Source organism: Oncorhynchus mykiss, chromosome 1, assembly GCF_013265735.2.
Source record: "Oncorhynchus mykiss isolate Arlee chromosome 1, USDA_OmykA_1.1, whole genome shotgun sequence".
In the NCBI taxonomy this organism is placed as follows: domain Eukaryota; kingdom Metazoa; phylum Chordata; class Actinopteri; order Salmoniformes; family Salmonidae; genus Oncorhynchus; species Oncorhynchus mykiss.
The window spans coordinates 84,592,938-84,722,937 of NC_048565.1; the positions used below are offsets into that span (position 1 = coordinate 84,592,938).

The 130,000-nt window shown below is 42.9% G+C and overlaps 2 protein-coding genes across 5 annotated transcripts; both read left to right on the top strand.

Moving 5' to 3' along the window:
- Window positions 1-21,033: 21,033 nt before the first annotated feature.
- Window positions 21,034-57,870, top strand: LOC110531174 (stress-induced-phosphoprotein 1). Of its 4 annotated transcripts, none has more exons than XM_021614420.2 (15): window positions 21,034-21,258; window positions 38,093-38,172; window positions 38,762-38,845; window positions 38,949-39,005; window positions 39,195-39,398; window positions 39,688-39,804; window positions 47,676-47,721; window positions 47,860-47,950; window positions 49,345-49,486; window positions 49,635-49,739; window positions 53,332-53,422; window positions 53,639-53,672; window positions 53,845-54,025; window positions 54,138-54,253; window positions 55,222-57,870. In XM_021614420.2, exons 1-15 carry the CDS (start codon window positions 21,201-21,203, stop codon window positions 55,355-55,357), a joined length of 1,542 nt encoding a protein of 513 aa, XP_021470095.2. In that variant the 5' UTR covers window positions 21,034-21,200; the 3' UTR covers window positions 55,358-57,870. The 4 variants fall into 4 exon arrangements, with proteins under 4 accessions (XP_021470095.2, XP_021470106.2, XP_021470100.2 ...); XM_021614431.2 differs by having other exon boundaries at window positions 38,768-38,845; XM_021614425.2 differs by having other exon boundaries at window positions 21,035-21,258; window positions 38,090-38,172; window positions 38,768-38,845.
- Window positions 57,871-68,089: 10,219 nt separating this feature from the next.
- On the top strand, window positions 68,090-113,037 carry LOC110532845 (lysyl oxidase homolog 4). Its single transcript, XM_036987532.1, has 15 exons — window positions 68,090-68,963; window positions 70,252-70,578; window positions 73,210-73,517; window positions 73,825-74,039; window positions 86,055-86,093; window positions 91,200-91,413; window positions 91,662-91,839; window positions 94,697-94,851; window positions 95,152-95,319; window positions 96,105-96,267; window positions 97,367-97,610; window positions 99,823-99,938; window positions 100,517-100,653; window positions 111,883-111,994; window positions 112,175-113,037. The coding sequence occupies exons 2-15, from the start codon at window positions 70,254-70,256 to the stop codon at window positions 112,243-112,245; spliced, it is 2,445 nt and encodes an 814-aa protein (XP_036843427.1). The 5' UTR covers window positions 68,090-68,963; window positions 70,252-70,253; the 3' UTR covers window positions 112,246-113,037.
- The last annotated feature ends 16,963 nt before the right edge of the window (window positions 113,038-130,000 follow it).

The following is a 130,000-nucleotide window of genomic DNA, read 5'->3' on the forward strand; positions in this document are numbered from 1 at the left end:
ATAATCTTGTTCAGATCTATGGTATTCCTGTTCAGCTCTACGGTAATCTGGATGAAGTTAGATCTATGGTAATCTTGTTCAGATCTATGGTAAAGGGGATGAGGTTAGATCTATGGTAATCTTGTTTAGATCTATGGTAATGGGGATGAGATTAGATATATGGTAATCTTGTTCAGATCTATGGTAATGGGGATGAGGTCAGATCTATGGTAATCTTGTTCAGATCTATGGTAATCTTGTTTAGATCTATGATAATCTTGTTCAGTTCTATAGTAACTGCAAACTCAATCATCAAGTTTGCAGACAACACAACAGTAGTGGGCTTGATCACCAACAACGACGAGACGGCCTACAGAGAGGAGGTGAGGACACTCGGAGTGTGGTGTCAGGAAAACAACCTCTCCATCAACGTCAACAAAACAAAGGAGATGATCGTAGACTTCAGGAAACAGCAAAGGGAGCAAGCCTCTATCCACATTGATGTGACCGCAGTGGAGAAGGTGGAAAGCTTCAAGTTCCTGGGCGTACACATCACAGACAAACTGAAATGGTCCACCCACACAGACAGCGTGGTGGAGAAGGTGCAACAACGCCTCTTCAACCTCAGGAGGCTGAAGAAATTTGGCTTGTCACCCAAAACGCTGACAAACTTTTACAGATGCACAATCAAGAGCATCCTGTCGGGCTGTATCACCGCCTGGTACAGCAACTGCATCACCCACAACCGTAAGGCTGTCCAGAGGGTAGTGAGGTCACCAGGGGCAAACTACCTGCCCTCCATGACACCTACACCACCCGATGTCACAGGAAGGCCAAAAAGATCATCAAGGACTACGACCACTGCCTGTTCACACCGCTAACATCCAGAAGGTGAGGTCAGTACAGGTGCATCAAAGCAGGGGCCGAGAGAGTGAATAACAGCTTCTACCTCAAGGCCATCAGACTGCTAAACAGACATCACTAACTCAGTGAGGCTGCTGCCTACATTGAGACCCGATCACTGGACACATTAATAAACGGATCACTAGTCACTTTAAACAATGCCACTTTAATAATGTTTACATATCTTATATTACTCATATCACATGTATATACTGTATTGAGACCCAATCACTGGACACTTTAATGACTCTTGTGTGGTCTGGGCGTTGATTTTTAAAAATCCATGGGGCATTCTGGTGACCTGTCTTTAGAATTTTGTGTAGAGAACCCTGATATAGGTAGTATTCTAGGCAATTGGAAGACAGGAATTGGATTTAGAAGCCACCAAGGAAGGGCAAAGTCCTCAGTGACTTAGGTCCGAAACGACTTAGGGTATCTGCACTACCAATGTAAACTAATTAATATTGAGATCTAATGTGGAACCTGATCAAGAGTATACTGTATTAGTGGGTCAATGAAGAGACGAGATATAGGGGGCTATTACAAATTAATGTAAACTATTTGTGAACCTAGGGAAACTAACGGAAAGGAGGTATACACGTAGATTGTGAGACTATACCGTAGGACAAATCTATAGTAAAAAATACAAAAAACACACACATAGATCATGGAAGCACATACACCTAGATAGGGAGAATAAGCATAGTAACTACAAAGTTAACTAGCAATGGGCAGTAAATCCTCAAAGGAGGTCCCGGAATTAATGGGAGATGAGTAATGCAGGGAAGAGATAAGAGGAACACCTATTTTGGCCCGACATGGTGGAGTAAGTACGAATTTGACTGACTGTTAAATGTAGAAAAACTGGGATCAATGAAAAACAAATAAATAGGGTTTGTGGGGACAAGGTAGAGAAGCAACGGATAGAAGGGCTCGACACTGCTCGTATGTGGTTAACCGAAGCGAGGAAGAGAATTAAGAGATTTTTTTTTTTTAAATGGACAGGATCAGACGATAGAAAATTGTTTAATTGCAATGGGACAGGACATGTCGCCCGGGAGTGTATGGCTCTCTGTAAACATGGTGACTGAGTAGGAGACAACCACCGAAATTACTGAGTAGAGAAAGGGTGGGAGTAAGTTTAAAGAAGGATATCAGCAAGGGAAAAATTATGTGCGTGTGAGATTCATTAACAAGTCAAGAGATAAGAAACGATAATTCGCTCACGTGTGAGACCTAATAACTTATCAAGAGTCACAATAGTAACTATTCCTACATTTTGATAGAAGAGAGCGAGATTAATGAGAATCCTCGCTGAGGAAAAGCTTGGGTTTTTAATTTAGGGCTATTTTTGTTGTCTCGGTGCCGGCGTTACCAACACAGACAAATGTAAAGTGGGTTTATTTGCAGAGAGTCTTGGTTATCCAAATAGCTTTGGTCGTTCAGTGGTAGAATTCTCGCCTGCAACGCGAGAGGCCCGGATTCGGTTCCCGGTAAATGTTTGACTAAAATCAGAGGTTTGATTGTAATTAAACTATTTGTATGTTTTGCCTGGAAAGATATGATCGCTAGTGTTTGTAGAAGATATAAATTGAACTTTTTAATAGATTGTTTAGGTTAAATTGAGTGACTAAATTTTTTTTTTTAAATAATAGCAAAACGAATTTCGATGCAAGACGGTGTCTGTTGCCTAAATGATCTGTTTGAATAATGTATTGGGAATGGAGTCGTAATTAAAATGCTGAATCAAGGAAGAGATAGTTACCTAAATCTAATGAATTCTAAATAATAATGAAGAGACAATTACGATAGATTTGTGCCCATCGAAATGTTCTTATAAATTTAGCGAAGTACATGGTACGTTTACATTTTGGAGTAGGGAAAGTTTGATTTACTTTGACGATAGAATTAAAGCAAAATTAATCCAAATAGGGGATATATTTTTGCCTAGAGTCAGGAATAAGAGAGTTAGGTGCTGTGTTGGCTACTAGTTTCAAGCTAAGTTGCTAGTGGCAGGTTGATTTGTTATGGAATAACGTAGAACTGCGTCATTACGTTAGATACACAATAATGTTACTCAAATTGATTTGACCGTTGTTCAGGTACACTCTTTTCTGTACTTCTGGCAGTACAATTTTGATTGAGAGATGTTGATTGATGTTGTAAGTTCTATTCAAGGTTCTATTTGTGATAAATTGGGTTTATCGAACCCGTACTACTGCTGCTGCAGACAGCCAACAATGATGTGCAATTCGTTGAAAGTCGCTGCGGCTTGGGCACGGGCTGAGCGCCTGTTACTGACATCCCCCACAATGCACTTTTGCCGCCACGGCAATGATGTTGTGACTGAGGGTGACAGAGAAAATTGTTTGTGTCAATTAGAAGGAAAATGCGTGCATTATAGCTCTGAGTCACCTTTCAGAAGTTGATAAAAGTTCCAAATACATTTTTAAAAGTAGCTGAATATCGTCAGGGTAGTCTGAAAAGATGCTAAAACTAGCAACAAAATTGCTAGGTGGCCATCACTGATTGTTGGCGTTCACTGGGCTATATTTGGCTATAAGAGAGGGAGGTCTGAATAGTTGAATCGTAAATGTTTGTGATAGTTCCCGGTTATTGATTTTTGGTTGGATTGTTTAGGTAACACCAGTGAATTTGAACAAGGGGTTAATGTATTCTAAACGTTATCTGTTTTCATTACGGGGAACAATGAAAGGTCATCAAAGTTTATTGCTGGCTGAGTTTGTTTTATTTTAATGGGACAGTGTACGCTCATCACAGTTGTGTGGGTCTAATGGCAGTGTATTCCTAAAAAGTATTTGGAGAAAGACAGAATGAGTTACATGAAACATTGAGGAAATCTTAAAGGGGTACACTCACATTGAATATTAGGAGTTTTATTTTCTGAGTTTTAATTACACAAGTACATTTTTGTTTAGATAAAGGGTTCTTTAATATGTCTAATATGGTATGGAACATAACCTTTGACCTTTATCATGGCTTTCTCTTGTGGTCTGATCAGCCTCGGGGGAGGGCCATTTGGATAATGAATTTGTGGTAATTTGGGATACTAGTTTAAAGGAAAATTAAATACAATGGAGTTTATAGCTCTTGGACATAATTATAGTTTGAACCACAGAGGAAAAAGTGGAATTGAGGTAGGACAAATTATGGGGAGCGGGGGAATAAACTCTAGTGAGGAAGAGGAAGAGGTTCAGTATTCTGTTTTTAAACATTGGCTGTGAAGGTTTTGAATTGGCTATTATTGATTTGGTATTACAACAGAATAAAATCCTATTTATCATCGATAATAAATGGGGGAAGATATGGTACGTTTGGACAGGAGATATTTTAAGCCAATAGGGCAGGAAAATACATAGAAAAATAATGATTTTATAAGCATTACAATTATTAATGAAAATAAATACGTTTCAGTTCTTAGGGGTGGTAAATTACTGTAGATAAGGTATCCCACACTATGCAACATATATTAAATTATTGATGAGACTGATTTTAAGGTTAACCCATGTTATTGTTAGATAAAATACTGTGGACCCCTGAAGGAGAGAGCTTGTTAGTATAGGAAGGATTTGATATGGTTAGCATTTGTTTTGGCTTTATTTGATCATTAGAAGATTTTTATTTAAATAGTATTCAAGTTGACAGGGATATATGACATCTGTGATGATTTAGGATTATTGATAGGATTGAGATAGGTTGATTAAGGTTATGTAAGGATTTTAGAGATTGACGCCATAGACATGTTTTTTCTAAAATCAATGATTTTAGATAAAGCCAAACAGTGTGACGCTTAGTTAATATTTGAAAGATAGGAGAAAAAAGGGTTACTGTTTAAATCGATAAATATATTTAAGAACATATATAAGCAGCACAGATACCTCTTAAAGTAGATAAGAGACTTGTCAGAGAATTGGTAAAGGATAGATATGAATGGACGCCCAAGGGAGAATTGGACATGTGGAGAATGAAAGGGGCGCTCCTACATGATAATGTCAGACATAAGGATAATTTATTAATCTGACCTAAGTCATTGTTTAGAGTAGGGAAGGTTGTTACCTGGGCAGAGCCAGGTATCAAAGGGGGGATGGGTAAATTGTGGTCTAGGATAGGATGTGGCCTATTGGATAAGAAACTAATAATAAATAAATAGCTAACAAGTAGGCATAGAAGTTAAAGATATAAACAGATAGAACAAATGAGAAACTGTTTGTTAAACAACCTCTTAGAACCACCCATCCCGGATCCGGTATATTTGTTATCAGCAACGCTGAATAGCATAGCGCAACAGTCAAATAATATTACTAGAAAATATTCCAATTCTTGAAATCACAAGTGAAATATAGCGAAACACAGCTTAGCCTTTTGTTAATCACCCTGTTGTCTCAGCAATACAAGCGTTTGTGAAAGTTTATCGATAGCATAGCAACACAATAAGTACACCTAGCATCAGGTAACTTGGTCACGAAAATCAGAAAAGCAATCAAATTAATCGTTTACCTTTGATGATCTTCAGATGTTTCACTCACGAGACTCCCAGTTAGACAACAAATGTTCCTTTTGTTCTATAAAGATATTTTTTATATCAAAATACCTCCGTTAGTTTGGTGCGTTATGCCCAGGAATCCACCGGGAAGAGCGGTCACGACAACGTTGACAAAAATTCCAAATTATATCCATAATGTACACAGAAACATGTCAAAAGTTTTTTTATAATCAATCCTCAAGGTGATTGATTATATCTATTCGATAATATATCAACCGGGACAGTTGGCTTTTCACTAGGACCGGGAGTAACTCTCTCTTTTGCGCACAAATCACTCTTCAAAATAAAAGCCTGAAACTATGTCTAAAGGCTGTTGAGAACTTAGGGAAGCCATATAAAAAGGAATCTGGTTGATATCCCTTTCAATGGGCAATAGGGATGCATAGGAACACAGGGGTTTCAAAATAAGAATCACTTCCTGATTGGATTTTTCTCAGGCTTTCGCCTGCAATATCAGTTCTATACTCACAGACAATATTTTTACAGTTTTGGAAACTTTAGAGTGTTTTCTATCCTAATCTGTCAATTATATGCATATTCTAGCATCTGGTCCTGAGAAACAGGCCGTTTACTTTGGGAACGTTATTTTTCCAAACATAAAAATAGTGCCCCCTAGCTTCAAGAGGTTAATTAACCAAACCTGTATGTCCAAAATTGTATGCACTACAGGTGTATTACAGGAGAAGGTGATTCACTCAATCCAGTCCCTGAGGAGAATAGACGGGAAGCAGCCCCGTTGGGAGGGGCCATACCAAGGACTCCTGGTGATAGCCTTTGCTGTGAGAATAGCTGAAAGAGCTACGATATGTGCTACGTTATGGATTCATATCGCACTGCAAAGGGGTAGGACACATTGACTCTGTCGAACAATCACAGTGTTGGAGAGGAGAACTGGAATCAACAGGATCCGGGGGTCATCTCTCTAACGAAAACTCATTAATCCCGTCAATTCATCCCTGTGTTTGTTCATAGAAGTGGAAGTGTGTCTGGCCCCTGGCTGCTGATGTGTTTTCCGGGAAAGGGTGGGGCTTTACAGGTGTGCTGGCCATCCTGAGCTGTCTGATCGTGGGAGCCATATTCCTGATACACCATGAACCCCGAGAAGGCCAAAGAGGGTAATTTGACACATAGTTAGGCAATGAGGATTTTGTATTAACCAAGCATAAGCGATCACTTGATCTGGATAAACAGGAAGTGAGAGTGGGATTGGGAAGGATGTCTCAGTGGAGTTCTATGTAGACCAAATGGGGTCTCTGACTCCTTGGCAGTCTAGGACTAAGAGCAGCCATTATGGAAGACATCTATGCAAGTCCCTGTGTAGTTCATGGAAACAGGTTATAGCACACACCGAGAGAGAGGACTACATAAATCTACATACACAGTATGGAAGAAGATGGAGTGTAGTGAAAGTAAGGGTTTCAGTTGATAACCTAGTGCCATTCCGGGTAGAAGAAGTTAGAGCGTATGATAGCTCTATAGTCAGCCAGAATACAAGGAGAGTCCCAGACAAAGCAGATACTGACCGTGGAGTTGTCCAGAGCCAAGGGCCGGTGTGGATAGTTCAGATGAAAGATTTTAAGGAAGTAATTGAGGTGGAAACTGGTTATGGGGATTCTAACCTATGGTTAGAATGGATTCAGTATAAAGCCAGATCAGTAGCGAAAGAAGAATGTTAGGCCTGCGCCTCAGCAAAACCTCAGTTCATAACCATTCCCTTTCCATTTGATGGAAGTGATACACCCAGGGGAATGGCCTGTATGGTAAAGCTGTTCAAGAGGGCAGGGAGCTGAACAATGACAGTTGCATTGATATATGATATCTGTGTCCCCAGGTGCCGATTACATCCAGACTTTCCTCCTATCACAGTTACAGGAGGATATTATTATTGTATGGCTCGCTACATAACACACGGATGGGAAGTAGGGGAAGTCAGTACATGCAATAGGACGGAGAGTGTTACTACTGATGAGACTATGAGTGATCTGACAGGCTGGTTGAGCTCTGGGAATTTCAGTAAGATTAAGTGGCCGAGGGCTGACATCTGGTGGTTGTGTGGGGGACTGACGTTATGACCAAAAATTGCTTACCAATTGGACCAGTAGTAGGCATGCTCTTTACCCTTACCCAGAGCCAGGTAGAAGAGAGAGAAGGAGTGCTCAGTCAGGATCATTTGACAATAGAGTTTACATTGATAGCATTGGTGTTCCAAGGGGGTGCCAGATGAGTTCAAAGCAAGAAATCAGATCCTAGCAGGATTAGAGTCAAGTATTTTCTGGTGGTCCACTCTCAATAAGAATGTGGACTGGATCAATTATATTTATTGTAATCAACAGCGCTTCATCAATTATACCAGAGATGTAATGAATGGCTTGGCTGAATAGAATAGTCTTGGATATATTACTGGCTGAAAAGGGTGGGGGGGTGTATGAGGGTAATTTATAGCCCGATGACACAGCTCCAGATGGATCAGTGACCAAGGCCTTGGCTGGTTTAACCACCATATCTCACAAGTTGGCAGTGAACTCAAGGGTGGATACTTCTCTGACTAATTGGGTTGACAGTATGTTTGGAAAATTGAAACATTTCATGATCACTGTGTTTTGGGCAACCTTCACCTGTGTGAATGTGTTCGTTTTGTGTGGATGTTGTGAGAAATGTACTAATTTCTAGGACTCTGGAGTATTCGATGACAACAGATGGTGATATACGGACCAATCTTAAGCTCTGACCAGTGGAATGATGAATACATGGCTCCGGACCAGGTAGATGAATCCGTATCTTTCGCTCACGAGGAGACCATATTTGATCATTAGGAAATGTAGATGGTTACTTGTTTCAATGTGTAGACTGTTTCTTTGATGAAGATTGTAACGAAAATCCTGATAAGACGAGTTATGATTCTGATGTACACTGTAGGCCCAGAGCAGTCAATGTAAAAACATATATTGATATTTTCTAGGTTGATTTTGGAGAACAATAGATGTGCAATCCTTACAATTAAGTCAAAGTGTGGAGTGTTATCTAATAAGAATAGATGTGTGCTAGTGAGTATAATATTAAGTCAAAGGGTGGATTGTTATGGGATTTTTTAATCAATAATGACTAGATGAGGTATACTGCACTATAACTGGCAATAATTCTACCCTGTCTTTCTTGTAGTATTAAATTATGTTTGTTCATTAGGAAGGGGTTATATGACATGTACCTAGGAAGAAAGGAATGTATGTGGAGATAGGAGAGGACAGGGAGAGCTCCTCCAGGGTTATAGTGTCTGTGGGAGCCTGGAACTGTAAGCTGAGGGGTTATAAACTGTGGTTAGACTCATGAGAAAATCCCTGTTGGTGTGTATGTATGTGCGTAGTTGAGGATGGTATAAGAAGAAATGTAATTGTCAAAACTTGAGAGCTCTCGCAAATAAATTGGGATCTGATAAATTGTGAGCTGGGAATTCTGTCTGTTTTATTTAAGACCAGAACTTTACAAACTCTGGGTATCAGACAGATAAATATAATTGGAATTTATGAACACTGATTAAATAATTACTTGACAATTGTCTAATAATTGCGCCAACAGTTGTTGCCTTCTCACCAAGCTGCTTGCCTATTGTCCTGTAGCCCATCCCAGCCTTGTGCAGGTCTACAATTTTATCCCTGTTGTCCTTACCCAGCTCTCTGGTCTTGGCCATTGTGGAGAGGTTGGAGTCTGTTTGATTGAGTGTGTGGACAGGTGTCTTTTATAGAGGTAACAATTTCAAAAAGGTGCAGTTAATACAGGTAATGAGTGGAGAACAGGAGGGATTCTTAAAGAAAAACTAACAGGTCTGTGAGAGCCAGAATTCTTACTGGTTGGTAGTTGATCAAATACTTATGTCATGCAATAAAATGCTAATTAATTACTTAAAAATCATACAATGTGATTTTCTGGATTTTTGTTTTAGATTGTGTCTCTCAGTTAGATCTGGGCTCCATTCAGACTGAATTTCTGCAGTGTAAACCCCTGTGTTCTGCAATGTTTCTCAGATCCTGATCCGATGGTTTGAATCAGAGCTGGCTATATAGCTAGAATATTGAATAAGAATTTTGACGTTGCTGTCTAACCCTTCGTTATGTCATTCTAATTGTCTCCATGTTGTAAAGCTTTACAGAATCTTCTGTGCCTTGCTGAATATCTATACTACATGTATGTCTTCCTAACTCTCAGATCCTGAGCCGCTTATAGTCACACTGGCTACAGATACTGTGATATGAACTATGACCAGCCCTAACAGCACGGGCAGTTGGTGAGACACACACACACATTTTAAATATTTTAGTTGAATCCACCAAAATTTCAAAGGTCCATGTATGCATGGTACTCAAGAGTACAGAAAGCACCTCATTCTCCAAACAACTAGGCTGCCCATGACAGCTGAAACAGAGCAGTACCTAGCCAATTGCTTTGCCCTAGTTTTTGTCAGTCCTGCAGTCTGGAGGCCACACACTGCAAGCCTGTGTACGTGGCTGAGACTGCCAAATATCAGAACCACCAGCTTGCACCTCCACCCCAGGCTGTCCCAGCATGCCTCTAGGGGATGGTATTTAAGCAGGTTCTCTGCAAAGGCCTGCTCCATGTAGGCGTCCAATGAGCAGCCCACTTCCAAAATGAGCGCCTCCCCAAACAACAACAATATCTGGTGTATTTGGCACACAGGTGTATTCATCAACATCAAACCAGCTTCCCCTTTTGTGCTGTTGGTGAGACTACTTGTCGAAAAGACGGTAATGTCTGAAGGATGGCACAGTGATCCACAGCAGAGTGCTGCTGTCCATCCCTACCCCCGACGTCACTTTTAAAACCCTCAGGTAATGCAGTAACTCACAGGTAACATAGCATGACACACCTCATCAATGGTGACATTACATTTCATCCAATACAACTTGATTATTTGCCTCCAGAGTTGTTTAAGAAGGTGAAGGAACTTTGATCTCCAGTCAGAGTGAGTGTGAGACTCCAGAGTCTGGCAATGCGAGACTATGACCTTGGAGAACAAGCTAAGAATTCCATAGCTCAAATGCAGAAATCTTATGGACCAAACTTTATTCAGGAATCAGAAAACACAATAGCCTGTGTACATAACAATCAGGAAGACAAAAGTAGTACTAAAAATATGATATTATATAATGTACATATTGTGCTCAGAAGTGTAATATACTGTGTGTGTCCTCTTACTGTAATCCTAATATAATAACAATATATATCTCTGGCAGATGAGAGAATCTGTAAAGGCTAATGTAGAAATATGTGATTAGGAGCAGCAGTAACCAGTAGCTCTGGTTTGGTATTTGGTTTTCGTCGTTGATTATTTGGAGGGATCAGGATTGGGAGAAGGCGGAGCTTAAACTGATGCAGTAATTTTCAAGGCTGTATGCAGATGATAAATTGTTTCCACTAGATTCCACAGCCACAATGTCAAAATTGGCTGTATTGTCAAAATGAATGAAACAAAAATGTGCTTTTTGGCCATGATAAACATGGGTGAAATCTACGGAAGGGAGGGGTTTGCTCGAGAGTTTCCGTTTATGAAGGAGGAGACTTTTGCTTCATTCCTTTGCACAAAGGAACACACACACACACACTCATACACTCATACACACACTCACACACACACACACACTCACACACACACACACACACACACACTTTCTCCCTCTTCTCTCCCCTACAGACCCAGGTTAGATGACCATTTCGTCAGTGTTTGACCCTATTCTGGCTCCCCCTGGCTGTCACTTAGTGTCACTGTTCACCCAGTTTTCTCCATAATGTTTGGACGGAAGGAGAGTGTGGACAGACCAGGACAGAGAGGCCTTCCCAGACTCAGGTTACAACGCACACACACACACACACACACACACACACACACACGCACACACACACACACTCTTAGAGCAGTGGTCACTAAAGCTATTTAACTTAGGTGAATAGACAGCAACACATACATTGTCACAGAACGTGATCAAATGTCTGCGTGTGCCTGTGTATCTTTGTAGCATTTAGTTGGATTGAGCAGTACACCCCTGGGTTCAAATCATCCATTGTTGGCAAGACATCCTGACTCCTTCTGACCTGGAGAGGATATCTGGCCTAACTGGAGGGGTGTGTGAGTGAATATTTCTGTGTGTACAGAAGTATAGAGTAGATAGTGTTCCACTGGGATGGATTTGCATGCCGCTAAACCACTGGCTCTGGACCAGAAAGTGATTTGTATAGCAGCGGCTCCCTTCCTCCTTCTGCTTTCCTTTAGAGACAGAGAGAGAGAGAGAGAGGGGGGGGGGGGGAGAGAGAGAGAGAGAACAGAACAAAGCATATAACTAATGGCATTGAACAGTTAATGCTTAGGCCAAGAGTTACCATTATACTGTCCTTCAGAATCAAAGTTCATATCTGATATTCAAAGTAGTTCAAGCACTTGGGTCTGCAGTATTTGTGTAAGTGTTTATCATATGTTGGAGGTTGATATTGTAGTATGTCAGTATTTGCATGCTTAAACTACTGATGAGTTTACAGTTCTGCTTTCACAAAGCCGATGAATGGACTCTGAAAGTGCATTAAAACTTATTGAGGGCCGGTGGCAGTATTCAGTATTTCGGATGACTGACGTGCCCAAAGTAAACTGCCTGTTACTCAGGCCCAGAAGCTATGACTTGCATATAATTGGTAGTATTTGATAGACTCTGAAGTTTCTAAAACTGTTAAAATAATTTCTGTGTGTATAACAGAACTGACAAGGCAGGCGAAAACCCGAGGAGAATCCATCCAGAATATTTTTTTTGAGGTGTCTGCCCATCCAAATCCTTTTTTAAATCAAATCAAATTGTATTTGTCACATACACATGGTTAGCAGATGTTAATGCGAGTGTAGCGAAATACTTGTGGTTCTAGTTCCGACAATGCAGTAATAACCAACAAGTAATCTAGCTAACAATTCCAAAACTACTACCTTATACACACAAGTGTAAAGGGATAAAGAATATGTACATAAAGATATATGAATGAGTGATGGTACAGAGCGGCATAGGCAAGATACAGTAGATGGTATTGAGTGCAGTATATACATATGAGATGAGTATGTAAACAAAGTGGCATAGTTAAAGTGGCTAGTGATACATGTATTACATAAAGATGCAGTAGATGATATAGAGTACAGTATATACATATACATATGAGATGAATAATGTAGGGTATGTAAACATTATATTAGGTAGCATTGTTTAAAGTGGCTAGTGATATATTTTACACCATTTCCCATCAATTCCCATTATTAAGTGGCTGGAGTTGCGTCAGTGTGTTGGCAGCAGCCACTCAATGTTAGTGGTGGCTGTTTAACAGTCTGATGGCCTTGAGATAGAAGCTGTTTTTCAGTCTCGCGGTCCCAGCTTTGATGCACCTGTACTGACCTCGCCTTCTGGATGATAGCGGGGTGAACAGGCAGTGGCTCGGGTGGTTGTTGTCCTTGATGATCTTTATGGCCTTCCTGTGACATCGGGTGGTGTAGGTGTCCTGGAGGGCAGGTAGTTTGCCCCCGGTGATGTGTTGTGCAGACCTCACTACCCTCTGGAGAGCCTTACGGTTGTGGGAGGAGCAGTTGCCGTACCAGGCGGTGATATAGCCCGACAGGATGCTCTCGATTGTGCATCTGTAGAAGTTTGTGAGTGCTTTTGGTGACAAGCCAAATTTCTTCAGCCTCCTGAGGTTGAAGAGGCGCTGCTGCGCCTTCTTCACAATGCTGTCTGTGTGGGGGGACCAATTCAGTTTGTCGCCAGGAACGCCGAGGAACTTAAAACTTACTACCCTCTCCACTACTGTTCCATCGATGTGGATAGGGGGGTGTTCCCTCTGCTGTTTCCTGAAGTCCACAATCAACTCCTTAGTTTTGTTGACGTTGAGTGTGAGGTTATTTTCCTGACACCACACTCCGAGGGCCCTCACCTCCTCCCTGTAGGCCGTCTCGTCGTTGTTGGTAATCAAGCCTACCACTGTTGTGTCGTCCGCAAACTTGATGATTGAGTTGGAGGCGTGCGTGGCCACGCAGTCGTGGGTGAACAGGGAGTACAGGAGAGGGCTCAGAACACACCCTTGTGGGGCCCCAGTGTTGAGGATCAGCGGGGTGGAAATGTTGTTGCCTACCCTCACCACCTGGGGGCGGCCCGTCAGGAAGTCCAGTACCCAGTTGCACAGGGCGGGGTCGAGACCCAGGGTCTCGAGCTTGATGACGAGCTTGGAGGGCACTATGGTGTTAAATGCCGAGCTGTAGTCGATGAACAGCATTCTCACATAGGTATTCCTCTTGTCCAGATGGGTTAGGGCAGTGTGCAGTGTGGTTGAGATTGCATCGTCTGTGGACGTATTTGGGCGGTAAGCAAATTGGAGTGGGTCTAGGGTGTCAGGTAGGGTGGAAGTGATATGGTCCTTGACTAGTCTCTCAAAGCACTTCATGATGACGGAAGTGAGTGCTACGGGGCGGTAGTCGTTTAGCTCAGTTACCTTAGCATTCTTGGGAACAGGAACAATGGAAGCATGTGGGAACAACAGACTGGGATAGGGATTGATTGAATATGTCCGTAAACACACCAGCCAGCTGGTCTGCGAATGCTCTGAGGGCGCGGCTGGGGATGCCGTCTGGGTCTTCAGCCTTGCGAGGGTTGACACGTTTAAATGTTTTTCCTCACGTCCGCTCCAGTGAAGGAGAGTCCACATGTTTTAGTTGCGGGCCGTGTCAGTGGCACTGTATTGTCCTCAAAGCGGGCAAAAAAGTTATTTAGTCTGCCTGGGAGCAAGACATCGTGGTCCGTGACAGGGCTGGTTTTCTTTTTGTAATCCATGATTGACTGTAGACCCTGCCACATACCTCTTGTGTCTGAGCCGTTGAATTGAGATTCTACTTTGTCTCTATACTGACGCTTAGGTTGTTTGATTGCCTTGCGGAGGGAATAGTTACACTGTTTGTATTCGGTCATGTTTCCGGTCACCTTGCCCTGATTAAAAGCAGTGGTTCGGGCTTTCAGTTTCACGCGAATGCTGCCATCAATCCACGGTTTCTGGTTTCGTTGCTATGGGAACGACATCTTCAACGCACGTTCTAATGAACTTGCTCACCGAATCAGCGTATTCGTCAATGATGTCTGACGCAATACGAAACATATCCTAGTCCACGTGATGGAAGCAGTCTTGGAGTGTGGAATCAGATTGGTCGGACCAGCGTTGAACAGACCTCAGCGCGGGAGCTTCTTGTTTTAGTTTCTGTCTGTAGGCAGGGATCAACAAAATGGAGTCGTGGTCAGCTTTTCCGAAGGTCCAAGGTTTTTCCAGCCCTGGTTGCGCAATCGATATGCTGATAAAATTTAGGGAGTCTTGTTTTCAGATTAGCCTTGTTAAAATCCCCAGCTACAATGAATGCAGCCTCCGGATAAATGGATTCCAGTTTGCAAAGAGTCAAATAAAGTTCGTTCAGAGCCATCGATGTGTCTGCTTGGGGGGGAATATACACGGCTGTGATTATAATCGAAGAGAATTCCCTTGGTAGATAATGCGGTCAACATTTGATTGTGAGGAATTCTAAATCAGGTGAACAGAAGGACTTGAGTACCTGTATGTTGTTATGATCACACCACGTCACGTTAACCATGAAGCATACGCCCCCGCCCCTCTTCTTATCAGAAAGATGTTTGTTTCTGTCTGCGCGATGCGTGGAGAAACCAGCTGGCTGCACCGACTCCGATAGCGTCTCTCCAGTGAGCCATGTTTCCGTGAAGCAAAGAACGTTACAGTCTCTGATGTCCCTCTGGAATGCTACCCTTGCTCGGATTTCATCAACCTTGTTGTCAAGAGACTGGACATTGGCGAGAAGAATGCTAGGGAGTGGTGCACGATATGCCCGTCTCCGGAGTCTAACCAGAAGACCGCTCCGTTTCCCCCTTTTACGAAGTCGTTTTATTAGTAGTTTTTTATGAGAAAATCAAAGGAATTCCTCCCATATTGCAGTTCCTATGGCTACCAGTAGATTTCAACAGTCTTTATAAAGAGTTTCAAGCTTGTTTTATGAAAAATTAGCTAGAATTTGTAGTTTTTCCAGGTGTCTCCCATTTTGACTGTAGTATTGTGTCGCGCGTGGATGAGGGCGCACACTTCATTATTTATCTCCGGTAATGAACATACTATTCTTAAATTGTATTGTTTATTTACATATTAGGGTACCTGAGGATTGTTAAAGAAATGTTGTTTGACTTGTTCACGAAGTATATTGGTAACTTTTGGGATTCATTTGTATGCATTTTGAATGAGGGAAACAGGTAGATTACTGAATCAAGCTCGCCAACTAAACATACTTTTTTGGGATATAAAGAAGGATTTATCGAACAAAACAACCATTTGATGTGTAGCTAGGACCCTTGGGATGGCTTAAAAGGTAAGTGATTCACTTTATCGCTCTTTCTGACTTTTGTGACACCTCTGCTTGTTTGGAAAATGTTTGTAATGCTTTTGTATGCGGGGGGCTGTCCTCAGATAATCACATGGTATGCTTTTGCCGTAAAGCCTTTTTGAAATCTGACAAAGCGGCTGGATTAACAACAAGTTAATCTTTTAAACTATGTATTTTCATGAATGTTTAATATTACGATTTTGTATTTTGAATTTGGTGTGCTCCGATTTCACCAGATGTTGTCAAATTTGATCCCGTTAACCTCTCTGGGATCGTTCGGGACGCTAGCGTCCCACCTCGCCAACAGCCAGTGAAATTGTAGGGCGCCAAATTCAAAACAACAGAAATCTGCAAAAGTACAATATTCAATCATCTGAGAACATCGTTCAGCCACAAAAGCAAGCCATACAGTTAATCGCCAAATTGTTAGTTGGGTTTTCAACCTGCCATATGAGTTATGTTATACTAAAAGACATCATTCAAACAGTTTTAGAAACTTCAGAGTGTTTTCTATCCAACACTACTAATAATATGCATATATTAGCATCTGGGACAGAGTAGCAGGCAGTTTACTCTGGGCACCTTATTCATCCAAGCTACTCAATACTGCCCCCCTGTCACCAAGAAGTTAACGGGATTTCCATGCTAAGAGTTAAGGACTTAAGTCTTAGACTAGTGCAGTTAGTACTGTACGTCCAAGTATATTTGTTACGGTGAGTGAATGAGGACCCAAAAGCGAATTAACTTAAACAGAGCTTCTTTAATAACCAAACATAGGTAGGCTCAGATAGACCGGCAGATTCCGACAGGACAGGACAAGGTTACAGCAAACATGACGATAGTCTGGTTCAGGCATGAAACACAACAAACAAGAATCCGACAAGGACAGGAACAAAAACAGAGAGAGATATAGGGACCTAATCAGAGGGAAAAGGGGAACAGGTGGGAAACGGGGTGAATGGGTAGTTAGGAGGAGACAAGGCACAGCTGGGGGAAAGAGGGGGAGAAAAGGTAACCTAACAACGACCAGCAGAGGGAGACAGGGTGAAGGGAAAGGACAGAAACACACAACATGACAATACATGACAATATTACTATCTTGACTGTATAAATCAAGATGTTATCAACAGAACTAACGTTCCCTTTTTCAATCTCCTCTACTCATTCAGAGACTCAATTCCATTTCTGCTTTTTTTCACTCAGTTCTGTTCTTTTCACTCTCTGTTCCCCGTCAGGGGAATCCCTCAGAGACGAGGATGAGTAAAAACAAAGCCCCTGTATTCTTAGTCATGCCTAAATGAGAAGTGTGGTTAGCAAAGTTATGCTCTAAACCCTTATTGTTTCCTCCGTTCCCTAAATTTCAATATTTTATCCTTCCTCCTGAAGTGTGCACTCGTATACTCACCATGTATCTAGGCATAGAGCCTATCCACACAATCAGAAACTCCCTATTCTACTTGCATGGCTAAAAGTTTCAAAAGGATGGAGTGGTGTAAGAAATATGGTGGGAACTCTCCCTAGCACATGCTCACGCCAATAGAATGCTTTGATCATTGAGGGGGTTTGAACAAGAGGGCACTTTAGGGAGAAGGGTGAAATTGGACTTGGGTTTATGTAGTATGTTCTTTTATCCTTTACAGAATATCTTCCACGGAGCGATGTCATTGGATCAGCTCTACCTTGCTTGACCTTTGCCCTCCCTTTCAGACTACCGTCCACCAAAGGACTTTACCTGTGTGGCAGCGGCTAGCATCCAGGTTTGTAATTGGTCGTAAATGCTTTATTGGCGTTTTATCCGGTGCCAGCTCCAAGTCATCCTAGTGTGTGTATGTGTGTGTGTGTGTGTGTGTGTGTGTTCTACACTTGGCACCATATTGTTGGACGTGTACAGTAATATCACTTTTGGAGCTTTGGACATTGTAATAGACAATTCTTTAAAGCTACAATATGTACCTTTTTGGGCAACCCATCTACATTCACATAGAAATGTAAGTTATAGATCTGTCATTCTCATTGAAAGAAAGCCTAAGAAGTGGTAGATATGTTCTATGTGTGCTATTTCTATGCTTCCCGTACTTAAGTTTTGTTTTTGTGTCTTTTACTTTCAGTTTTGTACACAAACAGCTGAAAATATAATATTTTTGGTTATTGAAAATATATTTCACAGCGCTTTAGATGGTACAAAGATTGCTTGCTTTGTCACATAAATAGAAATTAGGCAATCTATTAGAAATTTACCAGGAAATGGTGGAGCGATTCCAATATACGGCACCTTTAAGATAAGAGAATTGGATTAATGGGGAGATGTAATTGCTGTTACTGCAGCTGTTCTCATATGCAACACACAGATATAGAATTACTAGAATGGACACAGTTTTGTGTACTCTGTGACAGGAGAAAAGGCTTGAGTGAGTGTGTGTTCTCAGATGTGTGTGTTCCATTCTCAAGTAGGTGAATGAATGCACAGTATGTAGATCTAGAGTATATGCTTTCAGGTTATGTCGATGTAGGACATGTTTTACTGTGGATATAGATACTTTTGTACCTGTTTCCTCCAGCATCTTCACAAGCTCCTTTGCTGTTGTTCTGGGATTGATTTGCACTTTTCGCACCAAAGTACATTCATCTCTAGGAGACAGAACGCGTCTCCTTCCTGAGTGGTATGACGGCTGCGTGGTCCCATGGTGTTTATACTTGCGTACTGTTGTTTGTACAGATGAACGTGGTACCTTCAGGCGTTTGGAAAGGTGTGTGTGTGTTCCTCCTCAGGTGGTGGAGTGATGGGTTCTCTGGGGTGGAATGCTGCTCTGGCTGCCATAACTGACCTGAAACGTGGCTGAAACCTTACCAACCCACTCTGATTGGAGGGAGTGATGGAGAAATAGGGAGGTGGTCCATGCCAATGCCTCAACACTAGATTCCCAGCTGTAGGTGCTTTATAGCTCACTTCACCGTTTGGGCGGAGTTTGCGCTTTAGGATTAGGATAATGACTAATGATGTACAAAATATGCCCACACTCTCACTGATGTCTCTTTCTAGAGGAATGATCTCACATCCACATAGATCTCCATCCATTTGCATGGTACGGGGACACCATGACATGCATTTTATTGAACATTCAACTCATTCCGACTGATGACATTCAAAAGGGCTGCTAATTCAATCCTTAGCAAAAGAGATTTGTAGAATAGAACACTATAAGGGTATCACATTTTAGGAAAGACCCAGATGCAGACAGTGTTGAAGTAACAACAGTTTATTACTAGAACAGGGTGCAGGCAAAACGACAGGTCAGGGGCAGGCAGAGGTCAATAATCCAGTGTGATGTGACAAGGTACAGAATGGCAGGCAGGCTCAGGGCAGGCAGAATCGTCAAAACTGGGAAAACTAGAAAACGTGAACTAGAAACAGACAGGAGCAAGGGGAAAACCGCTGGTGGCTTGACGAACAAAACAATCTGGCAACAAACAGAGAACACAGGTGTAAATACACTGGGGATAATGGGGAAGATGAGCGACACCTGAATGGGGGTGGAGACAAGCACAAAGACAGGTGAAACAGATCAGGGTGTGACGATGGGGTTGAATTCTGGAATAGAACACTATAAGGAGTCGAATTCTGGAATAGAACATTATAAGGAGTTGAATTCTGGAATAGAACACTATAAGGAGTCGAATTCTGGAATAGAACATTATAAGGAGTTGAAATCTGGAATATAACACTATAAGGAGTTGAATTCTGGAATAGAACAAATGACTGAACAAAAGCTCAAACTCAAAAGCTCTCAGCCTAATTATAATGATAGAAAAGACTGCACTCTCTGAGTGACACACACATATGCACGCACGCACGCACACACGCACGCACACACACACACACACACACACACACACACCCACACGCTAAAGCTGTGTGGTATGGACAGAAATTCATATCGCAATATTTTGTCTGAATTGATGTGATGATGATAAATAGAATGATACGTTTCTAACATTAATGTGCACCACAGTGATGTTTTTTATCATCCTTTAAACTACTACTACTAGTTTGATGGTTGTAGCCATCAATTGTCCCCAGTAACAATCACCCATATTAGCTAACTTTTTCATTTCAAACTTCACATTTCGCTAGCACAGGCTACTTATCGTACGTAATGAACGATATCAGCAAAATGTCTGTGATAAGTGATCAGTATGGTCGGTGTCGATCATTTTTGATTTATCGTCCCAGCTGTAACACACACACACGATTCATCTGCTGCAAATGTTAAACATTGACATTCAAACATGTGGTCTAAAGCACTGCATTTCAGTGCTAGAGGTGTCACTACAGACACCCTAGTTCAAATCCAGGCTTTATCACAACCGGCTGTGATTGGGAGTCCCATATGGCAGCGCACTATTGGCCCAGTGTTGTCTGGGTTTGGCTGGTGTAGGCTGTCATTGTAAATAATAGTTTGTTCTTAACTGACTTGCCTAGTTAAATAAATAAAATGTGTTTTGTGAATGAATATACTTTGAACAATCCTTTCTAATGTGAAAAAAACTCCATCTCTATTGTTTACAAATGTTGTAAAAGATATATTTTATGAACTTTGAACCAAATGTCTAAATTGTAAAACGCAGCTGAAATGACAGTCTGTCAGTTGGTTTTTCTGTGAAGATGTCAATATAATATTTTGGTCCAAATTAAAACATCTTAAACTGAAAGGCTACTGTCAAAACATTAGGTGAGGTTTGGGAATCCCACTGGTCCATGTAAATTAGGTTGTAACTATCAGGGGTTGAGAGTATCGTACACTAAATAGTGGCCACCACCCTTTTATTTTGAAAAATAACATTCTATAGAATCTATTGAAAGCGAAATCATTTCCATGGAAATTTGGGATGTTGTATCAATTGATGCTGAATTGTCATGTAGAATGTTCATTCAAATTATGCTAACTGATGTGGCTCATGGAATGGAATGTAGGCCTATTTGTTGTAATGTCAGTAGAGTTAACGCAAAACATTACAGCACAGATTGAAGGGAACATACGTACACTTCTAGATTCTATTTATATGTGAAAACGAATATAAACTTTGGATTTAGTCGTGAACTGCCTCTTTAAGACGTGGGCATTGGGTGGTACCTCCAACGAACCAAATATGCCGACTCATGACGCCCAGGAAGCCCTGACCAAACCTCCCAAATTCCCGCAGATCTGAGACAGCTAAGGTCCCCCATGTTATAAGCGTTTTTTACTTTGTAACAATGTGTGTGGTTTTGTTAACGGGTATTTGAGTCGATAATGCTGAATGGTCGGTGTCATGCGGTTCACATGGGATATTTACAGGCTGTTGGGGCTTGGGAGCGGTAAGAAATCTCCACTTTTTTACAACTCTTTTCGAACTTTCCTCTCAACTCGTTAACAGTTAGTCGGCAAACAAAAGTTGATTTGGCCTTTGAACTAGGATTACAAAACATTTCAAGGGAGTGTTTGGAGTTACACTGATAGAATAACGAATCTGCAATAACATACTTCGGGGCTGTTGTTGCTTGTTTATGATTAGAAGTTCAAATACATTCAAACAAGTGGCTACGCTTGCCACTCTCCCGCTAGCTTTTTCGACGCTACATTGGTACATTATAAAATGTAACGATTGCTACACGAATGTACTTCTGAGTGTGCATGATGTGGATTGTTTAATGCCCCACAAAAATAGTTGTAACGTGTCAACTATATTTCATTAAAGTATGTCGGTCTATACTGCGAACAGCACAGGGATTTTGTACATTTGCATATCTTACTGAATGAAGGAATCTGAATGCATACCTATGACGGCTTGGCTATTAGAGTAACACTTCCTCTCATCGCCTCGTCCAAAAACACTTTAATGAAGCACAACTGATAATAATTGCTCAATCGATAACATGGCATAGCCTTGCTCTCCAGAACCCAATGCATTAAAGCTGCAATGTGTAGCAACCAGACAAAATTCACATAGAAGAGTGTTATAGACATGTCATTCTCATTGAAAGCAAGTCTAAGAAGCGGTAGAACTGTTCTTTGTCAAATCAAATTGTAATAGTCACATGCGCCGAAAAAGGCCTTACAGTGAAATGCTTACTTACGAGCCCCTAACCAACAATGAAGTAAACAAAAATATGTAGAATAATAAATAAAGTAACAAGTTATTAAAGAACAGCAGTAAAATAACATTGGCGAGACTATATACAGGGGGGTACTGGTACAGAGTCAATGTGCAGGGGCACCAGTTAGTTGAGGTAATATGTACTAGAGGTCGACTGATTATGATTTTTCAACGCAGACACTGATCATTGGAGGACCCCCCCAAAAACGATACCGATTAATCGGCAGATTTTTACATGTATATATTTGTAATAATGACAATTACAACAATACTGAATGAACAATGAACACTTTTTTATTTTAACTAAATATAATACATCAATAACATGTATTTAGTCTCAAATAAATAATGAAACATGTTCAATTTGGTTTAAATAATGCAAAAACAAAGTGTTGGAGAAGAAAGTAAAAGTGCAATATGTGCCATGTAAAAAAGCTAACGTTTAAGTTCCTTGCTCAGAACATGAGAACATATGAAGCTAGTGGTTCCTTTTAACATGAGTCTTCAATATTCCCAGGTAAGAAGTTTTAGGTTGTAGTTATTATAGTACTATTTCTTTCTATACCATTTGTATTTCATATACCTCTGACTATTGGATGTTATTATAGGTACTTTACTATTGCCAGCCTAATCTTGGGAGTTGATAGGCTTGAAGTCCTAAACAGCCTACCACCACTCAGTCAGACTGCTCTATCAAATCATAGACTTAATTATAATATAATAACACACAGAAATACGAGCCTTTGTTCATTAATATGGTCAAATCCGGAAACTATCATTTAGAAAACAAAACGTTTATTCTTTCAGTGAAATACGGAACCATTCCGTATTTTATCTAACGGGTGGCAACCCTAAGTCTAAATATTGCTGTTACATTACACAACCTTCAATGTTATGTCATTATTATGTAAAATTCTGGCAAATTAGTTTGCAACAAGCCAGGTGGCCCAAACTGTTTCATATACCCTGACTCTGCGTGCAATGAACGTGTGACACAATTTCCCTAGTTTAATATTGCCTACTAACATTAATTTCTTTTAACTAAATATGCAGGTTTAAAAAAATAGCCTTTCTTAGAATCAATACACAGAAGTATATCTAAATTATAGTTTCCAGATGTTTATGGCTAGGTACAGTCGTGCAATGTTTGTGCTATTTTCGCAAATGAGCTTTTGTTAAATCATCCCCCGTTTGGCGAAGTTGGCTGTCTTTGTTAGGAAGAAATAGTCTTCACACAGTTCGCAACGAGCCAGGCGGCCCAAACTGCTGCATATACCCTGACTCTGTTGCACAGAACGTAAGAGCAGTGACTAAATTTCCCTAGTTAAAAGAAAATTATGTTAGCAGGCAATATTAACTAAATATGCAGGTTTAAAAATATCTACTTGTGTATTGATTTTAAGAAAGGCGTTGATATTTATGGTTGGATACACATTGGTGCAACGACAGTGCTTTTTTCGTGAATCCGGTTGTTAAATCATCCGTTTGGCGAAGTAGGCTGTGATTCAATGATGAATTAACCGGCACTGCAGGACAAGCTAGATAAACTAGTAATATCCTCAACCATGTGTAGTTAACTAGTGATTATGTTAAGATTGATTGTTTTTTATAAGATAAGTTTAATGCTAGCTAGCACCTTACCCTGGCTCCTTGTTGCACTCGCATAACAGGTAGTCACAGCCTGCCACGCAGTCTCCTCATGGAGTGCAATGTAATCGGCCATGATCGGTGTCCAAAAATACAGATTATTGGCCATTACGATTAATCGGTCGACCTCTAATATGTACATGTAGGTAGAGTTATGAAAGCGACTATGCATAGATGATAACAACATCTATGCATAGTCACTATGCATTGCTATGCTTTCCGTTCTTAAGTTTCAATGTTGCTTCTTTTATTTTCGGGTTTGTACAGCAGCCTCAAACGTCTGAAACACCTGAATTTCCATAACCAAATAATTTTCATAAATGCTCGCAAAAAATGCTCATGGCCATGACTGAAGATAAACGAGTTGTCTTTGGGCTGTGGTTTAATGTGGGTGTTCCTTTGGTGTGTCTGACTGATTTCATGTCAACTGTAATATGGTTACATTTTAAACTCTAACAATGTATTTGAGAGACAACAAGTGCTCATTGTGCAAATGTATTTATGCTTTCAATAAACATTTGGAGACAAAATCTAGTTTACATGTTGTCAACAATCTAAGCCAACCCTGTCTGTTTTGTCCCATAGTGCACACACTTCGGTTGTTGCTAAACAACCAACCCGTCTATGGAGAGAATTCAGTTTGAAATTTGAGGACTTCTCCCCTGACTCACCATCTCAAGATTGTCAGCTAATTAGGTTCACCATGTAGGCTAAAGACCTTGTATTTAGCCAACCTGACCGCAGCTAGCTAGCATAGCTTGGTGAAATGGTAGCCAGCAGCAGCTATATTTCTCTGTCAAATCAGTTATGGCAAGAATTAGTGTCTGGAATGTGTTAAATAAGACACGCTTGCTATAAAAGTAGTTTGCAACTTAGTTTCAACATTTCATAACATCATGTAAATAAATACATGTTATTGTGGAAACAATATAAACTACTGCCAGTTGAATTCCCATGGTCTTCAGTCAGCTCACCTACACAATATTCTATAACTGGCAAGTTTTGTCTCTCCTTATGTCCGCTGTTAGATCTTTCCCGGGAAACAAATCCTAGAACTAATCTCCCTACTGGTGCAGGCTACATGTGGACATTGAACATCACCCAACTTGAGTGTAGATGCATCAACAAAAAAATCTAAGGATGTGTTTGTGTCACAAAGACAAAACATTTTCTGCTGTAAATATCATATTGTTGTGCTTATATAGACTATATGCCTACACTTTACCTAACATATAAAATCAGTTGTGTTTAGAGCATAACTTCAGCTCTCTAACCAGAACTAGAATGACATTTCTATCATCTATTTGCTCAAATCTAAGGATTATTTGACTATCTAACATACTGACATGCACACCTCTCTGGGTGAGGTTCTGTCTTCAGGTCACCAGTGAGTGATACATCCCTTCCATCAGTGTAATGTATTACAGGTTATGGACAGGTGCAGTCAGGGGGCAGGAGGGGTGGAGTGTATGACACTCCATCCTGGATATGACAGTTTGTCTCATGGGTCCAGCAGGCAGAGTTCAATAACTACAGACAGATGTGAGATGCCACTCTTCTCATATTGAGTAACCTACAGTGTAATATGACAAAAATGCAATAGCTGAACTTATGTAGATATTCTAAATAGTGTTATGATAACAAAATGAAAACATAAAGCAGAGAACTCTTTGGTCCTTTAAAAACCTACTCTATGTAAAAGATTGTGTGCTAATAGCTTGGAAAATATATAAATGTGACTGGATGATAGCATAATGATGTTTGTTTGCAACATTAGGGCTGTTTTCCTAAAGAAGTTTAAACCACCTTGTGTTTTATTTCCTTGTCACGATACTAAAGAGTATCCTGATACTGGTATTGTCCCAGCCCTAGTGGTTATGTCCTCCATTACTCTAAAACGGACTGGTGTCTCATCACTGTCTCCTTATCTGGTGATCTGTCATAATTTTTTTGCCCTAGGAAATACACACTGTTTCTTGTTGGCACCTTTTCAAATCAAATCAACTTTTATTTGTCACATGCGCCGACCTTACCATGAAATGCTTACTTACAAACCCTTAAACAATACCATGAAATGCTTACTTACAAACCCTTAAACAATGCAGTTCAAGAAATAGAGTCAAGAAAATATTTACTAAATAATCGAAAGTTAAAAAAATTAAAAATAAATAATAATAATAAAAAGTAACACAAGAAATGTACATGACAGTAACGAGGCTTTATACAGGGGGTACCGGTACCGAGACAATGTGTGGGGGTACAGGTTAGTCAAGGTAATTTGTAAAGTGACTGCATAGATAATAAACAGCCAGTAGCAGCAGTGTAAAAACAAATGGGGGGGGGGGGGGGGGGGGTCAATGTTAATAGTCCGGGTGGCCATTTGATCAGTTGTTCAGCAGTCTTGGGGGTAGAAGCTGTTCAGGAGCCTGTTGTCTATTGATCAGTCTTATTGCATGGGGGTAGAAGCTGTTAAGGATGCTTTTGGTCCTAGACTTGGTGCTCCTGTATTGCTTACCATGCAGTAGCAGAGAGAACAGTCTGTGACTTGAGTGACTGGAGTCGTTGACACATTTTTGGGCCTTCCTCTGACGCTGCCTAGTATATAGGTCCTGGATGTCAGGAAGCTTGGCCCCGGTGATGTACTGGGCTGTACGCCCAGTACATTACTGGGGCCAAGTCTAGGACCAAAAGGTGAGCATTTTTGGACGATAAACAAATGACTTGCTTGGACACAGTTTTATTTAGTTTTAGTTCCAACCGGACCAAATGGAAAGAATACAATGTAACAAATAGTCAAACTGTGTGAAAACGCCATTACTGTAGCAGGTTTGCACAGATCCTTATGACTGTGTGCCTCCAGCCAACAAACTACACTTCCTCCCAGTTACATGTACACATGGGCAGTGGTAGAAAAAGTACCCAACTGTCCTACTTGAGTAAAAGTAAAGATACCTTAACAGAAAATGACTCAAGTAAAATTTCAGTCACCCAGTAAAATTCTACTTGAGTAAAATTATTTGGTTTAAAATATACTTAAGTATCAAAAGTAAAAGTATAAATAATTAAAAATTCCTTATATTTAGCAAACCAGCCACATTTTTATTAGGGATAGCCAGGGGCACGCTCCAACATTCACACATCATTTACAAGTGAGTCTGCCAGATCAGAGGCAGTATGGATGAATTTGACTATTTTCCTGTCTTGCCAAGCATTCAAAATGTAACAAGTACTTTTGGGTGTCAAGGAAAATCTGTCACCCATTGGATGGAAACCTAGTTACAGTGTCGTCTGGGTCAGGGTTTGGCTGGGGTAGGCCGTCATTGTAAATAAGAATTTGTTCTTAACTGACTTGCCTAGTTTGATAAAGGTTCAATGTAAAAGCTGTGATTACAAAGTAGCTCTTTGAATCCCCTGGTGTCTGATCTCTTTGTCTAGGCCTGATTCCAGTTGCAGAAAGTGTAGCTTGCAGCCCTGTTCCCCTTTTTTGGTATTTATATTTTTTTCTTTGTAACTTGATGACGTTGTTATTACGTAGGTAGGTACAGTACATTGTTTATTAGCCGATGTCAATGGCAACAGCTAGTTTTTCTGAGGTCCGACGCAAAACGGAAAAGACAGAGACAAGACTTTACAATTTACATAGGATAAGGAAATAAGACTGAGCTGCAGCTCAATACTACTTGTCAAACATAGAGAACTGATCATATATACTGGTTGTTGGGGTGGGGTTCCATGGGTGGCTTTTCACCATTTTTCTTTGGAATCCTCATGTCTTGCTCATTGTTAGATTTATTTATTTTTGGTCCAAATTGGATGTTATGTACCCTATTTATTTTATATGCAACCAATCATTTAAAATGGCCAATTTGGGAGAAATCAATTTGCTTAATTTCTCAGAGATCAATGTTGAAAATGTTGTAGGAATGCTAATCTAATCTTTTTCTAACTACAGACATGATTCCCGAACAATCTTGAGATGGTGGCAGTCAATCCTCTTTCTGGTGCTTTTTTTGTGGCGGAACGACCCAACAATCTCTCATAGTAGAATTTTGCGCTTTCTCACACACCTGTGATCTGAGATGTTAGATGATTTCAGTCATGCAAATGTCTAGCAGGTACAATTATAGAGTATGATGAGTCCAAATTGAGTGCTGGGGTTGTTAGTGCTAGGCTGGAACGAAAGCCTGAACACAGTAGGCATAGCTCTCCAGGAGTCGGAGAGCTCTGATTTGGGTAGTGAGTGAATAGCGATGACGAGGGAGGCTGAGTACCGTATTTAGCTAGATGGTGTAGCTAGCCTCCCATAGTTTGGGATGATATACTGTATATTTTACATTCTTGTGTCAGCAAAATCCCCTTTCAGCACTACTAATTTACTACAAGAGGTAAACACTGGATCTTTTGTTGCTATTGGCATCAGATCTGGATAATTTGTTGGACAGAGAACATTCCTTTATGATGGGGATTGAAGGAACAGTATGATTTAGCAGGTAATGGGTACTCAGACGGTGCAGTAAGAACATGCGTATCCTGCCATTTAAGTAGCAGGCTGGACACTGACATAAAATTAGGACTGGGTGGAGTTTTTACCATATTTCCTAGTGTTTAGTCTGTCTATCCTGTCCTCTCAGATCTCAGGGTTTCTGGATGGGACCAGATGCTGAGATTTACTCCATCCCTATATGGTCTGGTGGTGGGTCACAGACGGATAGTTAGTCACCGTTGGTGTTTGTATGTGTGCGCGTGGGAACTACTGCAGGAAATGCCACAGATCTTCCACACTGAGGAGATGGAAATTTCAACAGTGTACAGGTCTATGTATAGATGTCAATCCAGTGTTTTATCTAAACATCCCCCCTGTTCACTTTCCATTTTGGAAACATTTTGCTACATTGTGCCCTATTGAACATGCCCACTGTATCTGTATCTGTATCCCATTACCTGTATATTTGTCCTGGTGTCTTCCAGGGTGAGTGAACTGACACAGTGGCCCTGACTTGACCCGTAGCAGCCCAATAGGAAATCAGCATACTGTCATGTGAGGGGAACTTATGACATCAGCCACTCTAGTATTATATTCATCAATGGACTTGTACCCCACTGACATCTTGACCATTTAGATTACAGGAACAGCGTTCTGAAGAAGAAAAAGAAAGAAAATATATATACCTTTGACTACTTTTCACTGAGCTCCTTTTGAGGTTAGAAGACTATAAATATATACATTAATCATATAACTATCCCTTTAAATGTCTTCCCTTTTCCCCTAAGAAGTGAACTCGGCTCAGGGAAGGGACTCTGCGGGCCCTAGTCATGATGAGGCTGTGACATCACAGGTCAGCCAGCTCCCCAGACCTTCCCTGCCCTCCCAGAACATATTGTTGGATGACTTTGTCCCTGTTCAGCCATTAGAAGTCATTTAGAAAAGATGGCTGAGTTTTGATAAGGCCGTAGCCCAGAGCAGGGATCATCAACTAGATTCAGATCGCTAGATGTGTTTTTTTTCTATTTTTCTTGAGCTGATGGTCAGGGGGCCGGAACATACAGTAATTACAAATCATTTGTCAAATGCAAATTACGGCAAGAAGCACAAACAAATATAGCATTTGACTAAAACATAATAATTTCAAACTTTCTGACATTTGTATACAGTCAAATATCTCTTATGCGTGGGAATACATTCTAACAGATTTCCTCAATTAAATAACAGCCAAGCAAAAAACCTGCACTAATTTTGGCCTCTAGTACAGAGACCAATACATACGATTTTGATGTGTGTTGGTTTGATCTTAGCAAATGTTCTATATATGGACACCAACCGTCCCCACCCGCCTTCTTCTCGTCTCTGTGTTTACACTCAGAGATCTCATGATCTGCATCATCATTAAACTCACATTCACCCTGTCCCACCATTTACTAGGCTCACACAAACTCTGTTGGGGTTTTAGGCTGGGTTTCTGTATAAGCACTTTGTGACATCTGCTGATGTAAAAATGGCTTGTATTTATTGATTTGTTTCTACAGAACTCCCACACCTGTGCTTACACGTTTCACTTAGAGGCTGCCCTTAGACACAGATCTAGAAAACGGTTTTTATTTTTTATGTATGTATTATTTATTTATTTGTATATGTATGTGTGTGTATATATATATATATAAAACACACACACACACACACACACACACACACACACAGTGGGGCAAAAAAGTATTTAGTCAGCCACCAATTGTGCAAGTACTCCCACTTAAAAAGATGAGGCCTGTAATTTTCATCATAGGTACACTTCAACTATGACAGACAAAATGAGAAGAAAAAAATCCAGAAAATCACATTGTAAGATTTTTTATGAATTTATTTGCCAATTATGGTGGAAAATAAGTATTTGGTCAATAACAAAAGTTTATCTCAATACTTTGTCATATACCCTTTGTTGGCAATGACAGAGGTCAAACGTTTTCTGTCTTCACAAGGTTTTCACACACTGTTGCTGGTATTTTGGCCCATTCCTCCATGCAGATCTCCTCTAGAGCAGTGATGTTTTGGGGCTGTTGCTGGGCAACAGGTACTTTCAACTCCCTCCAAAGATTTTCTATGGGGTTGAGATCTGGAGACTGGCTAGGCCACTCCAGGACCTTGAAATGCTTCTTACGAAGCCACTCCTTCGTTGCCCGGGCTGTGTTTTTGGGATCATTGTCATGCTGAAAGACCCAGCGACATTTCATCTTCAATGCCCTTGCTGATGGTAGGCTTTGTTACTTTGGTCCCAGCTCTTTGCAGGTCATTCACTAGGTCCCCCCGTGTGGTTTTTGCTCACCGTTCTTTGGATCATGTTGACCCCACAGGGTGAGATCTTCCGTGGAGCCCCAGATCGAGGGAGATTATCAGTGTTCTTGTATGTCTTCCATTTCCTAATAATTGCTCCCACAGTTGATTTCTTCAAACCAAGCTGCTTACCTATTGCAGATTCAGTCTTCCCAGCCTGGTGCAGGTCTACAATTTTGTTTCTGGTGTCCTTTGACAGCTCTTTGGTCTTGGCCATAGTGGAGTTTGGAGTGTGACTGTTTGAGGTTGTGGATAGGTGTCTTTTATACTGATTACAGGTTCAAACAGCCTCTTAAAGAAGAAGTTACAGGTCTGTGAGAGCCAGAATTCTTGCTTGTTTGTAGGTGACCAAATACTTATTTTCCACCATAATTTGCAAATAAAAAAAAATAAATGTAGTCTCAAATAAATCATGAAACATGTTCAATTTGGTTTAAATAATGCAAAAACACAGTGTTGGAGAAGAAAGTAAAAGTGCAATATGTGCCATGTAAAAAAGCTAATGCTTAAGTTCCTTGCTCAGAACATGAGAACATATGAAAACTGGTGGTTTCTTTTAACATGAGTCTTCAATATCCCCAGTTTAGAAGTTTTAGGTTGTAGTTATTATAGGACTATTTCTCTCTATACCATTTGTATTTCATATACTTTGACTATTGGATGTTCTTATAGGCACTATAGTATTGGCAGCCTAATCTCAGGAGTTGATAGGCTTGAAGTCCTAAACAGCGCTGTGCTTCAAGCATTTCAAAAAGCTGCTGGCAAACGGAGGAAAGTGTGGTTTGAATGAATGCTTACGAGCCTGCTGCTGCCTACCACCGCTTAGACTGCTCTATGAAATATCAAATCATAGACTTAATTATCAAAAAAAGAATCACACAGATAGGTCATTAATATGGTCAAATCCGGAAACTCATTTTGAAAACAAAACAGGGTAGCCTAGTGGTTAGAGCGTTGGACTAGTAACCGGAAGGTTGCAAGTTCAAACCCCCGAGCTGACAAGGTACAAATCTGTCGTTCTGCCCCTGAACAGGCAGTTAACCCACTGTTCCTAGGCCGTCATTGAAAATAAGAATTTGTTCTTAACTGACTTGCCTAGTTAAATAAAGGTAAAAAATAAATAAAAATCTTTCAATGAAAAATGGAACCGTCTAAATATTGCTAATATTGCAAATTAATTATGGTCTTTGTTAAGAAGAAATGGTCTTCACACAGTTCGCAACAAGCCAAGACAAACTGCTGCATATACCCTGACTCTGCTTACACTGAACGCAAGAGAAGTGACACAATTTCAGGCACCGCATTGATTATATGCAACGCAGGACAAGCTAGTTAAACTAGTAATATCATCAACCATGTGTAGTTAACTAGTGATTATGTTAAGATTGATTGTTTATTTAAAGATAAGTTTAATGCTAGCTAGCAATTTACCATGGCTCCTTGCTGTCTGCACTGCCACGCAGTCTCCTTGTGGATTGCAATATAATCGGCGTCCAAAAATGCTGATTACCGATTGTTATAAAACTTGAAACCGGCCCTTATTAATTGGCCATTCCAATTAATCGGTCAACCTCTAGATTCCATGTCAACCCATCCCATCGGAGCTCATTTCCTTCTGTTATTTTAGTTTCCCTATTGTCTCCCCTCAGACAAACTGTAGGCAAATGTCACTAGACCAGATAGATGTAATGTCTAGACTAGACAAATGACACATGATTCCACAACAATCAGTTTCACTCCTTAACCACAGAACTTACTGTTTAACCACTGAACTCTGTTTTGTGTCAACTGTCTGTTGTTGCCCAGTGCATAACCATGGTTTTTGTTGCCCAGTGAAAGACAGATTTTTCACTTAGAATGTATACCAAACAAAAACCATTGATTTAAAAGTTTAACAAACCATACAACTCTATGCACAATGACTCCTTTTAACAATGTACATTGACATTTTTACAGAAACACAGTTACTGGAAGAACTTGAACATTTTGGTAACAGAATTTCTGTAAAATCCCTCAAATAAAAATAAATAAAAAAAACCTGTTAAATATCTGCTCTGAATTAAGATGCAACGATGTCAGCCAAAACAATGGGGTGTCATCTATGACACCACACCTTGACATTGAAAAAATCTATTTGGTTTATTGAGTAAGTGAAGTGGATTTACACCCGGTAACGGAATTTCATCATGGGTCCCTGATCTGTACAACATAGAAATGCATAATTATGGATATGAATGTCATTCTCTTCATGGTGATGTATCCTAAATAGGTATACTAAAGTATACATATGAAATATCTTCCTTTGCATATCTGGGTATTATTCTACACACTGGCTATTATTTTAATGAGCTCTGCTCTCAAACAAGACCACATTTTGTTGTTCCGGACCAAATCTGAAACAATCATAGATGTCAATGTTCCACAAGTTTGAACATCAAAGTACAGCACGGTAGAGATCAGTACACTTCAGCACAGTAAAGTATAGTACAGTACATTATAGTGTTCTCAACTTGTGTGCCCTACTGTGTACTGTACTGAACTAATACTCTGCTCTACTGTGCTGTCCAAACTTGTGAACCCAACTGTGGTTTGACTTCTATGATTTCCCATTGTAGCCAATTCAATTGCAGAAATCCGTTACCTGATTTTTGGTGATTTTAAAAGTAACTTTTTTAATCACTATCATAACTCTGCATTGTTGATGAAGGACCCATAACTATTTCACAGCACCTGTTGTTTATGAAGCATATGACAAATACATTTTATTTGACTTAATAATTTATAACGAAAATGTATATCAGTAAAAACACTAACTAATTGATAGGTCTACCTTTACTTGTTACTTCTGTTAACTTTCATTATTGTCCCTCATGAGGGAGAGAAATTAGAACATATCTTAAAGATGAGTGGGATTTTGGTAATGGTATTTCAAGGCACAAGCCAATGTATCTAAAACTTACACATGGCAGAAAAAAATGATCTAAAGCTAAAAATACAGTTCCTATAGAAAGTCTACACTCCCTTTCAAAATGTTCACCTTTTGTTGCCTTATAGCCTGGAATTAAAATACAAAATACACTGCTCCAAAAAATAAAGGGAACACTTAAACAACACAATGTAACTCAATCACACTTCTGTGAAATCAAACTGTCCACTTAGGAAGCAACACTGATTGACAATACATTTCACATGCTGTTGTGCAAATGGAATAGACAACAGGTGGAAATTATAGGCAATTAGCAAGACACCCCCAATAAAGGAGTGGTTCTGTAGGGGGTGATCACAGACCACTTCTCAGTTCCTATGCTTCCTGGCTGATGTTTTGGTCACTTTTGAATGCTGCCGGTGCTTTCACTCTAGTGGTAGCATGAGACGGAGTCTACAACCCACACAAGTGGCTCAGGTAGTGCAGCTCATCCAGGATAGCACTTCAATGCGATCTGTGGCAAGGTTTGCTGTGTCTGTCCAGAGCAGAGTGTAGAGTGTAGAGCAGAGTGTCCAGAGCATGGAGGCGCTATCAGGAGACAGGCCAGTACATCAGGAGACGTGGAGGAGGCCGTAGGAGGGCAACAACCCAGCAGCAGGACCGCTACCTCCGCCTTTGTGCAAGGAGGAGCAGGAGGAGCACTGCCAGAGCCCTGCAAAATGACCTCCAGCAGGCCACAAATGTGCATGTGTCTGCTCAAACGGTCAGAAACAGACTCCATGAGGGTGGTATGAGGGCCCGACGTCCACAGGCGGGGGTTGTGCTTACAGCCCAACACCGTGCAGGACGTTTGGTATTTGCCAGAGAACACCAAGATTGGCAAATTCGCCACTGGTGCCCTGTGCTCTTCACAGATGAAAGCAGGTTCACACTGAGCACGTGACAGAAGTGACACAGAGTCTGGACACGCCGTGGAGAACGTTATGCTGCCTGAAACTGCCTGAAACATCCTCCAGCATGACCGGTTTGGCGGTGGGTCAGTCATGGTGTGGGGTGGCATTTCTTTGGGGGGCCGCACAGCCCTCCATGTGCTCGCCAGAGGTAGCCTGACTGCCATTAGGTACCAAGATGAGATCCTCAGACCCCCTGTGAGACCAAATGCTGGTGCGGTTGGCCCTGGGTTCCTCCTAATGCAAGACAACCTCATGTGGCTGGAGTGTGTCAGCAGTTCCTGCAAGAGGAAGGCATTGATGCTATGGGCTGGCCCGCCCGTTCCCCAGAGCTGAATCCAATTGAGCACATCTGGGACATCATGTCTCGCTCCATCCACCAACGCCACGTTGCACCACAGACTGTCCAGGAGTTGGCGGATGCTTTAGTCCAGGTCTGGGAGGAGATCCCTCAGGAGAACATCCGCCACCTCATCAGGAGCATGCCCAGGCGTTGTAGGGAGGTCATACAGGCACATGGAGGCCACACACACTACTGAGCCTCATTTTGACTTGTTTTAAGGACATTACATCAAAGTTGGACCAGCCTGTAGTGTGGTTTTCCACTTTAATTTTGAGTGTGACTCCAAATCCAGACCTCCATGGGTTGATAAATTTGATTTCCATTGATCATTTTTGTGCAAGTAAGAATAAGAATATTTCATTCATTCAGATCTAGGATGTGTTATTTTAGTGTTCCCTTTATTTTTTTGACCAGTGTACTTAACACCCTTTGATCTACACATCCTACCGCACAAGTGACATTTTTTTATGTATTCTTTTGAAAATCAATAAATGGAATAGCTTGGTTGCTTACTGTAAGCGTCCACCCACCTTGTAATAGCAATCCTAAATTAGCTCAGGGCTAACCAATCACATTCAGAATCACACACCAAGTTTATTGGCCTCAACCTGTGTTAAATTGTATTGATTCACATGATTTCAGGATTCATTCAGCAGATCCTGTAGGTTATGTCTGCTAGTAGTGACTTGCAAAGCAAACACTCAATCATGAGCACCAAGGATCTTGAAAAAAACCAAAAAAACTCAGGGACAAAGTTGTGGAAAGGCACAGATTGGTGTCACAGCCAGGCATACAGTGCATTTGGAAAGTATTCAGACATTTTGTTACATTACAGCTTTATTCTAAAATATATGAAAGAAGAAGAAAAAAAACCATGACAAAGCAAAAACAGTTAAAAAAAAAAGTTTGCACATATTTGCATAAGTATTCAGACCCTTTGCCTTGAGACTCAAAATTGAGCTCAGGTGCATCCTGTTTCCATTGATCATCCTTGAGATGTTTCTCCAACTTGATTGGAGTCCACCTGTGGTAAATTCAATTGTTTGGGCATGATTTGGAAAGGCACACACCTGTCTATATAAGCTCCCTCATTTGACAGTGCATGTCAGAGCAAAAACTAAGCCATTAGGTCGAAGGAATTGTCCGTAGAGCTCCGAGACAGGTTTGTGTTAAGGCACAGATCTGGGGAAGGGTACCCAAACATTTCTGCAGCATTGAAGGTCCCCAAGAACACAGTAGCCTCCATCATTATCAAATGGAAGGAGTTTGGAACCACCGGGCGGCCAGCTCTCCTTGGAGCTGAGCAATCGGGGGGAAAAGGGCCTTGGTCAGGGAGGTGACCAAGAACCCGATGGTCACTCTGATAGAGCTTCAGTGTACTTGGGAGAACCTTCGAGAAGGACAACCATCTCTGCAGCACCACCAATTAGGCCATTATGGTAGAGTGACCGGACAGAAGCCACTCCTCAGTTAAAGGCACATGACAGCCCGCTTGGATTATGCCAAAAGGCACCTAAAGGACTCTGACTATGAGAAATAAGATTCTCTGGTCTGATGAAAGATTGAATTTTTTGGCCTGAATGAACCTGAGTGAACCTGGCTCCATCCCTACAGTGCATCATGGTGGTGGCAGCATCATGCTGTGGGGATTTTTTTTTCAGCGGCAGGGACTGGGAGTCAGGATGAACAGAGCAAAGTACAGAGAGTTCCTGGATGAAAACCTGCTCTAGTGCGCTCAGGACCTCAGACTGGGGGTGAATGTTCACCGTCAAACAGGACAATGACCCTAAGCTTACACAGCAGAGACAACGCATGAGTGGCTTCGGGACAAGTTTCTGAATGTTCTTGAGTGGCCGAGCCAGACCCCGGAATTGAACCCGATCGAACATCCCTATTTTCAGGAGATACCTGAAAATAGCTGTGCTGCGACGCTCCCCATCCAACTGACAGAGCTTGAAAGGGATATGCAGAGAAGAATGTTAGAAATTCCCCAAATACAGGAGTGTCAAGCTTGTTGCGGCATACCCAAGAAGACTTGAGGCTGTAATCGTTTCCAAAGGTCCTTCAACAAAGTACTGAGTAAAGGGTCTGAATATTTATGTATATTTCAGTTTAGTATTTTTTATACATTTGCCAAATGATTGAGTATTGTGTGTAGATTGATGGGGAAAAAAAACAATTTAATCATTTTTAGAATAAGGCTGTGGAAAAAGTCAAGGTCTGAATACTTTCCGAATGCGCTGTATTTCTAGAGAAGTCACATGTACACCTCTTGACTGCTGTTTCACTTCTTCATTTTTAAAATCCTCATTTTGGTCCATCAGAATTCAGAGCTTGAAATGTAAAACACAGAAGATTGAATCCTGTCAGGGTAAGACACATGTCAAACTCATTCCACAGAGGCCAGAGTTTCTGCGCTCCACCCTTGGACTTGATTGATAATTATGGTCACTGGTTAGTAAGGAACTTCCCTCATCTAATTGTCTCGGTCTTAATTGACAGGATAAAAACAAAAACCAGCAGACACTAAGCCCTCCATGGAATGAAATTGACACCCCTGTTTTAAGGCTTTGACCATAAACAATATTTAAAAAAATATATATTCTCAGTTCTCCTTTTGCAGAAGGAACTGTTCAGTCGTTAGACTTATGTGCGTGACAGACTGACTTGAATCCGATGTCAGCGAAGCCGTGACCTGGTTCAAGCCTGTATCGGACTGCACAGTTCTGTTAATGTTAGCTAGGTTTCAACCAATTCTCTATTTCAGACATTGATTGGCTTACCTCTTTGAGCATGTAACGTATGAATAGAACCCTGATGTACACATTAGGAACACCTACTCTTTCCGTGACATAGACTGACCACCTGAAACCAGGTGAAAGCTATGATCCTTTATTGATGTCACTTGTTAAATCCACTTCAATCAGTGTAGATAAAGGGGAGGAGACAGGTTAAAGAAGGACTTTTAAGCCTTGAGACAATTGAGACATGGATTATCTATGTGTTCCATTCAGATTGATATTGATATATTGATGTGCATTTGAACGGGGTATGGTAGCAGGTGCTAGGCGCACGGGTTTGAGTGTGTCAAGAACTGCAACGCTGCTGAGTTTTTCACGCTGAACAGTTTCCCGTGTGTATCAACAATGGTCCACCACCCAAAGGATATCCAGCCAACTTGAAACAACTGAGGAAAGGAAGCATTGGAGTCAACATGTGCCAGCATCCCTGTATAATGTTTTCAACACTTTGTAGTCCATGCCCTGATTAATTGAGGCTGTTCTGAGGGCAAATGGGGGTTCAACTCAATATTAGGTTGTTCCTAATGTTTTGTACACTCGTATGTTTTTGTTTTTTGCCCAGAAGCCCCCAGTGCCCAGGGCCAGGAGGAGATGGAGTGTGGCGTAGTGACCCCTGACCCCACTGATGACATCACACTGTCTCAGGTAAGGTAATCATCTTCAAATCATATTTTTTGCAGGAATCTCTATACGAATTATTTTCCTGAAAATAATGTGACACTATCAATCAGAGGTAAGGACATGTTACACTGAAGGACAATGTATGTTTGACAGTGTTCGGAGCATTGTGGTCTTAAAGTTAAATGGCATGCTCTGGAACTTAGGCGATGACTTTAACCTCCCGCTTTGTGCTGGATGTGCCAATGTGTAGTTCATACATGCATAATCTATGAGCGGAATTACTGTTTTACCTCAATTAGCCACAAAATCCCTAGTTTCAAAGCAACGTTTTTTTCTGGGAGCTGTGCTGCACCATTTTTCCCTACATTTTCCCCCACGGCTACCAGCCTCCTAGCAATTTGACTTCTAGCCAATGAGCTTCAGTCCTTCAGCATTTGAGTGACAGCCAACAAGTGTTGCGCACACACAGTAGAGGGAGAGCAATGATGTGGTACACATATCTGCACAAATGTGACGTAGTATGCAATTTTCGAGGACCCCTTACGGTTTGTGAGCACTACTTTCAGAACTACTGGCTAGAAAATATACAGTAGTACCAGATAATGTCTTTAAGGAACAGGACATCAGTGGGGAGGACAGTCTGAGTGAGGAGGAGAAGGCCAAACGCAGAGTGGAGAGACGCAGAGCCAAGAGGAAGGTGAGCAACACGCGCACACACACACCTACTCCTCCTGAGCCATAGTGAATAACATAGTCATGTGTATTCCTGATGCGTGATGCTGTTTCTATGTTTCTCTCAGCGTCAACGGGAGCGCAAGAAGCTGGAGCAGGTGAAGATGCCTGAGAGCGCCGAGCAGGTAAACTACAAACCAATATTACATGTCTTCTAAATTAATCTGAATCATATGACGATTAGCACCCTAATTTGCAGTATTCGAAAAAAGGAATGGTTTGTATAGAAATTAATGGTTGTTATAAAAAGGAATGGACAGTTGGCATTCCAGCTAGGTTATAATATGCTCTCTCTAACTGTGTGTGTTTACCAGGATGCTGAAGATGAGTATGATGATGGTGGTGAATCTGAGGAGGAGGAAGCAGAGGAGAGCGATTCTGAGCTTGAGGAGGAGGGTCAAGAAGAAGAAAAAGAGGATAGAGCAGCCATTCCTTGCTCCAAGGAGCCTCCCGCCCCATCCCCAGCCCCCTTGGGGACTAAAGGACCCCAGAAGACCGCTGCACGCCACTCTGAAGAGGTAGGGATAGATTGACTCCATCTTGGCAATGGCTTAAGAGCCTGGTCCCAGGTCTGTTTATGCTGTCTGTGACAATGACTATAGGAATTGTAAAGACTGCACAAACAGGTGGAACCAGGCCAATTATGTAGTGTTGTTGAGTCAAGAAACAGTCTGGGAAGCTACCCAGGCTAGTTTAGGGGAGCCGTCTCTTCTTGAGGAGTCTTAATACACACTGATGGGTACCTTTTTAGTAAACTACTCTCTCTCTCACACATATGATTTCTTTATTTTTGTCTCTCTACTGTAGGAACCGGAGTGGGATGTGAGCAGTGCATTCTTTGCCAACGCTGCTAGCCACATCAGGCCAAAAGGCTGGACCAAACCTGGGTGCAAGTCCAAGGAGAATGAGGGCAGAACCAGAGAGGTAAGTGGACCGTGAGCTTTGGGATATCTACCTTGCTGGCTAGTTGCTATGGTAAGAGTGGTGCTAGCCAGGATATCTAGCTAGATGGGTGTTTTGTTGATGTCTGTCTGTAAGAGTTGTTGTGGCAACGATAGCTAGCTAGCTACTTAGAAGTTACACTGGTAGGAGTGTTGTTGGGGATAAAGTTGTTTCTGTGGTAGGAGTGTTGATGATAGCTAGCTAGCTGTCTGCTGTGAGACTTAGGATATCTTGCCATCTAGAAGTCACTGCATTGTAGAAGTGTTGTTGGGGCTAAGGATAGCTAGGTAGCTAGCTAGTTGGTAAACACTTGCTGTTTGATAGCTGTTATAGCAGTGTTGGTGATTACTTGCTGTCTGCACTAAGAGTGTTGATGGCTAACTGTCTGCTCTGGTGGTAGTGTCAGGGCTAAGGATAGTGTGGTACAGTAACTATTAACTGTGGTAGGAGTGTTGGGGCTAAGGATAGCGAGGTACAGTAGCTGTTTACTGTGGTAGGAGTGTGGGGGCTAAGGATAGTGAGGTACAGTAACTATTTACTGTGGTAGGAGTGTGGGGGCTAAGGATAGCGAGGTACAGTAACTATTTACTGTGGTAGGAGTGTGGGGGCTAAGGATAGCGAGGTACAGTAGCTGTTTACTGTGGTAGGAGTGTTGGGGCTAAGGATAGCGAGGTACAGTAACTATTTACTGTGGTAGGTAGGAGTGTGGGGGCTAAGGATAGCGAGGTACAGTAGCTGTTTACTGTGGTATGAGTGTTGGGGCTAAAGATAGCGAGGTACAGTAACTATTTACTGTGGTCGGAGTGTGGGGGCTAAGGATAGTGAGGTACAGTAACTATTTACTGTGGTAGGAGTGTTGGCAATAGGTTGCTGTCAGTAGTAGGAGTGTTGATGGCTAACTGTCTACTGTAATAGGGGAGACCAGGGGTAAATTGGACGCCTTAGTCTAGAGTGCTGTGTTAAATTGTGCTCAGGAGCATTTTTTACATCTCAAAATGGTTAAAATAGGAACTAATTGATGTGATGATTGAAAGAAAATCTGTGTTTGCACCTTTTACTATCATTCTAAATTGCCACTTCTCTTTTTTGGATTGTCCTGTGGAACATTCCATGTGTCTAATGATGTATCATTTTCCAGTAAGAAAAGGTATTTTGATTGGTATAGTTGATGAAAATATGCTGAACAAAAATATAAACGCAACAATTTCGTTTTTGTCATTAGTTTTCATCAGGGAAAAACAGGTAGTTGACTAATATTTTTCTTCATAGTTATTGTTGACAAAATTAACACTGCCCTGCAGCCTGTTATGTTCAATTGTAACATTTCACTTCCGCCACTCTCGGTTGAATTGTAAACGACTGGTATGTCCAAGAAACACAGTTGTTGTGTAATGGTAGCTAAGACGTACAGTACCAGTCAAAAGTTTGGACACACCTACTCATTCAAAGGTTTTAGTTTATTTTTACTATTTTCTACATTGTAGAATAATAGTGAAGACATCAAAACTACAAAATAACACATATGGAATCATGAAGTAACCAAAAAAGTATTTCATATTTGAGATTTTTCGAAGTAGCCACCATTTGCCTTGATGACAGCTTTGCACACTTGGCATTCTCTCCACAAGCTTTACCTGGAATGCTTTTCCAACAGTCTGAAGGAGTTTTCACATATGCTGAGCACTTGTTGGCTGCTTTTGCTTCCCTCTGCGGTCCAACTCATCCCAAACCATCTCAACTGGGTTGAGGTCGGTTGATTGTGGAGGCCAGATCATCTGATGCAGCACTCCATCACTCTCCTCCCTGGTCAAATAGCCCTTATACAGCCTGGAGGTGTGTTGGGTCATTATCCTGTTGCAAAACAAATGATAGTCCCACTAAGCGCAAATCAGATGAGATGGTGTATCGCTGCAGAATGCTGTGGTAGCCATGCTGGTTAAGTGTGCCTTGAATTCGAAATAAATCACTGACAGTGTCACCAGCAAAGCACCATCACAACGGAGATCCTCCGTTTACCTACTCTGCGTTTCACAAAGACACACGGCAGTTGGAACCAAAAATCTCAAATTTGGACTCATCAGACCAAAGAACACATTTCCACCAGTCTAATGTCCATTGCTCGTGTTTCTTGGCCCAAGCAAGTCTCTTCATATTGGTGTTCTTTAGTAGTGGTTTCTTTGCCGCAATTTGAACCTGATTTCACGCAGTCTCCTCTGAACAGTTGATGTTGAGATGTGTGTGTGTGTGTGTGTTACCTGAACTCTGTAGCATTTATTTGGACTGCAATCTGAGGTGCAGTTAACTCTAATGAACTTATCCTCTGCAGCAGAAGTAACTCTGGGTCTTCCTTTCCTGTGGCGGTCCTCATGAGAGCCAGTTTCAACATAGCACTTGATGGTTTGTACATGTAGGTGGGGGTGAAGTGACTATGCATAGATAATAAACAGCTAGTAGCAGCAGTGTACAAAACAAATGTAGGGGGGGGGGGGGGGGGGGGGGGTTGTCAATGTAATAGTCCTATTTGATACATTTTTCATCAGTCTTCTGGCTTGGGAGTAGAAGCTGTTAATTAAGGAGCATTTTGGTCCTAGACTTGGCGCTCCGGTACCGCTTGCTGTGCGGTAGCAGAGAAAACAGTCTATAACTTGGGTGACTGGAGTCGCTGACAATTTCATGGGCTTTCCTCTGACACCACCTGGTATAGAGGTCCTGAATGGCAGGAATATTGGCCTCGATGTACTGGGCCGTACGCACCACCCTCTGTAGTGCCTTACGGTCAGATGTCGAGCAGTTGCCATACCAGGCGGTGACGCAACCGGTCAGGATGCTCTCGATGGTGCAGCTGTATAACTTTTTGAGGATCTGGAGACCCATGCCAAGTCTTTTCAGTCTCCTGAGGGGAAAAGGTTTTGTCGTGCCCTCTTCACGACTGTCTTGGTGTGTTTGGACCATGATAGCTCATTAATGATGTGGACACCAAGGAACCTGAAACTCCACTACAGCCCGTTGATGTTAATGGGGGCCTGTTCGTCCTGTAGTCCAGGATCAGCTCTTTAGTCTTGCTCACATTGAGGTAGATGTTGTTGTCCTGCCACCATACTGCCAGTTCTCTTACCACCTCCCTATAGGCTGTCTCATCGTTGTCGGTGATCAGGCCTACCACTGTTGTGTCATCAGCAAACTTAATGATGGTGTTGGAGTCGTGTTTGGCCATGCGGTCATGTGTGAACAGGGACTACAGGAGGGGACTAAGTACACACCCCTGAGGGGCCCCAGTGTTGAGGATCAGTGTGCCAGACGTGTTGTTGCCTACCCTTACCAGCTGGGGGTGGCCGGTCAGGAAGTCCAGGATCCAGTTACAGAGGAAGGTGTTTTCGGCCCAGGGTCCTTAGCTTAGTGATGAGCTTCGTGGGCATTATGGTGTTGAACGTTGAGCTGTAGTCAATGAACAGCATTCTCACATAGGTGTTCCTTTTGTCCAGGTGGGAAAGGGCAGTGTGTAGTGCGATTGCGTTATCTGTGGCTCTGTTGGGGCGGTATGCGAATTGGAGTGGGTCTAGAGTATACGGGAGGGTGTTGTTGATGTAAGTCATGACCAGCCTTTCGAAGCATTTTTGATTACTGTCCAATACTATGGGGCGGTAATCATTTAGGCAGGTTACCTTTGCTTCCTTGGGCACAGGGACTATGGTGGTCTGCTTGAAACATGTAGGTATTACAGAAAATGTAAATGAAAACACTTGCCAGTTGGTTCTTGCGTGCTTTGAGTACATGTCCTGGTAATCCATCTGGCCCCATGGCTTTGTGAATGTTGACCTGTTTAAAGGTCTTGCGCACATCGGCTACCGAGAGCATTATCACAATCATCCAGAACAGCTGGTACTCTCGTGCATGCTTCAGTGTTGCTTGCCTTGAGGCAAGCATAAAAGGCAGTCACTAGGCAGGTCGCATCTGGGTATACCTTTTGTAGTCCGTAATAGTTTTCAAAGCCCTGCCACATTGGAAGGGGGTCGGAGACTGTGTAGTAGCATTCAATCTTAATCCTGTATTGTTGATGGTCATCTGAGGGTAAAGCGGATTTCTTATAAGTGTCCGGATTAGTGTCCCGCTCCTTGAAAGTGGCAGCTCTAGCCTTTAGCTCAATGCGGATGTTGCCTGTAATCCATGGCTTCTGGTTGGGATATGTAGGTACTAGAGGTCGACCGATTAATCGGAATGGCCGATTAATTGGGACCGATTTCAAGTTGTCATAACAATCGAAAATCTGTATTTTTGGACAACGATTTGGCAGATAAAAAAACAATAATAATAATAATTTTACACCTTTATTTAACTAGGCAAGTCAGTTAAGAACACATTCTTATTTTCAATGATGGCCTAGGAACGGTGGGTTAATTGCTTTGTTCAAGGGCAGAACGACATATTTTTACCTTGTCAGCTCGGGGATTCAATCTTGCAACCTTACAGTTAACTAGTCCAACGCTATAACCACCTGCCTTACATTGCACTCCACGAGGAGCCTGCCTGTTATGCGAATGCAGTAAGAAGCCAAGGTAAGTTGCTAGCTAGCATTAAACTTACCTTATAAAAAAAAACAATCAATCAATCATAATCACTAGTTAAGTACACATGGTTGATGATATTACTCGTTTATTTAGCTGCATTTAATCGATGCGGTGCGCATTGCGCGAAAAAGGACTGTCGTTGCTCCAACGTGTACCTAACCATAAACATCAATGCATTTCTTAAAATCAATACACAAGTATATATTTTTAAACCTGCATATTTAGTTAATATTGCCTGCTAAGATGAATTTCTTTTAACTAGGAAAATTGTGTCACTTCTCTTGCAACAGAGTCAGGGTATATGCAGCAGTCTGGGCATCCTGGCTCGTTGCGAACTGTGCGAAGACTATTTCTTCCTAACAAAGACAGCCAACTTCGCCAAACGGGGGATGATTTAACAAAAGCGCATTTGCGAAAAAAGCACAATCGTTGCAGGACTGTACCTAGCCATAAACATCAATGCCGTTCTTAAAATCAATACACAGAAGTGTATATTTTTCAACCTGCATATTTAGCTAAAAGAAATCCAGGTTAGCAGGCAATATTAACCAGGTGAAATTGTCACTTCTCTTGCGTTCATTGCACGCAGAGTCAGGGTATATGCAACAGTTTGGGCCGCCTGGCTCGTTGCGAACTAATTTGCCAGAATTGTACGTAATTATGACTTAACATTGAAGGTTGTACAATGTAACAGCAATATTTAGACTTAGGGATGCCACCCGTTAGATAAAATACGGAACGGTTCCGTATTTCACTGAAAGAATAAACGTTTTGTTTTCGAAATGATAGTTTCCCGATTCGACCATATTAATGACCAAAGGCTCGTATTTCTGTGTGTTATTATGTTATAATTAAGTCTATGTGCTTCAAGCATTGCGCTGTTTATGACTTCAAGCCTATCAACTCCTGAGATTAGGTTGGTGTACCGAATGTGAAATGGCTAGCTAGTTAGCAGGGTGCGCGTATACTGTATACTGTTACACTGGCAATACTAAAGTGCCCAAAATAACATCCAATAGTCAAAGGTATATGAAATACAAATGGTATAGAGAGAAATAGTCCTATGAATACTATATTAACTAAAGCCTAAAACTTCTTACCTGGGAATATTGAAGTCTCATGTTAAAAGGAACCACCAGCTTTCATATGTTCTCATGTTCTGAGCAAGGAACTTAAACGTTAGCTTTCTTACATGGCACATATTGCACTTTTCTTTCTTCTCCCAACACTTTGTTTTTGCATTATTTAAACCAAATTGAACATGTTTCATTATTTATTTGAGACTAAATTGATTTTATTGATGTATTATATTAAGTTAAAATAAGTGTTCATTCAGTGTTGTAATTGTCATTTATTACAAAAACATTTTTTTGTCAGATTCATTGGTATCTGCTTTTTTTGGTCCTCCAATAATCGGTATCTGTGTTGAAAAATCATAATCGGTCGACCTCTAGTAGGTACGGTCTCTATGGGGATGACGTCGTCGATGCACTTATTGATAAAGCCATTGGAATGTGTTCCCGGGATTCATCCAGTCTGTGCTAGCAAAACAGTCCTGTAGCGTAGCATCCGCGTCATCTGACTACTTCCGTGTTGAGCGAGTCACTGGTACTTCCTGCTTTAGTTTTTGCTTATAAGCAGGAATCAGGAAGATAGAATTATGGTCAGATTTGCCAAATGGAGGGTGGGAGAGTGCTTTGTATGCATCTCTGTGTGTGGAGTAAAGGTGGTCTGTAGTGTTTTTTTTTTCCTTCTCTGGTTGCATGTGTGACATGCTGGTAAAAATTTGGTAAAACTAATTTGTTTGCCTGCATTAAATTCCCTGGCCACTAGGAGCGCCGCTTCTGGGTGAGCATTTTCTTGTTTGATTGTGGCCTTAGAGTTGGTTGAGCGCAGTCTTAGTGCCAGCATCGGTCTGTGGTGGTAAATAGACAGCTACAAATAGTTTAGATGAGAACTCTCTCGGTAGGTAGTGTGGTCTACATCTTATCATAAGGTACTCTACCTCAGGAGAGCAATACCTCGAGACTTCTTTAATACTAGACATTGCGCACCAGCTGTTATTGACAAAAAGACAACACACCCCCATCCCTCGGCTTACCAGACGTAGCTTCTCTGTTCTGCTTGTGCATTGAAAATCCCTCCAGCTCTATATTATCCATGTTGTCGTTCAGCAACGACTCGGTGAAACATAAGATATTACGGTTCTTAATGTCCTGTTGGTAGGATAATTGTAGATAATCAATTTTATTTATTACGTTAGCAAGTAGAATTGATGGCAGTGGGAGTTTACTCTGATTGCCTACGGATTCTCAGAAGGCAGCGTGATCTGCATCCTCTTTTCCTCCGTGTTTTCTTCACGCAAATTACATGGATCTGGGCCTGTTCCCGGGAGAGCAGTATATCTTTCTCGTCAGACTCGTTAAAGGAAAAAGCTTCTTCCAGTTCGTGGTGAGTAATCCCAGTTCTGATGTCCAGAAGTTATTTTTGGTCATAAGAGACGGTACCAGCAACATTATGTACAAAATAAGTAAACAAATAAGCTAGAAAACGAACAAAATAGCCCAATTGGTTAGGAGCATTAAAACGTCAGCCATCCTCTTCGGCACCATCTTACTATATGTGTTATTCAATAGTTTTGATGTCTTCAATATTATTCTACAATGTAGAAAATAGTAAAATAAAGAAAACCCCTGGAATGAGTAGGTGTAAACTTTTGACTGGTACTGTATGTTTGTATAAAAATATTATTCATCTAACTCCAACAATCTTTTCATGAATAAGCAAAAGGCTTTTATCTGGTCTCCCATCGTGTTGATATCTGTAGGCCGTGGCAGGTTCAATGCCCTCCCTAAGATGAGGTGAACTCTGCATCTGGTAAACAGTTATTGGAACGTTTATGTGTTTGCCCTCGCATAGTCTCACACACACATACATAGATACACATACACTGCCAGAGCACGGTCAGTCGTGTCACTGGGTCAAAGGTTACCAACAGTTTTATTTATGCGTATGTATGTATATATACATAGGCCTAGGATACATCAGTAAGATGTGACTGACTTTCTAGGAAATGATATATATATGTATCCTAGTCCTACGTGCTTTTTATCTAACACTTTTCCACAAAGTGCTAATTAGCATGTTATAACAGCAACCCAGGCCTAGAGCTTCAGGTTACAGTGACAGTAAACATCTTCCTAGGTAGGACAAACTCTAGGGAGCTAATATGTGAACACATTAATGTATTTGCCTTACTTTTTTGGGAACATGTTCTGGTTTCTTCAGGTGAATGGAACAGATGCTGTGACTAAGAGAAGCGCCTCGTTGACAGGTGAGTGTGTGCGTTTATACTACTCTCTGTACACACCCTCAAACACATACGGGTGCACACACACACACACCTTGCTGTGCAAACATGCTCAGATGTTGTTTGTACATTTGAGCCTCTGGCTGTGTATGTGCCCTGTAGAAAAAGGGATCAAGCTGGTGCAGGAGGGCCAGTATTCTCAGGCCGTCGTTATGTTTACAGAAGCCATCAAATACGACCCAAAGGATTACAGGTAATGTCACACCATTATATGTCTGCATTATATCACTTATATCACTGCATGACCTCTGACCTCAATACGCTAGTTACAGTGAGCTCCAAAAGTATTGGGACAGTGACACCTTTTTTGTTGTGACAGGGGAGGTTAGCATTTTTGGGGGGTATTATATTTATGCCTCTAACTTTCTCACTCACTTATTCACGATTCATTTAAGGATTATCTGTAACCATGGTAGCATCCACATTCATGTAGATGTGTTTAGAAACATTCTATTATTACAAAAGTGACTCCAAGATGACACTGCATTAATTACCATTAATTTCTATTGGGCACAAAATAATCTGAAACACAACCAAAACAAACAGCAAATGCATCCAACAAGTTTGCAGAGTCACAAGCTTGATGTAGTCATTGTGTTTTAGGAATATGGAACCAAATACTTAACTTTATATTTCTTTAATACACAAATATGTGCATTTGTCCAAATACCTTTGTTCCCCTAAAATGTACGAAAAGTGCTGTAATTTCTGAACGGTTCACCCGATATGATTGAAAATACCCACAAATGAATGCTGACAGTCTACAATTTAACCTCCTACTCATTGTATAATTTCAAAGCCTAAACAACAAAGCATGTGTCGCTGTCCTATTAATCAATCAATCAAATGTAGATATAAAGGCCATTTTACATCAGTAGATGTCAAAGTGATATACAGAAACCCATCCTAAAACCCCAAACAGAAAGCAATGCAGATGTAGAAGCACGGTGGCTAGGAAAAACTCCCTAGAAAGGCCAAAACCTAGGAAGAAACCTAGAGAGGAACCAGGCTATGAAGGGTGGCCAGTCCTCTTCTGGCTGTTCCGGGTGAAGATTATAACAGTACATGGCCAATATGTTCAAACGTTCATCACAGTGGTTGTCGAGGGTGTAACAGGTCAGTTGGCTTTTCATAGCCGAGCATTGAGAGTTCGAGACCGCAGGTGCTGTAGAGAGAAATATTAGAAAACAGCACGACCAGGTGGACTTGTCCCAGGGCTCAGGTCCTCCGGGAGGGGGAGAGAGCGAGAATTAGAGGGTACATTGGTACAGTACGGCATAGACAATAAACCACAATTTACCCTGTGTGTCTGTCTCCGTGTGTGTCTGTCTCCGTGTGTGCCTGTCTCCGTGTGTGCCTGTCTCCGTGTGTGCCTGTCTCCGTGTGTGCGTGTCTCCGTGTGTGCGTGTCTCTGTGTGTGTGTCCTTGTATCTGTGTGTGTGTGTGTGTCTCCTTGTCTCTGTGTGTGTGTGTGTGTGTGTGTGTGTGTGTGTCTCTCTGTGTGTGTGTGTGTGTGTCTCTGTGTGTGTGTGTGTGTGTGTCTCTCTCTGTGTGTGTGTGTGTTTATCTGTCTGTCCGTCCATCCAGGTTCTTTGGGAACCGGTCGTACTGTTATAGCTGTTTGGAGCAGTACCCCCAGGCCCTGTCTGATGCTGAGAGGTCCATCCAGCTGGCACCTGACTGGCCTAAAGGACACTTCCGCAAGGGCAGTGCACTCATTGGGATGAAGGTGGACCACAGACTGCATAACTGTCCTCTCCTGTTCTATTGTATTCTATAGGAAGCACATTCTCCGTATAGTGATTGTTCACAAATGATATAATATATGCTTATGCAGGCTTGATGTGTCTTGACCTCCTAAGTGTGTGTGTGTGTAGCGGTACAGTGAGGCGGAGAAAGCCATGGAACAGGTGCTGAAGCTGGATAAAGACTGTGAGGAGGCTGTCAGTGATCTCTTCAACTGCAAAGTCTTACAGCTTATGGTGAACACACACATTTTTGAATAAACATGCACATGTTCAAGCCTGCACACAGACGTGGCTATGTGCTACCAACGTGCTCACGATACGTATGGGAAATGGCAATGTATAGCTGTTACAGATCACCCAAAACTGTTTCCTAGTCTCCTTTCTTTTATGAAAAGCAGCGGAGGACAGAAAGACTGGAGTTTAGGTTTAGTGCTTTTCACACCGCTACTCTGGGACCCACAGCTGTTCCATGTGTAGTGCCGTGGAAAAGTATTTGCCCCCGTTCTCTATTTTTGCATATTTTTGATACTGAATGTTATCAGATCTTCAACCAAAAACCTAATATTAGATAAAGGGAAAATGTTGCGCTCTCTCGCCCGCTCTGTCGCGCTCTCTCGCCCGCTCTGTCGCGCTCTCTCTCCCGCTGTGTCTCGCCCACACGGTCGCGCTCTCTCGCCCGCTCTGTCGCGCTCTCTCGCCCGCTCTGTCGCGCTCTCTCGCCCGCTCTGTCGCGCTCTCTCGCCCGCTCTGTCGCGCTCTCTCGCCCGCTCTGTCGCGCTCTCTCGCCCGCTCTGTCGCGCTCTCTCGCCCGCTCTGTCGCGCTCTCTCGCCCGCTCTGTCGCGCTCTCTCGCCCGCTCTGTCGCGCTCTCTCGCCCGCTCTGTCGCGGTCTCTCGCCCGCTCTGTCGCGCTCTCTCGCCCGCTCTGTCGCGCTCTCTCGCCCGCTCTGTCGCGCTCTCTCGCCCGCTCTGTCGCGCTCTCTCGCCCGCTCTGTCGCGCTCTCTCGCCCGCTCTCTCGCGCCCGCTCTGTCGCGATCTCTCGCCCGCCCCGCTCTGTCGCGCCCCGCTCTGTCGCGCCCCGCTCTGTCTCGCCCGCTCTGTCTCGCCTCGCCCGGTCTCGCTCCGTCGCGCCTCGCCCGGTCTCGCTCCGTCGCGCCTCGCCCGGTCTCGCTCCGTCGCGCCTCGCCCGGTCTCGCTCCGTCGCGCCTCCGTCGCGCCTTGGTTACCTGCAAGGAAACACATGCCGTCATCCTTGCTTTGCACAAAAATGGCTTCACAGGCAAGGATATTGCTGCCAGTAAGGTTGCACCTAAATCAATAATTTATTGGATCATCAAGAACTTCAAGGAGAGCGGTTCAATTGTTGTGAAGAAGGCTTCAGGGCGCCCAAGAAAATCCAGCAAGTGCCAGAACCGTCTCCTAAAGTTGATTCAGCTGCGGGATCGGGGCACCACCAGTACAGAGCTTGCTCAGGAATGGCAGCAGGCAGGTGTGAGTGCATCTGCACACACAGTGAGGCGAAGACTTTTGGAGGATGGCCTGGTGTCAAGAACGGCAGCAAAGAAGCCACTTCTTTCCAGGAAAAACATCAGGGACAGACTGATATTCTGCAAAAGGTACAGGGATTGGAATGCTGAGGACTGGGGTAAAGTCATTTTCTCTGATGAATACCCTTTCCGATTGTTTGGGGCATCCAGAAAAAAGCTTGTCCGGAGAAGACAAGGTGAGCGCTCCCATCAGCCCTGTGTCATACCAACAGTAAGGTATCCAGAGACCATTCATGTGTGGGGTTGCTTCTCAGCCAAGGGAGTGGGATCACTCACAATTTTGCCTAAGAACACAGCCATGAATAAAGAATGGTACCAACACATCCTCCGAGAGCAACTTCTCCCAACAATCCAGGAACAGTTTGGTGACGAACAATACCTTTTCCAGCATGATGGAGCACCTTGTCATAAGGCAAAAGTGATAACTAAGTGTCTCGGGGAACAAAACATCGCTATTTTGATTCCCAGGACAGGAAACTCCCCAGACCTTAATCCCATTGAGAACTTGTGGTCAATCCTCAAGAGGCGGGTGGACAAACAAAAACCCACAAATTCTGACAAACTCCATGCATTGATTATGCAAGAATGGGCTGCCATCAGTCAGGATGTGGCCCATAAGTTAATTGACAGCATGCCAGGTCAGATTGCAGAGGTCTTGAAAAAGAAGGGTCATCACTACAAATATTGACTCTTTGCATCAACTTCATGTAATTGTCAATAAAAGCCTTTGACACTTGAAATGAATGAAATGCTTGTAATTATACTTCAGTATTTGTTAGAAAAATTATGATTAAATGACTGAACAATAGTCTTATTTTAAATGAAACTGTAACTAAGTAAACTTATACTCTGTTTTATTATATCTGATTAACAATATGAGTTCATAAGAAGGGATTGTGTGACACGGACAAGGAGTAATTAAAGTTAATGAACACCATTCCAACTAGGAAGAAAGGAATGGTTTGTGGATTAAGTAAACAGATAAGGTAGTTAACCTATGGTTGATCCGACAAAACTGAGCTCTGGGGTGTTTTAGATAAGGCAGTGAGTGCATTCCTTGCTTTTCTGTTAATTAGAACTGTCAGCTAAGTGGTGATCGATAATAGTGAGGAGTCAAAAGTTAATTCAGTTGTGTTGTGTGTCTTGTGTTAGTGAGTTGGAATGAACTTTGAATGAACTTTTAAAGTTCCCTTTGTCCCGGTCGAGAGGAGGAGATTCATTTTAGAAGCAATGAAATAACGTCATGTTATTGTATATAAACTGTTGCTCGTGGTAATGTGGCAGCGCGCTCTGAGAATAAATTCTGTGACCTATTATTGATAAAACTGGTCTCCGTCTATTTTATGCAAACAAGAATCTTACAAATTCTCATAAAATAGATTAAGGGAATTCAATTAATGAAAACATATTGGAGAAACTAAATTACAGTAACAGTGTTCCATAGTAACATCTGACAAAAATATCTAAAGACACTGAAGCAGCAAACTTTGTGGAAATTATTATTTGTGTCATTCTCAAAACTTTTGGCCATGACAGTGTTGTAACGATGTGCAAATGGTTAAAATACAAAAGGGAAAATAAATAAGCATAAATATGGGTTGTATTTACAATGGTCTTTGTTCTTCACTGGTTGACCTTTTCGTGTGGCAACAGGTCACACATCTTGCTGCTGTGATGGCACACTGTGGTCTTTCACCCAGTAGATATGGGAGTTTATCAAAATTGGGTTTGTGGATCTGTGTAATCTGAGAGAAATATGTGTCTTTTAATATGGTCATACATTTGGCAGGAGGTTAGGAAGTGTAGCTCAGTTTCCACCTCATTTTGTGGGCAGTGTGCACATGGCCTGTCTTCTCTTGAGATCCTGGTCTGCCTACAGCGGCCTTTCTCAATAGCAAGGCTATGCTCACTGAGTCTGTACATATTCAAAGCTTTCCTTAAGTTTGGGTCAGTCACAGTGGTCAGGTATTCTGCCACTGTGTACTCTCTGTTTAGGGCCAAATAGCATTCTAGTTTGCTCTGTTTTTTGTTAATTGTTTCTAATGTGTCAAGTAATTCTCTTTTTGTTTTCTCATGCTTTGGTTGGGTCTAATTGTTTTGCTGTCCTGGGGCGTCTGTTTGTGTTTGTGAACAGAGCCCCAGGACCAGCTTGCTAAAGGGACTCTTCTCCAGGTTCATCTCTCTTTAGGTGATGGCTTTGTTATGGAAGGTTTGGGAATTGCTTCCTTTTAGGTTGAAGCGCTCCCTCTCACTCTGTCTCACTCTCGTCTCCGTCTCTAGGATCTGGGTTTTGAGGAGGGGCAGAGCGTGTCTCTGCTGGAGCGATTCACCACTCTACAGGCTGTGCTGACCTCACCTGAGGCTTCTAGGGGTGAGGACACACACCACTGTGCAGGTTGTGCCAGTGGTATGGAAAAACATGCAATTTCTCTTCTTAAGCCTAGAGGGCAGCAATGTCAGGAAGTAGTCTAATTTAAATGACATGCGAAGGAAAGGGAACACATTTCTGAGCTATTGCTGAAATGTAGAAGATCATACATAATTTTTTTTGTGTGATATAATTCAGTTGTCTTCACTCTTTCCACAGTGGTGAGCCAGGATTCCTCATTGGGCTTGCCAGGGTAGGTGGATATTAGCCAATCTTGTTGACCCAATAAGGGTCAGGGGTCATGGCCCCAAATAGAAAAACATACATTTTTTATTTCCTTATTTGGTGTGGACAAGTATGTGTAACTTGATGCCTGTGGACATAAGTGATGTCTCTTCCCTGTTCTGCCTCTCTTCCTTCTCCAGGTCCCCGTGTGTGTCTCTCTGGGTGGGGAACGTGACCGCTGAGCTGACTGAGAAACACCTGTTGGACCTCTTTAAAACTTACGGGGAGATAGACAGCATACGAGTTCTCCACGAGCGGTTCTGTGCTTTCGTCAACTTCAAGAATGCCAACATGGCATCGCGGGCCATGGAGAAACTCAACGTCAGTGACCTTCATCAGATGCTGTGGCTTTTTTGTTTTTTATGTCTATATATGTTTTAAAACTCTTTATATTCTATTGATCTTAATGTATTAGTATGTGTTTCTCCCACAGGGCTACAGTATAGAGAACACAAGGTTGGTGGTTCGCTACCCAGACCATCGCAGCCAGAGGCTTCTGCCCATCCCCCTCAAGACCAGCCCCCCTGCATTGCAACAGACAGCTGCTGGGTAAGAAAACACCCCTTTAAAGCTGAGATCAGTGAAAGGTGAAATGGTTCTCCGCCCCCTCCCCACACACACACACACACAGGCGCTTGACCTAAAACTTCAAAAGGTGGAATAGTTATCCCTTACTTCTCCAGAGTCAGATGAACTCATTGATACCCTTTTTATGTCTGGATCCAGTATGAAAAAAGTTGGAGGTAGTTTTGCGAGCCAATGCTAATCAGCCTTAGTGCAATGACTGGAAGTCTATGGTATCTACTAGCATGCTAGCAGTTACTATAGACTTCCAGTCATTGTGCTAATGCTAGTTAGCAATTGCACACAGAGACATGCAAATGTATTCCACAAGTTAATCTTAGGGTTCAACCCAAAGAATGTAAGAGTGCCCTCTAGTGCCACCTTGCTGACTGTCTGCGCCACTATGTTAAAAATATTTCTTTGCCCTAGATTACAGGTGTTCAAAAACACAATCTCGGCACTGCCCCCCTTTGGGCCTCCCAAACAGCCGTACTCAACAGCATCATCTTGTTAAAAAATCCATATGAAAAGCCCTCATCTGACTAGGGAAGTAGAGAAAGGGCTTCATCTGACTCTGGTGAAGTAGAGAAAGGGCTTCATCTGACTAGGGAAGTAGAGAAAGGGCTTCATCTGACTCTGGGGAAGTAGAGAAAGGGCTTCATCTGACTCTGGGGAAGTAGAGAAAGGGCTTCATCTGACTCTGGGGAAGTAGAGAAAGGGCTTCATCTGACTCTGGGGAAGTAGAGAAAGGGCTTCATCTGACTCTGGGGAAGTAGAGAAAGGGCTTCATCTGACTCTGGGGAAGTAGAGAAAGGGTTTCATTGCCTAAACCATGAAGTAAAAAAATAAAGCAAGAGGAAATCTGTTGACAATGAGCTACGTCGCCCACTTTAACAGTTTGTATAATTTCATCCCAAAATCAAATTTTCGTAACCTTCTTGCCCCTTCTCCAGTCCCAGACGTTGTGGCCCAGTGAACGGAGACGAGTGTTACTTCTGGAGGACCACCGGCTGCCATTTTGGGGACAAGTGTCGCTACAAACACATTGCTGAACAGAGTGGCAAAGACAGGAAGCCCTGGCAGCCCTGAGCACCGTTTCAAATCGAATACATTTTTATTTGTCAAATGAACCCAATACAACTGGTGTAGACTTTACCGTGAAATGTTTCCTGCTCAATTCTGACCTTCTATAAAATTGGGACCCCGTTATGACGATGGACTCAATATTAAATGGACAGTGTAGGACTGTTGTTGTGATGGAGTAGAATGTTCAGACTAATAAAAATGTATGACAGCATAAGGAGTGCTATAATAGAAGAGCATTAGGACTGTAATAATGGACCAGAAGACATCAGCAGTCCCCCTTGACCACAGCTGGGCCTTTAGGCTTTGCATGGCAACGAACCTCAACACCTTGAAGCCTTAAAACCTTGCTAGCCTTACAGCTAGCCCTACGGCTGGCATCAGTTATCCCTATGGCTAACATCAGTACTATTGCTGTCTGGGGTTTGCTGTCTGGGGTTTGCGGCATAGGGAACTGGGCTCTCATCCTCATCTCCCATCCATGTCTCTCTCTTCCCATGCCAATACCACCAGACCAGAACGGACCAGGCCCGGCCATGCTCTCCACACCAAAGGACAACCAATAACCACCCGGACCACCACACCAAAGAACCAGCAGCCATCCAGCCTGCAGCAGATTCAACCTGATGTTTCAGTTCATCCCTAAGAAAGAGGTTCCTCCCTTCCACTCTGCCTTGGTGCTAAGTAACATGCCTCCTAAAATGGTCATGTTAGTTAGGCACCAAATGGAAATAAATGGACTGAAACAGAGAGCGACTACATGTATTTCTCCAATATGAAACACAAATGTTCCTTTTCCACACATTTTCAAACGTTTTCCTTGTCATGCCCTAATGAACATGGCCCAGGGCTTGCAATACAGTGGGCTATGGGCTCTGTGCTATTGGCTTTAGCTAAATGGGCCATTGCAATGTGTGAGTGGAGCAGAGAGGTGTACAACCAATTTAACAGAGAACCTTGTTTTTCAATGCATTAACCCATGTTTCATTTTACCACTGTACCTGATGGCAAACTCCAAATCGGTTGGGTGATTTTGACACTTAGAACTGACACCAACTTTTTTTCTATGTTAGGGTTTGTTTAAAGTTTAGTTCGCCAGCCCTTAAAATATCTGGAAAATAAGCATCTTGTTTGTAAAATGAACCAAATATGTTTTTTGCTCTCTGTTTCAATCTACCCTCTCTAGACCTTGCACCTTCTCAATGTGTCCCATTTAAAGGAAAGTGTCACTGAATGTCTGTAGGCAAGACCGAAGCTTGAGGGTACATCTCAGCAGTCTAAAGTTGCTAGCTGAAGCTATGTAAGACCAAGCTAGCTGCGTCTTTGGTTTATAGCTGTCTGATTTTACTAATGGTACAGTAGGAGGTTGCTTTTCAGGAATGGGTTCACCACTTTGCAGTAAAGCCCTCTTAGGCTCTTCTCACACTATCGTTTGTCCCTGCAGCGTTAGGCTGTCATTCTGTCCCTGTGTCATTTTTAAGCTGTCGAGCTGTCCGAGTGAGGGTGACACTCAACTCAGTAGGGGAGAGGCTTTGGACACGGAACTACACCTACTTCCCCATTTTTGTGTTCCTCTTTAGATTTTCACCACTCTGGAGGCCCAAGGCTTCCATTCAGTATTTAGTCTGAACCAAAGAATGCTTGTAGACAACCAAAGGCTGTCTGCACTGGCAATACGTGTAAGCTGTTTCTTTATTCTGTCACTCAAGCCTTCAAATGTAAATGGATAACTTCTCAGAGACCCAGTGAATCAAAACAAGCCTCTCGTGGTGAGGAGCTGTAGCTGCCACTAGAAATGGAAAAGTTATTTTTCTTAGTCCACACTACTCTATATCTCAAACTGTGTGTACAGACGAGTGCAGGCTATTTATTTGTGTATTTATATGTATATTTGCTTTACCTGTGAGACCATAGTGGTTGGTTGGTATATGATTCAAATGATGACTCACCAGACGCTAGAACTTTCTGGGCCGGTTTGTAGTAGTACAATGGATATTCTCCATTGAAGTGATTTTTAGTCCAGGACTAAGCTTAGTCTGGGAAATCAGCCCGATCTGTTTAGTAACTGTTGAGAGAAAGAATTGTTATTAAATGTGGTGGGAGTTTCTGCTTTTTTTTGTGGTTGCCTGGTTTTCAGCCTCGTAGAGATTGGTCAAAGAAATCAGAACTTCATATTAGGATAAAGTCACATGAGAAAACACTATACTATTATCTTTAAAAGACTCGCAGAAGTGTGTTTTCTTAGTTCAGTGATCCCAAGTACACAGTATTCACTAATTTGGGCAAATGCATGTTTTATGAGTTTGATAGAAATTAATAATAAAGTATTTATGTGCGAATGCCAGTTTTCTCTCTAGTCCCAATTTCAGGAGAAAGTGTTTTTTAATGACTATGTACTCCCCAAAACTTAACTCAAGCAATGTAATCTCTGTTCATTCCAAATTGACAAAATATTTTAAATGTGTGAAAGTCTGCCAAAGAGTCCTTTTGTACATAATATATTCATTCAAATAATTTCAGCCTCTCAGTCAATTTTTCTGTTTTCTTCCTGCCGTTATGGTATACAGTGCATTAAGAACCCTTGAATATTTCTTAATTTTGTTACGTTACAGCCTTATTCTATAATTTATTTAAAATAAATACAAATATAATAAATCTACACACAATACCCTACAATGACAAAGCAAAAACAGGTTTTTAGAATGTTTAGCTGATTTATAACATAAAAAGACACCGTATTTGCTATGAGACTCTAAATTGAGCTCAGGGGCATCCTGTTTCCATTGATCATCCTTGATGTTTCTACAACTTGATTGGAGTCCACCTGTGGTAAATTCAATTGATTGGACATGATTTGGAAAGGCGCACACACCTGTCTATATAAAAATCCCACAGTTGACAGTGCATGTCAGAGCAAAAACCAAGCCACGAGGTTGAAGGAATTGTCCATCGAGGCACAAATCTGGGGAAAGGTACCAAAACATTTCTTCAGCATTGAAGGTCCCCAAGAACACAGTGGCCTCCATTAATACATGGAAGAAGACTTCCTACAGCTGGCTGCCTGACCAAACTGAGCAATTGGGGGAGAAAGGCCTTGATCAGGGAGGTGACCAACAACCTGATGGTCACTCTGACAGAGTTCCTCTGTGGAGATGTGAGAAACTTCCAGAAGGACAACCAACTCTGCAGCACTCCACCAATCAGGCCTTTATGGGAGAGTGGCCAGACGGAAGCCACTCCTCAGTTAAAGGCACATGACAGCCCGCTTGGAGTTTGCCAAAAGTCTCCTAAAGGACTCTCAAACCTTGATTAACAAGATTCTCAGGTCTGATGAGACCAAGATTGAATTATTTGGCCTGAATGCCAAGCGTCATGTCTGGAGGAAACCTGGCACCATCCCTATGGTGAATCATGGTGGTGTCAGCATCATGCTGTGGGGATGTTTTTCAGCGGCAGGGACTGGGAGACTTGTCCAGATCGAGGAAAAGATGAACGGAGCAAAGTACAGAGATCCCAGGACAAGTCTCTGAATGTTCTTGAGTGGCCCAGCCAGAGTCCGGACTTGAACTTGATCAAACATCTCTGGAGAGACCTGAAAATAGCTGAGCAGCGAGGCTCCCCATCAAACCTGACCGAGCTTGAAGGATCTGAACACTATCCAGATGCGCTGTATGTTAACCAGTGGAGTCATCCTCCCCACACAAGTACACACCCTATTATATTCACTGTATTCATGGCACCACACAACTGTCCTATTCTTGTACATATTCTGCACTTGTGGTTATTTATCAACTATAAAATATGGTTATGCAGACCACTGAAGGTAAGTGTGCTTGTCTGTGTGGAGAGGTACAGTGAGGCGGAGAAAGCCATGCACAGGTGCTGAAGGTGGATAAAGACTGTGAGGAGGCTGTCAACGATCTCTTCAACTGCAAAGTCTTACAGCTTATGGTAAACACACAGATGACTGATGATAGTGGGTAAGGAAGTAAAATCAGCAAAAAAAGAAATGTCTCTTTTTCAGGACCTTGTCTTTCAAAGATAATTTGTAAAAATCTAAATAACACAGCACCAGCTGTGCTACCAGAGACTAGGTTCACGCCCAGGCTCTGTCATAACCGACCGGGAAGTCCGTGGGGCGACGCACAATTGGCCTAGCGTCGTCCGGGTTAGGGAGGGTTTTGCCGGTAGGGAAATCCTTGTCTCATCGCGCACCAGCGACTCCTGTGGCGGGCCGGGCGCAGTGCGCGCTAACCAAGGTTGCCAGGTGCACAGTGTTTCCTCCGGCACATTGGTGCGGCTGGCTTCCGGGTTGGATGCGCGCTGTGTTAAGAAGCAGTGCGGCTTGGTTGGGTTGTGTATCGGAAGACGCATGACTTTCAACCTTCGTCTCTCCCGAGCCTGTAAGGGAGTTGTAGCGATGAGACAAGATAGTAGCTACTAAAAACAATTGGACACCACGAAATTGGGTAAGAAATTCAACAAAAAACACACACACAAAAAAAATAGCTTCACAGGTCTTCATTGTAAAGGGTTTAAACACTATTTCCCATGCTTGTTCAATGAACCGTAAACAATTAATGAACATGCACCTGTGGAGCGGTCGTTAAGATACTAACAGCTTACAGACGGTGGGCAATTAAGGTCACAGTTATGAAAACTTAGGACATTAAAGAGGCCTTTCTACTGACTCTGAAAAACACCAAAAGAAAGATGCCCAGGGTGCCTGCTCATCTGTGTGAACATGCCTTAGGCATGCTGCAAGGAGGTGTCATGACGTTGGCCTGGGGGTAGGTTTATGACAGTCATAAATACCTCTTCCCCCCTTTTTCCTCTCTCTACCCTACTGATGTTACATTTGCCAAACCCTTGGTTAACATAGAGATTCTGGGAACATCAGAAGGTGGGGGGAAATGAACCATATTCTGGTAATCCGACCAATTGAACATATGCGGTGGTACTTAATGAATATGATGTCAGTTGTCATCTGAGACATTCTCATCAATTGATAAGATGACAAACTCTACAGTGGAAAGTACACATCAGAGTTATCGGATTCAAATGGAATTGTTGTTCAAATTAAATGTTTGAATATGAAATTATTCGTGATGGGATGAAATGTGATTTTAGCTTCTAAAATGTGAGATTTGGATTTTCTGCTCAATCAGTGGCCCGTCCCTGGGAAGGGGCATGGGCTATACAACTTTTCAAACAAGCCCTCCTCTCCCTTCCTATATAAAGCCTTGACGACAATATAACCTTCTGTTCCGAGGATATGAAGACGACGGTCCGATGTCAGAATGGTTCAGAGAATAACTACAGAACGAAGCCAACATCAGCGTGAGCTTTGGTTGCGAATGGTATGAACTTTGAACTCTTATTCACTACAGAAGTGATACCTCCTAGCCATTGAGTTATCAACAGCAGCTGCAAACGCAGGTTAGGAAGGAACAGACAGAGTATCCCGTTTACCACACAACAACGTTACTACAATGTATCCAATTTACCAGCAGAGACATTCTTCAAAGGACTCGGTTGGGCAACACGGCCTTCCATCTACCACCAACCTACCGAAGCGCAGCTCAGAGTAAATATTTGTTGCATTTTCCTTTTCCAAATGAGCGGTAATTTAGAATGCATAAGATACTGTATTTACGATAGCACAGCTTCGCCCTTTGTTCCTCAGTCTTCCCGCTCTTTCACTCAAACCCAGCCCTTTTCTTTTGTGTAACCAGCTGTCATATCTGATCCGCCCGCTACAGACGTTTTCCTTTATGACGTAATTTGTAACCAAGTTATGATTTAATTATGTGTATGTGTAATTCTGTGTGATTAGTTAGGTATTTAGTAAATAAATAATTAAACCCAATTTTGTATTGCTGATTCAACTTGTTAGACAGGGGTCATGCAGATAACCAAGAATTTACAACTTTCAGATGAGACTGAATTGAGGTGAGGATTAATATTGACTGCTATTGATGTAAAATATTACTAGGTCTTTAAGAGTTTATTTGGAAGATAACAGCTCTATAAATATTATTTTTCGTGGTGCCCCGACTCTCTAGTTAATTACATTTACATGATTAGCTCAATCAGGTAATATTAATTACGGAAAAATAATTTTATAGAATAGCATGTCATTTCACTTAATCCGGCATAGCCAAAGACACGACAGAGGCATGAGGACTGCAGATGTGGCCAGGGCAATAAATTGTAATGTCCGTCCTGTGAGACTCCTAAGACAGCACTACAGGGAGACAGGACGGACAGCTGATCGTCCCCACAGTGGCAGACCACATGTAACAACACATGTACAGGATCGATACATCCGAACATCGCACCTGCGAGACAGGTACAGGATGGCAACAACAACTGTCCGAGTTACACCAGGAACGCACAATCCCTCCATCAGTGTTCAGACTGTCCGCAATATGCTGAGAGTGGCTGGACTGAGGGCTTGTAGGCCTGTGGTAAGGCAGGTCCTCACCAGACATCACCGCTAACAACGTTAGCTGTCGCTGGACCAGACAGGACTGGCAAAAAGTGCTCTTCACTGCAGAGTTGCGGTTTTGTCTCACCAGGGTGATGGTCGGAGGAATGAGCATTATACCGAGGCCTGTACTCTGGAGCAGGATCGATTTGGAGGTGGAGGGTCCGTCATGGTCAGGGGCGGTATGTCACAGCATCATCGGACTGAGCTTGTTGTCATTGCAGGCAATCTCAACACTGTGCGTTACAGGGAAGACTCCTCCCTCATGTTGTACCCTTCCTGCAGGCTCATCCTGACATGACCCTCCAGCATGACTGCCACCAGCCATATTGCTCGTTCTGTGCATGATTTCCTGCACAACAGGAATGTCAGTGTTCTGCCATGGCCAGCGAAGAGCCCGGATCTCAATCCCATTGAGCACAGTTGGGACTTGTTGGATCGGAGGGTGAGGGCTTGGGCCATTCACCCCAGAAATGTCCGGGAACATGGAGGTGCCTTGGTGGAAGAGTGGGGTAACATCTCACAGCAAGAACTGGAAAATCTGGAGCAGTCCATGAGGAGGAGATGCACTGCAGTACTTAAAGCAGCTGGTGGCCACTCCAGATACTGACTGTTACTTCTGATTTTGACCCCCCCCCCCTTTGTTCAGGGACACATTATTCAATTTATGTTAGTCACATGTCTGTGGAACTTGTTCAGTTTATGTCTCAGTTGTTGAATCTTGTTATGTTCATACAAATATTTACACGTTAAGTTTGCTGAAAATAAACGCAGTTGACAGTGCTAGGTCCTTTCTTTTTTTGCTGAGTTTATTTTATGTTCGCAGAGTGTGGTTTAGCTTGCTAAACACCAGGGGGCGTAGTATAATCTATTAATACTAAACTCCACACAAACTGAAGGGAGAGTGAGCGTTTATATATAACTTGTATATTTAGTTTTCCAGAAAAGACATTGACATTTTGGTTTAAGTCACTCCTGTGACACTCACTATACGAATTCAGAGCTGCTGATGATCAGATGTGCTATATGGTGGCCATATCATCACAGCAAGATAAGCAAGATAAAAGTGTATGGTGGTTAGTATGCGTGATGGAGGATGGATTGTGTGTGTGTGTGTGTTTGTCACAGATAAAAGTTTATTGTGGTTAGTATGTGAGGTGGATGCAGTAGGGAGTATGTAACCACTAGCCAGGTGGAGAAGGATAGACATACAGATTACAGTATTGTTAAAAGCATGGGGGAAATCAACTGCAAACCCTAATTCCATTTTTTTTTAAACAAAGGTGTGCGTGTGTATGCTTTTGTGTATCTGAAAGAGCGAGAGAGAGCATGTATTTCTGGCCTGCCTTGGCTGATTGTGGCTAAGGGCAGAGCAGGGCCGGGCTGCGTAATTAGAGAGGTGGAGATGGCGAGAGAGCTCAGCCACAGCAACTATACTCTTAAAAACTGTGTGTGTCTCTCGCTCTCTCTTTCTCACTCTCTCACACACACACACACACTCTGCAACCTCCTCTTCCAATCTTTAGGTCAGGCACATTAGCTACACATACACTGCTCACACAGTCTGTTCCTCTTGGTCTTCACAGATGTTTCTCTCTCTTTATCTCTCTCTTTATGTATTTCTGAGCACCTCCAAGATGTATGATACCTACTAATGGTCTAGTTACTTTAGACAGAGACGAAAGTAGGGAGGTTGGTTGGGGAGGATGGGTGGGCGTAATCTGTGACCGTCTAGCAATCAAAGATTGCATGTTCGAGTCACGTCGGTGACAACAGTAGCATTTTAGCTAACCTTTCCCCTAACCCTTATTCTAAACTTAACCCAATTCACCTAACTTGCTACCTAAATGACCTAACCTTTGTCATTGTAGCTCTAACCTTAACTGTAAATTATCCTAACCATTGTTGTTAGTTCCCTTAACTGCTAACATAAATTCTTCCTGTCATTTTCCTTTGTTGTCATAGCGCAACAAGCAACGTGGTATCAGAGAAAGATGTATAATACTATACGTCCTTCAAAATGTATCATGAGTTATTAATCCAATTTGTAAGCTATTTTGTGACTAGGTAAGACGTATGAAACTATACATCCTATAAATCGTATGACATTTTACGACCGCTATTCCATTCATAATGTAACCTAGCGTAGCGTAATATATAATACGAAAGGGAGTGTCGCAGATTAACATACAGAATAATACGAACTGCCCTGAGTCCCCGTTGCTCTGTGTCGTCCAGTGTGATCTCTCGTAGCCTTGCGTTGGGTGTCCCGGACATGTATATTTGGCTGCTTTCCCTATCCCTATTTTCCTATCTCTCTGATAGGGGCCTGTTCTTCCAGTGTGATCTCTCTGATAAACCTCTCTGATAAACTATTTAGATTTTAGTGGCCAAAATGTAAAGTGTGCCTGGGCTAGAGTAACACATTAAGGCCTATCTCTTGCATTTCAAAAATATTAAAAAACGCATGTTTTTTCTGTGTATTATCTTTACCAGATCTAATGTGTTATATTCTCCTACATTCATTTCACATTTACACAAAGTTGAAAGTGTTTCCTTTCAAATGGTATCAATAATATGCAGATCCTTGCTCCAGATCCTGAGCGAGAGGCAGTTAGATTTGGGTATGTCATTTCAGGTGAAAACTGAAGAGGTTTTAATTAAGTACATTTTAGCAATCCCATTTACTTTTGATACCTAAGTATATTTAAAACCAAATACTTTTAGACTTTTACTCAAGTAGTATTTTACTGAGTGACTTTTACTTGAGTCTTATTCTATTAAGATATCTTTACTTTTACTCAAGTATGACAATGTAGTACTTTTTCCTCCCCTGCTGCTACGTTAGGTTGTTCCGGTGTTGGTTTTACCGGCCATGCAGGGAGGGACCGCCACTCAAGCATCCAGTCTCACACACCCTGTCCCGGCCTGCCTGGCTGGCACAAACAACTAGATTGCTGGTTCTAGATTCACACAGTCACAGAGACATGCATGCAGCAGGCACGTGCACACACACACCCTACCCTAGGCGGCATGTGGTCTTAGAATGAGGGCTTGCAGTTGATTTTTTCCCACGCATTCAATATTACTGTAATCTACGTTTATCTTTCTCCCCCTGGTTAGTGGTTACACATTCTCCCTGCTGCATCCATCCTTCACCACACATCCTAACCACTGAGTTTTTATCTTTGACACACACACACACACACACACACACAGACACACACACAGACACACACACAGACACATCGACTAAAACGGAATCAAAAATATACTGAAAAAATATATAAACTCAACATGCAACAATTTCATAGATTTTTACTGAGTTACAGTTCATATGAGGAAATCAGTCAGTTGAAATACTTTCATTAGGCCCTAATCTATGGATTTCAAATGACTAGAATACAGATATGCATCTGTTGGTCACAAAATTGGCCTCAGGATCTTGTTACAGTATTTTTGTGCAATGAAATTGCCATCTATAAAATGCAATTGTGTTCATTGTCCGTAGCCCATACCATAACCCTACAGCCACTATGGGGCACTCTGTTCACAATGTTGACATCAGCAAACCGCTCACCCACACAAAGTCATACATGTGGTTTGTGGTTGTGAGGCCGGTTGGACATACTGCCAAATTCTCTAGAATTGTGGCATTGTGTGACAAAACTGCACATTTTAGTGGCCTTTTATTGCCCCAGCACAAGGTGTACCTGTGTAATGATCATGCTGTTTAATCAGCTTCTTTATATTCCACACCTGTCAGGTGGATGGGTTATCTTGGCAAGGGAGAAATACTCATAGGGATGTAAACATTTGTGCACAAAATTTGAGAGAAATAAGCTTTTTGGCATACAGAAACCTTCTGGGATCTTTTATTTCAGCTCATGAAACATGGGACCATCAATTTATATTTTGTTCAGTGTTCAGTAGATCACGGTTGTGTTCATTAGGGCATGCAATGGAAAATGTTTTACAATGGAAACAAATGTTTTTTGTGTGAAATTTATATGAAAACATATCTGTTTTATAAATATTTTAGAAATCTGTAGAGCCATGCCATCTGTGTCTACCTGTGAATTTACGGTCATCGCCGATGAGAATATGAATCCTATGAATACACCCTGTCCTTCTCAAAATGGAGCTCTGAGGTTTGTGCTTGCACTGAAATACCTTTATCAACACAGCAGTCAGGGGCAGAATATTCCAGGTGGCTAATTCTGTAAGAAATCAAATAAACACCTTTCCAACAAGCAGACAAACAAACCTGGACACCTGGAGGAGGGACCAAATAGGCACCAAATAGAAGAACATTTACTGAAACAGGTAGGGACTGTGGGACTTCTTATCGGAAATGCCCAATAGGAAACACAAAGAACGTTTGTTTCCATTGCAAAACGTTTTAAAACATTTTCCATTGCATGGCCTAATGAACACAACCGTGATCTACTGAACACTGAACTGATCCCAGAACAGACTAACTTGCTGTATTACATATAGAAGCCATAAAGACATGCTGTATGTCATGCAGTGTAAGGGTGAAAGCTAATATACAAATTAGTTCTAGAAAATGTATCATTCATGACGTATAAAGACACATGATGATTGACTGAACAATCCCCTGGAGATGTCTCCCTTGGAAACGACATGCATAGTCTTAGATACAGAAGATATAAGCCTACTACACTGTATAAAAGACAACAGCTGTGATTCCAATTGTCTATCAAAACCTTGCAATTTGAAGTCAAAGAGTCAAACAACAGCTTTTTATTCTTCCTGCTTTATCAGAAAATTGCGGCCACACTTAGGTAAACAGTGAAGTGAGGGCAAGTGACCTTAGAAATCCCCCTCTCACGTATCACACGTTCCTCACTGGTGCTATACCCTCATCAATACTCCCATCTCTGACTACCACCCTTACACTAGCAGAGAGAGAGAGAGAGAGAGAGACAAGGAGGCTGGGCCTATTTTAAAACACTGGTTTGCGGTTGGGCTCAACAAGGAAATATATACCCTGTGGTTTACGCAGCTTCTTTGGGATACTTGGAACTTGACATTTTGGAACTATTCCTGACATAGCAACTTCCTGTTGGTAGCATTTACACAACACACACACACACAGACTTACATAATGTTGGCCTCCTCGAAGACTTGTTGTGTAAAACATTCTGGACCGAGGTTGTGTAAAGGCAACCGTCAGCCTATCAGAGAAGAGAATTTGATGGTGTCACTAGCAGAAACATGTGACTCTAAATGTGAATGATTTGATGATTAGGTTCATTCACTCATGTATTAATTCATTAATTCATGACACATAATCAGTCTTGAATGTACAGGACATATACGCTCTCATGTTGAATTATTTGAATGGTTAAATTGATTAATACATTCAAAGGACAGACACTGATTCTTCTTTCATGTCAAAGGTATTACCCCAGTATTTCATTATGTTTCTGTGATAAAACGTTTGGATTGTTTTTGACATTATTAAGATAGGATTCTATCTCTCCTCCCTGTAGAGACAACAGTGCCATGCTGTCAATACAGAACATGGAGGAGGGAATACTTTTGCATTAGTTGAACCCATTAAGAAGGCGTAAGACATCATTTACAGTCATTCAACCTGGATGTTTTTGTTTGAAAGATTACTCAGATCCACCCACTGTTGACTCTCCTCCCGTACTGCAGATTGTTATTTTATTAATGTGATCGTGAAAAATCAAGGATACAAACTGAACTGTTTCATCACTTTACCGTCTATCAAGTGAGATTTGTCTCCCTGTGAGTTTATAGGAGATGCAGTGGGTTGTGAGAGGAGACTTTATTTGTTACATGTGACTACATTTTATCTCTATTGGTACAAGAGATGTGTGGGATTATGTACAACAGTGAAATTATACACAGACAGTATCTGAAAACAGATCATTATTTCCCAACAGCACCATTTAAAATGCACACACACCCCAAACTATGTTTATAGTTAAATCAAAATGCAATTAAACAATTGTGTGTGTGTGTGTGTGTGTGTGTGTGTGTGTGTGTGTGTGTGTGTGTGTGTATGTGTGTGTATGTGTGTGTGTGTGTGTGTGTGTGTGTGTGTGTGTGTGTGTGTATGTGTGTGTGTGTGTGTGTGTGTGTGTGTGTGTGTGTGTGTGTGTGTGTGTGTGTGTGTCAGCATTTCTGAGTGAGCAGGAAAATTCTTAAAAAGAGAGAGAGAAGAAATGTGGGAGGGAATGAGGGAGGCAGGAGAAGAAAGAGAAAGATTGACCAGAGACCTCATCTAGCAGGCACACTTCCTTACTCAGTCACTCTCTCCTCTCCCGGTCTGGGACGTGTAGGACAGCTGTGTCTGTAGCTTTCTATCAGGTGAGTCCATCCTCCTTACTCAGTCGCTCTCTCCTCTCCCGGTCTGGGACGTGTAGGACAGCTGTGTCTGTAGCTTTCTATCAGGTGAGTCCATCCTCCTTACTCAGTCGCTCTCTCCTCTCCCGGTCTGGGACGTGTAGGACAGCTGTGTCTGTAGCTTTCTATCAGGTGAGTCCATCCTCCTTACTCAGTCGCTCTCTCCTCTCCCGGTCTGGGACGTGTAGGACAGCTGTGTCTGTAGCTTTCTATCAGGTGAGTCCATCCTCCTTACTCAGTCACTCTCTCCTCTCCCGGTCTGGGACGTGTAGGACAGCTGTGTCTGTAGCTTTCTATCAGGTGAGTCCATCCTCCTTACTCAGTCACTCTCTCCTCTCCCGGTCTGGGACGTGTAGGACAGCTGTGTCTGTAGCTTTCTATCAGGTGAGTCCATCCTCCTTACTCAGTCACTCTCTCCTTTCCCGGTCTGGGACGTGTAGGACAGCTGTGTCTGTAGCTTTCTATCAGGTGAGTCCATCCTCCTTACTCAGTCACTCTCTCCTCTCCCGGTCTGGGACGTGTAGGACAGCTGTGTCTGTAGCTTTCTATCAGGTGAGTCCATCCTCCTTACTCAGTCGCTCTCTCCTCTCCCGGTCTGGGACGTGTAGGACAGCTGTGTCTGTAGCTTTCTATCAGGTGAGTCCATCCTCCTTACTCAGTCACTCTCTCCTCTCCCGGTCTGGGACGTGTAGGACAGCTGTGTCTGTAGCTTTCTATCAGGTGAGTCCATCCTCCTTTTTGTTTGTATTTTATTTCACCTTTATTTAACTAGGCAAGTCAGTTAAAAACCCATTCTTATTTTCAATGACGGCCTAGGAACAGTGGGTTAACTGCCTGTTCAGGGGCAGAAGGACAGATTTGTACCTTCTCCTGCTCTTTTATTCTCATTTTATTCCCTTTTTATTGACCTTGCAGTGCTTTTGATGTATAAATCAAATACACATTTTCAGAGAAATATATTTAGTCTAGGTAACTTATGTTAAGTTGACATGTTGGCTTTTATCTGGTTGTGTCTTCTCATACAGGGATGAGCAGGTAGTTAAACATGAGTGGTTGCTTCTTTCTGGATTAGTTGATTAAAGAATAAACATGATTTGATGAACATCAACCTCATCCATTTTTTAAAGATGACGTTTCATTCAAATGCGGAATTTTGTTCCAAATGTAATTATCATCATTTATGATAATAGCTCTATTCTGTATTCTGATATGTAATTACACAAAGAAAGTTATGGCTTCTGTGCAACTCAATGTGATCTAGTGTATTCTCATGTGTTTCTGAGGATACAGTGAATGTCTCATTTGTGGAGTTATTTAGTCGATTTATAGTTTTATGCAATTCTGTCCGTCCTTCTGCCTGTCTGACTGCCTGTCTCGCTGTGTCTGTGAAGGGGTGAAATACATTTCAATAGCTCCAGGGTGATACTTGTACATATCTGGGGCTGAAAGAACTTAAGAACTGAAATATTTCTAGACTAATTATATGTCTATGTGAAATGCAACCATGGTTCTGTGGTTGAACTTCAGATTTTAATGTCTGGAACGACAAATCCGGCTCATATCAGACTGGTTTCTATCAGGTCCTCTTCATTGTATCTGTAAACTTTGGATTAAGCTTATTTTTATGTTGTTCAAATGTATTTTGAGAGCGAGAGAGAGACTAACCTGTCCACTTACCTGTAGCCTACCTGTCTTCCAGCTCTGAATAGGACAGAATAGGCCAACTCTGTCCAGATGATGTCAGTATTGGCCTGTTTGAAGATAGCCATCTCTCTCTCACTCCCTTACAATTCCACTGCTGGTTATGAGCCAAAATAATGCCTCTTCTTTTAGGGTAGCAAAATATTGAATTGGGATGAATCATCTCTCAATAAAATACTATTGATCACACTATTAAAATCTACTCAATTAATAAACAGCTGATTACCTTCAGTCAATTATGTTGATGACTCTACTAACCCAATTCTCTCTCTCTCTCTCTCTCTCCTGGACGATATTCCATACACAGACATGATGCATCGCATCTTCCTCATCTGCTTGAGTTCTCTGCTCCTCCTCCTCTTCCTCTCCTCCTCCGCGCTTTCGGAACCCCGCCGATGGTCGTCATCCTCACCAAGCAGCAGGACCGCGCGCGCTCCGGTTTCCAAGGTGCGCCTGGCGGGAAACTTCGCCCGGGGACTGAACGAGGGTCGCGTGGAAGTGCTTCACAACAGCACGTGGGGGACGGTGTGTGATGACGAAGTGGATATCAAACTAGCCAAAGTCGTCTGCCGCGAGCTGGGCTTTCAGACCGGCATCACGTGGGCGCACAGTGCCAAATATGGAGAGGGTGATGGTAAGCGTTCCAGAGCAGTTGTTGCATTTTTGCAATGATCAAAACGTATCTTTATTTCTGTAATGTAATACAGATAATATACTCTTTAAAATCGAAAGGTACATTAAAAGAAGACAGTCAGCTTCCATTATTTTTATATGGCTGTCAGATGTTAAAGGGATAGTTCACCAAAATTACAAAATTACACAAATGACAAAATTACCCTGTAAGCAGTCTATGAACAACATATGACAGGAATTCATGCTTTAATTTCCCTGTCACTGTTTCCACTTGCTAACGTTTTAGCATTTGTTGCACTAATCCCATTCAAGTCATTGGACCGATATTAGCATTTTTCATGCATCATGTCCGAATCATCTGAAAGTATCAAACATTTCTTGTGAAGCTTAACAAAGTCAGTTATAGATAATATGAACATGATGTGCAGAAAAAGCTCATATCGATCTGTGGGATTTGTGCCACAAATTCTAAAAGGTTAGGATGTGGAAACAGAACCAGGGAAACTAAACCAAAGCATGGATTGCTGTCATTCCTCATCCATAGACTGCTTACATGGTAAGGAAGCCAATACATAATTGAGTAATTTGGGTGAACTTTAGTCCATAGGCCTATCTTTCCAATTCTGTGAAGAGGGCGCCTGCATTCTAACTAAAATTCAGTTCCTAAACCTTTCAGTTTCTAAAGCACTTGACTTTTACTGGCAGGCATGATTAGTAAATAGACATTTCACAACAGCAGTAGCCTATCCCAGGATAGGATGGCAGCGCTAGACAGCTAGCCTAGCTACTGCCATGTCGGTTCACTCACCCTTCCCTTTAATTGTAATTTAAAGTTGGAAATAAAGCATGTCTATAAAACAAGGCAAGTGTAGCACATCGCTGGCAGGGCAAGGCTGTCATTACTCTAAAACAAATGTTCCTCTCAGGCCGTATATTGCCACGCCAGCCTGCCAGGCAGCGACTGTAATGAGGAGTGCAGTGAAGTCCCATAAGTTTTCTTTGTGTCTTTATGATGGTGGCAGGCTCAGCTCATTCACTGCAGGGTTATTTTGGTGATGTAATTGGTGATGTAAACTTGGGTGTTGGAGGCCTACAGAAGCTGGGGAGACAGGCTCCCAGTCCCACAGTTGAGTGTTAGAAGCCTACAGAAGCTGGGGGGACAGACTCCCAGTCCCACAGTTGGGTGTTGGAGGCCTACAGAAGCTGGGGAGACAGGCTCCCTAGTCCCACAGTTGGGTGTTGGAGGCCTACAGAAGCTGGGGAGACAGGCTCCCTAGTCCCACAGTTGGGTGTTGGAGGCCTACAGAAGCTGGGGAGACAGGCTCCCTAGTCCCACAGTTGGGTGTTGGAGGCCTACAGAAGCTAGGGAGACAGGCTCCCAGTCCCACAGTTGGGTGTTGGAGGCCTACAGAAGCTGGGGAGACAGGCTCCCAGTCCCACTGTTGGGTGTTGGAGGCCTACAGAAGCTGGGGAGACAGGCTCCCTAGTCCCACAGTTGGGTGTTGGAGGCCTACAGAAGCTGGGGAGACAGGCTCCCTAGTCCCACAGTTGGGTGTTGGAGGCCTACAGAAGCTGGGGAGACAGGCTCCCTAGTCCCACAGTTGGGTGTTGGAGGCCTACAGAAGCTGGGGAGACAGGCTCCCTAGTCCCACAGTTGGGTGTTGGAGGCCTACAGAAGCTAGGGAGACAGGCTCCCAGTCCCACAGTTGGGTGTTGGAGGCCTACAGAAGCTGGGGAGACAGGCTCCCAGTCCCACTGTTGGGTGTTGGAGGCCTACAGAAGCTGGGGAGACAGGCTCCCTAGTCCCACAGTTGGGTGTTGGAGGCCTACAGAAGCTGGGGAGACAGGCTCCCAGTCCCACAGTTGGGTGTTGGAGGCCTACAGAAGCTGGGGAGACAGGCTCCCAGTCCCACAGTTGGGTGTTGGAGGCCTACAGAAGCTGGGGAGACAGGCTCCCAGTCCCACTGTTGGGTGTTGGAGGCCTACAGAAGCTGGGGAGACAGGCTCCCAGTCCCACAGTTGGGTGTTGGAGGCTTACAGAAGCTGGGGAGACAGGCTCCCAGTCCCACAGTTGGGTGTTGTAGGCCTACAGAAGCTGGGGAGACAGGCTCCCAGTCCCACTGTTGGGTGTTGGAGGCCTACAGAAGCTGGGGAGACAGGCTCCCAGTCCCACAGTTGGTTGTTGGAGGCCTACAGAAGCTGGGGAGACAGGCTCCCAGTCCCACTGTTGGGTGTTGGAGGCCTACAGAAGCTGGGGAGACAGGCTCCCAGTCCCTCAGTTGGGTGTTGGAGGCCTACAGAAGCTGGGGAGACAGGCTCCCTAGTCCCACTGTTGGGTGTTGGAGGCCTACAGAAGCTGGGGAGACAGGCTCCCAGTCCCACAGTTGGGTGTTGGAGGCTTACAGAAGCTGGGGAGACAGGCTCCCAGTCCCACAGTTGCATCTTATTACTGTATATGGCATATTTACGGGCACATTTTTATCAAATGTGGCTATCAATTATTATATCAGTGAAGGAATGAATAAAGGGATGGATGATTCAATCAGTCAATCAGTCAATACTTGAATCCGTCCAACCACAATGACAAGTAGATGTCCATATCCGATAATAACCCTGTTTCCCGCGTCCCCAGGTCCTATCTGGATGGACAACGTGCGTTGTGACGGCACAGAGAAGACTGTGAAAGACTGTAAACATAACGGCTGGGGTGTCAATGATTGCAAGCACTCTGAGGACCTTGGCGTGGTCTGCAGTCCGGAGCGACGACTGGACCAGGTCACGGGGTCACGTATTGGTCAGTCAGTGGCCCTGCGTCCGGATGTCAGCGTCTCGCCCCAGTGGCAAAGCATCCTGGCCAGCCGCAGTAACCCCCGACAGGCCCATCATGGGAACGGACACCCTCCAGAGAGGCCCAGCCAGAGACAGCACCACTACAACCCGGTAGGTAGCATTGCACCTTATACTCTCTATCCCTGCTACCGCTAGTAGTAAAGTAGACGTAACCTGAGACAACATCTATACAAACTGGTAAGCAGCTACAGTGGGCACCACCAACTCTATAACTCTGGTACTTGCTAATGTCTGGTATTTGCTGATCAACCACCGATACTGCCAATGCCAATCAATTAACCAATCAATCTATATATTTACTGTCCCAGTTGGAAATTATTCACTTAAGTCATTTGAATTTGAAAGTGTCCTTGATCAAACTTTTTTACAGCAAATTTTTAAATCCCCATCCCCTCAGTATTCCAGCAAGGTGCGTATCCAGGAGGTGCGTCTGCGGCCCATCCTGATGCACACTAAGAAGCGGGCCCTGATCACTGAGGGCGTGGTGGAAGTGAAGCATGCTGGGAGATGGAGGCAGGTGTGTGACCTGGGCTGGAACCTCAACAGCAGCAGAGTGGTGTGTGGAATGCTGGGGTTCCCTGAGGCAGAACTACACAACGAAAGAACATACAAGTAAATAACCCACTCCATTCAGCCCTGCAGATTCAGAGATTCAGAGTGTTTAATAGTCACATGTTCAGGGTTACAGGTGTGATTGTTGTTCAGATTCAGTGTTTAATAGTCACATGTTCAGGGTTACAGGTGTGATTGTGGTTCAGATTCAGTGTTTAATAGTCACATGTTCAGGGTTACAGGAGGGATTGTTGTCCAGATTCAGTGTTTAATAGTCACATGTTCAGGGTTACAGGTGTGATTGTTGTTCAGATTCAGAGTTTAATAGTCACATGTTCAGGGTTACAGGAGGGATTGTTGTTCAGATTCAGTGTTAAATAGTCACATGTTCAGGGTTACAGGAGGGATTGTTGTTCAGATTCAGAGTGTTTAATAGTCACATGTTCAGGGTTACAGGTGGGATTGTTGTTCAGATTCAGTGTTTAATAGTCACATGTTCAGGGTTACAGGAGGGATTGTTGTCCAGATTCAGTGTTTAATAGTCACATGTTCAGGGTTACAGGAGGGATTGTTGTTCAGATTCAGTGTTTAATAGTCACGTGTTCAGGGTTACAGGAGGGATTGTTGTTCAGATTCAGTGTTTAATAGTCACATGTTCAGGGTTACAGGTGGGATTGTTGTTCAGATTCAGTGTTTAATAGTCACATGTTCAGGGTTACAGGAGGGATTGCAGGGTACAGTGAGCTACAACATCTAGGATTAAGGGAAATATATATATATATATGTATTTTTTTTTTAACCTTTATTTAAACTAGGTAAGTCAGTTAAGAACACATTCTTATTTACAGTAACAGCATAGGAACAGTGGGTTAACTGCCTGTTCAGGGGCAGAACGACAGATTTTCACCTTTTTACCAGCTCGGGGATTCGATCTAGCAACCTTTCAGTTATTGGCCCAACTCTCTAACCACTAGGCTCCCTGCTCTAACCACTAGGCTACCTGCTCTAACCACTAGGCTACCTGTTCTAACCACTAGGCTACCTGCTCTAACCACTAGGCTACCTGCTCTAACCACTAGGCTACCTGTTCTAACCACTAGGCTACCTGCTCTAACCACTAGGCTACCTGTTCTAACCACTAGGCTACCTGCTCTAACCACTAGGCTACCTGCTCTAACCACTAGGCTCCCTGCTCTAACCACTAGGCTCCCTGCTCTAACCACTAGGCTACCTGCTCTAACCACTAGGCTCCCTGTCTCTAACCACTAGGCTCCCTGCTCTAACCACTAGGCTCCCTGTCTCTAACCACTAGGCTCCCCGCTCTAACCACTAGGCTCCCTGCTCTAACCACTAGGCTACCTGTTCTAACCACTAGGCTACCTGTTCTAACCACTAGGCTCCCTGCTCTAACCACTAGGCTACCTGCTCTAACCACTAGGCTACCTGTTGTAACCACTAGGCTACCTGCTCTAACCACTAGGCTACCTGTTCTAACCACTAGGATACCTGTTCTAACCACTAGGCTACCTGTTCTAACCACTAGGCTCCCTGCTCTAACCACTAGGCTACCTGCTCTAACCACTAGGCTACCTGTTCTAACCACTAGGCTACCTGTTCTAACCACTAGGCTACCTGTTCTAACCACTAGGCTCCCTGCTCTAACCACTAGGCTCCCTGTCTCTAACCACTAGGCTCCCTGTCTCTAACCACTAGGCTCCCTGCTCTAACCACTAGGCTCCCTGTCTCTAACCACTAGGCTCCCTGTCTCTAACCACTAGGCTCCCTGCTCTAACCACTAGGCTACCTGTTCTAACCACTAGGCTCCCTGCCACCCCAAAATAATGGAAATGGTAATAAACCCCCCCCCCCCCCAATATAAATATAAATAGCACTATATACATCATAACAACTGTAGCAGTGATGAATAAAGAAATGTCCATTGGGGTGGAAGCAGAGTAAAGACTGTTGAGGGAGTGGGGAGAATGACCATAGCAAATAGTTGGAAGGTGTAGGGGGTGGTTTTCGGACAGGGCTGAGGTTTTGTCCGGATGTACATGTCCTCATGTGTATGGTATTCATATTAGGAAGTCTCTCAGTTGTCAGACAAAACGTCCTCAGTTGTCAGACTCACTCACTTACTCACTGACACACTGACTCACTGACACACTAACACACTGACTCACTGACTCACTGACATACTGACTCACTGACTCACTCACTCACTCACTCACTCACTCACTCACTCACTCACTCACTCACTCACTCACTCACTAACACACTGACTCATGACACACTGACACACTGACTCACTGACACACTGACACACTGACTCACTGACTCACTGACACACTGACACACTGACTCACTGACTCACTGACACACTGACTCACTGACACACTGACACACTGACTCACTGACTCACTGACTCACTGACACACTGACACACTCATGGACACACTGACTCACTGACACACTGACTCACTGACACACTGACTCACTGACACACTGACTCACTCACTCACTCACTCACTCACTCACTCACTCACTCACTCACTCACTCACTCACTCACTAACACACTGACTCACTGACACACTGACTCACTGACACACTGACACACTGACCCACTGACTCACTGATACACTGACACACTGACTCACTGACTCACCGACACACTCACGGACACACTGACTCACTGACACACTGACTCACTGACTCACTGACACACTGACTCACTGACACACTCACTCACGGACACACTGACTCACTGACACACTGACTCACTGACACACTGACACACTCACTCACTGACTCACTGACTCACTGACACACTCACTCACGGACACACTGACTCACTGACACACTGACACACTGACTCACTGACACACTCACTCACTGACACACTGACACACTGACACACTGACTCACTGACACACTGACTCACTGACTCACTGACTCACTGACTCACTGACACACTCACTCACGGACTCACTGACACACTGACACACTGACACACTGACTCACTGACACACTCACTCACTGACACACTGACACACTGACACACTGACACACTGACTCACTGACACACTGACTCACTGACTCACTGACACACTGTCTCACTCACTCACCGACCTAACTGTACTTCCTCTGACCCTGTGGAAATCAGTGGTATTAGGAAGGTTTAGCTTAGAACCGAGGGAGAACCAAGCATTAGCACGACTATTTCTGTCCCATCATGAATGAAAGTCCTCTGTCCAGACTGTCATGGACATCCTACTGTAATTATTTCCTAATGGTTTTGTCCTGTGTGACTCAAAGTGGAGACATTCATTCTCCATATAGGCTGCAGCTACTGTAGCTTGCCCCGTGTGTGTGTGTGTGTGTGTGTGTGTGTGTGTGTGTGTGTGTGTGTGTGTGTGTGTCTGTGTCTGTGTCTGTGTCTGTGTCTGTGTCTGTGTCTGTGTGTGTGTGTGTGTGTGTGTGTGTGTGTGTGTGTGCGTGCGTGCGTGCGTGCATGCATGACTGAACTGACCATAACATCTGTTCTGATTCCTGTATCTGTTTAAAGAGAGAGCTACTGTTTTAGCCATTTCCTCACTAGACCTTTCCCTGTCATGTTACATTCAAGTGAGGGGAGTTTCAAGACTGGATTGGTACATTTTCAGAGGTGATTAATTCCAATGAGATATTTAGCTCCATAATGGCACCGTGGAAGACAGAGGCCCTACCTAGGCTCATAGCCAGTATACTGGAATTGTAAGGGAGACGAGAGAGAAACAGGACAAGGTTGGTGTAGTCTGAAGAACTTCAGAAGAATTCATAGGCAGTTGAATTCTGTTGGCCTCTTGTTTTTAAACCTGTGAGGTCACAGAAACAATGTTCAAAGAAGGAGGAATGAAAGAAAGGAAAAAAGATGACAACAGAAGAAGAAGAAGAAAAATAAAGTAGGGAATAAATAAATAGACTGAGAGTGGATATATTCAGGACTATTTGTCTGTTTGTTTTGACAAGTACATGTGGTCCAATGGCCGTGTCCGAAATCTGTCTTGCCTATTATTATTATTGTACGGGACATTTACATTATAGTCATTTAGTTGACGCTCTTATTCAGAGACTTACAGGAGCAATTAGGGTTAAGTGCCTTGCGACCTTTCACCCCTTCTTTACTGCTCGTTCATTTGGGTACAGCTTGTCACCTCAGCTAATTATAGGCTGCTGTCAAACCCACATGGATCTGACAAGACGACTCCTCCTCAATAGTGTTCAGATAATTCTTCTACATGAAAAGACTAAATAAGTATGACATCAAGACACTTAAATCATACAACATTTTCGAAATATCAAATACTATAAAACATTCTATTTTTGAAAACCTAAAATGCCTACTTTTTAGAACGCAAGTAAAGATATTTGGCCATTATCTTTTCAGAGTTCAAACCGCCAGTTTGTTTTTCTGTCAGTATGTTTCATTCTCAGTTGAGTAAATAACAAGGCATTTGGGACGGCAGTGGTTGCTTTCTATTTTAATTCAGTTGGGTCTCTGTGTCCTAGGGTTGACCTGGTGTTGTGTTCCGAAGGGACAAACGAGAGAACACATCTGGAAACGCACAACAAAAAGGGACTTTCTCATTGGCTAAATTCCATCTGTTTCAAAGCGTTTTCTGTAATCGCGTGCCTACTGAACTGTACCCCAGTGTTTGTGTGCCTGCTGGTCCAGCTAGTGAAAGCTTTATACCTGGCACCACATCACTCTGATATGACCCAGAAAGGCCAGATCGTTTTTTTTTATACCTCAGATTAGACAGACATGTTTAAAGTCTGTATAGTTTATTAAGGCCAGTTTTGCTATTTTATAGCTTTGTTCTCATGGATTTTATTAGTATTTTAGTCCTGGTTGGTTGATCATTTAAGACACTACAGTTTTTATGTGTAGCCCAATATCCCACATTCTAAAATAGAATGAGTGATTGACTTACTGATGATTGATTGATTTTAACATGGCTTAAAGGTGCAGTCTGTAACTTTGATAATTATCACATTCGTCCAAGAACCTAAATGAAAATATAATTTATTTCACAGAAAATGAAAGTTACTGTAGTCCTAACCCAGTAGAACCCAATTAGGACTGGCATGACCTGGCATGAATTGACCTACAGTAGCTTGTTCAGACAGTCTCTAGTCCATTCTTAGAAAGCTCAAACGAGACCAGAGCATATGGCTCCTGTCCCCTCCTGGCTCTTGTCCATGTCTACTGGTCTGGATGAGACCCTGGAGATGTTGTAATTGTAGGTTGGGCAGTACTGAGGCTCTCCAGGTTTCTGCCCTGCTTGCCGCCAGAGAAAAAACACCCCAATTATAGCTGTGTGTGTGTGTCTGTCTGTTGATGGCTGTAAGTGCTTGTGTGTGTGTGTATGCATGCATCCTGTGTGTGTGTGTGTGTGTGTGTGTGTGTGTGTGTGTGTGTGTGTGTGTGTGTGTGCGCGCATCGTTCATGTGTGTGTGTGTCTGTGTGTGTGTGTGTGTGCGCGCATCGTTCATGTGTGTCTGTGTGTGTGAAGAACAGTGTGTAGGACTGAGCCACTCAGACTACCCAGGGTTTTCTACTGTCTCCAATTATAGCTTGGGCCCAGCTGTGGCCCCACTGTGTCAGCAACTGTCTGTCTCTCTCTGTCACCGTGGAGATTAGAGGTCCTACAATTGATTAATTGCGCTTCAGCCGAGATGGGGGTGTATCATTTTCCTTAGAGTGACATTTTTTGTAACCGATTCAGTCTCGGTTGGTGTCTCAGATCTGAGAAACCTGAGGGATCTAATGTGAGCTTGTCTCTAATTTATATAGCTTCTTTTGATTTAAGGGGCGGCAGGGTAGCCTAGTGGTTAGAGCGTTGGACTAGTAACCGAGTTCAAACCCCCGAGCTGACAAGGTACAAATCTGTCATTCTGCCCCTGAACAGGCAGTTTACCCACTGTTCCTAGGCTGTCATTGAAAATAAGAATTTGTTCCTAACTGACTTGCCTAGTTAAATAAAGGTAAAATAAATGTAGGCCTATGTATGGCGGGCGGCTGTGCTTTATGTGGTTTTGGCGTTTAACTGTGGTTGTCAGCCCAAGCTGTAATTCATTCAGTTGTGTTTTGACTGACATGTTTTATTGCATGTACTGTACTTGCATAAGAGATCGTCCATAGCCAAGTAGGAGCTCACAGGCTATCATCTCTGAGCCCATAGAAAGAGGATCATCCGTGATAGGAGGACACAGACTATGCAACTATATCTGGACAACTCAAAACTGTGGATCTAAGATCGATGGTTCCCAGCAATCACTATCCTGACAAAGACATTTGGTGTTGAAAGTAGTTGCTATTCATATCCGGGGTTCAAACATTGCATTGGGTACTCCTCTTCTTCTGGCACTGCAGGGTAAGGGAGGAAGATACTGGAGAGGGAGAGAGAGAGGTGAAGGGGGTGAGAAAGTGGTAAAGTGGTAAGGAAAGCAAGGGAGTGTGACGGTGATGAATAAAGAAACAGCAGGGTGATTGTTGTCGTTTAGCAACAGGGGTGGCTCCCTATAATTAGCCTCTCTCTCTCTCTCTCTCTCTCTCTCTCTCTCTCTCTCTCTCTCTCTCTCTCTCTCGGTAAACGAGGGGTAGAGCCTGTAACACGCTGATTATACAGGCAGACTGGGGTTCTGGGAAGGAGAACCGTTAAACACATTTAAGCACATACCATTATAGAGTCAGAGGTGTAGTGAACAGTAGTTCTGTTTTCTAACCCACCTGCTCAATATGTGTGTTCATACAAGTGTTCATAATATTCACTAGCTAGCTAATTAACATTTGTACAATCATATTAGAGAAAGAGGGATATGTGCACCCTAAATATAGTACCTTCAGAAAGTATTCACACTCCTTGACTTTTTCCACATTTTGTTGTGTTACGGACTCAATTTAAAATGAATTCAATAGAGATTTTGTGTTACTGGCCTGCACTCAATACACCATAATGTCAATCTGGAATTATGTTTTTTTTTAAATGAAAAGCTGAAATGTCTTAGTGTTTAATATGATTATTGAATGACTACCTCATCTCTGTACCCCACAATACAATTATCTGTAAGGTCCATCGAGCAGTGAATTTCAAACACGGATTTAACCACAAAGACCAGGGAGGTTTTCCAATGCCTCGCAAAGAAGAGCACCTATTGGTAGATGGGTAGAAATGAAAAACAGCAGACGTTGAATACCCCTTTGAGCATGGTGAAGTTATAAATTACACTTTGGGTGGTGTATCAACACACCCAGTCACTACAAAGACACAGGCGTCCTTCCTAACTCAGTTGCCGGAGAGGAAGGAAACCGCTCAGGGATTTCACCATGAGGCCAATGGTGATTTTAAAACAGTTACAGAGTTTAATGGCTGTGATAGGAGAAAACTGAGGATGGATCCACAACATTGTAGTTTCTCCACAATACTAACATATTGTGAAAATAAGGAAGCCTGTACATGCATCCTTTTTGCAATAAGGTGCTAAAGTAAAACTGCAAACAAATTGGTCAAAGTAATAAACTTCATGTCCTGATTATAAAGTGTCATGTTTGGGGGAAATCCAACACAACACACCACTGTTCATATTTTCAAGCTTGGTGGTAGATGCATCATGTTATGGGTATGCTTTTCATTGGCAAGGACTAGGTAGTTTTTTAAGGATAAAAATAAACAGAATAGAGCTAAGCACAGGCAAAATCCTAGAGGAAAACCTGGTTCAAACCTGGGAGACAAATTCACCTTTCAGCAGGACAATAACCTAAAACACAAGCCCAAATATACACTGGAGTTGCTTACCAAGAAGGCAGTGGGTGGCAGAGTTACAGTTTTGACTTAATTAAATCGGCTTGAAAATCCATGGCAAGACTTGACATGGCAAGAGTTAAGGGACAAACAACTTGAGCTTGTGCAAATATTATACAATCCAGGTGAGCAAAGCTCTTAGAGACTTAACCAGAAATACTCATCAGCTGTAATCGCTGCCAAAGTTGATTCTAACATGTATTGACTCAGGGGTGTGAATGCTCATGTAAATTAGATATTTCTGTATTTCATTTTTAATAAATTAGCAAAAAAATCGAAAAACATGTTTTCACTTTGTCATTATGGGGAATTCTGTGTAGATCGGTGAGAGAAAAACATCTATTTCATCCATTTTGAGTTCAGGCTGTAACACAACTAAATGTGGAATAAGTTAAGGAGTATGAATACTTTCTGAGGACACTGTATCTTCAAAGACAGGAGAAGTAGCGTGAATAAAGTTAGAGTAGTAGTAACAATATAAAGACAGGAGAAGTAGCGTGAATAAAGTTAGAGTAGTAGTAACAATAGACGGGTTTTATATAGCACTTTTTCCAATGCTTTGATGTTAGGTTGAAGTTAAGGGAACTTAGGTGAAGTTCCACCAAAGTTCAACCAAATATACTCTAACTGAATCAAAGGAGTCTGGGAAATGGTTGACATGTGGTTTTCTTCCCTCGGTGCTCAATTTAGTCAGTGCCAGTGTGGTGAGGGAAATAGTTGGTTTGATTGGTGTGTGGTGAGGTCACAATTATGTCACAGACATTCTCTCCCCTGGTTACGTGTGTGTGTGGGTGGGTGTGTGTGTGCTGGCGCGCCTTTGCGTATATGTGTGTGTCTATTCTCTGGGTTACGAACGTTTTACAACAGAGACACATGGTAGACACATCCAAGTTATTTTACGAATTTCATTTAAGAATAAGTGTTCAATTCAATTCGCAGCGTGTGTGTCTGTCTCAATCCACCACAAGCCCTTTAGCATGACCTTACTGCTGCAGTATATGTCTGTCTGAAACTTACATATACATATAATTCAACTTTTGATGGCTTAAGCTAACATCCACAGGGATGCCACAGTTGACTGCAATGCTTCCCACAGTCAAGTTGGCTTGATGTCAGTTGGGTGGAGGACCATTCTTTATACACACAGGAAACTGTTGAGAGTGAAAAACTCAGCAGCGTTGCAGTTCTTGACACACTCATACCGGAGTGCCTGGGATCTACTACCATACCCCGTTCAAAGACACTTCAGTCTTTTGTCTTGCCCATTCACCCTCTGAATGACACACATACACAACATGTCTCTATTGTCTAAAGGCTTAAAAATCCTCCTTTAACCTGACTCCTCCCCTTCATCTACACTGATTGAAGTGGATTTAACAAGTAACATCAATAAAGGATCATAGCTTTCACCTGGATTCACCTGGTCAGTCTATGTCATGGAAAAAGCAGGTGTTCTTAATGTTTTGTATACTCAGTGTATACCTCCATTTATTTTTGTAACTGGTACTGAGCCACATTCAGACGAGTCTTGTGAGGCTTGTGGGCATCCTAAAGCAAATACAACTGACATGTATTTGTTTGTGAGAGGCTCATCTTTCCATGGAATGGTAATATTAGTTTCTAGGCCAAACCGTTCTGACGCTACAGATGTTTTCGTGAGAAGATGTTTTTTGAGATGTCTCTTGGTCTGACAAACACCGCAGTTGTGGCTACCAGCTCTCAGTCTCACGTCAGAATTAGACATTCATCCATGTTCCTCAAACATAAACATTTAGAAGTGTTCAGTTCAGGCATTAACTCTGAATTCTTAAGGTTAGGCATTCATTCTGAATTCTTAAGGTTAGGCATTAACTCTGAATTCTTAAGGTTAGGCATTAACTCTGAATTCTTAAGGTCAGGCATTCATTCTGAAAGGTTACTTATGATAAGGGTTAAGGTCTGGGATAGGCTTAAAACAAAAATATCAAAAATAACTTTACATCACTGGATTTAAACTTACAACCTTTGGAATTAGAGGCAGACTCTTACTCTCATCCAGCATCCCCGTCTACACCACCAAAACCTACTTGAAGGTAACAGTGCTTACTGTTGCCTCTAGTGGCCAGTTTCCACTCCATCTCCTGACGCCCTGTGACATGGATGGACATGGAATACTGAGTTGTATCATGGGTGACTTGGCCAATGGAAGGCCGTCATTGGTGGATGCGATGGATTGAGATGCAGCACATACAACAAAAAAAGACATCTCTACCTCAAACAGACAGATCTAGCTGGGTTTGATGTTATTATACTAGTTTGATTTCCGCGAGGGCACGGACATCGACTCTAGGGGTCTAATAGTTCAACCTTTGATGCTTTAAAGGGATAGTTCACCCAAATTACACTTTGTTTCCTGTCAAGAAAGCTTGCTATCTTAAAAGAGCCGTTGTGCCAGGAACCGAAAGGTCGCTGGTTCGAATCCCTGAGCTGACTAGGTGAAAAATCTGTCAATGTGCCTTGAGCATTTCTCCTGTAAGTTGCTCTGGATAAGAGCGTCTGCAAAGGTTTTACCTGAGAAAGCACATGTTTTGCCTATGACAAAGGATGAAAAGCATAACTTTCAAGGGATCACAGCTAACTGACTTCACTCCCTGAACTTGCTTCCCGACTCTCGTTACAGTGTTAATGTGCCGTTAAAAGGTAAACATTTTAAAAGTTAAACAACAAATATTTGCTATTAGGCCTCAGTGATGAGAGATGATATTACAGTAAATGCATAATGCTTCTGTATGTAATTCTATATTTAGGTCAATAACAAAAATAGTGCAAGGAGGTACCATACCAGAAAGAAGTGACATCTACTTTCCCACTGTAACAGGACTAAACTCTAGCTACTTTACAACACCAGGGCTGAAACAATGTCTCTCTTCATTCCAACATCCTCCTTTGTAGACTTTGTGACTAGCAAGGCAGGAATGTGTTAGTTTCATGTTGGAAATCCAAATATCCTGTGTTATGAATATCCGTAGATGTATTTGTTTCCCTAAGTGCAGCTGACTGAGTTGTGTGTGTGTGTGTGTGTGTGTGTGTGTGTGTGTGTGTGTGTGTGTGTGCAGTCTAGTCTGCCTCAGCTCCTGTTTGGCACTCTCGGCATCTAGGGGTGGGAACTGTGGGACGGCTATTTCGATGCAGATCAACCGTGTTTGTGTGTGTGTGTGTGTGTGTGTATGTGAGGGAGGGAGAGAGGGAGTTTCTCGGACAGACTGACCAGTTCTTACGGTTAAAGTGTGCCAACACTGTTTGTTTGTGTGTGTGTTTTGTTTCAACCTTTTCCCAGCAATGTCGTCCATAGTTGGTGTTGAAAGTCACATTTTTTCAGCCTACGCATGGTTGGTTAGTATAATGAGTAGTTTCAAAAGGAGCGGTATTTAGTTTGAATCCCTTTCTCGCTTTCAAGAGTTATTTACAAATGTTGTTGTACTAGCAATGTTCTTGTAAAATGCCAAGTAAGCGTTTGTTATTGAAGTCATAGTCCCTCCCTGTTTTATTCAGTTTACTTCCATTTGGTGCATAATGAATACAACCCAGCTGTTTGAGCAGATCTACTGTATGTTGGCAACAGACATCATTGTTTTTCTCTTAAAGCCTGGCTTAGCTGGGTGTACATAGACCTACTACACTCACTCCAGTCGTTCTAAACATACACACAGACCTAGGCTAGACATCTACACCCCAACATAAAGGAAAGAGAGACAGGAAGTGTTGGTCAGAGAGAAGAAGGGAAAATTTCACGATCCCACTTACACACACACACAACGATTTACTGTATCTCAACACAGATGGGCCTCTCTTTAGGCTGACAATATGTATCTATGTTAGTGTATTTCTACTGGTTGGCATCCGTAAGGCCAGTATGACAGGTACAGATGCTTCTAGGACATAACTGTTTCTGTCTCTATCCATGTACACCAACAACACATGCCTACCGATGTGGCTGATAAACAGTGTGTGTGGGGGAATCATTCTGTGTGGCATGGACCATACAAACACCAGATATCTACAGTCAATGTTTGGGTATCACTGTGTGTGGCATGAACCAAGCACATCAGACAGTTGTCGTCTACAAAAGCTAACTCAGTGGGTAAGCTTTAGTCATCACACCTCACAGGACTAACAGGTGCTTCACGAAACCTCAACTAATAAACGGAAGAGATACTAACGTCCTTTTCTATTTTTCCTGTTTCTTCACAGGAAAATCTGGGACGCCAAGCTTGCTGATCCATCCACAAAGTAAGACCAACTCAGATGTTGGAACATCTCAACTAACTACAAATTCTTTGTTCTCCAGATGTTGATACTGTTTGTGTATGTGATTTTAGCACACATGACTGTAAGTCATTTTGGATAAAAGTGTCTGCTAAATAGCATCTACTATACAGTATATCTACTATAGTAATGCATTATAAAGTATTCATACGAAGTGTTCCTGGGATAGTGCTTGTCTTGTTCCTGTACTTCATGGAACGGAGATGACATAAATGACCAGACATTAGCTATGCACACATTAAAGTCTTGTTCCTCTTCTTCTTGGAACGGAGATGATATAAATGACCAGACATTAAAGTCTTGTTCCTCTACTTCATGGAACGGAGATGATATAAATGACCAGACATTAAAGTTAGGTGGGACGTGCAAAGCAAAAGTTCAGACTTTAAATCTTTGTCATACTTCTTATTCTTCTGCACCCTTCTTCTCCTATACCGCTTAAGCTAGAAACGCCATTCAAACTTTAAAATGCAGACTGGTCTGGAATAGTGTACTTGCATACAACTTTGTTAAATTATTTATACTTTTTAAACTAGGATTTTGTTGGTCTTTCTTTTTTTCCATCTTCATTCACTTTAATGTGACGTTTTCAACATTCTAAAACTCCCCGTTGTGACATCATCACTTCCAACTTCTATTCACTGTAAAGGCAACATTGCAACTTTTGACACAAATCATTTGTTTGACCACTTTGCCAAACACTTAGACATCTTCCTCTCCCACTCTACTATTCAAATCCATATTAATAACAGAATTATCTGATCAAAAGTTCCAGCTATTTAAGTGACCGCATCAACAACATTTTCTTTAATTAACAACTGACATTTTGACCACTTTCCCGAAGAAGTTTGACAAAAAGTTAGATGGTGTGACATCTTTGTCTACTTCTCTGCTATTCAAATCTGGAAATAAGAACAGAAATATCTACTACCAATCAAGACTTACACTACGGATCTAATGATACAGCTGTTTTAGTAATTGCATTAACACATTTTTCAAACAACTGCAGTTTTGAGCACTTTCCCAAAAATAGAGAGGTTATGACTGTTGTTCTCTCTCTGCTATTCAGCTCTGTAATCAGAACAGAAACATATTGTACAGCTGGTTTAGTAACCGCATCAGAACTATTCAGATCTGGAATCAGAACAGAAACATATTGTACAGCTGGTTTAGTAACCGCATCAGAACTATTCAGCTCTGGAATCAGAACAGAAACATATTGTACAGCTGGTTTAGTAACCGCATCAGAACTATTCAGCTCTGTAATCAGAACAGAAACATATTGTACAGCTGGTTTAGTAATCGCATCAGAACTATTCAGATCTGGAATCAGAACAGAAACATATTGTACAGCTGGTTTAGTAACCGCATCAGAACTATTCAGCTCTGGAATCAGAACAGAAACATATTGTACAGCTGGTTTAGTAACCGCATCAGAACTATTCAGATCTGGAATCAGAACAGAAACATATTGTACAGCTGGTTTAGTAACCGCATCAGAACTATTCAGATCTGGAATCAGAACAGAAACATATTGTACAGCTGGTTTAGTAACCGCATCAGAACTATTCAGCTCTGGAATCAGAACAGAAACATATTGTACAGCTGGTTTAGTAACCGCATCAGAACTATTCAGATCTGGAATCAGAACAGAAACATATTGTACAGCTGGTTTAGTAACCGCATCAGAACTATTCAGCTCTGGAATCAGAACAGAAACATATTGTACAGCTGGTTTAGTAACCGCATCAGAACTATTCAGCTCTGGAATCAGAACAGAAACATATTGTACAGCTGGTTTAGTAACCGCATCAGAACTATTCAGCTCTGGAATCAGAACAGAAACATATTGTACAGCTGGTTTAGTAACCGCATCAGAACTATTCAGATCTGGAATCAGAACAGAAACATATTGTACAGCTGGTTTAGTAACCGCATCAGAACTATTCAGCTCTGGAATCAGAACAGAAACATATTGTACAGCTGGTTTAGTAACCGCATCAGAACTATTCAGATCTGGAATCAGAACAGAAACATATTGTACAGCTGGTTTAGTAACCACATCAGAACTATTCAGATCTGGAATCAGAACAGAAACATATTGTACAGCTGGTTTAGTAACCGCATCAGAACTATTCAGCTCTGGAATCAGAACAGAAACATATTGTACAGCTGGTTTAGTAACCGCATCAGAACTATTCAGATCTGGAATCAAACAACTGCCATTTCAACTTTCCCAGCACTTTAGACAAACATACATATAACATCTTGGTCTACTTCTGTGCTATTTAAATCTGCTTTATCCTATGATTACTACCCCCCCCCCCACACACACACACACAGAAACACCATCCACACCTTCAACCGTCCTTTATCATGCCAATCAGTCCAACTTAACCTCATTTTATCCCTTCATCCCTCCATCCATAAGGTCTTCCATCTCTCCGTCCTTCTCTCTGTCCATCTCTCCGTTCATCCCTCCATCCATAAGGTCTTCCATCTCTCCGTTCATCTTTCCGTCCATCTCTCTGTCCATCTCTCCGTTCATCTCTCCGTCCATCTCTCCGTTCATCTCTCCGTCCATCTCTCCGTTCATCTCTCCGTCCATCTTTCCGTCCATCTCTCCGTCCATCTCTCTGTCCATCTCTCCGTTCATCTCTCCGTCCATCTCTCCGTTCATCTCTCCGTTCATCTTTCCGTCCATCTCTCCGTCCATCTCTCCGTTCATCTCTCCGTTCATCTTTCCGTCCATCTCTCCGTTCATCCCTGTAACCTTACTTTATATTTATTTATCCTGTCATTAACTTTCTTTTAACAGCTTTATCCTATGATTAAGACATTTGTGTTTGGTTAAAGTAAGGGATAAATGCTTGGGATAAAAATATATATATTTTTAATGTATTCTTTAACTTCAACAATGCCTCCTTATCTTATTATACTGTATTTTTACAGTTGTCATATACTGTGATATTCTAGTAGGAGTGTATAAAAGTCTGGTAGGCTAGTCTGAGTCTAGTTATTCTAGTAGGAGTGTATAAAATCTGGTAGGCTAGTCTGAGTCTAGTTATTCTAGTAGGAGTGTATACAATCTGGTAGGCTAGTCTGAGTCTAGTTATTCTAGTAGGAGTGTATACAAGTCTGGTAGGCTAGTCTGAGTTTAGTTATTCTAGTAGGAGTGTATAAAATCTGGTAGGCTAGTATGAGTCTAGTTATTCTAGTAGGAGTGTATACAAGTCTGGTAGGCTAGTCTGAGTCTAGTTATTCTAGTAGGAGTGTATACAAGTCTGGTAGGCTAGTCTGAGTCTAGTTATTCTAGTAGGAGTGTATACAAGTCTGGTAGGCTAGTATGAGTCTAGTTATTCTAGTAGGAGTGTATACAAGTCTGGTAGGCTAGTCTGAGTCTAGTTATTCTAGTAGGAGTGTATACAAGTCTGGTAGGCTAGTCTGAGTTTAGTTATTCTAGTAGGAGTGTATACAAGTCTGGTAGGCTAGTCTGAGTTTAGTTATTCTAGTAGGAGTGTATACAAGTCTGGTAGGCTAGTATGAGTCTAGTTATTCTAGTAGGAGTGTATACAAGTCTGGTAGGCTAGTCTGAGTCTAGTTATTCTAGTAGGAGTGTATACAAGTCTGGTAGGCTAGTCTGAGTTTAGTTATTCTAGTAGGAGTGTATACAAGTCTGGTAGGCTAGTATGAGTCTAGTTATTCTAGTAGGAGTGTATACAAGTCTGGTAGGCTAGTCTGAGTCTAGTTATTCTAGTAGGAGTGTATACAAGTCTGGTAGGCTAGTCTGAGTCTAGTTATTCTAGTAGGAGTGTATACAAGTCTGGTAGGCTAGTATGAGTCTAGTTATTCTAGTAGGAGTGTATACAAGTCTGGTAGGCTAGTATGAGTCTAGTTATTCTAGTAGGAGTGTATACAAGTCTGGTAGGCTAGTCTGAGTTTAGTTATTCTAGTAGGAGTGTATACAAGTCTGGTAGGCTAGTCTGAGTTTAGTTATTCTAGTAGGAGTGTATACAAGTCTGGTAGGCTAGTATGAGTTTAGTTATTCTAGTAGGAGTGTATACAAGTCTGGTAGGCTAGTCTGAGTCTAGTTATTCTAGTAGGAGTGTATACAAGTCTGGTAGGCTAGTCTGAGTTTAGTTATTCTAGTAGGAGTGTATACAAGTCTGGTAGGCTAGTATGAGTTTAGTTATTCTAGTAGGAGTGTATACAAGTCTGGTAGGCTAGTCTGAGTCTAGTTATTCTAGTAGGAGTGTATACAAGTCTGGTAGGCTAGTCTGAGTCTAGTTATTCTAGTAGGAGTGTATACATGTCTGGTAGGCTAGTCTGAGTCTAGTTATTCTAGTAGGAGTGTATACAAGTCTGGTAGGCTAGTCTGAGTCTAGTTATTCTAGTAGGAGTGTATACAAGTCTGGTAGGCTAGTCTGAGTCTAGTTATTCTAGTAGGAGTGTATACAAGTCTGGTAGGCTAGTATGAGTCTAGTTATTCTAGTAGGAGTGTATACAAGTCTGGCAGGCTAGTATGAGTCTAGTTATTCTAGTAGGAGTGTATACAAGTCTGGTAGGCTAGTCTGAGTCTAGTTATTCTAGTAGGAGTGTATACAAGTCTGGTAGGCTAGTCTGAGTTTAGTTATTCTAGTAGGAGTGTATACAAGTCTGGTAGGCTAGTCTGAGTTTAGTTATTCTAGTAGGAGTGTATACAAGTCTGGTAGGCTAGTCTGAGTCTAGTTATTCTAGTAGGAGTGTATACAAGTCTGGTAGGCTAGTCTGAGTCTAGTTATTTGTGATAAAATATGGGATCTAACTGCCACACAATCCAAAGTAATAAGGTTGATATTGTAGTCTATCAAAGTAATCGGACCAATTATCTTACTGAATTAAATGTTGAGTATATTGAACTTCTTGGCTTAAGTACTACATTTTAAACATATTCCACTACCACAACATTACTTGTAAAGAATTAAAGCAAGTCCCATAACTTTTTCTTAATGGAAAATTACCATCTAGTATGTTATAATTTGTTATAAAGCATTCTAATACACTTACAACTTCTTCTCTCCCCCTTCCTAGGCTGAGCCTCATGGCTAGTAAGAAAAGTTACTGGGTAGAGAAGGTTCACTGCCTGGGGTCAGAGACCAGCCTATCAGAGTGTCACACTAAGCTGTCCATCCCACTTAGCCCCTCCCCCTGTAAGAGTGGGAGACACGCTGTGGCGAGGTGTGTACTGGGACCACAGTTTGCGCTCATGTCATCTGGAAGACCCCAAGCACCGCACCCAATTGTAGTAAGAGACAGACGCAGGCACACATGCACGCACACACACACTGACACACACACACACACATACACTGACACACACCACATTCTATGCCTCACTGTGCTAATAGCCAAGACCTTGCCACTGTCTTTCAATCTCCTTCTCTCTCTCTCTTTCTTTCTCTCCAATTCTCTCTCTCTCTCTCTCTCTCTCTCTCTCTCTCTCTCTCTCACCATCTCTCTCTGTGCCTCTAAATCTCTTCTCTCCCACTCTAGCCGGTGCGTCTGAAGGCTGGCCCCAGGCTGGGCGAGGGCCGTGTGGAGGTGTTGAAGGAGGGGAAGTGGGGTACCATCGTAGACCACCTGTGGGACCTCAACTCAGCCAGCGTGGTGTGCAGGGAGCTGGGCTTCGGAACTGCCAAGGAGGCCCTCACTGGAGCTCACATGGGACAAGGTAGGCTAGGACTCTCTATCTGCTATTCTCTGTCTTTTTGTCTGACTCTGTCTTTCCTACAGGGGTCAAGGGTTAGACTGTTATTATCTCTGGCAAAGGAAAAAGTTCACCACAGTTTTGCCATGTGAATATCCTGCCCTGCCTGTTTCATTCAGGGTCTTTTGCACCTGAGGGAACACACCCATGGTAAAGCTGTGTATATGTCTCTATGTCTGTCCTGGCTTAGGTCACAGGAACAGTGTACCTCTGTACCCGGAGTACCTTAGACTGTTTACGATTCCAATGTGAGTCAGAGGGACTTTTCCTGCCACGTTTAGGACTGATCTTAGGACTCCACGCCCGTCTGCTGCTGAATGGTCTGAGAATAGATGGATGGATTTGTATGTGAGCCTGATCTGTGGTTCACACATTGTTAGCGGGTTTCCTCTGCTAACAATGTCCTCCAGCCTGGTCACTGCAGCTGTAGTGTAAATCAAAGCACCATGTCTGCCACATGTTGACTGAGTTCTGCAGGCCACATTAACATACTGTACTATATGTGATGTTGAATTTTTTTCAAATTTCTACCTCTAGTTACTGCTAGAGGAATGAGCACTGTTCTCAACAATGACTGTTTACATCTCTACCTCTAGTTACTGTTAGAGGAATGAGCACTGTTCTCAACAATGACTGTTTACATCTCTACCTCTAGTTACTGTTAGAGGAATGAGCACTGTTCTCAACAATGACTGGTTACATCTCTACCTCTAGTTACTGTTAGAGGAATGAGCACTGTTCTCAACAATGACTGGTTACATCTCTACCTCTAGTTACTGTTAGAGGAATGAGCACTGTTCTCAACAATGACTGGTTACATCTCTACCTCTGGTTAGTGTTAGAGGAATGAGCACTGTTCTCCACAATGACTGGTTACATCTCTACCTCTAGTTACTGTTAGAGGAATGAGCACTGTTCTCAACAATGACTGGTTACATCTCTACCTCTAGTTACTGTTAGAGGAATGAGCACTGTTCTCAACAATGACTGTTTACATCTCTACCTCTAGTTAGTGTTAGAGGAATGAGCACTGTTCTCAACAATGACTGGTTACATCTCTACCTCTAGTTACTGTTAGAGGAATGAGCACTGTTCTCAACAATGACTGTTTACATCTCTACCTCTAGTTACTGTTAGAGGAATGAGCACTGTTCTCAACAATGACTGGTTACATCTCTACCTCTAGTTACTGTTAGAGGAATGAGCACTGTTCTCAACAATGACTGTTTACATCTCTACCTCTAGTTACTGTTAGAGGAATGAGCACTGTTCTCAACAATGACTGGTTACATCTCTACCTCTAGTTACTGTTAGAGGAATGAGCACTGTTCTCAACAATGACTGGTTACATCTCTACCTCTAGTTACTGTTAGAGGAATGAGCACTGTTCTCAACAATGACTGGTTACATCTCTACCTCTAGTTACTGTTAGAGGAATGAGCACTGTTCTCAACAATGACTGGTTACATCTCTACCTCTAGTTAGTGTTAGAGGAATGAGCACTGTTCTCAACAATGACTGGTTACATCTCTACCTCTAGTTACTGTTAGAGGAATGAGCACTGTTCTCAACAATGACTGGTTACATCTCTACCTCTAGTTACTGTTAGAGGAATGAGCACTGTTCTCAACAATGCCTGCTAAAGTGGATTAAAATGACAAATGGTCAATTACATTAAGCAATGGTAATCATTAAGACACAACCACTGAACATTACTAATCAGTACTACTTACTACTTTCACTTGAAAATAATTAGTAGACGGAACCCCACATTTTTATGTTCACTACAATAAATATTTATGTTCAAGTATCTTCAATAGTTACAGTTTAGAATACATAATGCAATTTAGTGACAAAGTTTATAAAACATAAAACAGTATTTACAACTTTGAAAGATAACCTTATGGGAGGTGATGTCTGTTTATTACTTTAAGTATTGACACTGATATACTTTGAGTTGGGATACTCCAATGGTTCTAGGCACCTGGTTTCCACCCCCAAAAATGTTAGCAGAACTAATGACTTTTTACAGTGTGTGAGGTCACGCACACGAAGAGCTCTGATTGGATACGAGATATGATAGGGTTCACAGGCTACATCTGCTGTACCTCACTGGGAAAGAAGACCGATCTAAAGTTTACACAAAAACATTTCTCCTTTGAAAATGAGACCTTGAAAGGAGAGAATGTAAAGTATGGACACACAAATGTGATACAGCAAGAACTGGACAAAGTAGGAGAAAATTGAATGGGAAATTATTGGGAGTGTATTTGCCTTTTGCTGACTGTTTACAGCACTTTGATCATTGGTAGTGACATCAATGAAAGTGAAACTAGGTGGAAAGCTGAAACCAACGTCTAAACACATCAGCTGCCATTTGAACTCTCGTCATCACCATCATCATCATCATCATCATCATCATCAGCTTCTATTTTCAAATCTGACTAATACTATATTATCATTTCTACTACTATATGTAATTTACTCTGAGGTGGTATACGTACACAGTTGTGTGTGTGTGTGTGTGTGTCCCCCACGTGTTGTGCTGTGTTGGTCCTGATAAGTTAAACTGTGGTTGTTCTGATCTACCTACTCACATATTTTATGTGGTATTCTACTCACCGATAGAGAGGTTTGGGTCAGGAAGTGGGTTTTGTTTAGCCTATTTAGTGTGGGTGGATGTGTACCCAGTCCTTGTGACCAATATGGATGGAGGCTGACATTCTATCATTATAGATAACCAACATAGGAGACCAATATAGGCCTGCAATCACCAACTCTCTCGCTCTCGCTCTCTCTCTCTTTTGCTCTCTCTCTCTAGGTACTGGTCCTATCCATATTAACAGTGTCCAGTGTTTGGGGACAGAGAAGTCTATCCTTGAATGTAACTTCCAGGATGCCCCTCTATGGACGTTCAAACACACCCAGGACGCCTCAGTACGCTGCAACGTCCCCAAGCTTGGCCTGGACAGCATGGTTAGAACATACACAAATTCCATTATTATATACACATTAGATACATAACTCTAAACATTTGACTTGCCAAACTTACAGGTTTAGAAAATACATCATTGAAATTGACATTTATTTTTCTTCTCTTCCACTTCTTCCTCCTTCCTCTCCTCTTCCTCCTCCTACCTCTCCTCTTCCTCCTCCTACCTTTCTACCCTCCTTCCTCTGCTAACACCTCCTCTTCCTAACCTCCTTCCTCTCCTCTTCCTTCTCCTACCTCTCCTCTTCCTCCTCCTCCTAACCTCCTTCCTCCTCTTACCCCAGGTGCGGTTGGCGGGAGGCAGGGAGCCAGGTGAGGGCCGTGTGGAGGTACTGATGGATGTAGGGGGTCGTAAGAGATGGGGGTCAGTCTGCAGTGAGAACTGGGGGATCAACGAAGCCATGGTGGTCTGTCGACAGCTGGGTCTGGGGTTCGCATCCCGAGCACACCAGGTACGGAAACACACCTATGAAACCCTATTCTCTGTATAGAAACACACCTATGAAACCCTATTCTCTGTATAGAAACACACCTATGAAACCCTATTCTCTGTATAGAAACACACCTATGAAACACACCTATGAAACCCTATTCTCTGTATAGAAACACACCTATGAAACCCTATTCTCTGTATAGAAACACACCTATGAAACCCTATTATCTTTATAGTGTACTACTTTTGGCCAGAGCCCTTTGTGGGAATATGGTGCCATTTCAGATTTGTCCCTATACTCCCTGACTTCCACAATTCACCAATCAACTCACTAAGTCTCCCTGAGTCCTCAAACATGAACAGCTGAAATACTTAGTAACACTTTCCATGAGGCACAATTAAGCAATAATTTGTGATATATGGCCAATATACCACGGCTAAGGGCTGTCCGGGCATTTCACATTGCGTAGTTCCAAAGAACAGCCCTTAGCGATGGTATATTGGCCATATACCACACCTCCTCGGGCCTTATGGCTTCAATATACCACAGCTAAGGGCTGTTATTACGCATGATGCCAAAGTGTAGTGCCTGAATACAGCTCTTATCCCTGGTATATTGGCCATATACCACAAACCACCGAGGTGCTTCATGTACAGCAGTCACACATTCTCTCACACTCTCTCTCCTCCCCTTCTCTCTCTCACTCTTTCTCTCTCTCTCTCTCTATCTCTCTCTCTCTCTCTCTCTCTCTCTCTCTCTCTCTCTCTCTCTCTCTCTCTCTCTCTCTCTCTCTCTCTCTCTAGGAGACATGGTATTGGGCTGGGGATCCTAACGCAGCAGAGTTGGTGTTGAGTGGAACCCACTGTGTCGGAAATGAGCTGTCAATCCAACAGTGTCGCCGTAACAACCACATCCACTGTCCCCGGGGTGGCGGGACTAAGGCTGCAGGGGTCACCTGTTCAGAGAGTGAGTCATCACAGCACACCCGTTCCACCTGGCTAGATCTCAACACCTGTTCCACCTGGCTAGATCTCCACACCTGTTACACTTGGCTAGATCTCTACACCTGTTCCACCTGACTAGATCTCTACACCTGTTCCACCTGGCTAGATCTCTACACCTGTTCCACCTGGCTAGATCTCTACACCTGTTCCACCTGGCTAGATCTCTACACCTGTTCCACCTGGCTAGATCTCTACACCTGTTCCACCTGGCTAGATCTCTACACCTGTTCCACCTGGCTAGATCTCCACACCTGTTCCACCTGGCTAGATCTCTACGCCTGTTCCACCTGACTAGATCTCTACACCTGTTCCACCTGGCTAGATCTCTACACCTGTTCCACCTGGCTAGATCTCTACACCTGTTCCACCTGGCTAGATCTCTACACCTGTTCCACCTGGCTAGATCTCTACACCTGTTCCACCTGGCTAGATCTCTACACCTGTTCCACCTGGCTAGATCTCTACACCTGTTCCACCTGGCTAGATCTCTACACCTGTTCCACCTGGCTAGATCTCTACACCTGTTCCACCTAGCTAGATCTCTACACCTGTTCCACCTGGCTAGATCTCTACACCTGTTCCACCTGGCTAGATCTCTACACCTGTTCAGATCTCTACACCTGTTCCACCTGGCTAGTTCTCCACACCTGTTCCATCTGACTAGATCTCTACACCTGTGTAATCTTAAGAGATCCTTCCTAGGCTTCTGTTCAAAGATCACGAAATGGGAGAAAACAGTTTGTAACTGAAGTACCTGAAAAGGTTTCTCCCTTTTTGCTTCCTGAACGTGAACTCTGATTGATCTGACTGTTCAATCAATGAATCAAATGTATTTTATAAAGCTCTTTTAACGTCATTAGTTGTCACAAAGTGCTTTACAGATAGGAAGCCTAACACCCCAGCCAGAACCACCTGCATTGCAACTGGTGAACCTCTAACCTTTCCCTCCCGTCTCCGTAGTGGCCCTTGCCCCAATGTTTAATGTAATACCTGGTTAACCTGTCACTCCGATACATGTTTAGGTTAACCCTAACCTCTCACCCCTCTTCCCTGCCCTCTAGCTGCCCCTGACCTGGTACTAGATGCCCAACTGGTTCAGGAGACAGCCTACCTGGAGGACCGACCCCTACACCTGCTGACCTGTGCCAACGAGGAGAACTGTCTGTCGTCTTCCGCTGCCAGAATGAACTGGCCCTATGGACACCGCCGCCTGCTACGATTCTCCTCCAGGATCATGAACATGGGACGGGCCGACTTCAGACCTAGGGCTACTAGGGAGTCTTGGACCTGGCATGCGTGTCACAGGTAAGGGGTGTTGTAGTTGTAGTCTTTGGCATTATGAACATGAAAAAGGCTGACTTCAGACATAGGGCTAGCTTGCTAACATCATGTAGAATGTACATTTTGCTAATCACATCCTGAAACAGTTATTTTCAGGTCTTGTGAACACAAAACCTATTCTGTAGAATTCTCAAAAACACTGTAGGAAACCGAATCAGGGAACTGAATTCCATATGTAAAAACGCCCTTAGTAACAGTCCCTTAGTAACAATCCATTAGTAACAGTCCCTTAGTTACAGTCAGTTAAAGTCCCTTAGTTACAGTCAAAGGGAGGCTGCTGGAGTCCTCGGTCATTATAAGTGGTCGGTAGTGGAAGTTGTGGTTTTGGATGACCATGTTACAGGTAAATGGTTACATTACCTCAAGGAGTTATGGAAACCAACACCACAGACTTCCATTTTACAGCTGTAATGGCCCTTGTGGTACATAATTGTTCTGTGTGGAATGAGTAAGGTCTTATTGACTTGAACTGCATTGAATTGATTTAGTTACAGGTTAGAAAGCATGTAAAAGTATGATCTAATTGTCATTAAGTACAATAAATGCTGTTTGGCAGAAACTTACTTACAGAAACTAATGGTCCACATAAAGCTTTTCTTCGATAATGTTATGGATAGACTTATGGAAAATGCCCGTTTTGGGGGAAAAAACAGTTCATTTTGCTGTTATGTTATGCTTATCTCTTAGTGGATGTCATTGCTAAGTACATTGCAAACGAATGACCCATCACTTTTATAGCGTCATTTTTCACATTTCATGCAATTCTACTCATTTTGCCTTAGGGTGGATTTACATTTTATTCAGTTTTAAAGCGAATTACCTGCAATTGTAGACATTTTGCCATGTTAATATGTTTTCTGAGCGAGTGTGACTAGCAAAATCAATGGGGGCCCCCTGGAGATCAGGGCCCCCTGGAGATCAGGGCTCCCTGGAGGTCAGGGCCCGCCTGGAGATCAGGGCCCCCTGTAGGTCAGGGCCCCTGTAGGTCAGGCCCCTGTATGTCAGGGCCCCTGGGCATGTGCCCTGTGTGTCTTGTGGGTATCCGGCCATGATCACTACACCTTTAGATAGCTAGCTGGCTAGACTAACTTCCTGTACCAATTTAAACGTTTTTAACTGACTTTGCTAATTGATTGACTGTCAGTGACTGACATAAGAGAACAACTGCTGATGCATAACCAAATGTCTGAACCTTGTATATTCTACTACCGTTTCCCTCAAATTAAGTCGAGACTCGGACTGATTTCTCTGCAGGTCGGTGCTAAAAGTGACCTCTTATGTCACTTATGTCTGGAGCCGTGTGTCTGTGTGTACTGTATGTGTGTTCACCAGGAATGTATGTGTAGGTGAGTTTCAAAGCCCCCCATTCACTGTGAGTGTGGAAACAGGTCTGTGTGTGAGCGGTTCAACCTATCAAGTTCTAGAACAAGCTTCTTTGAGAGGTGTTACTCTGCCACATGTTCTTGTGTTGAGATCACTGGGCTACCAGCCATAGGGAGCTACTGTTCTGATTCCCAAACATACACACACCAGCCATAGGGAGCTACTGTTCTGATTCCCAAACATACACACACCAGCCAGGTCTCCCGCGATACAAGTCAGTATTCAACGTCCATCCATGCCTGAGGACATGGGGAGATGATGTGGAAACTGACCACTAGGGGCAACAGTGAGCACTGTTACCTTCACGTAGGTTTTGGTTTTGCAAGGGTGTTGTGGACGGGCATAGTGGAACGGATGTCGGATGAAGGTAAACATCTCCCTCTGATTCCAAAGGTTACAAGTTCAATTCCAGCGATAGAAAGTTGTTTTTGAGATTTTTGTCTATCCCAAACCTTAACCCTTGTCTTACCTTAACATTTCAGAGTTAATGCCTAAACTTAACATTTCAGAGTTTAAAGCCTAACCTTAACATTTCAGAGTTAATGCCTAAACTTAACATTTCAGAGTTAATGCCTAACTTTAACATTTCAGAGTTAATGCCTAAACGTAACATTTCAGAGTTAATGCCTAACCTTAACATTTCAGAGTTAATGTCTAACCTTAACCTTAAATACTTTGAGAAACATGGATCAACGTCTAGTTCTAATGTGAGACTGGGAGAGCCAGTTGCATGCACAAACACACACACACACACACACACACCCTAACCAGCCCTTTTATTCTACGTTACCAGGCACTACCACAGCATTGAGGTGTTCACCCACTATGACCTGCTGACTCTGAATGGGACCAGGATAGCAGAGGGACACAAGGCCAGCTTCTGTCTGGAGGATACATACTGCCCTGAAGGTAATAACACCTGTTATTAACATTCATACATACTGCCCTGAAGTTAATAACACCTGCTATTAACATTCATACATACTGCCCTGAAGGTAATAACACCTGTTATTAACATTCATACATACTGCCCTGAAGGTAATAACACCTGTTATTAACATTCATACATACTGCCCTGAAGGTAATAACACCTGTTATTAACATTCATACATACTGCCCTGAAGGTAATAACACCTGTTATTAACATTCATACATACTGCCCTGAAGGTAATAACACCTGTTATTAACATGGATAACACCTAACGTCACATGTTATTTACATTCATACATACTGCCCTGAAGGTAATAACACCTGTTATTAACATGCATAGCACCTCATGCCACATGTTATTAACATTCATAATATGGCAATGTCACCTGCTATTAACATTTATATCAAGCATTTATTTCAAACAACTTGGCTTCATATGCTGTCCATGACCTAAACTATTCCTGGACCATGGTTATTTTTCTTTTTGAATAGCTGAAACTGCCTCCTAAAAGCATCAAGCTGAAGAGTAAAGTCACTGTTCTTGTCTGTGTGTCAGGTCTGCATAAGCGTTTCTCCTGCTACAACATGGGCGACCAGGGCATCTCAGTGGGCTGCTGGGATACGTACCGCCACGACATCGACTGTCAGTGGATCGACATCACCGATGTCAAGCCTGGAGACTACATATTCCAGGTACAGACACACGCACAGACACACACACCTGCGCTAGGTTCAGCTTGGAGTTTACACTTTTTACATGATCCCATTGGTCCCTTTTAACCACGCAAAACACTTACACCGAGGTCTGCAGACCACCCTCTGTGTTACCATGAGAGACAGCCATGTGTGTGTGTGTGTGTGTGCGTGCGTGGGGGTGGTCTGCAGTGGTCTGCAGACCTCGGTTACATACATGTTAAATACTTCAACATACTTTAAGTGTTTTGCACACACACACACACACACACACAGACACACCTACACACACACACACACACACACACACACACACACACACATACACTCTCCATCTCTGTCATTACCCTGTCTCATGTTAATCAGCTGTGTCCTTGTGGGCGCCACCTCAGGACACTCCAACTCCCATCAGCCACCAGGTCTGTCTCACATTACTAATCCCAGCATGCCGTCCCTGGGGGCAATTAGGCTTTTGATTATTCTTATACCTCTGAGCCATGGGAAAGCCATGGGTTACAGTGAAACTCACTATCTGTTAATGAGAGGAGGGTTATGGTGAAACTACCACCCCTTTTAATTACAGGTAGTACTACCTAATCACTCTCTGTTAATGAGAGGAGGGTTATGGTGAAACTACCACCCCTTTTAATTACAGGTAGTACTACCTAATCACTCTCTGTTAATGAGAGGAGGGTTATGGTGAAACTAGCACCCCTTTTAATTACTTGTAGTACTACCTAATCACTCTCTGTTAATGAGAGGAGGGTTATGGTGAAACTCGTTCCCTTAATGACTGTGCTACCTAGGCCATGAGAGTCGGTTGAGAGGTTACAGTGAAAAGTGTCTCAGCCTGTTTTATTTAGTCACCCTCCATGTCGCTATGATAGATGTACACACACACTCACGGGGACACACACACGCTCACGGGGGCACACACACGCTTACGGGGGCACACACACGAAAAGGAGTTGAGGAAGAGAGGAGAGAAGAAAACAGGAGAAGAGGAGGACAGGAGAAGAGGAGGACAGGAGTGAGTAGAGGAGGACAGGAGTGAGAAGAGGAGGACAGGAGAAGAGGAGGACAGGAGATGAGGAGGACAGGAGTGAGAAGAGGAGGACAGGAGAAGAGGAGGACAGGAGTGAGAAGAGGAGGACAGGAGAAGAGGAGGACATGAGTGAGAAGAGGAAGACAGGAGAAGAGGAGAACAGGAGTGAGAAGAGGAGGACAGGAGGGAGAAGATGAGGACAGGAGTGAGAAGAGGAGGACAGGAGAAGAGGAGGACAGGAGAAGAGGAGGACAGGAGTGAGAAGAGGAGGACAGGAGGGAGAAGATGAGGACAGGAGTGAGAAGAGGAGGACAGGAGAAGAGGAGGACAGGAGAAGAGGAGGACAGGAGTGAGAAGAGGAGGACAGGAGTGAGAAGAGGAGGACGTGAGTGAGAAGAGGAGGACATGAGTGAGAAGTGGAGGACATGAGTGAGAAGAGGAGGACAGGAGAAGAGGAGGACAGGAGAAGAGGAGGGACAGGAGTGAGAAGAGGAGGACAGGTGAAGAGGAGAACAGGAGTGAGAAGAGAAAGACAGGAGAAGAGGAGAACAGGAGTGAGAAGAGGAGGACAGGAGTAAGAAGAGGAGGACAGGTGAAGAGGAGGACAGGAGTGAGAAGAGGAGGACAAGAGAAGAGGACAGGAGTGGGAAGAGGAGGACAGGAGAAGAGGAGAACAGGAGTGAGAAGAGGAGGACAGGGGTGAGAAGAGGAGTACAGGAGTAAGAAGAGGGGGACAGGTGAAGAGGAGGACAGGAGTGAGAAGAGGAGGACAAGAGAAGAGGACGGGAGTGGGAAGAGGAGGACAGGAGAAGAGGAGGACAGGAGTGAGAAGAGGATGACAGGAGAAGAGGAGAACAGGAGTGAGAAGAGGAGGACAGGAGTGAGAAGAGGAGGACAGGTGAAGAGGAGAACAGGAGTGAGAAGAGAAGGACAGGAGTGAGAAGAGGAGAACCGGAGTGAGAAGAGAAGGACAGGAGAAGAAGAGGACAGGAGAAGAGGAGGACAGGAGTGAGAAGAGGAGGACAAGAGAAGAGGACAGGAGTGGGAAGAGGAGGACAGGAGAAGAGGACAGGAGTGAGAAGAGAAGGACAGGAGAAGAGAAGGACAGGAGAAGAGGAGGACAGGAGTGAGAAGTGGAGGACAGGAGTGAGAAGAGGAGGACAGGAGAGGAGGAGGACAGGAGAAGAGGAGGACAGGAGAAGAGGACAGGAGTGAGAAGAGGAGGACAGGAGAGGAGGAGGACATGAGAAGAGGAGGACAGGAGTGAGAAGAGGAGGACAGGAGAAGAGGACAGGAGTGAGAATAGGAGGACAGGAGAAGAGGAGGACAGGAGTGAGAAGAGGAGGACAGGAGAAGAGGACAGGAGTGGAAAGAGGAGGACAGGAGAAGAGGAGGACAGGAGTGAGAAGAGGAGGACAGGTGAAGAGGAGAACAGGAGTGAGAAGAGAAGGACAGGAGAAGAGGAGGACAGGAGTGAGAAGAGGAGGACAGGAGAAGAGGACAGGAGTGAGAAGAGGAGGACAGTAGAAGATGAGGACAGGAGAAGAGGAGGACAGGAGTGAGAAGTGGAGGACAGGAGAAGAGGAGGACAGGAGAAGAGGAGAACCGGAGTGAGAAGAGGAGGACAGGAGTGAGAAGAGGAGGACAGGAGAAGAGGACAGGAGTGAGAAGAGGAGGACAGGAGAAGAGGAGGACAGGAGTGAGAAGAGGAGGACGGGAGTGAGAAGAGGAGGACAGGTGAAGAGGAGAACAGGAGTGAGAAGAGAATGACAGGAGTGAGAAGAGGAGAACCGGAGTGAGAAGAGAAGGACAGGAGAAGAGGAGGACAGGAGTGAGAAGAGGAGGACAGGAGAAGAGGACAGGAGTGAGAAGAGGAGGACAGTAGAAGATGAGGACAGGAGAAGAGGAGGACACGAGTGAGAAGTGGAGGACAGGAGAAGAGGAGGACAGGAGAAGAGGAGAACTGGAGTGAGAAGAGGAGGACAGGAGTGAGAAGAGGAGGACAGGAGAAGAGGACAGGAGTGAGAAGAGGAGGACAGGAGAAGAGGAGGACAGGAGTGAGAAGAGGAGGACGAGAGAAGAGGAGAACAGGAGTGAGAAGAGAAGGACAGGAGTGAGAAGAGGAGGACAGTAGAAGATGAGGACAGGAGTGAGAAGAGGAGGACAGAAGATGAGGACAGGAGTGAGAAGAGGAGAACCGGAGTGAGAAGAGAAGGACAGGAGAAGAAGAGGACAGGAGAAGAGGAGAACCGGAGTGAGAAGAGGAGGACAGGAGAAGAGGAGGACAGGAGTGAGAAGAGGAGGATGGGAGAAGAGGAGAACAGGAGTGAGAAGAGAAGGACAGGAGTGAGAAGAGGAGGACAGGAGAAGAGGAGTACAGGAGTGAGAAGAGGTGGACAGGAGAAGATGAGGACAGGAGTGAGAAGAGGAGGACAGGAGTGAGAAGAGGAGAACAGGAGTCAGAAGAGGAGAACAGGAGTGAGAAGAGGAGTACAGGAGTGAGAAGAGGAGTACAGGAGTAAGAAGAGGAGGACAGGAGAAGAGGAGGTCAGGAGTGAGAAGAGGAGGACAGAAGTGAGTAGAGGATGACAGGAGAAGAGGAGAACAGGAGTGAGAAGAGGAGGACAGGAGAAGAGGAGTACAGGAGTGAGAAGAGGAGTACAGGAGTAGGAAGAGGAGGACAGGAGATGAGGAAGACAGGAGAAGAGGAGAACAGGAGTGAGAAGAGGAGAACAGGAGTGAGAAGAGAAGGACAGGAGAAGAGGAGAACAGGAGTGAGAAGAGAAGGACAGGAGTGAGAAGAGGAGGACAGGAGAAGAGGAGGACAGGAGTAAGTGAGAAGAGGAGGACAGGAATGAGTGAGCGTGTATCTCTTCGAAAAAAGGGTTCCAAAAGGGTTCTTCAGCTGTCCCCATAGGAGAACCTTTTTGGTTCCAGGTACAATCCTTTTAGGTTCCATGTAGAACCCTCTGTGAAAAGGGTTCTACATGGAACCCAAAAGGGTTCTACCTGGAACCTAAAGGGTTCTCCAAAGGGTTATCCTATGGGGACAGCCGAATAACCCTTCCCTGTCCAATCTCCAGTTGTTCAAACTCGAGGGCCTATTGAGTGGGGTGCACCGTTCAGGGCTTTAATTCACACCGTGTCTCGGAGTAGGAGTGATGACCTAGGACCAGTTAAATAAAACGGGGTGCCCTGATCATAGATCGGTACTCCTACTCTGAGACACTTAGTGAACGCAGGACCATAACATTACATATCTACATTTGAGAGACATGGACTAAACGTTCCCCAATTGCCCAAATGAACCCTCTATCATTGGACCCTTCTCAGGCACCACATTTTCATTTCTCCCCATGGAACTCCGTTGCTGTCCTGACAGGCATTTTACTCACACCGTTACACATTCTGATGGCCACAAGCCAACCGTCTACAGACGACAAAGTCCAACGCTGTAATATCTACAGAGTTACACATTCTGATGGCCACAAGCCAACCGACTACAGACGACAAAGTCCAACGCTGTAATATCTACAGAGTTACACATTCTGATGGCCACAAGCCAACCGACTACAGACGACAAAGTCCAACGCTGTAATATCTACAGAGTTACACATTCTGATGGCCACAAGCCAACCGACTACAGACGACAAAGTCCAACGCTGCAATATCTACAGAGTTACACATTCTGATGGCCACAAGCCAACCGACTACAGACGACAAAGTCCAACGCTGTAATATCTACAGAGTTACACATTCTGATGGCCACAAGCCAACCGACTACAGACGACAAAGTCCAACGCTGTAATATCTACAGAGTTACACATTCTGATGGCCACAAGCCAACCGACTACAGACGACAAAGTCCAATGCTGTAATATCTACAGAGTTACACATTCTGATGGTCACAAGCCAACCGACTACAGACGACAAAGTCCAACGCTGTAATATCTACAGAGTTACACATTCTGATGGCCACAAGCCAACCGACTACAGACGAGAAAGTCCAACGCTGTAATATCTACAGAGTTACACATTCTGATGGCCACAAGCCAACCGACTACAGACGACAAAGTCCAACGCTGTAATATCTACAGAGTTACACATTCTGATGGCCACAAGCCAACCGACTACAAACGACAAAGTCCAACGCTTTAATATCTACAGAGTTACACATTCTGATGGCCACAAGCCAACCGACTACAGACGACAAAGTCCAATGCTGTAATATCTACAGAGTTACACATTCTGATGGCCACAAGCCAACCGACTACAGACGACAAAGTCCAACGCTGTAATATCTACAGAGTTACACATTCTGATGGCCACAAGCCAACCGACTACAGACGACAAAGTCCAACGCTGTAATATCTACAGAGTTACACATTCTGATGGCCACAAGCCAACCGACTACATTCGACAAAGTCCAACGCTGTAATTTCTACAGAGTTACACATTCTGATGGTCACAAGCCAACCGACTACAGACGACAAAGTCCAACGCTGTAATTTCTACAGAGTTACACATTCTGATGGTCACAAGCCAACCGACTACAGACGACAAAGTCCAATGCTGTAATATCTACAGAGTTACACATTCTGATGGCCACAAGCCAACCGACTACAGACGACAAAGTCCAACGCTGTAATATCTACAGAGTTACACATTCTGATGGCCACAAGCCAACCGACTACAGACGACAAAGTCCAACGCTGTAATATCTACAGAGTTACACATTCTGATGGCCACAAGCCAACCGACTACAGACGACAAAGTCCAACGCTGTAATTCCTACAGAGTTACACATTCTGATGGCCACAAGCCAACCGACTACAGACGACAAAGTCCAACGCTGTAATATCTACAGAGTTACACATTCTGATGGCCACAAGCCAACCGACTACAAACGACAAAGTCCAACGCTTTAATATCTACAGAGTTACACATTCTGATGGCCACAAGCCAACCGACTACAGACGACAAAGTCCAATGCTGTAATATCTACAGAGTTACACATTCTGATGGCCACAAGCCAACCGACTACAGACGACAAAGTCCAACGCTGTAATATCTACAGAGTTACACATTCTGATGGCCACAAGCCAACCGACTACAGACGACAAAGTCCAACGCTGTAATATCTACAGAGTTACACATTCTGATGGTCACAAGCCAACCGACTACAGACGACAAAGTCCAACGCTGTAATATCTACAGAGTTACACATTCTGATGGCCACAAGCCAACCGACTACAGACGACAAAGTCCAACGCTGTAATATCTACAGAGTTACACATTCTGATGGCCACAAGCCAACCGACTACAGACGACAAAGTCCAACGCTGTAATTTCTACAGAGTTGCCATCATGGCTAGTTTTTGAGCATTCACAACGTTTGAAATATGTTTTTGAGGGGTTGAAGTTGTTTTCATGTGTAGCTGGAGGCAGCCTGTATTTAGAGTGGGTGTAGTACATTTACAGAGCAGCTATTAGGGATGATGGCTTCTCAGTATTATCACGGAGTGTGTGTGTGTGTGTGTGTGTGTGTGTGTGTGTGTGTGTGTGTGTGTGTGTGTGTGTGTGTGTGTGTGTGTGTGTGTATGTGTGTGTGTGTGTGTGTGTGTGTGTGTGTGTGTGTGTGTGTGTGTGTGTGTGTGTGTGTGTGTTTGGTTGCCTGACTGTATTTGCCCTCATCCTTGTGTGTGTGCGTTACAGAAGAGAATGGTTATGTCAGCAGCTGTGGATGTAGACTGGTGAATAACAGTCTATAAGAACATGGTAGAGCTCAGAATAGCACCTATTACAGACACTTATACAGTCACGGTTATGCTCTCTGTAACTACTGTACCTTCCTAACCACACACTAAATTACTCCTTTAATTCAGCTTTAGTCCTCAACACAAAGGTGTCCTTTAAACGAGCCAGGAGTAATGTTCACCCTAATGGTAAACTGCATTGAGACTTTTTTGTGATCGATTTATTTTTACAAGAGATTCAGACACTCAATGACAGGACAGAAACACGGAAGTGGGGAGCAAACAGGTTGAGGCTTCCTCTAAAATAGTTTTCTGTTATGACTCAAATGGTGTGAGATTCAGTTGGAATGGCAATCCTTTAGTCCTGTGACAAACCATACAATTACACAACTCTTCTTCTAAGGATGCACACTGTGTGGGTTGAGAATGTCTTTGTTACTCAATATTTATACTAAACTTACACAGCCTTCCATACAATAGTCATACAACTATTTACTGTGTGAGTTTTCTTTAGGCTGCTATTACTGCTAATGTCTTCCAGTATGTCTTTCATGTTTCTCACAATGGGACAAACAATGGTTTTGTTACAGTGTCTGAACAGTATACTGTACATCTGAACAGCTCTACCAACTGAATGTTATTAAATAGCAAATGTGGATCTCTCTCACTCTCACTCTCTCTCTCTCCCTTTCTTCATTCCTTCCACCTACTCATCCATCCTTCCTTCCTTCCACCTACCCATCCATCCTTCCTTCCTTCCACCTACCCATCCATCCTTCCTTCCTTCCACCTACCCATCCTTCCTTCCTTCCACCTACCCATCCATCCTTCCTTCCTTCCACCTACCCATCCATCCTTCCTTCCTTCCACCTACCCATCCATCCTTCATTCCTTCCACCTACCCATCCATCCTTCCTTCCTTCCACCTACCCATCCATCCTTCCTTCCTTCCACCTACCCATCCTTCCTTCCTTCCACCTACCCATCCATCCTTCATTCCTTCCACCTACCCATCCATCCTTCCTTCCTTCCTCCACCCATCCATCCTTCCTTCCTTCCTCCACCCATCCATCCTTCCTTCCTTCCTCCACCCATCCATCCTTCATTCCTTCCACCTACCCATCCATCCTTCCTTCCTTCCACCTACCCATCCATCCATCCTTCCTTCCACCTACCCATCCTTCCTTCCTTCCACCTACCCATCCATCCTTCATTCCTTCCACCTACCCATCCATCCTTCCTTCCTTCCACCTACCCATCCATCCTTCCTTCCTTCCACCTACCCATCCTTCCTTCCTTCCATCCATCCATCCATCTTTCCTTCCTTTCCTCCATCCATCCATCCATCCATCCTTCCTTCCTTCCTTCCTTCCTTCCTTCCTTCCTTCCTTCCTTCCTTCCTTCCTTCCTTCCTTCCTTCCTTCCTTCCTTCCATCCATCCATCCATCTTTCCTTCCTTTCCTCCACCCATCCATCCATCCTTCCTTCCTTCCTTCCATCCATCCATCCATCCATCCATCCTCTATATGGAGGTAAAAGTGCAGTATTTATTATCTCTCATATTTATATATGGAAAAGCTTTTCCTGCTTTTTTATGGAATCGAATGAGACTCGCTATTAAAAACAATTACCAACCATGACTGACTTTTAATGTCTCTCAGTCTGGGGACACAAGGGCTCTCTACTCATATTATTATTATCACTCTATGGCTGCGTCTCGAACGGTACCCTAGCTATATATGAGCCCTGTTCAAAAGTAGTGCACTACAAAGGGAATAGGGTGCTATTTGGGAAGTAGGCTAAGACTCTTCTCTCTTCCTCTCCATGGGTCTGATATGGCAGGGAGAAGAATGAAATTAAATGAGAAACTCCATCCCTCTGTTTTCTATTAACACAGTGGGGTGAGGATGGGGTGATCGGCTGCAGGTCAGGAAGTCACAGACGGACATCATACTCTTACGTTGTAATAGCTTTGTAATTATTCATTAACAGAGCTACTATGTGGCTCTGGCTCATTGCAGGGCTCAAGTACTCTCAGCTACTGATATGTGCATAGTGGACAAGTGAAAACTCTATTTGAGTACATCAAGTTCATCAGTCCCAATTTAAATATGTGTTTCTTGTTCTGGTCTAGTTTAGTGCACACAGGTGTTAGACATTGCATATATGGGAGTTGACTATACTTTCCCAAGATTGCATAGCAGTCGGACGTCTGTTTGTCTCGTCCTATCCCATCCCATGTATATACAGTGCCTTGCGAAAGTATTCGGCCACCTTGAACTTTGCGACCTTTTGCCACATTTCAGGCTTCAAACATAAAGATATAAAACTGTATTTTTTTGTGAAGAATCAACAACAAGTGGGACACAATCATGAAGTGGAACGACATTTATTGGATATTTCAAACTTTTTTAACAAATCAAAAACTGAAAAATTGGGCGTGCAAAATTATTCAGCCCCTTTACTTTCAGTGCAGCAAACTCTCTCCAGAAGTTCAGTGAGGATCTCTGAATGATCCAATGTTGACCTAAATGACCAATGATGATAGTTTTATATCTTTATGTTTGAAGCCTGAAATGTGGCAAAAGGTCGCAAAGTTCAAGGGGGCCGAATACTTTCGCAAGGCACTGTATATTTTCTTTGTATATACTGAACATACTCTCCTGCAACCCGCCTCATCCAATGTGTTACGGATCTGCTATTTTTTACACTTTAGAACCAGAATCCCCATCAGCAGCTAGCCAGCTAACTAGCTACTAGCTAGTAGTCAGTTAGCCACTGCTAGCAGTCATCACCGTTAACTCAGACATCAGCCAGCCTCAGCCCGGTCAATTCCTGCCAGTCTGCATAGCGCAATATCAACCTAGAGCATATCAGACTGCTTTTTCTCTACCTCATCTCTGGATTCCTACCGCAAGCTATGAACTTTTACACCGGATCATCGCATCTAGCTAGCTGCTAGGAGTGGCTACTCCTGGCTAACGTCTCTGTCCAGAAGCAAGCACCAGTTAGCCTGGACCTAGCCTCGAGCTAGGCCCATCTCCCGGCTAGCTGAAGAGGTCCATCAGCCAATTATTGGGCTACAATACCTATTTTGCCAATTGGCCTGGACCCTTTTACTACCAACACAGAGCCCCGCTGATCCATTACAACTGGTCTGCCAACGTAACCGTCCGAGGGGGTTTCAACAGGCTCTTCCGTGGTGACGTCCCCCGACGGCCCATCTGCTAGACAACACCATTCTGTAAACATCTGGCCCTTCTTTGGACACTGTGCTAACAAACCTCCAAACGAGCTTCAATGCCATACAACACTCCTTCCGAGGCCTCCAACTGCTTTTAAATGCAAGTAAAACTAAGTGCATGATCTTCAACCGATTGCTGCCCACATCTTCCCGCCCGACTAGCATCACTACTCTGGATGGTTCTGACTTAGAATATGTGGACAACTACAAATACCTAGGTGTCTGGTTAGATTAAATCTGGAATCGGTTTCCTATTTCGCAACAAAGCCTCCTTTACTCATGCTGCCAAACATACCCTCGTAAAACTGACTATCCTGCCGATCCTTTACCTCGGCGATGTCATTTACAAAATAGTCTCCAGCCCTTTACTCAGCAAACTGGATGTAGTCTATCACAGTGCCATCCATTTTGTCACCAAAACCCCATACACTACCCACCACTGCGACCTGTATGCTCTCGTTGGCTGGCCCTCAATACATATATTCTTCGCCAAACCCACTGGCTCCAGGTCATCTATAAGTCTATGCTAGGTAAAGCCCGCCTCATCTCAGCTTACTGGTCACCATTGCAACACCCACTCGTAGCACGCGCTCCAGCAGGTATATTTCACTGGTCATCCCCAAAGCCAACACTTCCTTTGGCCGACTTTCCTTCCAGTTCTTTGCTGCCAATGACTGGAACGCATTGCAAAAATCACTGTAGCTGGAGTCTTACATCTCCCTCACTAACTTTAAGCATCAGCGGTCAAACAGCTTACCGATCACTGTACCTGTACACAGCCAATCTGTAAATTGCACACCCAACTACCTCATCCCCATATTGTTACTTATCCTCAAGCTCTTTTGCACCCCAGTATCTCTACTTGCACATCATCATCTGCACATCTATCACTCCAGTGTTAGTGCTAAATTGTAATTATTTTGCCTCTATGGCCTATTTATTTCCTTACCTCCCTACTCTTCTACATTTGCACACACTGCACATATATTTTTCTATTGTGTTATTGACTGTACGTTTGTTTATGTGTAACTCTGTGTTGTTGTTTTTGTCGCACTGCTTTGCTTTATCTTGGTTAGGTCGCAGTTATAAATGAGAACTTGTTCTCAGCTGGCCTACCTGGTTAAATAGAGTTTAAAAAATAAAATATCTATATTTTTTAAATCCCTGTTTCTGTCATATTATAGGTGGAAGTCAACCCCTCGTTAGACATGGCTGAGTCAGACTTCCAGAACAACGTGATGAGATGTCGATGCAAATACGACGGACACAGAGCGTACATGTATGGATGTCACGCAGGTATGGGAAATGACATTTATCTGTCGTTAACACACATTCTCTCTCTCTCTCTCTCTCTCTCTCTGCTCCTCTCTGCTTCTCTCTGCTTCTCTCTCTCTCTCTCTCTCTCTCTCTCTCTCTCTCTTTCTTTCTTTCTCCTTATCTCTAATATCTCTAACTGTATTTTGTTACTTTTACCAGGTGATGCGTACAGTGCAGAGATTGAGGACCTGTTTGATCACCAAAGGCAGATCTCCAATAACTTTGTCTAGGCCCATCCAGGGCCCAGCGTTGGCCCAGGCTGGTGCCCAGCAAAGAGGGCTCAGAGCTGGGGCCAAAACTGCTCAGGGTGCCCTGGGGTCTGGAGGTCTGGTGGGTCGTGGGATCCTGCCCCACAACACTAGGGGACTCACAAAATGGCACCTGTCCACTGCCCTTACCTGCTGTGGACTACACTACCCAGAATAAACCACAACTAGGAGACCATCACCCTGACTATAGCTTTCGACCCCAACAGCCAATAGAAACTGAGAGCAGGACAGATGTCACCAGGGAAACCAAATGATTTCAGTTAACAATGGAGGGTTACAATGATATGGATTCAATCAACGTTTAGGTATTTTGTTAGTTTATGAATGTGGACTACTAGTAACTTAGCTACTCAAAATGTATATTAATTAATTAATTTTAATTCAAGTTGAAATTATAATTGTACATCTAACATACCAACCTGATCAAAGAGCATGTCGTATGATTATGTATGTAAATCCCTGATACTCCTTTCAGTATGATATGTTACATTTCGTATGGTATGTATCAATTTGAGGATGTCCATCACCCATTTCATATACTTTGTTCATATTATATGTTATGAATTTTCTAAATTCAAAACAGGTTACGAATTTACAAAACACATGATATTTAATGAATTCTAGTAAAGTGGCTAGCTGGCTAATGTTAGCTAGCTGGCTAATGTTAGCTAGCTGGCTAATGTTAGCTAGCTGGCTAACGTTAGCTAGCTGGCTAACGTTAGCTAGCTGGCTAACGTTAGCTAGCTGGCTAATGTTAGCTAGGCTAGGGCTTAGGGTTAGGGTTATGATTAGGAGTTAGGTTAAAGGTTAAGGTTAGGGTTAGGGGAAGGGTTAAGGTTAGGGTTATGATTAGGGTTATCTAACATGCTAAGTAGTAGCAAAGTAGCTATAAGGTAGTAAGTAGTTAAAAAGTTGCTAATTAGCTAAAATAGTAAAGTTGACCGTGATGAGATTCAAACTCGCAAACTTTGGTTTGCTAGACGTTTGCGTTAATTGCCTACTGATCCACCCTGACCAACCACCCATACGCCCACCCGTCCACCCCAACCAACCATCCTACTTTCCTTTTTGCCTTAAGTAACCATCTGTCTTATGTAACCATACCAAACGTAACATATCATACTCATTTGAATGTCCCGGATTTAGGTTTACTATGTTAAGTCTAGTCTATGAAAACAGGCTGAAGATATGGATGATCCCGTATGCCAATGTCCCAGGAAAGGGGGAAGAATGACTGAAAAGAGTTCTGTGTTATCTGTTTGACTGATGGTCTGTCTAGACAGTGTCTCCTACAATATCGGTGCTGTTTGATCAAATCTCAACCTTCCAGTAGACTTTAGCGGTCTGCAGTTTTTTGGTCCATAAACAGGGATTAAATAAAACCAGGAGTGTCCTTGAGTGGACCTCAAGGCCCGAGTTTGAATACATAGTTGGGTATGAACGTTTATCTTAGTTTTTACTATTGAATTAGTTGTTTTACTTTGTGCAGGTATTGCCATATTCTGAAAATAATGACGATATACTGTAGCTACAGTAGATCTGATACATCAAAACAAATATAGTTTATTTAGTTAACATTTCTCTCTTCTTCGGTTTTAAAATTACTATAACATGAGGTCAAATCATTTTCATGGGATGATGCACTTTATCTATTGAACTAATATCAGTATTTAGAATTTTGACCAAGTCCCCCCTCCATAGTTTAATATGATCAGTCATAAAATGCACAGTTACCATATTAGGACAGCCTAGTCCTTCTGTGACTGAGGCTGTCCTAATATGTACTCCGTAATGTTTGCTTTTGTGACGTTATCTCTTTTTACCTGCCATGAAAATGTTACTTTTGATGCAGTTTACTGTCTGATTTGCTGTAGTAACTGAATTTCAATGCCTTTGGTGCAGTTTACTGTCTGATTTGCTGTAGTAACTGAATTCCAATGCTTTTGGTGCTCATTTTGTCATAACATGTAATGTATCGTATATACTGCAGTTAATTTATTCAAGGCTACCATTTGCAATACTTTTTATATTGATTAAACTTATAAAACAAACACATTTCCCCCATTACAGTAAGTCACTAGCTAGGGTATGCACTAGAAAAAAAGGTCTACCAAGAACCACGGTTTATTTGACTGTTCCTGTAGCTTGGTTAACCATTTTTGGTTCCAGATATAACTCTGTTTTGTTTCGAAAATATTTTCTTACTTTTTAACTTCAAAGGGTTGAGATGAACCTTAGCCATTCATATTCCTTTCACAAAATGGCCGGCAGAGAAAGCTTTGTGACATCCACCCAAGTGCAGTTCTCCACCCTGGCCCACTCTGCACTCTCCACTCTGGCCTTCCCAACCCACAGTTCTGCGGCAGCCAGGCAGGCAGTGTATGAAAAAAACTTTAATTAGCTGTGTTTAGGTTAGAGTTAGGGTAAGCATGGGGCATACACAGAGAAACACAGCAACTGTGAGCTCTGCTGTCACCAGCTATAGGCATGGGTGGGAAAGAAACACGAGAAAGAGAGAAAGAGAGGGTAGGGGTAGAGAGAAAGATATGGAGAACAATGCTTTACTGAGACCGCAGGGCTGGCATACTGAGACCGCAGGGCTGGCATACTGAGACCGCAGGGTTGGCATACTGAGACCGCAGGGTTGGCATACTGAGACCGCAGGGTTGGCATACTGAGACCGCAGGGCTGGCATACTGAGACCGCAGGGCTGGCATACTGAGACCGCAGGGCTGGCATACTGAGACCGCAGGGCTGGCATACTGAGACCGCAGGGCTGGCATACTGAGCTCCTAAAGAGAACAGTTTGTTTGTCTAAGAGAAAATGAAGTCCTGCATTCACACAGTCAACAGCTGCTGCAGCAGTTGAGATCTGCTAAAAGCTAAAAGCAGATGCTGAAAGGAGAATGGGTTTCAAATGTACTGTGTCTATCCATGTCTCAGTTCAATCAGTATCGGTGGAATATTCAATTTTCTGTACAATGCTGTAACTCCATTTTGAGTCATCCATGTTTGTGGCTCTTACGCCATAGATGTTGACTGGTAGATGGATCTGTTTGTGTTTTATCCTTCTCCTTTGTCTTTTGCGTGAGTTGGATAAAACGGAAACAAATTTGGCGCAAAGCTCCATGTTCACTGTCACCTTTTGCACCATTATGGCCTTTTGATGTGTTTGAAGGACTAACTGTCCTCAGGTCTAGACACTGTCACCATTATGGCCTTTTGATGTGTTTGAAGGACTAACTGTCCTCAGGTCTAGACGCTGTCACCATTATGGCCTTTTGATGTGTTTGAATGACTAACTGTCCTCAGGTCTAGATGCTGTCACCATTATGGCCTTTTGATGTGTTTGAAGGACTAACTGTCCTCAGGTCTAGACGCTGTCACCATTATGGCCTTTTGATGTGTTTGAAGGACTAACTGTCCTCAGGTCTAGACACTGTCACCATTATGGCCTTTTGATGTGTTTGAATGACTAACTGTCCTCAGGTCTAGACACTGTCACCATTATGGCCTTTTGATGTGTTTGAAGGACTAACTGTCCTCAGGTCTAGACGCTGTCACCATTATGGCCTTTTGATGTGTTTGAATGACTAACTGTCCTCAGGTCTAGATGCTGTCACCATTATGGCCTTTTGATGTGTTTGAAGGACTAACTGTCCTCAGGTCTAGACGCTGTCAGCAGCAGCAATGAATATTTTCCAGGACTCTATAATATGCAGTAGTAGGCTGTTAACAGTACAGTCCCGTAATGAATATCTTTAGCAGATCCCTTTGGTTCCCTCGGCCCACTCATTCACATTTCGTTATTAAGGGCTTCAGTTAATATCGTCTTCAACAACATTTTATATCACAAAACACCTACATGTTATTACGAAACAGTGTTAAGTTAACCTCCTTACACACACACACGTATTCACAAATACATGCTCCCACAAACGTAGGCATGCACGTACACACACAAACACACACGCCCCCCCCCCCCCTCCCCCCCTGACACACACAGTCAAACTCTTTAATCAATAAAAGCTGTAGATGAAATCACACTGAATAGACCTTAGATGTGTCTTTACAGGGCTATTTAACAATGTAAAACAAACACATTATAGGCTAATATATGTTTTTTAATTTAATTGAATGGTGCTTGTGTACATTTGCTATTGACATAACAAAATAGTCTATTCAATGTGTTGCTTTTCAATGTTTGTATTGTGTTCCATAACTTAATAACAACTTTGTATATGTTTGGTTAGTATTCATCACATCCACTTCATCATTATCTTGTACTGTACAATACATATCCCATGCTGTTGGACTATCTAGCGTTGGGATTTCTATAATGCCAGTTTGCTAACCAGTTGTCCGATGCAATAATGTTTGAAACCGTATGTAAGCTGAGGGTGTGAGCTATGGTACTTATTTAATATTCATATAGAACGATTGTGCTGTCAGGGACTCAAATAACTCCCCAAACCAACTATTTGTTTAATGTTTGACCAAAGTATACTTTCATGAAAATAAATGAGCAATTCTTATGTCAAATGGTTTCACATGAAGATTTGTTTAATGTTAACCCTTTTACTAAAGATATTTATTTTGAGAAGTCCACTATTACTAGGTTTCTATCCAACCATTTCGTGAGGATGAATTACCTGATGCATGAAAATAGTCACAAACGGACTGATGCTAACATAATATGACGGTGCAATTTTATAAATGTCTACAGACAATTTGTTCGTTCGACATGGTGGAATCTTTTTGTGTCAGTAAAATTCTGTATGTGAGAAATGCCGGTAGAAACGCCTTTATGCTCAAATATTGATATAATAACCATCACATGGAAGTTAACTTGGAGTCATGCGATGATATGTTGTGTGGTCCTCCCACTACGACTCAGGAAACCATGCAGTTTATTAGACTACAGATGACATGTTGTGTTGTCCTCCCACTACGACCCAGGAAACCATACAGTTTATTAGACTACAGATGACATGTTGTGTTGTCCTCCCACTACGACTCAGGAAACCATACAGTTTATTAGACTACAGATGACATGTTGAGGTGTCCTCCCACTACGACTCAGGAAACCATACAGTTTATTAGGCTACAGATGACATGTTGAGGTGTCCTCCCACTACGACTCAGGAAACCATACAGTTTATTAGACTACAGATGATATGTTGTGTGGTCCTCCCACTACGACTCAGGAAACCATGTAGTTTATTAGACTACAGATGATATGTTGTGTGGTCCTCCCACTACGACTCAGGAAACCATGCAGTTTATTAGACTACAGATGACATGTTGAGGTGTCCTCCCACTACGACTCAGGAAACCATACAGTTTATTAGACTACAGATGACATGTTGTGTGGTCCTCCCACTACGACTCAGGAAACCATACAGTTTATTAGACTACAGATGATATGTTGTGTGGTCCTCCCACTACGACTCAGGAAACCATGTAGTTTATTAGACTACAGATGATATGTTGTGTGGTCCTCCCACTACGACTCAGGAAACCATGTAGTTTATTAGACTACAGATGATATGTTGTGTGGTCCTCCCACTACGACTCAGGAAACCATACAGTTTATTAGACTACAGATGATATGTTGTGTGGTCCTCCCACTACGACTCAGGAAACCATACAGTTTATTAGACTACAGATGATATGTTGTGTGGTCCTCCCACTACGACTCAGGAAACCATACAGTTTATTAGACTACAGATGATATGTTGTGTGGTCCTCCCACTACGACTCAGGAAACCATGCAGTTTATTAGACTACAGATGATATGTTGTGTGGTCCTCCCACTACGACTCAGGAAACCATGTAGTTTATTAGACTACAGATGATATGTTGTGTGGTCCTCCCACTACGACTCAGGAAACCATGTAGTTTATTAGACTACAGATGATATGTTGTGTGGTCCTCCCACTACGACTCAGGAAACCATGTAGTTTATTAGACTACAGATGATATGTTGTGTGGTCCTCCCACTACGACTCAGGAAACCATGTAGTTTATTAGACTACAGATGATATGTTGTGTGGTCCTCCCACTACGACTCAGGAAACCATGTAGTTTATTAGACTACAGATGATATGTTGTGTGGTCCTCCCACTACGACTCAGGAAACCATGCAGTTTATAAGGTGGTGAAAGTGCAAGCTGATGAGCTTGATGCTCCTTTCCAATCAATATCCAGGCTCTTTTTATTCTGGTGACATAAACTGATGCTTGGCTGCCGCTTGAAAATCAAAAATAATATTGCTCTTATCCACAATAATCTAATAATGTAGGTAACCTACCTGCACTGTGTCTGTGAGCTGTTGGCTAACACGCACTTGCCAATACCAGAGTGGGCATATAAAGCAACAGTTAGTCTGACAAAACCATCAGTAGATTTGAAAATGCAATTAAACCCATTTAACTTGTGATTTTCATTCTGATTTTCATTCTAACCGCAGAAGGTAATTGTATTTACACTACTTCATCACACACAGCCTTTTATCAGCAATAAGGCCATTTGATGGAAACACCTCTCATGTGAGCATGTTATTTTATGCAGATTTTAGAATATTCGCATCAAATTGGATGGAAACCTTGCTAATGTTGTTATGCCTAATTGGTGTGTTTATATGGAAAACCGGAATTGGACTTGGTGACGTTTGCCCTCGGAATAGCTGGGATAGCTGTGGTTCAGTACTAGCTGCCTTGACTGCACAGCTGACTTACAGCCCAAATATCACTACATTCATTACTGTGAACCAATAAAAAAACAGATGCAAAGTTGTCTACCCTGCCTGTTTATTTCTGATCTTCTTGATTCTCTCCGTCTTAATTCTCTTTGACTTTATGTCTACCCAGCCCAGCTCTAAAAACACCTGATTCAACTAGCCAATTAAGGCCACCATTAGTGGAATAAGGTACGTCAGATCTGGACTGAAACAAAGAACCTCCAAACACTACAACCCTTCATGACCGAACCTGCCTATCCCTGTCCTACACGCTCTGTAACACAATTATAAAGTGGACCGTTTATACATTTCTGAGTCTATGAGTAATGGTAAAATACTGTGGTTTCGATTTCATGAAGTGTCCCCTGAAAAGTGCAGGTTGTCCAAATAAAGCAGTTTTAATGTTATTAGCTTTTCTGTGAACTGTTCATATGCAAATACTCAGCACAGATCTCTCCCATGGGGAAGTTAGAAACTCAACTATTTATGTAACTAAAGTACACACTGACTTCCAGGAATTAACGGTTGAATATTAAACCATGATGGGAGGGGTGGGGCATTCAGGCGAGTTTTGACAGAACCCATATGTTCAACATTTCTTTTCTTCAAAATTAAAGTTTGATTTGATAACCAAACACCTGACACACCCTGCCCTGGGCACGCACATGCACACGCACACACACACAGATGTCCGCCCAGTTAGAAAACATTTTGACCTGTGATGTGGTCATTCTCAGAGAAACCAAACCCAATGCAGAGTTAAAACAGCTGCTTAGCAAACAGGATGGACGGGAAACACATTTCAAAGATGAAAGGAACGGAGGTGAATTGATAAACACCCATCAGCCAAGAGAGTGCGAAGTGAGTTGATAAACAGCCCTCCAGCCACTCTGTTCTTGTTTATTCCTGACTGAACTAGGCTGCTTCCTGTAAGCAACACGTGTTATGAGACCTCAGGGCTGGTTACAATGGAGACTGTGTGTTCCCTCTCAATCACAGACCTGTCCCTGTATACTGCACCCACACCCTGTCACTGACATCTATAGACATTCAGCCTTTCATTGACATAGAGCTGGAATGGATAGAACTGTCATTTACCCTACATAGAAGTAGACGGATGCTGTAGTTCTATGTCACCTACATAGATCCGGGTATATAATCGTCATTCACTCTTTTACTGACATACAGCTAGTGTGGATAGAACCGTCATTCATGGTCCTATGGTATTCTGATCCAGAATGGCCTAGGTCCTATGTTAATCAGAAAATGGCCTAGGTCCTATGTTAATCAGAAAATGGCCTAGGTCCTATGTTAACCAGAAATGGCCTATGTCCTATGGTAATCAGTATTTCGGCAAATCAGATGACCATAGAACCTAGAACATTCTGAAAGAATGTCTACTGGTCCATTGTATATGAAAGATTTCCTCCCCACCTATAGGCAGAAACTTAAACAGGAAGCACCTGTGGTAAGGACTGTTCAATGTTGGTCTGACCAATCAGAATCTATGCTTCAAGATTGTTTTGATCACGCTGAATGGGAAACGTTCTGGGTCGCCTCTGAGAATAGTATCGACGTATACACTGACTCAGTGACTGGGTTCATCAGGAAGTGCATAGAAGATGTTGATCCCACTGTGACTATTATAACTTATCCAAACCAAAAACTGTGGATAGATGGCAGCATTCACGCTAAACTGAAAACCCAAACCACCGCAATTAACCATGGCAAGGTGACATGGACGTGAACAAACAGAACAGCTAGGCCCTCCATAAGGCAATCAAAGAGGCAAAAGGGAGCACAGGGACAAAGTGGAGTCACATTTCAACGGCTCAGACACCAGTAGTGTGTGGCAGGGACTCCAGACAATCAGTGATTATACAGGGAAAACTAGCCACGTAGTGGACACCGATGCCTCACTCCCGGATAACCTAAACACCTTCTTCGCCCGATTTGTGGAAAACAACATCGAGCCGCCGACTTGGGCCCCCTCCACTCACGAGGTTTGTGTGCTCTCGATCTCCGTAGCCGACATGGGAAAGTCATTTAAGTGTGTTAACCCTCACAAGGCTGCTGGCCCAGATGGCATCCCAAAACGTGTTCTCAGAGCATGTGCAGACCAGCTGGCTGGAGTGTTTATGGACATATTCAGACTCTCCATATCCCAGTCTGTTGTCCCCACCTGCTTCAAGATTCCCAGAATTGTTTCTGTACCCAAGAAAGCAAACTTAACTGAATTAAATGACTATCGCCCTGTAGCACTCACTTCTGTCATCATGAAGCGCTTTGAGACTCTACCAACATGTACGTATTACCTCAATTACCTCGACACCGGTGTCCCAGCACAATGACTCTGTTATGGTACCCCCTGTATAAAGCCGCCACATTGACTCTGTACCGGTACCCCCTGTATAAAGCCCCGCTATTGTTATTTACTGCTGCTCTTTAATACTTTTTTATTCTTATCTCTTATTTTTTGTGGTATTTTCTTAAAACTGCATTGTTGGACTTGTAAGTAAGGATGTCACCTGTTGTATTCGGGGGAAGGGGCAAATACAATTTGATTTGATTTGATATTGCCCTCCAAGCTCATCACTAAGTTTAGGGCCTAGGTCTGCTCTTCTTCCTGTGCAACTGGATCCTGGACCTTCTGAGGTAGGTAACAACACCTCCGCCACACTGATCGTCAACACGAGGGCCCCAGTTTTACAATAACTGATCCTTATCAAATAATTTTTAATTATTTTGAGGGTTTTTGTCCTTTCTACTAATCCTAATTGTAAATTCTTAACTCCCACTTATAAAAAACCATCCCTGTAGCTGAAAGCAACAGGCTCATATTAACTATCGGTCACCTCTAGGGGTTGCCAAGGGAGGTTATTCTACTGGAAACTTCCTAAGTTTATCAGTAAACTACCAGAATTGTGGTATCTTTAAAGGATTTTATAGAATCTATCACAACACATCTAGTGGCCCTTTGGGGTACTTCAGATTATCACAGGTGTCTGTAATTATCTCGGGCCCTCTCTCCGTCCTTATCACATGTAAAATACATGAAATAATTCAATAAGATGATTTTAAAATAAAAATAGAATGACAAAGCTGTAAAACATGATCATATATATAAACCATCAACTTAGTGAATACCATTGGTGTTAAATGTGAGGTTTTTAGCATTTTCAATATGCACTTGTTGTCAATGTTTTGGCGTCAAACTGGTGGTAGCTGTGAAGAAAGTTAGTAGTTGGACAGAGTTAATTGTTGCAGAGTTAATTGAAGTTGCAGAGTTAATTGAAAATAATGCCATTGTTGATTAGATGCTTTTCTTCATTAATTAGGCTATTTTCTCTTGAACCATTTGGTTTATCGACTAGAAACTCATGGACAATATGGATACATATATAAGAAAAAATGAATACTATACATTATATGAATACATTTCAAAAACAAGTTATTAAAGTATAAATTACCAAAGTTACAATAGATTGCCATAGATTTTCTGTTAATTACAAAAATTACAGAAAATTCTGGCAACTTTGCAACCCTAGTCACCTTTCTCTCTCCTCTCCTCCCATCCCTCCCTCCTCCCCCTCTTTCCTCTCCCTTTCCTATTCTCTCTCCCTCTCCTATTCTCTCTCCCTCTCTGCTTATCTCTTGGCCAGAGCGTCCAGTGTGCGCTCTGAGTGCTCTTAGAGCGAAACACAGAATTTACGAACAACGCTCTGAATTTACAAACTCTGAAGTTATAAAGGTGCTAAATGAAACGCTTATAGTAGTATTTTGTACCCTTACAGACCCTGCTAAATATTTGTATATGTTTTATATAAAACATGCATTAAATGTGTTAGACTTAGGTCAGGTATCCCCACACAACCAGATGACATTATTCCAAACAGGTTTGCTCAGTTTTGCTAGCATGGCAATACTTCATGTAGTTAAAAGTATCTGTAAAACATTTCCCAGCAGGCAGGAATTACCTGGTTTGAACTTAGAACACAGCTGAGCTGATTATCTAGCTGAAGAGACAGAGATGGAGCGACAGACTTGGGGGACTGAGCTGGGGAGAATATTGAGTGTGGTGAAGAGATCTACCTATTCCTGTGTGGCTCTGTCGATAGAGCATGGCTTGCTTGCAGTCCTAGGAATGAAGTTCGATTCTGGCCGGGGCCACCCATATACTATGTAAGTCACTGTAGATAAAAGCACCTGCTAACTGCTATACATTACTATGTATGATTGGTGGTGTAAGACTCACTGGATAGAGCAGGACCTCTACTCAGACGAGTATCAACCAAATACCCTACTTCTTATTGCTATAAAGGGCAAGTTAGTAATAATACGTAAATAGATCCACCTAGATATCTGGTATTTTTTTTATTTTTTTTTATTTTACCTTTATTTAACTAGGCAAGTCAGTTCAATGACAGCCTAGGAACAGTGGGTTAACTGCCTGTTCAGGGGCAGAACGACAGATTTGTACCTTGTCAGCTCAGGGATATGAATTTGCAACCTTTCGGTTACTAGTCTAACGCTCTAACCACTAGGCTACCCTGCCGCACAAATGCAAGAGTATCTACTGCCCTATTGATTAAACCCAGCAGAGGTGTATTTAGAGGGCAAGTTGGTCAGGATGATATCTAAGAGGGTGCCCATGGTTACGGATCCCAGTTCAGGCCATCTAACAGTATGAACTCTGAACAGTATGAACTCTGAAGATAGATGGGGCCAAATCAATTCACATATGGTGTCCAGGGCACCGCTGGGGGCTGAGGGGGGTCTATAACAAGCAGCAACAATGAGAGACTTGTTTCTGGAAAGGTGGATTTTTAAAAGTAGAAGCGTTAATTGTTTGGACACAGACCTGGATATTATGACAGAACTCTGCAGGCTATCTCTGCAGTAGATTGCAACTCTGTCCCCTTTGGCAGTTCTATCTTGTCAGAAAATGTTGTAGTTAGGGATGTACATTTCAGAATTTTTGGTGGCCTTCCTAAGCCAGGATTCAGACACGACTAGGACATCAGGGTTGGCAGACTGTGCTAAAGCAGTGAATAAACAAACTTAGGGAGGAGGCTTCTGATGTTAACATGCATGAAACCAAGACTTTTACGGTTACAGAAGTCAACAAATGAGAGCGCCTGGGGAGTGGGAGTGGTGCTGGGGGCTGCAGGGCCTGGGTTAACCTCTACATCACCAGAGGAACAGAGGAGGAGTAGGGTATGGCTAAAGGCTATAAGAACTGGTCATCTAGTGCGTTTTGAACAGAGAGTAAAAGGAGAAGATGTCTGGGCATGGAAGAATAGATTCAAGGCATAATGTACAGACAAGGGTATGGTAGGATGTGAGTACAGTGGAGGTAAACCTAGACATTGAGTGACGATGAGAGAGGTTTAGTCTCTAGAGGCACCAGTTAAGCCAGGTGAGGTCACCGCATGTGTGGGGGGTGGGACAAAAGGGTTATCTAAGGCTTGTTGGGCAGGGCTGTGGGCTCCACAGTGAAATAAGACAATAATAGCTAACCAAAACAGCAAGGCATATTGCCATTAGAGAGAGGCATTTGTAGCCAAGTGATCATAGGGTCCAATGAGCAGCAATTTGTGAGTCAGGGAGCCGTTCAGTCGTCGCTACTACGCTAGGCGAGCTGGAGACACGGCTATTCAGACAGCTAGCGGGCTGGGGCGAGCAGATGGGCCTTCGGCGACATCGCAACGGAAGAGCCTGTCGAAACCACCTCGGACGATTATGTTGGCAGGCCAGTCGGGATGGATCGGCGTGGCTCCGTGTCAGCAATAAAGGGTCCAGGCCAATTGGTAAAAGAGGTATTGTAGCCCAAGAATTAGCTGGTAGACCTCTTTAGGTAGCCGGGAGATGGGCCGAGCTCGAAGCTAGCTCAAGGCTAACTGGCGCTTGTTTCAGGACAGAGGCATTAGCCAGCAGTAGTCACTCGAATGCAGCTAGCTAGCTGCAATGATCTGGTGTAATGGACCAGGGCTTGCGGGAGGAATCAGGTGATGAGGTAGAAAAAAAGCAGTCCGATATGCTCTGGGTTTATATCAGGCTGTGCAGACTGGCAGGTTTTGACCGAGCTGAAGCTGACTGGTATCCAAGTTACAGGTTGTAACGCAACAAAATCGGAAAAAAAGGAGGGAGAAGAGAGGGAGGAGTGAGTCAGGAGGTAGAGAGAGACAGAAAGAGAGATAACAGAAGAGAAGGGGAAGACCATAACGCTTCCTCAGCTTATCAGCGCCTCACTGAAGCGAGGAGAATGGTACTGTAGTTTGAGCTGTACTGTAGCCTCCAAAAAAGAGACTCCCAGTTACTGTACCACAGCATAACCTGGAGAGCTACTGTGTTAGCAGGATTGTCTTCTAGCCCAGCACTAAAACACCTGACTCAGCTAAAGAACTCATCAATGTAGTACAACAGTGCAACAGTTTGATCGTCCCAGTTACTACAGCAGTGGACACCATGCCTGGTCCTGGAGAAATACAGGAGGTGCAGGTTTTTGTTACAACAACACATTACCACAGCTTCCTCAGCAGACCAATTACACATGACTCACTTTGCTAATAGATACTAACTTATACTAACATCAGCGGTCATATTTCAATAGCTTTCACCACAATTGCACATGTATTAATTACCCTTTTAATAAAGAATACACATTCAGAGTGCTTCCAGACAGGACTGTTTGAAACACTATTTGGTTTTCGCCAGGGTGGTTGTAATATCTGTTATCGACATGAACCATTGCCTACACCACATGACGTCTCGTTGTGTAATGTGGTGTTAGATACCTGGTGTTAGAGTAGCTAACTGGTTTTACTGTACACAGCGTGTTTTCCCATAATGTTACATTGGTTTTCCTGGTGTTCCCGGTGTGTGCGTGTGATTGCATGGACGACAGGTAGCCTAGCGGTTAAGAGTGTCGGACCAGTAACTGAAAGGTTGCTGGTTTGAATCCCTTAGCTAACTAGGTGAAAATGTGTTCCTGTAAGTCACTCTGGATAAGAGTGTGCGTGTAAACATATTGACTCCCTCCCCCAATAAGTAGTGTCTCAGAAGCTCTCCATGGCATCTCCGGTGGGTACGGTCATCGCTGCAGACTTCAACAACGACAATGAAGTAGAGGTGTTCTTCAATAACATCCCTATCAGAGGGTCCTCAGTCAACAGACTGTTCAGGTACAGGTACAGAGACATATGCATTATATCAGTTACAAAACACAATTAAACTAATGTAATTTAGATAAACATTTTAGCTAACATTAGTTCATGTAAATTATATAATTCCTCTCAGTTATTCTGGACTAAAGCATTTCTGTAGACAGGAAGTAGTCGTAATGACTGAAAATTCAGATCAGTGAAATGTGTGTGTGTGTATGTGTGTGTACCTATGTGTGTGTAACAGTCTGTGTGTGTGAAACTGTTGGAGTGTGTCTGTCCCCAATGTAGTTATGCAGGATGTCTGTTGTTTGCTATGGTGAGCGATCCAACATCCAAAAGGCTGAGGTTCCGCCTGTACCATATTAAAACCTGAGTGGAAGTTTCAGTCATGAAACAGAAACCCTCAAATGAACGGTTAAGGATTGTCTGGCAATGAAACACCCCACTTCAACTATTGTCCTCGTTGAAGCTAATTAATTAATACAATCAAGGTTTGCTGGGTTTACAGCTCTTTGTAAATGCTTTGCATAATATTCTAAGTTGACAATGTTCTGAAGTCTAATAAAGTTAGATTCAAAAACGCATATGTGATTCAATCTCAATATGGAGCATTTTGATAGGTGAGGCGCTGTCCAAACTATGAGCTGTTAGCATGGAGATGACAGTGATTACTACTGGATGTGAACATGATTAAACATAATGTCCAACATTACAAATGTGTAGTGGATAAGAAACTGTTTAACATCAACTCATTCTACACTGTGATTCACTGTTTAACATCAACTCATTCTACACTGTGATTCACTGTTTAACATCAACTCATTCTACACTGTGATTCACTGTTTAACATCAACTCATTCTACACTGTGATTCACTGTTTAACATCAACTCATTCTACACTGTGATTCACTGTTTAACATCAACTCATTCTACACTGTGATTCACTGTTTAACATCAACTCATTCTACACTGTGCTAGAATCCTGACTAGAACCAACAAATTTGATCATATTACTCCAGTGCTAGCCTCTCTACACTGGCTTCCTGTCAAAGCAAGGGCTGATTTCAAGGTTTTACTGCTAACCTACAAAGCATTACATGGGCTTGCTCCTATCTATCTCTCTGATTTGGTCCTGCCGTACATACCTACACGTACGCTACGGTCACAAGACGCAGGCCTCCTAATTGTCCCTAGAATTTTTAAGCAAACAGCTGGAGGCAGGGCTTTCTCCTATAGAGCTCCATTTTTATGGAACGGTCTGCCTACCCATGTCAGAGACGCAAACTCGGTCTCAACCTTTAAGTCTCTACTGAAGACTCATCTCTTCAGTGGGTCATATGATTGAGTGTAGTCTGGCCCAGGAGTGGGAGGGTGAACGGAAAAGCTCTGGAGCAACGAACCACCCTTGCTGTCTCTGCCTGGCCGGTTCCCCTCTTTCCACTGGGATTCTCTGCCTCTAACCCTATTACAGGGGCTGAGTCACTGGCTTTACTGGGGCTCTCTCATGCCGTCCCTGGAGGAGGTGCGTCACCTGAGTGGGTTGAGTCACTGATGTGGTCATCCTGTCTGGGTTGGCGCCCCCCCCCCCCCCCCCCTTAAGTTGTGCCGTGGCGGAGGTCTTTGTGGGCTATACTCAGCCTTGTCTCAGGATGGTAAGTTGGTGGTTGAAGATATCCCTCTAGTGGTGTGGGGGCTGTGCTTTGGCAAAGTGGGTGGGGTTATATCCTTCCTGTTTGGCCCTGTCCGGGGGTGTCCTCGGAGTGGGCCACAGTGTCTCCTGACCCCTCCTGTCTCAGCCTCCAGTATTTATGCTGCAGTAGTTTATGTGTCGGGGGGCTAGGGTCAGTTTGTTATATCTGGAGTACTTCTCCTGTCCTATTCGGTGTCCTGTGTGAATCTAAGTGTGCGTTCTCTAATTCTCTCCTTCTCTCTTTCTCTCTCTCGGAGGACCTGAGCCCTAGGACCATGCCCCAGGACTACCTGACATGATGACTCCTTGCTGTCCCCAGTCCACCTGGCTGTGCTGCTGCTCCAGTTTCAACTGTTCTGCCTTATTATTATTCGACCATGCTGATCATTTATGAACATTTGAACATCTTGGCCATGTTCTGTTATAATCTCCACCCGGCACAGCCAGAAGAGGACTGGCCATCCCACATATGCTCTCTCTAATTCTCTCTTTCTTTCTCTCTCTCGGAGGACCTGAGCCCTAGGACCATGCCCCAGGAATACCTGACATGATGACTCCTTGCTGTCCCCAGTCCACCTGACTGTGCTGCTGCTCCAGTTTCAACTGTTCTGCCTTATTATTATTCGACCATGCTGATCATTTATGAACATTTGAACATCTTGGCCATGTTCTGTTATAATCTCCACCCGGCACAGCCAGAAGAGGACTGGCCACCCCACATAGCCTGGTTCCTCTCTAGGTTTCTTCCTAGGTTTTGGCCTTTCTAGGGAGTTTTTCCTAGCCACCGTGCTTCTTCACCTGCATTGCTTGCTGTTTGGGGTTTTAGGCTGGGTTTCTGTACAGCACTTTGAGATATCAGCTGATGTACGAAGGGCTATATAAAATAAATTTGATTGATTGATTGATTCACTGTTTAACATCAACTCATTCTACACTGTGATTCACTGTTTAACATCAACTCATTCTACACTGTGATTCACTGTTTAACATCAACTCATTCTACACTGTGATTCACTGTTTAACATCAACTCATTCTACACTGTGATTCACTGTTTAACATCAACTCATTCTACACTGTGATTCACTGTTTAACATCAACTCATTCTACACTGTGATTCACTGTTTAACATCAACTCATTCTACACTGTGATTCACTGTTTAACATCAACTCATTCTACACTGTGATTCACTGTTTAACATCAACTCATTCTACACTGTGATTCACTGTTTAACATCAACTCATTCTACACTGTGATTCACTGTTTAACATCAACTCATTCTACACTGTGATTCACTGTTTAACATCAACTCATTCTACACTGTGATTCACTGTTTAACATCAACTCATTCTACACTGTGATTCACTGTTTAACATCAACTCATTCTACACTGTGATTCACTGTTTAACATCAACTCATTCTACACTGTGATTCACTGTTTAACATCAACTCACTCTACACTGTCAATGTGAAGCACCTCTTACATGTAGTGTGATTCCTATTTCCTCCACTGGATGGCGCTATATATATGTGGTTTAGGATTTGAGACGAGACAGCCCGGCCTCTCTCTTCTACATGTCTCTTATTGTTGCTAGTGTCCCGTGTGTCTTCATAGCTTTAGATGTGTGTGTGTGTGTGTGTGTGTGTGTGTGTGTCTTCTGTGTCCTGTGTTTGTTCACAGCTTTAGAAGTGTTTGTGTTGTGGTCTGTCAGGACCAGCAGTAACAGACTGATGAAGATGGTAGTCAGGACCAGCAGTAACAGACTGATGGAGATGGTAGTCAGGACCAGCAGTAACAGACTGATGGAGATGGTAGTCAGGACCAGCAGTAACATACTGATGGAGATGATAGTCAGGACCAGCAGTAACAGACTGATGGAGATGGTAGTCAGGACCAGCAGTAACAGACTGATGGAGATGGTAGTCAGGACCAGCAGTAACAGACTGATGGAGATGGTAGTCAGGACCAGCAGTAACAGACTGATGGAGATGGTAGTCAGGACCAGCAGTAACAGACTGATGGAGATGGTAGTCAATACCTTCTGGTGTCTCATGGAGAAGGTTTCTCAGCCTCTATCTACAGTCATACAGGTACCACTGCGTGTGTGTGTGTGAGTGT

Bases quoted from the DNA above. Each gene is read 5' to 3' on its own strand.
- LOC110531174 (XM_021614413.2), top strand. From the start codon at position 21,201: ATGGTCGGTGTCATGCGGTTCACATGGGATATTTACAGGCTGTTGGGG. The intron at 38,173-38,761 runs GTAAGGTAATCA...AATGTCTTTAAG, and splicing joins ATGACATCACACTGTCTCAG to GAACAGGACATCAGTGGGGA. The intron at 54,254-55,221 runs GTAAGAAAACAC...CCCCTTCTCCAG, and splicing joins TTGCAACAGACAGCTGCTGG to TCCCAGACGTTGTGGCCCAG.
- LOC110532845 (XM_036987532.1), top strand. From the start codon at position 70,254: ATGATGCATCGCATCTTCCTCATCTGCTTGAGTTCTCTGCTCCTCCTC. The intron at 99,939-100,516 runs GTAATAACACCT...TCTGTGTGTCAG, and splicing joins GGATACATACTGCCCTGAAG to GTCTGCATAAGCGTTTCTCC. The intron at 100,654-111,882 runs GTACAGACACAC...GTCATATTATAG, and splicing joins CTGGAGACTACATATTCCAG to GTGGAAGTCAACCCCTCGTT.